The sequence below is a fragment of the Pogonomyrmex barbatus genome, unplaced genomic scaffold (assembly GCF_055798465.1).
Source record: "Pogonomyrmex barbatus isolate J1 unplaced genomic scaffold, ASM5579846v1 scaffold1, whole genome shotgun sequence".
In the NCBI taxonomy this organism is placed as follows: Eukaryota; Metazoa; Arthropoda; class Insecta; order Hymenoptera; family Formicidae; genus Pogonomyrmex; species Pogonomyrmex barbatus.
The window spans coordinates 9,188,507-9,332,685 of NW_028297098.1; the positions used below are offsets into that span (position 1 = coordinate 9,188,507).

The window sequence follows — 144,179 nt, forward strand, 5'->3', positions numbered from 1 at the left end:
CTTCATCCACTCCAAAATTCTCCATCCTCATTAATTGGAGCCTTCCTCTTCCTTTTAGACCTTGAGCTTGTACTAGTCGTCGGCATCGTCATCGTCGGGTTTAGTAGGCCAACTTATATCACCCTTGGACCATGAGGGACCCGCTTTTAGAAGAAGATCTACGCAGATCCTTGTAATTAGGGTCACGCGGACCCTCTACTTAGGAGGAGCAAGAGCCCTAATATCAGCTACATTCAACACCATATCATATGCGCTTTTTTCACTTATCGTAGGAGATATAACAATAATGTCATCTAAATTTACTTCCTGCTGTTGCAAAGATATGAGAGTAGTTGGGAGTCTCTCCACCCGAACCTTCATCTCCTCGCAGCTAATCACCCGAGATTTCCTTAAGTCCTGTTCTTGATCCATAATTGCATCCTTATTGGAAGTCATCGTCGTTGAAGATCCATCCTGCTCAAAAGTTGAAGCGCTTTCCATGCCGCAAATCGTAATAGTAGCGATTCGCCCATCATAGGAATCATATCGCAATGTGATTACTTCCCCGCTGAAAATAGATCCCTAGTGAAAAGTACAGAAGCCGAGAAGCGGCTTATTGAGCTGGTCACATCTATCCCTATCTGCACTAAGAAATGACTGTAGCAAAAAAGATTACGGGTGTTACGTCACAGGCGAGACGTGCTACGCGTGGAGCGAGTCTGCTCGCACTGGGCTGCGTGTTGGTTTTTTGCAAAATAACTTGACCGGATTACTGATATAAATTGCGGTTGTATACTCCGTATAGAAAAGACGATAGTCTCCTGGAAAAGACGATATCATGCGGTCCTATCTCTGCGTCTACGTCAATGACGGTAGGATTCGGTAAATCGTAAAAAGAAGTACTTTCTTCGCGTAAATATTCCAGAAATGCCACGAATGCCTCGGAGCAGGGATCGCAGTCGGTTACTTCGCGCCAAATAGCCAATCCAGTGCCGCAAGAATTGCAAAGCCTTTCTTCTCGAGTAGTCCCAACGTTAATATAATGTCTTAAGATAGCGGTGAATTGTTGATCGAAATTATACTGGGATTTACACTCTAGGCATATAAGACTGGCGGAATTTGTATCGGTACCGACAAGACCATAACCGAATTCGACTACACACCGAGAGATACTTATTTGGTCGTTAAAGACGGCGGCTGGATGTGTTCTTTCCTGACGCGAGCTTTCCGATCGTCCTCTGCACATAACGCGTTTCATGAACAAGAAATGAAAATTCACTTACCTTTCGTTGGCCCGGTTCCTGGATTCGGGCTTCCGATTCTCGTTGTCGGCCTGGCGGGTCTCGGGATGCACACTAGGATGCGGCGTTGCTGGATTCGGAGGACTTGGAGCCCACAGGCTGTTCTCGAAATACGCTTCGTATTCCGGCTGGTAGGTTTCTTCACACCCGAGCAGTTCACTCAAATCACCGGTGAGCGCGGATTTAATTTCGTATAAGGCGCGGCGAATTGCACGCTGACGTCCGGCACGGTTTTTACGATTCTTAGGCATCGGGAGTGACCATGAAGGGAAAATACTACTTCCCTTACAAGTTACGAGTATTAAATTGAACTTTCTAACGCGATGACAATCTGTAACCCTCTGTGGAGAGTAGTGCGGGTGGACGCACAACTTGCTAGCCAAGAGGCGGGACAGGTTATCAGATATTTCGTAATTTGACGGTTTAAAAGTGCGTGAGAAGCGATACCTCTCTTGGGGGTAGTGCGGGTGGACTCACAACCTGCTAACCAAGAGACCAAGCACGGCCTCCCTGGACGCTTGCGTTTGATTGAATTTCGCGTGGTCACTCTACCTCGCGAACTCTGTCGATTGTACGTTTCGCTAGGAGGGGTGGAAGGGTTTGGATTTATTAATTATTTAACACTGATCACTTTTCACTTATATATATATATATTGTAGAATATTCAGATACAAGATTAATACAGAGATTGATTAAATTGTAAACGCTTTTACAGTTAAGTTTAAATTCAATGATGTTAATAAAATTGGAATTGATTCGAATTTATTTCTTAACACTAGAATTGGAATTGATTTGAGTTAACACTTAGAATTGGAATTGATTCGAAATTATTCTCTTAGCACTAGAATTGGAATTAGTTTGAAGTTATTTCCTACTACTAGAATTGGATTTGATTTCTCTTAACACTAGAAATTGAATTGGAAGAGGGAGTTCACGGACTGGAGGTCCTCTCCAGTCGTATTCGCGGGATGAACTGAACGCAGTCGGCCGTGCACTGATGTGCTTCGATTCGGCGGCTCGAAACTGCGGCGACGCTATGGTGGGGTGCGCGCCCAATGTGGGAAGCGCTGGCGGTGGGAGTGCGGCGCTCGCGTGGGAGGCCAGAGAGTTGCCCTGGTGGGGCTCGCGGTGGCCTAGGGACGTATCACGTCTATTCCTTGTTCCGTGCTATACAAAAATTATCTCTATAAATTTGAAAGGAGTAACTTTTTTACCATAGGGCATAAAATTATTAATTTATTCGTTTATTCTGACGCGACAGACGTGACACGGGATAGGTTCGCACCATAAATGATGCAAAAGGTTTTACTTGTCACTCCTATCACCCGTACCCATTCGAAGGGCGGTCATCCGGATTTCGGGCTAAATGGTGCCGTGATTTACTCTACACGGCTCGGATATCGGGAATACTGGCCTCAGTAATCTCGCATACGCGCCTTCCAGCTGCCTTCAACCCCGACATAGGCTCCGTCCAGTGAGAGAGAGCGATTTTCCCACAGTTTACATGAGGGGCTTAAATCTGCTCTTCAAAGGCCCAGACTAAAGGTACAGACTTTATCTCCCACTATGGTCAGGAGACTACTACTCCTCCCTTGGTTAGTCTATCAGGAATATCCAGCAGCCTTCTGCCGCATCTCAAACATCCATTACACATACACTCATTTCCATTCACACCAGCTTGGGTACCTCGGGTTTGTGAAGTCCATACTGCCTTTTCCAAAGAAAAAGACAGCCTGAGAAACTATATTATAACCTAACCTAACCTAATCTAAATCATCTATCTATCTATCTATGGCTGAATTCCGTAAAGCGCATATGCGCACATTTTATTACAGTTTCGGATTGGAGATTAGAGATTAATTTTATCGCAAAAACAAGATAATAGTAATACAATTTTGATATGCATTTTGATATGATGAATTTATATATAAAAAATCGGGAGCATAAAAGCGAAAAACAATATGAAAACATTTGTATATACATTCGTATATACATTCGTATATAAGTATTCGTATATTAGTGAAAATAAATATAAATTAATAAAAGAATCTAATAAACAAAATTAATAAACGAATATACAATAAACAAACGTCGTTTTGATCTTATATTAGATCATCCTCAGTGTGATAAAAATTGAAATTGATCGAAAAACAAGACTTAAAATCATAATAATCCTAATACGCGTCAAAACAAAAGAAAAGCTTCGCACATTAATTATCTAACTAGGTATATTCCATTGGTGAAAATTGTATAAAATAAAGTTAAGAAACATAATTATATATTAAAACTGTACAGACAAAAGTTACGCAGCATTTGGCAAAGTCATCGATGATGAAAAGAGTCGGAAAAACAAATCTTTGCCTCGCGGTCCGATAAATTGTCGTTGAAATCGATATTGCGTCAAAGCATGTGGATGTATCGTGACGAATCTCCAAGTAAAGATATGCTTGAATCATGCTTGAACATCATGCGACGTCACAATTAGAAAATCGAAAGTTGGTCCTAAATAGTAAAGTCAAAAAAGAAAAAACTAATCAAAGTTGACCAACATCAAAAAGTAATTGAATATGGATGGCAATAACATATTAAAAAAAGAATGTGATAATAAGAATGACTAGAATTATGTCAAGCAAAATAAAATACCTTGGAGACAGCCAGTGATGCAAGTTGAATAATCAGAAATTAGAATATGATATAATATAACGACAATATATGTTGATTAACTACTGAAAATTTGTGTAGAAATAAGACCAAGATCGACCTTGTACAAAATAAAAACTGAGTAGCATGATTAGGAGGGGATGTAATGTTAGGAGGGAGGGGGTTTATGGGAGGAGGATGGTAAATTGAGGATGGGGAAATAACAATTAGATAAAAGATCCATATCATTTTGCTTATCTAGGCCATGAGATTGTTTTTTAATATGAATCATTTCCGAAATTATTCTTTTGTTTCAAGACGGTTCTTTGTCCAAAATTTTAATATTTTCCAATTAAAATCGTGATGCGATTCTATGAATTGAAATGACCGAAAGAGAATTGTTACCTTTGTTAATATCTCGAAAATGCTCATTAATTCTTGTTTTAAGTAATCTTTTTGTCTGACCACCATAAGTTGCATCGTAATCTTTACAACTAATTTCATATACTACTTCAGGACATGCCATCGGATCTAGTGTGTCTTTACCTGTTTTGAGCTGAGAGAATTAGTTATAGAATAAGCTACAGTTTAAGATTATATCTATTGGTATAACAGTTTAAGATTATATCTATTGGTTATTGTTGAAAATTTCTCAGATACGTTTTTGACGTAAGGAACTGAGAAGAATGATTTGCGAGAAGTGTAATTTTCGAAATTATCAATGGAATTCACTTCGGAATCAACATTTGAATTCTGCAATTTTCTATGATAAATGTTTAATTCTTATTTATCGTTGTGAAAATAAATTGCAGAGGGTAAACAAGGGGGACTCTAGGGACGCCCCCTCGGGGCGTCAAGAGGGGTCATAGAATCCCCAGGAGGTTCGTATCCGGAGGAATATCCATCTGAGTCGGTAAGGATGGTTTTCTTTCTTCAGGGGGTTCGTATCCGGGGAGAGAAGGTGGATCCCTCTGGCGGTCGTCGAGATAAGTTTATCCTCCTCGGTCGGTCGCGGGGCTTCCCCGGGTCGGATTCCCCCGTCTTCGACGCCGCTCTAGCGTTTTTCCACGCGGTCTAGCGTCTTCCGCGTGACCCCGGGCGGATCTAGCGCTTTCTGCGTAATCTCGAGCGCGTCTTCGACGCCGCCCTAGCATTTTCCACGGAGGATCTAGCGCGTCCTGTTTCGCGGGGATGCCGCGGTGTTACGTCGCCTTAGACGTATCTGTGTCTAGATGTTGTTTGCAGGATGCTGCGGTTTGTTACGTCGCCTTAGGCGTGTCCGTCTCTAAACGTTGTTTGCAGGATGTTGCGATTTGTTACGTCGCCTTAGGCGTGTTTCATGTCTAGGCGTCGTCTATGAGGATATAGCGCGTGCCGCTTGTCCTGTTTTGTAGAACGTTGCGGTTTGACGCTTCGTCGAGGTGATTCTTTTGAGCGATACTTATCGCCGTGTTTACGATGGCGAGAACCGTTAAAGTAGCGAGTCGGTGCCAGCTATGTGAGACACGAATGATTGATGACGATGAGATGTGTTGGTGCCATTCGCTGGATGATCTAACACCTTCTCCATTGCGAAACGTAACGGCGTATCGGTCAATGTGACGGAGTATGTTGTGAGAGGACAATACACTCCGATTTCTAATCAGTTAAAGAGGCGCGGTTGTCGATTTCCGCCTCAGTGTGAGATTTCACCTAAAAAGATAATAGAGGCGTGTGTATGTCATCACTATCGAGGAATGGCATATAATCTTTTACTAGAGGTACTCTACGAAAAGAAGAAGTCGATGGAGATTAGCAGACGACAAGAGTACATGGTGAACTTTCATGAAAGCGGCTATTACGATGTATTTAACGACAACGATGACGACGAAATGTTTTTTTGCGCTCATCGCAAGTATTGGAGGAAAAGCGGTACCGTTTCGTCAGCCGCGTACAAGGAGGAGAGAAAAAGAAGAGAGCGCGTTGACAACAATTAACGCAACTAAGTGTGCGTGCATATAATTATGTACTATAATCGTAATATAACTATGGATTGTATATATGAATATGTATGAGAATAAGATTAACCGCGAGAGAGTTTTTTTCCTCGTTCGTTTGCGTATCGCGGGGACGAGAGGCGGATCGGCGACGCGCCGGGAGTCTTCAATTAGCGATACCGAGGGTGACGTTATATTATCGGGAACGTATGAGAGACGAGAGGTGGGGGTCGCGCGAGGAGGAAATCGTCGTACGAGTGTTAATAATGAGAGATTCAATGTGCGATATCAAGGGCAACGGTATCGGGAATGAGAGATGGAGGTCGCGCGAGGAGGGAATCGTCGTAGGAGTGTTAATAATGACGAGAGAATATTTTATTACTTTATTGTTGTATTATTTTATCAGGAACGTAAAAAGAGGAAAGAGCTATTTGTAGGATGTTGCGGTTAGGCGCGTTCTGTGTCTAGGCGTTTTCCGCGGAGATCTAGCGCATCCTGTTTTCGCGGCAACGGGAAGGCGCGCGTTCTGATTAGTAGAATGCCGCGCGTTTTGTCATTTCGGAATGTCGCGGTTGTCGCGATTTGACACGTTTTCGACGTTGCCTCGGAGTATATATCTAGTCGTAAGAGGCAGTTGTTTCCATTATTAAGAACGTGGTATATGGAAGAAATCGCGCTTAACGGTGGTTCGTCTTTGAGCGAGAGCGACGATCCGCTTTTACGGGCGTTCGATCGTAACGTGACGCATCGCAATCTCGACGACGATCGTTGCGAGTTGATTATCGAGAGTGACGATAGTTTAGAGTGTTACGAGACTATCGCGCCTGGCAATGAGGAGTGGATCGTGGCGAGAGAAGATGTTTGCTGGAATATGGCCACGTATCACTTGCGATGGGAGATCGGTGCGGAGAGTCCGCGAGAGAAACTGTGGATCGAAACGTTGCTCGCTCTGAGCGACAGAGCGGTGATCTACGAGAAAACAGCGAGAGAGAGAAAAGTTCGAGACGTTAAATTCGTCGTTCCTACGGACGGTTGGGGTAACACTGTGTGAGAAGTTGCGATATGGAGAAGAGTCGCGATCTTCTCGAACGCGCGATGGGGGTTGAAGGGGTGTGCGCATTTGGGAACAAGAGTGTCTCGAGGTCTTGAGAGATAGATGAGATAGGTGAGAATAGAGTTGATCCTGCGATTACTAGAACGATAAATTCTCTGGTCTCTCGAGTAGCGCAGTTGGAGGGTGCGAGATTCGCTTTGAGTCGACGTTTTGGTTATTTGGGTGCAAGATACAACGGTTCGAAGGGATTCGAATGGGTGGTGTTACGTCGCAGGCGAGACATGCTACGCGTGGGGCGAGTCTGCTCGCACTGGGCTGCGTGTTGGTTTTTACAGAATGAATTGACTGGATTATTGATATAAATTGCGATTGTATAGACCGTGTAAAAAGGTCGATAGTCTTCTAGAGAAAATAATATCATGCAGTCCTATCTCTGCATTTACGTCAATGACGATAGGATTTGGCAGTGCGTAAAAAGAAGTATTTTCTTCGCGTAAATATTCTAAGAATGCCGCAAATGCTTCGGAGCAGGGATCGCAGTCGGTTACCTCACGCCAGAGAGCTAATTTAGTACCGCAAAAATTGCAAAGGCTTTCTTTCCGAGTAGTTCCAACATGTTAATGTAATGCCTTAAGACAGTTGAATTGTAGTTGATTGCAAATGAGATTATACCGGGATTTGCACTCTAGGCATATGAGGTTGGCAGAATTTGTATCGGTAGCTATGTCGACAAGACCATACCCGAATTCGATTACACACCGAGAGATACTTATTTGATGATTAAAGACGGCGGCCGAATGTGTTTTCTTTTGACGTGAGCCTTCCGATTGTCCTCTGCACATAACGCGATTCACAAATAGGAAATGGAAATTCACTTACGTTTCGTTGGCCCGGTTCCTGGATTCGGGCCTTTAATTCTCGCTGTCGGCCTGGCGGGTCTCGGGGTGCACACTAGGATGCGGGGCGTCTGGAGACAACGTTGCTGGATTCGGGGGACTTGGAGCCCAAAGACTATTCTTGAAATGTGCTTCGTATTCTGATTGGTAGATTTCTTCACACCCGAGTAATTCACTCAAATCATCGGTGAGCGCGGATTTAATTTCATATAGAGTTCGACGAATCGCACGCTGACGTCCGGCGCGGTTTTTGCGTTTATTCGACATCGAAAGTGAGCATGAAGGGAAAATGTTGCTTCCCTTACAAGTTACGAATAAAAGGTTGAACTTTCTATCGCGATGAGAACCTGTAGCCCTCTGTGGGGAGTAGTGCGGGTGGACGCACAACTTGCTAGCCAAGAAGCGAGACAGGTTGTCAGATATCTTATAATTTGGCGAATTAAAATGCGTGAGAAGCAGTGCCTCTCTTGGGGAGTAGTGCGGGTGGACGCACAACTTGCTAGCCAAGAGAGCAAGCACGGCTTCCCGAGTCGCTTATTATTTTGATTAAATTACGCGTGGTCACTCTACCTCGCGAACTCTGTCGATTGTACGTTTCGCTAGGATGGGTGGAAGGATTGGGATTTATTAATTGTTTTGACAAACACTAATCACTTTTTACTTATATATATATATATTGTAAGATATTCAAATACAAAATTAATTGATACAAAAATTGATTAAATTGTAAAACACGTTTAAAATTAGATTTATAAGAGCTTGAATTTGAATTGAGTTACGTTAGATTCACTAGCACTACAATAGAATTGGAATTGATTTGAGATTGAATTCGAGTTATTTCTTAATACTAGAATTGGAATAGAACTTTCTTAATACTAGAATTGGAATTGAAGAGGGAGTTCACGGACTGGAGGTCCTCTCCAGTCGGATTCGCGAGATGAACTGCTTACAGTCGGCCGTGCACTGAAGTGCTTCGATTCGGCGGCTCGAAACTGCGGCGACGCTATGGTGGGAGTGCGGCGCTCGCGTGGGAAGCTAGAGGATGGCCAGGGTGGGGCTCGCGGTAACCTAGGGACGTATCACGTCTGTTCTTTGCTTCGTGTTATAAAGATTTATCATTGTAAAATTGAAAAGGATAATATCCTTACAATAGGAAATGAAATTATTAATTATTCTGACGCGACAGACGTGACAGCATACACCTGGTAGATCTCGCCGAGGCGACGACTGCGTCTCGGTTCGTCGAGGAGCTGCGCGCTCTCGCGTGTCGCGTGAAGAAGGTTCTGTGCGCGAGCGTACCGATGTCGAAGCTCACGCCGAATGAGCGGAACGCTTTTCAAAAGGCGACAAATTGTCACGTATGCGGAAGGAGCTTTGGGTCGTACGATATTCGCGTGCGCGATCACTGTCATCTTACCGAACGATACAGAGGACCTGCGCACGCGAGCTGCAATTTAAATTATCAGAACGCGTTCGTTATTCCCGTTTTTTTTCACAATTTATCCGGTTACGATGCACATTTCATTATCAAGGATATAGCGAACGTTTTCAAGGATAGAATCGATTTGTTACCGTTGACTAAGGAGAATTACATCGCGTTTTCGAAAATCGTCAACGATTCGGCGTACGGAAAATGGAAAACTTGTGTTAAGCTGTTTCGTGGATTCGTTTAAGTTTCTCAATACTAGTTAGTTTAGAAAAAGTAGCTTCGTATCTAGATCAGGAAAAATTGAGAATCTCGCGATTCGAATTTTCCAATCTCATCGCGGAAGATTTCGAGTTGCTCACGCGCAAGGACGTATTTCCGTACGAGTACATCGATAGCGTTGATAAACTGTTAGTGACCGAGTTACCGCTGATCGAAGTCTTTCACAGTTCTTTAACTGGCGAAACTGTGAGCGTTAGCGATTACGAACACGCGCGAAGGATATGGGAGCGTTTTCATGTGAGAACTCTCGGCCAATACAGCGATCTATATTTGAAAACGGATGTGCTTCTCTTGGCGGATGTTTTTGAAAAATTTCGAGATACTTGTACGGAAAGTTATGATTTGGATCCAGCGCATTATTTCACCGGGATATACGTGTGACGCTACGTTGAAATACACGAATGATTCGATCTATTTACCGATATCGATATGATGATGTTCGTAGAGCGCGGTATAGGCGGCGGTTTGAGCCAATGCTCGAACAGATACGCGCGAACTAATAACCAATATGAATCGTCATATGACTCGTCTCAGCCGTCGTCGTATCTCATGCACTACGATGTGAACAATCTCTACGGCTGGGCCATGTGCGAACCTTTACCATATGCGGAATTTCGGTGGGTCGAGAATGTCGAGGGTTTTGACGTTATGTCCGTGTCACCTGATTCCGATATCAGTTATATTCTAGAAGTTGATCTCGAGTATTCGCGTTATCTTCACGACGACCACGCGGATCTTCTGTTCTGTCCGACGCGCGAGAGATCGCCGGAAAATCGAAACGAGAAGCTACTCGCCACGCTCTACGACAAAGTTACGTGAAGCATTATCGCATACTTATAATCTTATAATCTTCAGCAGTGCGACATGGTTTACGCGTGACGAAGATTTATCGCGCGTTGCGATTCGCGCAGTCTCCTTGGCTGCGCGCGTACATCGAGTTCAATACGGAACGGAGAACTCGCGCGAACAACGAGTTCGAGAGGGATCTGTATAAACTGATGAACAACGCGATTTTCGGCAAAACAATGGAGAACGTGCGTAATTACATAGACGTGAGACTCGTGACGCGTTGGGACGGAAGATGGCGCGAAGGCGTTGATCGTGAAACCGAATTTTCACAGTAGGAGCGTCTTCGACGAGAATCTCATGGCTATTGAGTTGCGCAAACTCGAGGTTCAGTTTAACAAACCAATCTACGTCGGTATGTGCATTCTAGAGATATCCAAGATACCAAGATACGATTGTACGATTTATCATTACGATTATATAATGCCGCTCTATCGCTCTAAGTGCAAAATCATGTATACGGATACCGATAGCTTGATATATTTTTTGGAATGTCGAAACGTTTACGAGAATATGAAGTGAGATATCGCGAGATTCGACACCAGCGACAACGTGTACGATATATCGCGTGCTAATAAGAAGGTTCTCGAAGGTGTGATGAAAAACGACAACAACGGAGCGATCATGATGGAGTTCATAGGACTCAGGGCGAAGATGTACGTTCTGAGAGTTTTAGGAAAGAGCGAGAATACGAAGAGAATAAAGGGTGTCAAGAGGAGTACCGTCGCGAAAACGATAACATTCGAGGATTTCGCGCGTTGTTTGAACGAATCGTCGCAACAATCGAGACGTCAGGCGTGCATACGCACAATGCTGCACGAGGTTTACATCTTGTCTTAAACTAAAGCTAGCTTTGAGTCCTCACGACGACAAGCGATACTTAATACCCGATTCCACCATACATTACCGTGGGGCCATTATAAGATACCGTTATTAAATACTAATGTAGTATAAAAATTTGTACCAATGTAAAACAAGTAATACACTCTTTATTCATTACAATACAGCTGTTTTATGAATCCAAGAGTTATGTGTATTGTCCATTCCTAACCATTTGACGAAAACTCTATCGTTCTTTCTACGTAGCACTTTCTCTACGAGATAGATATCGGGATTGGAAACTCGCAGTAACTCATGTTCGTAAAACCCTCCGGCTATTGGCTCTTTACGATAGTCTTTCAGCAGATACGTCACGGGATTTGTGCGTTGTACCTTAGCGATTCGAAAAATCTCAGTCGTCCAGTTAGGCGTATATCCCTTCTCGAAAATCGTTTTGAACTTGCTGATGCGTACCGGATCGTTCATCTTGAATCTTGCGGGGGCTGCGATCTTCAAATGACTGTATACCGTGGAGAGGAGTCTCTTGACAATGGCGGGAGTTACGTCCGCCGGTCGCATTCCGATCGTTCGATGCGCGCAGTTGTTATACTCCGGGATTAAACGCGGTAGAGCGTCGAGCCATCTGTACAATCCGTTAAGCGTGAAGAATTTCCACATGTTCTTGAGCGTGCGATTAAATCGCTCCACAACCGTCGCCTTCATCACCGAGTACGTCGAGTAGTGGCGTATATCGTACCTATCAGTAACCGCTTTTACGGAGGCGTTGTAGAACTCCTTGCCCTTGTCCGTTTGTAGATTTCGCGGATGTTGATAGGCATCGAGCAATCGAAGACGATTGACTAGTTCGTTGGGATCGTTCCAATAAACATACTCGATTCCTTTGTCTCTAACCCGCATAGCGGATGGAACAGAGTCGATCCCTTTTTTTCTCGTTTTACCAGTACCAGCGCCACTTTTATCTCTGTCGAGCAATAGCGGCGCGATGATATGCTTGTACTTGAAACCTTTGTTACCTAGAATGGGCATAAGCGCGTTGTGGCCACGCCGATGGGCGTTCGTAGTCAACAGTATACCCTTGTACGTTTGCTTGTCGTTCTCCATGTACACGGCGTCATCGGAAAGTCTCTTGAAGATCAATTCGTATAAGCCCGGGATAGCCGGATATCGCGTGTCGCCCACGATCACGCTGTCGTCGGCGGCCACGTCGAATCGCCTGTCGCTAAGCATCGAGTCGTCCAAGTCGAAGTACACCCTCGAAGTAAACGTGATCGATCTCGCTCTGTCTGTCCCCGTTTAGAAGCGCGCCCATACATTTGCGACCAACGGTCCTCATTGCGCGTTCGAGATCGATTCTTCCGATTCGTTTCTAGTCGCAGGACTCACCGTCGCGATCAAGGGCGATCTCGTCGAGAGGCGTCTCTTCGTCGGTTTCGACGGCGGCTCGTCGTCGTCGTCGGTCTCGCGTTTCCTCTTAGCGCCGACGAACGCGATCGGGTCGATTCCCTCGGTCGACTCGTCTCGCGCGGTGTTCTCCTCGCGGCGATTCGTTTCAACAGCTGAACGATCGGCTTGAGTCGCCTTTCCAGCGCGATCTCCTCTTCTATCTCATCGATTTTTAACTCTCTGTACTTTTTACGTATAGAGTTCTGAGTCTTCGCGATCTCTCGCGCCGTTTTTTTCTGCCGAGCGACGTCCATACCAGCCGCAGCATCAACGTTTATACTCGCAGCAGCGTCAACGTCCATCCTCGTAGCACAACAATCGCTCTACACCACGGCGAAATCGTTAAATTCTCGTCTATATCTACCATTCCTTAACGTGCTGTCCTTATCGATGACTACCAAACCATATTTGCGTTTCCAACACGCGTGACACAAGGCGTAAAAATTCTCATACGACATATCCGTGTTCACATCTGTGCTCGTTGTAAACGTGCTTTAGGTTAGTACCAGCCTGCTTAAACAGAATCAAGAGATTCGCGTTGTTGCGTATCAAGTGTTTTGGAATTTTAGCGTATGTCTGACAAAGATAGAAACAATCGATATTCGAATGTCGACCCATGGCGAAATATTCCCTGATCGCGTTTAGCTTGTCACAGGCCACGTCGTCGAACACGAATATCGAATCGGGAAGCGCCTCGCTCGGTGGCACGACGTCGCTATTGTTCGAGAACGGATGATAGCCGATCTCGTCCATCGACTCGAGCAGTTCCGCCAGATATCGATACTTCGGTTGTTGCAGGGATTTCGAGTAGACGTACACGTTCTCAAAGCGCGCGCCGTGCGGACTTTCGAGCATGCTTATCAACATGTTCGTTTTACCGCAATTGGAGGGGCCGCAAATGATGTAACGTATCGTGTTCGGTAGTAGAGGGCCGTGTCTGCGTGCCCTTCCGACCGCGTCGCCCGAGATTCGTCGAGCCTTACGGTCGAGATTGAGTACTCCTATAGCCGGCGACCGTCGAACGAATCGCATTTACGCACGCTCGCTTCGAGGAGACGCGACCGATAATCGCTTCACTTATACTCGACGGCGATTCGTTCGCGCACAGTGATCGGTATGTTTCCCCTATTGACGGACAAACGCGATATTCTTAATCTATCCGTCCAACAGTTGCGATTTATCCCGAAATTCGTTCTCATGTGCGATTTCGACAGATACAATAGTGGAGCTGCTGTGGAATAGACTACCCGATCATCTGAGAGCGGACCCCGAGGTGCAACGTTGTCGTGTGTCTGGAGCATTATAATCGTCCGTGGCAACGATCGCATATAGACGGTCCTGCGCCTCTTATCAAAAATTGTAACGAATGTTTAGCAGCGCAGGATTACTCGATCGCGAGCACGACATCTATTCGCGAAATAAGAAACTCGCCGATTGCCACGACGCCGACCGAGCTCTCGCCGAGAAGGCGCGCGAACGTATAACGGCCGGAGATTCCACCTTCGGCGAGAGAGTCGCCGCGACCGCCGTATGGGCTGCTATGAAAGCAAAAATAAAGCTAGGCATGGGTTTGAGAAAGAAGAAGAGGAAGACGACGACAACGAGGAGGAGGATACTTCCAACGGTGAAACGCGGAGGCTTGTTACCCATTTTTCCGATATTAGACGCGCTCAGTTCTTTCGGTGGCGCGGCGGGTGTCGCGAAGGCGGTGAACGCCAGTAAAACCGCACGGCGTGGCGTTGGTCAACTGGAGGAGTTGCAACGTCACAATCAAGCGATGGAGGGTTACAGATTGCATCTAGCGCTTTACAAACGTGGCAGCGGTGTGACGAGAAGAACGAAAAAAAAATCGTGGAAGGAAACGTTAGAATTGCTCGAGTTACCGCTCTCCGCATTACGATGAACGAATTGTTGAACCGCTCGGCGCGTCATCTACGAGTATCCTTCTTCAGAGGAGTGTTTATGCGTGATGCATTACTATCGAAGGCGCGACGCAACGAGAGCGGCATCGTGAATCTCGACGACTCACTGGGTCGCCTATGCGAGGAGGGGAAACGACGCGATTTACTTCGACGGTTTCGGCAATCTTCGACCGCCGAGGGAACTCGAGAGATATCTCGGCGGCATAAATATAACGTACAATCGCGGATCGTATCAGACGTACGATCAGAGCATTTGTAGTCAGTTGTGCCTGCGATTTCTCTCGAAGATCGCGATATCGCTAAGCCTTTCGTTCACCGATAAGAGTAGCGTCCTCACGGCATGCTATTTTCCCGCTTTAGATCTGAGCGACGACGATTACGAGTTAGGTCTCACGAATTTCGAGACGTACAACACTATACCGAACGTCGATTCCACGAATAATAAGTTTTTATTACGACAAAACGATCGTGATTCTCGAGGGGGTTTGTACGAATTGAGCGCGATAGACAGATATCTGAACGCCGCTACTTCTAATGTTACGTCGCAGGCGGTGGCGAGATTGCCAAAGCAAATCGCCACGTGGCACTGGACCAAGGCGGGAATACGCTCGCCTCTCGGCGACGCTGCCAGCGATCGAGCGGCAAATCGCCAACAGCGGTTCGGAAGAATTAAGGAATTAAGGAATTAAGGAGTACGAAACCCTGATTATACTGCTCAAATCCGCGGGAACCCCTCCGATAATGTCAGCCGCGAATTATTAAGTTCTCAGGAAATTTCAGTGAATTACACGGCTAACGTTGCGTTTAACCAGACGTTGGGCGATTATTAGACTGTAAGCGGATCAGTGCAACAGAGAAGTTGGTTAGCCGGCGCGATAGGATGCCGTCGGGAGCGGGATTGGTCTCGTCGAGGTAGTATCGCCCGCAGATGTTCTCTATAACGTTGCCTAATTCCCTGAGCACTTCTAGAGACACAGTAAAAACTTCGGTGCAGTCAGGGCAGAGCTCAATGTCGCGGACTATTACAAGACTAGCGCGGCAGCAATCGCAATGATCCCGGGCGGAAGTATACCCGAACTGGAACGCGTGGGCCAATTCAAGACGATACGTAAGAGTTCCCTCTGGTATTTCTTCCTTACATCGAAAGCAAAGATATTCGGCACTATTAGGGAGTAACTCGGCGATAGCGTCGTCCACGCGTCGATATCCGAACGTGGTAAGGCAACGCACCGTGCTCCTACGGTATCTGTATACGGCGGCCGGGTGAGTGCGCGAATCTCGTGGCTCGAGAAAGCAAGGCGGGCACATTACGTCAAATAACGGGAATTAATATTACGCGGCGAATATTCAATATTAAAATGATATTACGAAACTGGAATATTTCCGTGCGTAGCGATAAACCGGCTCAAAACCCTACATGCCTTAGGAGAAAGTGGCAAGGGCGGCAAAAAAGGGTCGGTCGTAAAACCCTTCCGGTCGGGCGATGCAACTATGCGACGGTCGGTCGACGCGAACAAAACGAGTGACGCAACCCGAAAGAATCTTGAACGCGAGTACTCTTATATTCATTCACGTCTAATTCCTTTATACTCTATATTTTATTGAAACGTATGCAAGATGGGAACGCGAAAGCAACCGGGAATAAAACTTGATGTATGATTTTCACCTACCTTTCGGTGTCCGCTCTGCGCAGATACTCCTCGAGGGAGATGCGTGGTCCGAAACTGCTTCCCTGGTAAGCTGCTACGGGGGTGGACGGGGCCGGTAAGGCGCTCCAGAGGCGGTCGTGCACGAGAAGTTCGTACTCGCCGTCGTAACTCACTTCCTCGCCGATGATCGCGTTATGATCGTAAATCGCGGCCACGTGGAGGTCGTATTCAAGCCGCCGAAGTGCGTTGTTACGACCCGCGCGATTCCTCCGTGCTTTAGGCATTCGGCAGAGGCTCCAGGCGTATATTGTATTTAATTAAAAGATTAGAATTACCGCGTGCTCGAAGTCCAATGTTTCCTTCGTGGTAAGTGCGGATAACGCACAACACCTTGCCCCCGGAAACGATTGGAATTCTCGCTTTAACTGCTAATTATTCGGTAAAATAAGGTTTGAGTTGTTAATGCCCGTTGCCTCTTTAGCCTCGCGAACACTTCCGATTTCTCGCGGCGATAGGAAGGATGATGCAATGAATGACACGTGGCGAATACACTGTACTTACTATATTCAAATATTCATGAATCGAATTACACTCGCGTAACACTTGGTTAAATTTAGAGCAATACAAAATTTAGAATTATACAAATGATCACTTAATTAACTTAACTAGATTGAGACGAAATAGAATTGACTTAAAATTAGAATTGGAATTGGGATTAGATTTGGATTGACACTCGCACGATGTGTACTACTCGACGGCGCGTACAAGAGTGAACGAGCATGGCCGCGCGTTGTAACGCGTGCCTGCGGCGGCGTTGTTGCGCAACGTGGCGGTAGCGTGGGTACGCCAACGCACGTGGCGCAAGATGGCGGATGGTGTGGGCACGCCAAAGCACGTGGCGCAAGATGGCGGATGGCGTGGGTACGCCAAAGCACGTGGCGCAAGATGGCGGATGGCGTGGGTACGCCAAAGCACGTGGCGCTCGCGACGGTCATAGCCTATAAAGCTAGACCAGACGCACATATCTATAATGGTCGTTGGTCGGCCAATCAGCGCGCGGCTGACTGGAGATGATGCGTAACAGCAACGCGAGCCTTATCGTAGTATTAATAATTTTACAATTATTTAGGTTCATTGTTAGCATGATTTATTTATTATTATTATTTAATTTTATTACTTATATTTATTACAGTGTATATTCACTGGCGGTAAGGCGCAACGCGTGATATGTCAACGGCAGGAGAGCCGGTTGTTGCCAACTTTGGCTTGAATAGTGGCGCTTCTGCGCAGGTGGGAAAAGGGGAAGGAAAAGAAATTTTTACGTTGGCTCTCCTGACGTTACACTAAAAAGCGAAAGATCGACGAAGAGGACGAGCGATGATGACGAGAGCGACGATATCGTCTACGACGAGAGCGACGAAGACGAGAGGGGCGCGCGGTCTCTGATCATTCGAGCCAATGAGAACACTATGAGAAGCGAAATCAGGTGCGAGCATCAAATCGATTTCGCGAAACCAAACAACATCGGTTCGCTCCTGGGATTCTCGTCGTCGTGCTACGACCGAACAAATAGCACACGTCCGACGGACCCGTGATTATCATGGGCGTGAATATACATTCGGGTGGAGTGCAATATCACCGCGAGTGCGTACAGCAATAACAAACCGGTTCACACGATACACGAGTTTTCGCCGAACGTTCCTCCGGGATATAAACTGTCGAACGCTCCGACATCGATCATTTACTTTCCGATCATCGCGCGAAACGTTATCGATATCACACTTCGAGTCGTGGATCAAGACGGGCGACCGATCGATTTTTGCGGAAAGGAGATAACGGCGCGACTTCACGTGCGACGACGAAGGCATTAGAGAGAAATGCGCGAGAGCGAAAGATGCTCGTTCTGAACGAGTGATACGCGAGAGGAGAAAAAGACGCAAACGCTACATCCGCGATCCTACCGCAAAACGACGCGACAAGGAAGGTGCGTGAGGGAAGAGCGAACGAGTTGAACGCCGTGAACGTCGCGTTCTTAAGATCTTTAGGCTGCGTCGTGAAGAATCGACACAGCGAGCGACATTTTAAGTATCGGAGGTGCCCCGATCTTTGACGATCATATCGTGAGAATAGAATCCCACACTTACAATCCGTACGCTAACATCACGTTCGGATACAGCGACGAGATACGAATACCTATACAACAACAAGATCTGTACACATTGCCGTGCGAAAGTTTTCTATACATCGAGGGAAAATTCGCGACGAGAGAGAGCGCGAAGGAAGACACGGCGAAGGAAGGCATGGCGAAGGAAGTTACGAGAGCGAAGCTAGTCAACAAGTGTCGCGTTTATGTTCGACGAGATTCGATATGAGCTCAATGGCGTGGAGATCGATAAGAACAGAAACGTCGGCATAACGACCTTGATGAAAAACTACGCATCGTTGAGCTACGAAAGAGATAGAGCTTTACAGAACACCGGATGGGAAATACCGCCTATAGCGTTGGACGATTTCAACTTTTGCGTGCCTCTCAACGTACTCCTCGGTTTCTGCGAGGATTACAAACGCATAGTGATAAACGCGCGACACTCATTCTGATACGCGCTCACAACGATAACAATTGTGTCGTGGCGCATTCAAATCAGAGACCGAAGATCACCTTGTTGAGAATACAGTGGCGAATGGCATACATGAAACTTAATGACAAACTGTCGCTTCTGCGAACGTTGGACAGCGGACGATATCTGAGCATGGGCTTTCGTTCGTGGGATCTGTACGAATTTCCGCTGTTGCAAAGTACGATCAAGCATTCCTGGACGGTAAAAGCGGCGAAGAAACCACGATACGTGATTTTCGCGCTACAGACCGGAAGGAAAAACGTACCGTCGGAAGACGTTTCTAAATTCAACGATTGCAAGCTGACTAATGTAAAACTCTATTTGAATTCCGAGTTCTATCCCTACGACGAATATGAATCTAGATTTTGAGCGTAACAAGTTCGCAGTGCTGTACGATATGTATCTGAAATTTCGAAAGACGTATTACGAGTGCGAGACCTGCGAACCGTTCATGACTGTCACTAGATTTCTGCAATATGGTCATCGATTGCTCCCGCCAGAACGAATCGATCAAGAGCGCCACCGTCGACGTTCGCATAGAATTCGAATGAGAACATTCCGGCTAACACAACGGCTTATTGTCTCATCATTCACAGATAGAGTTATAGAGTATAACCCACTGACGAATGTCGTACGTAAACTCACGTAATCGCGATTTTCCCCATACGAGAACGATGCCGAACGTACCGATCTTCGTCGATCTGCAGGTTTTACCTTTCGGGAGAAATTTATGGTTAAAGAGGTGGCGATATTAAAAAATGAAAAGAGCTGACTCATCGAATGTTTCGAGAAGCGATACTCTGGACTCTTCTTACAAAGACGGAAAAATCTAAAGCGTGCTGGATAACCTCCAATCATCACGGCCTGCAGTGGAGCGACGGCGACGTCGCGTACAGACTCTCGAAGCACGTGATTCGAAACGGCGTGTGCGATCAATCGCGAGACGCGCCTAAACGGGTGTACGTCAAAGGCTTGGAGAAAAAGAAGTGGTTAGAGGAGATTCTCGACTGCGATGTCATCGCGGACCACGACATGATCGTCGAGACTATCGACGCGGATTTCGAGGATATAAAGCGCCTAAGCACCCTAGACGACATTCAAGCATTCCACTGCGAGCGTCACGCGAAGCATTGCGCTATGGAGAAACGTATGCAAATTGTACGACTGGTGGTCAACGACGGGAATGTATTACCGAATTGTAATATCGCGTTAATGACTTATATGTCAAATTAGTTTTTAACTATTGTATTATATATTAGATTCAGTGCTTATATATTATAATTAGATTCATTGCTTATATTATAATCGAATTCTTTTATCGCTCGCTATACTTATATACATGCTTGAGGAAATACACAAAACATTATTTATGATATATCTCACTTTTATTTCATCTGAATCTTACATCCCAAAGTACAGAGCAACGAGTTCGCAATCGATGATGTCGTTACGATCGAAGGCATCGCTATCGCGTATGACTCTCGAGATATTTTCCGTATTCTTAGCGGTGAACGCGATATCCTTGAAATGCGCCAATTTCGTATCGATTTTTCCTAATATCTTGGTCAACGAGATAACGAGTCAGCTGACGCAATGCTCGAGCTCGAACATGTTATTCACTATTTTCTTCGACATGGTCAAGCGAGCCGCGAACGTTTCCAGGCGTATTATCGTCAAGTTGTTGAGTTTTCCGAATCGCACGGTCATATTTCCAATATGCGACGGAGCTGGAAAGGACGATTCTTTGTTGGTACACTGCAGATACTTCGAGAGAACGTGTCGTTGCTCGACAAGCAGCCTCCACGTATCGGGCATCGAGATCTCCTTGCCATGACTATCTCCCAGGATAATATTCACGCGCGAGGAACGTTCAAGAGTGACACATACATTAAGAAACTTGTATCCCTTCATCTGTACATGTATCTTAGTCAAGGGATATTTTCATTCTAGAATTCTAATTGGATTATTCGTACAACCGGCGTTGTTATGACTCGACACGATCGGCCTGTCATCGTCGAGCGTCCTCTTCCTCCTCCTCGCGTCGTCTCTCTCGTCGACTTGGCGCGTCTCGGAATCCTGCGAGTGCTCGATATCGTACATCTTTACGATCGAAGAGATCACGCGATATTGTTCGTAAACGTTTCGTATCCTTCGCTCTATACACTATACGAAAACTTCCGTGCCTCTTCCTCCTCCCTCTCCTCTTCTAAATCGTCCTCGCTCGAAAATACGTTCCTCATTTGAGCGAGTCTTTTCAAAAGAGCGCGCAATTGCTCTAACAGTCCGTCCGTTGGACACACGATACCAAAAATCTCCGGGTCGAATTTACCGGCCATAGTTACACTTCTGGTAAATTCGTTGTACTTGAAGAACTGTCGTTTAACGAGAAAGTACAGATTACCGATGTATCGAACGGCGGACATTACAGCGGGTGGAATCCCCGGAAATATCGTGCAATGAGTTATGTCTGACGGCTATCATCGAGCAGTCGTCGATCTCGGCCACGATCTCGTCGTTATAAATCGCGAACGTTCGTCCCGCGTTAATATTAACTACAGCGTTGATTTTCGCGTTAGGAGGAAGATTTATATCCCTCAGTTTCGTCTGCCAACCCGGTACTAGCTCGAAACTCGGATATTCTATCATGTAAACCGTATCGTCTACGAATAATACGAGTTGGTCTGAGGGTCGTCGATACGCGCCCGTCAAACGCGTAAAATTATCGAAAAGAAAACACAGATAGTCCGTCAGTAACAACGACTTGCCGTAAGATTTGCCGTTTAAGTCGATCGATCATAAGTGGCGTCGATACGCCACGTACATTCTATTTTCTAACACCGCATCGACGCGTCGCAACGTGGTGGTCGCTACGGTCGTCGTCGCTGGTCTCGCAATTTCGCTCTTATTTTTTAAACCGTATAAATTCTGAATGACGAGAAAATCCGCCTCACTCAATTGCACGGGAAAGATCTTAGAGGGGACAAAGGCGTACATTATCGCATTTTTCTGAGGACTGTGATGTAATCCTAACGCGTGATCTCGTGCTTCAACGTATGTAGCAGATGAATCGTATCGTTAGGATTAGCGGTCAGCTCGATGTGCCACTTCTCCGCGTTATCCACGTGCACCTCCGATACTTCGGAAGATGGTAAAAAAGCGTGAGCTAGCACATTTCCTGGTCCGTCCAGCAATGACGGACATATTTGGCTACCTCGATGCCGAGAATCTACGAACGTGTGAAAACCCTTCCGAAATGATATCACGATATCGGGATTCATCGAATCGTGCTCGAACGTCAGCGACGAATTCGCAGCCCACATCTCGAACGCGACCTCGGTGACTCGTAGAACGTTCTTCGCCCATTTCCTCGGAGACTTGTCCAAGTCACTCGATATATCTTTGACGCCGCATCGCGGTTTACGCATCTGTTCCAATGCTTTGTTAAGAATGCCATCACCAGGTATATGGTAATACTCCTGGAAAAGCGCAATCGCGTGTCTCAGAGCCAACGTCGCGTTATCTGATCGTTTGCACGTTATCGCCGCAGGTATCCGTAGGTTTGCAAAAACCGAATCGCCTCCTCGTCGCTATCGGCGACGGAGTCGCCACGATAACGGCTATCGCGCATGCGATCACGGCGATTCCGCGCGCGGGCGTCATCGCGCGAGACGGGAGTTGAATCGACACTGCGCGTCGCCGACCGAAATACGCGCGAACCATTCGATCGATGTTGCCATCGGTCGCGAAAGGGCGGAGACCGACGCGATGAATCGATCCGAGTCGCGAATCGGAAATTTCAACCGCTTAATTTCTAGTCTCTATTGTGCGAGATTATTCTCGTCGAACTAGCCCAAATATACGTAGCGCGATTACACGCCAACGAATGACGATCTCACTAAAGATCTTATACGCAATATCATTAAAAGTACATAATAGAGAACACAAAGTAAAAGTATGACAACGATAGAATAACGATAGAATAAAAACAAATAAAGAACGATGAAATAAACGATAGACTAATCTTCTATCGCCGTTGCGGTCAGACTTCCCGTAGTCACGCGTAGCGAACGCGAAAATGACGCATCGCACAATATTTACATTCCTAATGAAATATTCCCTCGTTATTAATACTCCTATGACAATTTCCTTCTCGCGCGACTCCCACTCTTGTCTCTCATACGTTCCCGATAATATTACATCACCCTCGGTATCGCTAATTGAAGACTCCCGACGCGTCGCCGATCCGCCTCTCATCCCCGCGATACGCAAACGAACGAGGAAAAAAACTCCGTCTCTCGCGGTCAGTTAATCGTTACAACAACGATACGTATTAATGACGATTCGCATTGCTCTTTTTTTTCTTTATTTCAGCATATCTCGTACATATATTTGTTTTTATTACTCGGCATCATATTTGTACACATACTCTTACACATATATTCGTATACATATTCGTGTACATATTCTTATACATATATTCATATCAGTAATTAGTATACATATTAGTATATACTCTTTTACATAGACACATTAGTACATACTATTTCACATAGATATATACTCGCGCAAATTCGCGCTCTTCGCCACAATCGATGCCTCTGACGATAATTCGCGCGAGCGTCATAAAGATACATCCCTACTCGCTGTCGCACTCGACGCTTCTCGCTTCCCCGTGCACTCCGGGCACTCTCCTCAGATCATCGGCGACTCGATCTATCAACTGTCGCATCAACTCTTCCGATCCGACACGGAGTTCAAAAATTGAACTCTCAATTTCGCGTATTTCCACCAGCTGCGTCTCTTCTTCTTAACTATATCCTTGACGTTGTATACGTACATTCGAACCAATTCGCAATCGGTCCCTTTCTCGCCCGGAGATCTCTCCTCGAACTGTCCACCTTTCAACTTCGTCATGTACTGAACGAATCGATCAGCCTCTTCCTTGTCTCCAGATAGGGACGCGAACAACGCGTCTAAACCACTGCCACAACTCTCGTCATTCCTTCTCGCAGTATTCAGATGCGCAAGATACTTCTCGTACTCATCGTCGAGATCCCTCTTCGTCGTTTTCAAACGCGCCAGATACTCCTAGTAATCTCGTATCCAACTCGAGGAAGCCTCCTTCGTTATCTCGATCTCCATAAGCGACGCATGCTCGTCCGGCGTCGCGGAACTCTCGACCAAGCGAACCATGCTCTCCCCAGAACAGTACGAGTTCCACGAACCCTTTCGACTCCACACGTCAGTGACAATACGTATAGCGTTCCTCATACGCTTGGTCTCGCGTATAGGTGCGATTGGCTCCGTTCCTCGACGAAGCGCCAGATGTTTAGACAGAAACGCCATCATCAGCCGCAAATTATACGCCGTCGAATGCATAGACGTCCACATCGCGCGCATCAACTCGAGCGAGTCGACCGCGTCGCTCTCGACCTCCGCCGATATCTCGTCCTCCTCTTCCCGCTCGATCGTAGGCCGTTTCTCACATTCATCATCATCGCGCGTTTCTTCCGTTCCACTATCTCGCGTTCCATTTCTCTCGAAAGCTTGAGCGAATCGTCTAAAAGCGATATTATCTCCGGATCCTTCAATTGACTCTCCAGAACATTAGACTGACTCTCCATCTCGCAAACTAACAATATATCGTCGATACTCCTAGTTAAATACTCTAAAGCGGCGTAAAAAAACACGTCAAACCGCAAACAGGACGCGCTAAACCTCGCGGAAAACGCCCCGACGCGGGAAGCGTCAGACCTCGCGGAAAACGCTGAAGCGACGTAACAAACCGCAGCATCCTGCAAAACAGGACGCTAGACCCTGCGGAAAACGCTCAAACGCGAATCACCTCGATGACGCGTCAAATCGCAACATTATAAAAACAGACTAGATACGGACACGCCTAAGGCGGCGTAACACCGCGGCATCTCCGCGAAACAGGACGCGCTAGATCCCCCGCGGAAAACGCTAGGGCGGCGTCGAAGACGCGCCCGAGGTTACGCGGAAAGCGCTAGACCCGCCCGGGGGTTACACGGAAAGCGCTAGACCGCGCGGAAAACACTAGGGCGGTGTCGAAGACGCGCCCGGGGTTACGCGGAAGGCGCTAGACCGCGCGGAAAAACGCTAGGGCGGCGTCGAAGACAGGGGAAACAGACCCGGGAAACAAACCCGGCGACCGCCTTACCGACCGAGGAGGATAAACCTATCTCGACGATCGCTAGAGGGATCCACCTTCTTTCCCCAGATACGAACCCTCTGAGGAAAAAAAACCATCCTTACCGACTCAGGTGGATATTCCGAATACGAACCCCCTGGGGATTCTACGACCCTCCCTCCGCCCCTCTCCCCCTGACGTCCCGAAGGGGTTAGGGTCCCCCTTGTCTACTGTAAGAATTGTTCAGAAGAATATTAATGGAATTTACTAGATTCTTGGTGTGGAATTCAGAATGGTAAAACGTCTTTATTCAGGTAAGATGTATTTCGCGGGATAGCGTCGGTCGGATATGGTCAGGATTATTGAAGAGAAATAAAATATCGAGATCCTTTTTGATTCTATGTACAAAGATCTATATTTATCGTTAACTTTGTAAATGTATTTACAGTTTTACTGACTGAGTTTTGGTATGTATAATATGTACAAGTATTTGTCCTAGAATTTCGCCTTCGGTTCCGTGAAAAGCGGCGCAAGTTCCGGGAATCGTATACTAGATTCGGCTCGCGGTCGGTTCCGTGAATTCTGCGCGTTCACGGTAGGCGCAGCGCAGGCGCGACGGTGCGAGGGGTCTTCGGCGCGCCTATTATGACGGATCAGCTGTTCGTGCGTTTCGTCGTGCGTACTGTCCGTCTGAGGTTTTTGTGCTGTGGTCTTTGGAATGCAAGAAGCTCCCTGCTTCTTGATCATCAGCGGCGGAAGGTGCGCACAAGGGCTTGCTTTTAGAGCCCAGATTGAGAAGCCTCTCAATCTGTGATAAAGCTTGTGCGCTGTGGATGAAAGGAGCGATCGGCCAGAAGCTCCTGGCGCGATAGGAAGCACCCTAGATCGCTTTGTGTTGGACAGGACTGGAAGTCGAGAGCAGTACTGGACGTCTTATTGTCTCGCCGGTAGCGATCATCCACCGGAATCGCTTAATATACCGAAGTCGGTCGTCTGTCGAGAGTAGTCGGGTACTGGTCGGCCGAACTCAGGTCGGGGTAGTTCCGGGGGATGCTCTCGCCGGAATATTCGCGATAATTCGCCGAACGCGCTCGATTATTCCGCGAAGATGTTCGGTGGCGTGGTCGGCAGCGGTGGCCTAACCGGTGCGTGTTTATTCACGCTCAGCGCACGTGAAGCCGTGTGATCTCTATTTTGCTTCGTCTGATATTCGACGTGATTTTACGACGGTGGGATCGCAGAAGGATCGCCGTGTCGATGCCCCGACGGTTGATCGGTCGGGGACACTTAATATTATTTTAAACAATGAGGGGGTGAGTCGGGTGTCGTTACATCGGGAAAGAAAAACTGTTCTATCGACCATTCCGACAAAACAACGCCTCTTTTGTGAGCTAGCGAGTGGTGAGAGTAAAAATTAAGATATCTACCTGAATTGGTGGGTTTTTTGTATAAGTCGAAAATAATCCTTCCCTCTTTAATTATTAGCAAGGTATCAAGAAAGTTGATACGACCATCATTCTCCATAGTGAATTGTAATCTGTCATGATACGAATTGAAATTGTGTAAAATATCATCAAGAAGGTTAGGAAGTGAAGCTAATAGAATGTCATCAACGTATCGAGAGATCAATAGAAATTTTGACAATCGTAGCTTCCTCAAGATCCTGCATTACAATATCCGTAATCACAGATGATAAAGGCGAGCTCATGAGACTACCAAAGATCTGTTTGTAAAACGAATTGTTGAATGTATTAGGTGTACAAAAAGTTCTGAGCTTTAGATTTCATACAACCAAAATAACAATTTAAATTTTATATATCTTTCCGCCCTTTTGCGGTTTTAAAGCGTTGACATTTGACGGTTTGGCGTTTGATGCACATAACCTCAAAAATCAGTAGTATTCACGATGGTAATAATAAAAGAGCATATTTGATTTTCCATCCACTTCGCGTTTCATCTGAAGAAAAATGCTGCTGAAGCCACTGCAATGATTTGTGCTGCATATGGAGAGAACGCTGTAAGTCATACTACATGTAAAAGATGGTATCAAAAATTTCGCCAAGGAGATTTTAGTCTTGAAGATGAACCGCGTTCTGAACGTCCTCAAAAGATTGAAACGGACGAATTGCGAGCACTGCTGGATATAAACTCTGCGCAAACTAAAAAGGAGCTTGCAGAACAGCTTGGCGTTACGCAGCAAACCATTTCCGTACGTTTACATACGATGGGAAAGGTTCAGAAGGAAGGCAGATGGGTTCCGCATGAATTGTCCGAAGACAACAAAAATCGTCGGCGTGACACTGCATTCACTTTGCTTTCAAAGTTCCGAAAAAAAGATTTTCTGCACAAAATCATTACAGGCGATGAAAAGTGAATTCTTTATGATAACCCTAAAATCATGGGTTGACCCTGATCAACCTTCGACAACGACGCCAAAGCCCAATATCCACGCCAAGAAGATTTTGCTCTGTATCTAGTGGGATTGGAAATGTGTGTTGTATTACGAGTTGTTACAACCGAACAATCACGACCGCTAACATCAATTGACCAATTTGAGCGATGCATTAGAAAAAAAGAGGCCATTTACTGGCCAAGGACGTCGTAAAGTGATCTTGCTTCATGACAATGCTTGACGCATGTTGCGAAAGCGACTTAGGACCATATCTTTGCGTTAGGCTGGGAACTTCTCCCTCACGTATAGCCCAGACATGGCGCCTTCCGATTACTACCTATTCCGGTCGCTGCAGCATCATTTGGCTGATACACATTTCGTGAGATTTGAAGAGATACGAAAATGCATTGATGACTTTATCGCTTCGAAGCCGATGAGCTTCTATCGTCAAGGAATTCGCAAGCTATCCGAAAGATGGCAAAAGGTCGTTGATGCAAACGGGGAATAATTCGCTGATTAATATTTTTTGTTTGTTTTTGAATAAAGATTGAATTTTGCAAAAAAAAGCTCAGAACTTTTTTATACACCTAATAAAGAAAATTGAATCTAAAATAAGAGAGACAGCACGAAGAAATTTATTTTGCGGGATATTGATTGGATATGTAGTTCCATCTCTTCTTAATGCTTTGTAACGCAAGGTCTGTTGGGACGTTGATAAAAAATGAAATCACATCCAGTAACACTAGCGTATAGTTAGGATATAATGATATCCCATTTTATCTACCAAATGGTGACTGTTACTGATATAATTGGGCGATTTAGGAATACTTTTGAAGATGATGGAATGTAAAAGAATGGATGTAAAAAGAAGACCAAAGTATGTAAAGGACTATTTATAGAAGAAATAATTATACGTAAAGGAAAAGCTGGTTTGTGGATCTTTGATAGTCCGTAAGCTCGCGGCAGAACACCATCAGAAATCATCAGTCTTTTATATAAATCATTGTCTATGAAATTGTTGCTTTTCCAACTTAATAGAAGGGAACATGTTCCAGCTGTCAATCTTTTAATGGGATCAAAAGTGATCTTCGTGTACGTGTTGTTATCAGACAACAAAGTTACAAGTTGGTGTGCTCAATTTTATCCATCAACATTGTGACGTTATTCTTGTCTGCTCTAGTGAAAAGCGCGTTCAGGTGTTTTTTATGAATTGTTTTGTGGCCAGCAACCAACTCCTAAGTGAAGCAACATTCAGATCTAATGGCTGTTTGTAATGATGTAACTTGTGTAGGATAGGAATGGAATCATTTCTTATTCGGTTACATAAATCATCGTGGAATTTGAAAATGTTTTTTTCAATGTTTTTGATAAATTCGATAGCCATTTTATCTTTGTTATTAAAAATGGGGAAATTGAATCTGTGCCCTAATTGTAAGAGAAATGTAACCTCTTTCGGGATTTGAAAATTGCTGAGATTCATAAACCATTTCATTACGAACCGAATTGAAGGAAGATGTAGAAGCGAACATATCTGGGGAAATGTGAATACTGTAGACTTCACTAGTAGAGGATGAATCTTTCAGTTCGGAGAGAGGGATCATCACCCGTTCAATCAAAGGAGATGATGGAGTAACTCTCAGGACAAGGCTCAGAAGTTTTAATAAAATGACAGTTAGGTACAATGTTCTCATTTTTGACTACACAAGTGCTAGAGGCTAACCATGAAACCTTCTTGTCAATTCTATTTCTTTCGTCGTTTCAGTATTTAAATGTGATTTTTTCTTGACAACTAAAACACGCAGCCCATACCGAGAATGGCAAATTATTGCATATTGATTTGTACACATTGAAAGTCTTTTGTCTCGCGAAATGTAGATGCTTATAAATATCACGTAATTCGATTTTTAGTATTCTAAGTTGTTGCAAAGTTGTTAAAAGTCCGTTTTAACTTATCATAAAAAAAACCTTTGAAATAAACTGATATTATTATATTTCACAATGTGGCGTAAATACTGAGGAATCAACCTTAAATTGATGCAAACTTTGAGAAACCGTATCCTAATGTGTAATCTAATATTTAATTTCATAAGGTTGATCCAAGTCTTGAGCGAATTACAAACTTTAAAACCAAATTGAGACCTAATATGTTCAAAAAAGCCTGTGAAACGCATGTCAATGCTCGCGTGTATCAAATTAGACATAGAAGGCACTTATTAAATTCATAAATAAAAGATCAGAAACATAAAAGCGAAAAACAGTATGTGTGAAAACATTCGTATATAATTAATGAAAATAAATACATAAATTAATAAAAGAATCTAATAAACAAAATTAATAATGAATATAATAAACAAATGTCGTTTTGACCTCATATTAGGTCATCCTAAGTGTGATAAAAATGAATTTATATTTCGATTATTTAAGGAAAAGAAAGAAATCTGGGAAAGTTGCAATTCGACGATTTAACTCGTTTTCTACAAGTTTTATTAACAAACTAAAGAATAACTAAATTAAGATAATGTGTCGCGTAATGTAATTTGTTCAATATGGAAGATACAGATTATCGTGTGTAATATTAATTAGATACAAATCGTAATGAATGTTATTAGCTGATCGATTGTATAATAAATCGAGGCGTGAGATCGCGATGTTTAATAAGAAAATAAGTATTAATTTAGTAAAAGTAAGTAAGGACCGATCAAAAGTGTAATATTGATTCCGCGATTTCTTAAGCTAACGTGAAGATGCGAGTTTGCGACTTTGCAATCGCGGAGATGCGATTTTTTAACTGTCGGCTTTACAGATGAAACGTGACTTTGCAGTCGCGGGGATGCAATTCTGCAACCGTCAGCCTACGCAGCCGAAATGTGACTTTGCAGTCGCGGGGATGCGATTTTGCAGAAAAGCGATTTGTTCAGTCGTAGTAAAAATAATAAATTAATTTTTTACCTGAAATTGGCCCACCGTAAATGGTGGGCGCTTAAAAATATTAGGATTAATTAAGCCCTTAATAACTACCTTTTATAGACCCTTTATTGACGCATTCCGATGCCGCGATGTCGTTTAAGATTTCGGTTAGAGCTAGTTTGCCCTTGTCACAGTAGATTGCTTGATAATCGGCAACGTGTGGCCACCCATGAGAAGAGACATCAAAGAAATGGCTAAAACCTGCATATAATACCAACGTGCCAAAGTAGGACGACACATTCATTTATGACCGGAAATCTTTCCACACACAGATTCGCATTTTGACCATGTGCATATCGATATTATCGGCCTCATGAACTCCAGCGACGGATATACATATTACTTCATCATGATAGATAGATTTTCTAAGTGGCCACAGGCAATATCCATTAAGAATCATCAAGCCAAAACAGTGGCAAAAGCATTTTTCACGCACTGGATTTCTCGATTCAGCTCACTCAAGCTAATCACTACAGATCAAGAATCCGAATTTGAAAGCAGACTGTTCATGGCCTTAACTCAATTGGTCAGAGGCAAGAGAATTCGCACTACTGCATACCATCCGGCTTCGAACGGATTAATTGAGCGCTGACACCGCATTTTAAAAACGGCAATCAAATGCCATGAAAACCAGAAATGGACTGATGTACTTCCAGTTGTATTCCTCGGTCTCAGGACATGTTATAAGGAAGAGCTCAAGGCTTCACCAGCAGAATACCTATACGGTACATTTAGAATACCAGAAGAGTTTTTCACACATGAAGATCTGCAAAACAATCCAAATTTCTTTCTTGAAGATTTTCATGTTCATATGCGAGCTTTCAAATCTAGACCAACAGCATATCATGGTCGCAAGAAAATCTTCTGCTTCAAAGATCTACATACTTGCACGCATGTATTTATCAGGCAAGAAAACACACGCAAGAATACGCTCGACAATCCTTATTCAGGCCCTCATCGCATCATCGAAAGAATTAATGATAGAGTTTTCACTATCGATGTAAACGGCCTGCCTACCAACATATCGATTGAAGGCCTCAAGCCCGCTTATCAGTCAGCAGAAGAAAGCTCTACAGTCGAATATATCAACCGCTCTAGTGAAGCTGGAGATCACAATGCAACTAAGCAGAACTTCGAATCGGCCAGTGGATCGGACAGAGATTCAACGAAGGCAAACATCTTTCAACATACATCTAGACAAGGAGAATGGATCGGTCTCTAAGAAAATCTGGCAGTACTCCGAACCAAAGAAGAAAGTATTTACAATTTAATACAAACGCAAATCAAAGAAACACATAATACACACATTTTTTTTCTTTTCCCAGGGAGGAGTATTGTAGGGATTTAAGTGTCATGCAATTACACTTTTCACATTTTTTCTGCCCTCTTAATCTAATTACACAAAACGATATCATTTTAGGAATACGCACCTACAATATTCAATTATATAACGATATCCTAAAGAGAGAGTCATGTAAAAGCTTTTATACAATAAAGTTCGTTGTTCAGTTAACTCATCGGAATCATTTATCCTCCTAATCAACAGCAAATCCCTACACCTATGATTCAATTTTTATATTCGAAGTATGTTCTGATGATACAAGTTAACAGTTTCACGATACTATCCAAAACATTACACAAATATTCTGAGTATATTACATATAATCAGAATACATACAGTATAAGTAGTAAATTTTATTTGTTATTTCCTGAGTATATCCTGAAAATATACGAGAAATGATATTATGTAGAGATATTATATGAATTTTCTCTATATTATCGATCGTACATTTCGTATTATCGATATGAGTACAGAATATCCGTATGATATTCCGTATCATGTTCCGTTAGGATATTGTGATGTCTCGTCGTTTTTTCATTCTATTATATTGCCAACTTGACAAATATTTATTTTTGATTATTAAAAGAGTCACATCTTTTCCTACTGATGAAATAATCGTCATAACAAGTAAAACTATTTTTGTTCATCTTAACTTTTATTTTGTTTATACACAGCCTATTGAGGGCCGCAATCAATAATAATAACAATAAAAGATAATATAATAACTTGATTTTGGACAATACTAAAGCTCTTACCATTAAAAATTCAGAAGTAGTTCATCTTATTATCGATAAATGTCTTAAGAAGTTAATTATCATATGGCCTATAGATATCATACGAACAAAGTTTCCTATTATTACCGATAGATAATTCCTTGCGAATTCAACAGATGGCCTGAATCAAATTTGATTTTACCTTAAATTTAACTTTTATACATTAATAAAACAAAATAAAAAAAAATATTGTTAACAAAATTATTATGTTTCATATAGAGAATAAGGGGATAACAATAAAATTTTTGAAGATACAAAGAAATAAGATTACGTCACTCTAAATCTTGTGAATAACAAGATAAATTTAAAATTGCAAAATGATCAGTTTAGTAACGATAACAAGGGCATAAAAGAGATTGTTCGAAAATTCAAAATGGCAAATTTTCAAGATGGCGATCCCCTGATAACCGATGATAAAAAATGATAACGTCATTAGTCCTATGTTAATTGTAAAATACCACGTTTAAATTTTCTTGATACGACCAATAGTTTCCAAAATAATTCCATTTGTTTATAATTTTGCAATTTTTTCTCAAAAACTCCCCTTATCCTCCGAGTGTACTAGTAAAGGTCCGACATCGATCTGACGCTCCGTTCTCGAGATATTCACAATTATTTATTGCAAAAAGTGGTCAACCAACAAAGTATATTATTATAAATTATAAATAATAAAAATTCATAAGATCAATTGTTATAAACGATTAACAGCAAATTTTTATTAATAAATAATTATAGTAAATAATGTGTAAATAATTTATCCCCTCTTTCGACTTAATATAAAAATCTTGTGAAAAAACGAGAAATAAGGAAAGGAATAAGGAAAACCATTATGGAAGAACAGCATTAAGCGATGATGACATCACTGACATAAACGAATACGCTCATACCTTGTTTTATGTGTATCTCACAAAAAGGTAAGGTCTGTAAAATACACGCGTACCACTTATTATATAATATATTTTATATTTTACAGACACCCTATATTCGTGTCCGCCCTATATTCGTGTCCGCCATAAATTATAAGATTTACGAAAACTTATGAAATTTTATGGATACAATAAGCATATAAGCATTCGGAAAACTAAATCCAATATGTGAAATTAAAATGCAAGTTATTTAATTTAAAGATTTCATTAGAATTCAGTAGGAACATTTTTTCCTGATTTTAGAAAACTAAAATGACAAAATCCGTAATTTCAGGAATAAGGAAAATGTAACATTAGTGCTTATACTCGTTGCGTTCGTCAGATAATTTTAAGTATAATAATTATACATTTCTTTGTATACTACAGAAAATTGCAGAAAGTTAAACATACAGATATAGGATGTTTCATTTTAAATGATATGATCGATTATCTCACGAATCGATGATTTTATTGAAAAATTTTTCGAATGAAAGTTGCATGGCTTAAAGGGGGACACATGATGGAAATGTGGATTTGAGTTGACTTTGTCAAAATCAAGTCAAGATCATTAATGTTTTTTTAAATGGAAATTCCTATTTTTTATTACATATTCTTGTAGCTTATCTCGAGAGCTTTTCAAAACACTATAATAAAGTTACGTTTTATTGAGTACTTCTCGAGTTATGGAGCTTAAAAGTGATAGTATTGCCGGCATTATCCATCGCATGCGCGTGTGAGCAGGATTCTTACACGCGCGCGTCTCCGCGATCTATCCACACTACTTGACATACGCTCACGCGCACGGAATTGAGTCCAATCCTTCCCAATTGAACGATTTAACTTTCCTCTTTTTTTCGTATACTTTTTTCTTTCAATTTTTTTACATTAGTGGGCTTTTTCAAAGCTTTTTTCAAAATGGCTGCTTATAGTTCAAATGAAATCGTTGATATTATTCTTGTGCATGGTGAAGCTGGACGAAATTATTGTAGAACAGAAAGATTGTATCGTAATAGGTATTTGTTTAGACGACATCCAATTCGATTGCAGATAAGAAGAATTTTATTACGAGAGCGTAGAAGAATCCACAAGAGAAACCGCAAGCAAATAAATGTTGAAGATGACGTTAATGATCCGCGTGTATAAGCAGTGCTAGCAATGATAAAAACTTGAATCCTCATATTTCGACTAGAGAACTACAACGTAATTTAGGAATTCCTTATGTCATTGTGTGGAGGATTTTACAAAGACATAAATTCCATCTCTACCATATCACTTTAACCCAATATAAGTGAAAATGATATGAGACTAAGAAGACAATTTTGTTGGGCATTACGAATGATAAGAGAAGATCCAACTTTTTTCCAGTATGTTCTCTTCAGTGACGAAGCTTCATTTCATAACAATGAACAACTCAATAGGCATAACTGTCATTATTGGTCCATATAATCCTCACTGGACTCAACGTGTTGATAATCAATATCATTGGAATTTAAATACTTGGTTCGGAATTGTAAATGGATATTTAATTGATCCATACTTTTTTGATAATCGCTTAAATGGGAAAAGTTACCTTTCTTTCTTGCAGAATAAATTGCTTGAGCTTTTAGAAAAGGTTAATCTTGCTATTCGATAAAACATGTGGTGGCAGCAAAATGGTACGCCACCCCATTCTCATCGTATTGTGACGGAATACCTCAATGGCTGCATTCAGCAGAGAAAGCAGATCAGAGAGCGTTCAGTGAGTCTTTATTATGATTGGTTTCTACACTTACATTCAACGAAGATCTAAAGGCAAGGACCAATCATATTGAAAAATCACTGAGCGCTCACTGATTTGCTTTCTCTGCTGAACGCAGTCAATAACATCTTTCATGAAAGATGGATAGGGAAGTATGAATATATTTGATGGCCTCCACGGTCTCCTGATTTAACTTCATGTGATTTTTTTTGTGAGGCTACATAAAAAATATTGTTTACAAAACTCCGCCGACATCTGCAGGAGACATAAAAAATCGAATAACTAATGTTTGTCGTAGCATTCCTCAAAATATTTTAATTTCAACAATAGAAAATTTTAAAAAATGATTGAGATCTGCAAGAAAATGAAGCTCCATTTGAACATTTTATCAACGGCTAAAAACATATTCAAATTGATCTTGCCTAGTTGGCCGGATCAGTGATCGATCTTGCCTTAGTTGGCCGGATCAGCGATCAGTCTTGGCTTAGTTGGCCGGATCAGTGATCGGTCTTGCCTTATAACTTAACAAGTACTTAATGAAAAGTAACTTTATAATATTTTGGAAAGCTCTTGAGATAAGCTACAAGAATATGTAATAAAAAATAAGGGTTTCCATTTAAAAAAACATTAATGACCTTGATTTGATTTTGACAAGGTTACTCAAGATCAAGTCCACATTTCCATGTATCCCCTTTCAAGCCATGCAACTTTCGTTCGTAAAATTTTTCAATAAAATCATCGATTCGCGAGACCATATCACTTAAAATGAAATCCTGTGTGTGTGTGTGTGTGTGTGTGTGTGTGTGTGTGTGTGTGTGTGTGTGTGTGTGTGTGTCATATAGGGTGTCCCAAAACTCCCATTTGGAATACACTACTGATTCTCTATGCTAAAAGAAACAACTTTTTCCTTTAGTAAAATTGCGTGCGACGAATAGTTTTTATAGATCAGATTAAAAGTGACGAATGAGCGCGTGTATGTATGTATGTATGTAGCGGTCAGGGCCGGCGCGCATTCCTCAGGCCGGCGCGGCACTTAATCTTTGACGACTTCACGTATTATATTGTTTAAAATATGATAAAATATAACAAAATAAATATTGTTTTCATCCTTTACGTAACAATAAAAAAAGCAATCAAAAAATTATCTGATTTCATAACATTATTTCGTACATTAAAAGAAAACATTCTATTGATTACATGGTTAAAACAATAAAGCAGAAAACATAATTCGTAAGCATTTGTGATGCAGAGAGATATTCGTAAGTTTTAATAATAATAGTTGTAGCCCTAAAAAGGGCTGATTAAATGTTTAAATTTATAAAAGGTGTTTCTTTTAACTAATAAATGTAACGCGAAATATGTAACGCTTAATAACGAGAAATTGAACTTTTGAATTTTTTAACAATTATAAATAATTTAATCAAATTGTTTTTTACGAAAGAAAATTTTTTGAAGAGCATATATAAAATGTATAATCAGGAGACACGGTAGTGTCTCGGGTGTCAAGTCAACCGAGAACACTGCCGTGTGACTTTACGCGAGTCGTCGAGGTTCGAGCATCTGAAATTATCGAATCTCAATAATGGCTGTACTGATCAAGTTCTAAGTAGGCTTGATCGATAGCTTGAGTCCGACTTGCATAATAAAAATATTTTTATTTTTCTGCTACGTGCCTACAAGCAGAGATATTGCTACACAAAATCCGATTTGGAAATTTTTATTTTAAGAAAAATTTTAAGAAACATCATTATCGTCGCCTTTGTACGGCTGCAACGTCTGTCACGAGATGTCATTATTAATCTTATCGACCCAGCGGATTATCAGACTGAAGTCAGGGTTATTGTAGAATCAATGTTCTTCACTGGGTCCTGCAGTGACTCTGATTTATCGACCTGATTTATCCGCTGAGTCGATAAAATTGATTGATGTAAACACGATAGTGTTTTTGGTTAGACTTCTCGGGTATCAATATAATAATAAATACGCGTATATTAAAATTAAAAAGGAAACATTAGCAGTATTAATAAATTGCATACTACTATTATTCTTTTTCTGCACGTCCGAGTGGTGGCCAACGATGTTGACGTTCGCGACGAGTTTGACAATTTGTAATAATTTCGGAGTGTAACTCATGTTTGTGTCTATACTTTACAGGTAAGTTCTATTTTTCATTTTATCAGAGAACAAAGATATTATTCTTTTATTCTTATCTACATACTCAATCTTATCTACATACTCTTATTATGTCACTCTAGAAAAATCAGTTCCAAAGCGAATAAAAATGAAAATTTGTCAATTAAAAAAATAACATATCTAGAGAACTATACATATATTATAATTTTGAATCATATTTCTAATCAACTATTTATTATTAGACAATTACATACACACACACACACACACACACACACACACACACACACACACACACACACACACACACACATATATATATATATATATAATTGCAAAATTTACAAAGAATTTAAAGATTGATATTTGATAATTTCCAACTTATATTGATCTTAAACTTAATTTAATAACTTAAACTTAAATTTAATAACAATATATATGTGTGTATATATACACATTGTTTGATCGGATTGCATGGATAATTATTTAAGTTTATTATTTCTTCCAATATATATATATATATATATAGAATATATGAAATAATAAGATTACATGTTTATTTATTAGGTATATATATATATATATATATATATATATATATATATACACTATGAAATTACCTTTTTTTTAAAAAAAGGTAAAAAAAGGGTGTCAAGTATAGTGGATATTGCCAATTCAAATGATTGTGTAAAATTTATGTAAAAGATTTGATATCAATAATTGACGCCAAATTATAGTCTTACAAACATGAAGCTACAAGTCCATTTTAGTCAAATTATATATTTCAATCGTATAAAAGATTTGATAAACCACTTTTAAAAAAATAAAACTCAAGTAGTAGTTTCTTTAATTTAAAAATAATAAAAACCAAATTATATGTATATCTTTCTATCCATTAAAAACTTCTTTTTCTAACTCAAGTGGTAATAATTATTTAGCTTTAAAATATTTTTATATCACAAAATTGCTTTACTCAATTTACGTTTTTATTACAAAGAATTATAAACTAACAGTATAAAATAAATGATAAAATTTTATTTAAAATAAAAAATAAAAAATAAAAAAATTTTTATGTAAAAGCACTTGGCGCTGCTCATACTTCTAAAAGAATATGAATAAGATGTATGTGTGTATGTGTGTGTGTGTGTGTGTGTGTGTGTGTGTGTGTGTGTGTGTGTGTGTGTGTGTGTGTGTGTATGTGCGTGTAATTATAATTTAATCATATTAAATAATAAATTTTGCCTTTATTTGTAACATTCAAATAATCTCATCATTAGTTTTGCATTTTCGTTTGATCTAAGCAGCGCCAAGTGTTTTTACATAAAAATTTTTTTTATTTATATAAAATTTTATCATTTATTTTATACTGTTACTTTATAATTCTTTGTAATAAAAACGTAAATTGAGTAAAGCAATTTTGTGATATAAAAATATTTTAAAGCTAAATAATTATTATCACTTGGGTTAGAAAAAGAAGTTTTTAATGGATAGAAGATATACATATAATTTGGTTTTTATTATTTTTAAATTAAAGAAACTACTACTTGAGTTTTATTTTTTTAAAACAGTAGTTTATCAAATCTTTTATATGATTGAAATATATAATTTGACTAAAATGGACTTGTAGCTTCATGTTTGTAAGACTATAATTTGGCGTCAATTATTGATATCAAATCTTTTACATAAATTTTACACAATCATTTGAGTTGGCAATATCCACTATACTTGACACCCTTTTTTTATCTTTTTTTAAAAAAAAAGTAATTTTATAGTGTATGTATAATACTTTAAATACGATTATGTCAAAATATTTAAAACATTTTTATAATATTTTTGATATATTTTAAAACAATTATTTACATAATGTCTAGATCATAATTATCAATATTATTTATTTTAATAAATATAACTTTTCATACTTCTTTATTTAAATAATTTTTTTATATTTTATATTTTATATAATTTTTTCATTTAATTTTTTATAATTATTTTAACTTCTCTGGTACAAGATAATAGAAATAATTTTACACATTTACTAAATATGTGAAAATGTTTCAAGATATCGCTACAACCATTATTGAAATTTTATGAGATTATGTAGTTATTGTAAAAACAAATATTTTTGTATAAATCTTTTGTAAATTTTTTCTGATAAAATAAGGAGAGAGCCAAACCTCTCTCAAAATATTTTAAATTATAAGGTTAAATATTTTATCTTTAACACTATTATGAAAAAATTTTTACTCTTCGTGATTATTCACGTAATTAATAAGTATTTATTAAATTCAGTATTTTTTTATTGTCACATGCAATTGCACACTAATTATAATAATAGAATGCTCAGTTTATACCCCATTATTTATATTTATTTTTATTTCCAGATAATGTTCCGCCAGTTATATTATTTTAATTAATAATAATTAAAGATATACCATGAATGGTACGAGTTATACACGCCTGTTGTGTTTTGCATAACATGACCAATGTGCAGGATTTACAATTATTTGAAATACTTATAGACGGCCGAGCAACCAGATTTTGACGCACAAAATCACTTCACAAATCACTTCATAAATAATAAAGCACCAAGAGAATATGAAACTGGTGTACATAGACGAGATGAAATATGTTACCAAATAACGCGTGTATAAAATTTACTTCAAGATATGTAAACAGCTTATACTGCCAATAATTCAATAACTCAATTAATCTAATTTCTAATTATATAACTAATTATGTAATTTCAAAATTTATAAAATTTATAAAAGAACAAATTTAGTAATATCCGGCTTTTTTAAAATATTCTTTTCGTTGTATATACATACATCTTCGCAATGATTATTATTAATTCTTTTTTGCTTGTTCTTTATAAAATTGATTATATACTAATGTATAAATATATATAAATATTGATATTAATATAAATATAGATGTTAATATAAAATATAGATGTTAATGTATATATATATATATATATATATATATATATATATATATACGCGCCGGCCCTGACCGCTACGCACATACGCGCACTCATTCGTCAATTTTAATTTGATTTACTGTAAAAACTACTCGTCACACGCAATTTTGCTAAAGGAAAAAGTTGTTTCTTTTAGCATAAAAAATCACGTAGCGTATTCCAAATGCGGGAGTTTTGGGACATATATATGTCTCAAAACTCCCGCATTTGTATATATCATATATATTTGATATATATTTTATACTATATATATATATATATAAAATTATATTTTATATTATATATTATATATTATATATTATATATTATATATATATATATATATATATATATATATATATATACAGTATAATTACCATAGTATAGTTATAATCAGCGTTCTGCTTGCCTTATTGAATTGATCGCGTAGGGATGTTGTAATTGTGCACAGTTTAGCATTTGGACAAATTTGGAAATTTATCAATTCTGTTTTTTCGTAATGACACCAGATGTTCGTATCACCAGCTTTTTGTGATTTATACTTTATGATCTTTCGAAAAGTCGATCGCGGTTTTGGCAATCTTGCATTTTTGCAATCTTTCGAAAGACTTTTAAAATTATTGCAATTAGATTAATTATTACAACATATTTTATTTCTTTAGTAGATATAACAAATTATGAAGTGATGGAATACAATTATGTATGATTATATATAAATAAATGTATATATAAATATTATATATAAATGTATATATAAATATGTATAAGTTATATACGATTTATGACGTTGCCATTCACCGTATTTTTTTGTATAATGAATCGAAGGCCGATCGGTCGCGCCAAGAAAAAGACCGCGAGAACCAAATCGAGATTTCTCAGAGAAGCGATAATTTATTGCATACCTGCGAATATTAATTTCTTTTTTTTTTTCTTTTTTGATGCTATTGTAACTTGTACGAAAAATATAACTGCGGAGGTTGTCATAACTTACAAAGGCGACGAGGAATATCATTAGACGAAGACAATAATTTGACAAGGACCGTTGGAGTCTTTGAATATACCAACGGATTTGACCGATAATGTTTTTCGATTTATAATACAATCAGCGGATGCCCGATGAAGGAATTTAGCCGTTACAAGATATCGATAAAAGCGATACCACGAACAAATAAATTTTTGCAGGGTTTCAGGATTGTTGGGCGAAATCGTCGTTCGAGAAAAAAACCAAAAATTCCCGAAGACCTAATTATTCGATCTAACAGCAGTTAGGGCATTGAACGAGATCGTCCCAGTTACAATATAATATTTGTACACATATCTAAGCTAGGAATTTCCAATGCCTTGAAAGCAATATTGTTTTTTTTATTTTGTTTTAATGAATTCTTAATGTATTATTATCATTTTGTTTTAAATGGATTCTTAATATATTATTATTCATTTTCGTTTCTAATGAATTCCTAATGGAATATTAATTTAAAGTTCAGCTATCAAAATGTAATATTCGAACACGTAAAGCATTCCTGATGATTCTCCTATTATTCTAACCTTTGAACCTATGTTAAAAAATTTCGATATCAAGCTCCGATACAAGGCGACACCAAAAAACTCAAGCAGCAGTAACGCAGTAGTGCGGTCTCAATCTCAGTTATCGACAATTAGTCATCGACAATTAGTCATTTAACGTTGATTTCAATTCGTGTGCTCTAAATCATAAGACCTATTATAAAAAATTATTGTAAGACATAAGTGAAATAAAGTTGTTTTTTTTTTAACATAAAATTCGTGTGTCTTACAATAGTCGAAACTCTTTGATGTCGTAAAGGGCTGCCGATGATTGTTTTTGGCGAATTTTCCGGACGTCAGACGGGAGTGCTGGCGTCCTAAGCGGGTCCGACACTGTCAATCGTAAATCGTGTGATCGCGGGATTAGCTCCATGTTTACTCAACAAATCAGGCATCGATTAGCGATTATGATAATCCATGGATCAGTCTAGCGCGGATGTTTGGTAATATATGAATAGGTGAACAAGGGAGATCCTAAGCCCCCCAGGCATGTGGGGGGATGAGGGGGAGAGGAGGGTCGTAGAATCCCCAGGGGACTTAGGACTCCCCCTTGAGTCGGTAAGATGATTTTCTTTCTTCAGAGGGTTCGTATCCGGAGAGAGAAGGTGGATCCCTCTGGCGGTCGTCGAGACAGGTTTATCTCTCTCGGTCGGTAAGGCGGTCGCGGGGTTTCCCCGGGTCGGTTCCCCCGTTCTCGACGCCGCCCTAGCGTTTCCCGCTAGGTAATCCCGGGCGCGTCATCGACGCCGCCCTAGCGTTTTCCGCGCGGTCTAGCGCTTTTCGCGTAGCCTTGGGCGCGTCCTCGACGCCGCTCTAGCGTTTATCGCGGGAATCTAGCGCGTCCTTTTTCGCGGGGTGTGGCGCTTCCCGCGTCTGGGCGTTTTCCGCGGGGTCTAGCGCGTCCTGTTTTCGCGGTTTGTCGCGTCTCCTTAGGCGTGTCTGTTTTCCATAACGTCGCGATTAGTCGCGTCGATGCGATTCGCGTTGTTGACAAGATGTTGCGGTTTGTCGCGTCGCCTTAGGCGTGTCTGTTTTCCATAATGTCGCGATTAGGCGCGTCTCGCGTCTGAGCATTTTCCGCGGGGCTTAGCACGTCCTGTTTGTGGTTTGACGTGTTTTTTACGTCACTTTAGAGAGTATTTAACTAGGAGTGTCGACGATATATTGTTAGTTTGCGAGATGGAGAGTCAGTTTAATGTTTCGGAGACTCAATTTAATGTTTTGGAGAGTTAATTGAAGGATCCGGAGATAATATCGCTTTTAGATTCGCTCGAGCTCTCGAGAGAAATGGAACGCGACATAGTGGAACGGGAGAAACACGCGATGACGATGGGGCGTGAGAAACGGCCTACGATCGAGCGGGAAGAGGAGAACGAGATATTGTCGAGAGCGATGCGGTCGACTCGCTCGAGGATCTACGAGAATGGTACGACGGAGACGTTATGAATGTTGTTCTGACGTCGCTGGAGGAATTTCAGGAACGCGATAGCGGTTGGGCGTTACTTCGGATATTAAATTTAATGATTAATGTAAATAAGTGTAATCCTATGCACGTTGGATGTTGGATGTTACTTCTTCCGAAGATAAGATATAAGAGAGCCGTGATTAATGTACGTTCACACGACAATGCGTGTTTCGCGTGGGCGGTGATGGCCGCTCTATATCCCGTTGATATACACTCGGAAAGATCATCGTCGTATCCTCACTATTCGTTGGTGCTGAATTTCGATGGTATTGATTTTCCTATGACACTACGAAACATCGCTAGATTCGAACGTCTCAATGATTTGTCTATTAACGTATTTGCTATTCGAGAGAAAACGGGGAGAAACGATATCATGATCATTCCTTTGTCGCTTACGGGAAACAAAAAGTCTACGCACGCAATTTGCTCTATTTGTCGAACGAACGGCGCGGCGATAATGTCGGTCATTTCGTATGGATAAAGAATTTGTCTCGACTGTTAACGCCGCAAATAAATAAGCATAAGAAAAAAAAATACATATGCGATCGATAAGCGTAAGAGAGATTATTCTCGTTGCGAAATAAATTTTGTATTAATTATAAATTGTATTAATTATAAATTGTATTAATTATAAATTGTATTTTTCAGATGTCTACATTATTTTTATTCAGATGAGAAATTGGTCGCGCATAGCGTCGAGTGCGGAAGAGCGAATGATTGCGCTGTTATTCTTCCGAGCGAGGACGACAAGTTGCTCTCTTTTCACAATCACGACAGAAAGGAGAGACTATGATTCGTCGTGTATGCAGATCTGGAGTATGTCTTAGAAAAGGGAGATCAACGATTCAGTGGGAGTCTCGACAATAGATTCGCCTATCAACACCACAAGGCGTTTAGCGTAGGATATTATTTGCATAGCACGTACGACGGAATCGTATCCGCGTATAGATTTCGCCGAGACGACGACTGCTTCTCGTGGTTCGTCAAGGAGCTGCGCCCTCTCGCGTGTCGCGTGAAGAAAATTCTGTGCGCGAGCGTACCGATGTCGGAGCTTACGCCGAACGAGTGGAGCGCTTTTCAAAAGGCGACAAATTGTCACGTGTATGGAAAGAGCTTTGAGTCGTACGATATTCGTGTGCGTGATCACTGTCATCTTACCGGACGATATAGAGGACTCGCGCACGCGAGTTGCAATTTGAACTATCAGAACGCGTTCGTTATTCCTGTTTTTTTTCACAATCTATCCGGTTATGATGCACATTTCATTATTAAGGATATAGCGAACGCTTTCGAGGGTAAAGTCGATTTGTTACCGTTGAGGAAAATTACACCGCGTTTTCGAAAATCGTCAACGATTCGGCGTACGGAAAATGGAAAACTTGTGTTAAGCTACGTTTCGTGGATTCGTTTAAGTTTCTTAATACTAGTTTAGAAAAAGTAGTTTCATATCTAGATCGAGAAAAATTGAGGATCTCGCGATTCGAATTTTCTGATCTCATTGCAGAAGATTTCGAGTTGCTCATGCGCAAGGGCGTATTTCTTTATGAGTATATTGATAGCATTGATAAACTGTTAGTGACCGAATTACCGCCGATCGAAGCTTTTTACAGTTCTTTAACTGATGAAACTGTGAGTGTTAGTGATTACGAACACGCGCGAAGGATATGGGAACGTTTTCACGTGAAAACTCTCGGCGAATACAGCGATCTATATTTGAAAACGGATGTGCTTCTCTTGGCGGATGTTTTTGGAAATTTTCGAGATACTTGTATGGAAAGTTACAATTTGGATCCAGCGCATTATTTCACATTACCAGGATATACGTGGCACGCTATATTGAAATATACGAACGTTCGATTCGATCTGCTCACCGATATCGATATGGTGATGTTCGTAGAGCGCGGTATACGCGACGGTTTAAGCCAATGCGCGAGTTAATAATCAATATGAATCGTCATATAACTCGTCTCAGCCATCGTCGTATCTTATGTATTACGATGTGAACAATCTCTACGGCTGGGCCATGTGCGAATCTTTACCGTATGCGGAATTTCGGTGAGTCAAGAATGTCGAGGGTCTCGATATTATGTCCGTGCCATCTGACTCCGATATTGGTTATATTCTAGAAGTCGATCTCGAATATCCGCGACATCTTCACGATGACCACGCAGATCTTCCGTTTTGCCCGACGCGCGAGAGACCGCCGGGAAATCAAAACGAAAAGCTACTCGCCACGCTCTACGACAAGTTGCGTTACGTGACGTATTATCGCAATCTTCAGCAGTGCGTGCGACACGCGTGACAAAGATCTATTGCGCGTTGCGATTCGCGCAGTCTCCTTGGTTGCGCGCATACATCGAGCTCAATACAGAACGGAGAACTCGCGCGAGCAAGTTCGAGAGAAATCTGTATAAGCTAATGAACAACGCGGTTTTCGGCAAAACAATGGAGAACGTGCGCAATTACGTAGACGTGAGACTCGTGACGCGTTGGGACGAAAGATATGGCGCAGAGATGCTGATCGCGAAACCGAATTTTCACAGTAGGAGCGTTTTCGATGAGAATCTTATGGCTATCGAGTTACGCAAACTCGAGGTTCAATTTAACAAACCAATCTACGTCGGTATGTGTATTCTAGAAATATCTAAGATGCGACTGTACGATTTTCATTACGATTATATGATACCGCTTTATCACTCTAAATGCAAAATTATGTACATGGATACCGATAGTTTGATATATTTTTTGGAATGTCGAAATGTTTACGAGAATATGAAGCGAGATATCGCGAGATTTGACACTAGCGATTATTCCGACGACAACGCGTACGATATACCGCATGCGAATAAGAAGGTTCTTGGTTTGATGAAAGATGAAAACAACGGAGCGATCATGACGGAGTTCATAGGACTTAGGGCGAAGATGTATGCTCTGAGAGTTTTGGGAAAGAGTGATACGAAGAGAATAAAGGGCGTTAGGAGGAGTACCTACGTCGCGAAAACGAAAACGTTCGAGGATTTCACGCGTTGCTTGAACGAATCGTTGCAGCAATCGAGACGTCAGGCGTGCATACGCTCGATGCTGCACGAGATTTACATCGTGTCCGAATTAAAGCTAGTTTTGAGTCCTTAAGACGACAAGCGATATTTAATACCTGACTCCACTAATACATTACCGTGGGGCCATTATAAGATACTGTTATTACATACTAATGTAGTATAAAAAAATTTGTACCAATATAGAATAAGTAAAATTTGTACTAATATAGAATAAGTGATACTGTACATTCTTTATTCATTACAATAACTGTTTTATGAATCCAAGAGTTATGTGTATTGTCCATTCCTAGCCATTTGACAAAAACTCTATCGTTCTTTCTACGTAATACTTTCTCAACAAGATAGATATTAGGATTGGAAACTCGCAGTAATTCGTATTCGTAAAACCCTCTAGCTATTCTTTACGATAGTCTTTTAGCAGATACGTCACGGGATTCGTGTGTTGCACCTTAGCGATTCGAAAAATCTCAGTCGTCCAATTAGACGTATATCCCTTTTCGAAAATAGTTTTGAATTTGCTGACGCGTACCGGATCGTTCACCTTGAATCGTGCGGGGGCTGCGATCTTTAAGTGATTGTATACCGTGGAGAGGAGTCTCTTGGCAATGGCTGGAGTTACGTCCGCCGGTCACATTCCGACCGTTCGATGCGTGCGATTGTTGTACTCCGAGATTAAATGCGGTAGAGCGTCGAGCCATCTGTACGATCCGTTTAGCGTGAAGAGTTTCCACATGTTGTTCTTGAGCGTGCGATTAAATCGCTCCACAACCGCCGCCTTCATCACGAAGTACGTCGAGTAGTGGCGTATATCGTACCTATCAGTAATCGCTTTTACGGAGGCGTTGTAGAACTCCTTGCCCTTGTCCGTTTGTAGATTTCGTGGATGTCGAGCGTCGTCGTGAAATATCTTGGATAACGCCGCGGCTACCTCGCTTCCGCTCTTGCTCTTCAGCGGCACAGCCCACGCGTATTTGCTCAACACATCGATAACCGTCATCACGTAGTTGTAGCCTTTATTTTATCGCGCGTACGGACGCATTTCAACGACATCGGCCTGCCACAGGTCGTCGTAATCGCGCACTACGACTCGACGACGCGGAAAATTTCTTCGCGCGGGCTTGTGAAGTTCCTCAACGAGTCTCCTCTTCTCGACGCTCATCGTTGATTTTACGAGGAGGCGTGATTCGCATTGGTTTTATTCGTGCGTGTTCGCTCCTGTTCCTCGTTCCAAACGTTAATCGTGTGTTTCATGATATTTGGAATATCCATTTTTAGTGCGATTAGCAATTCGTTTATCTTTTCTCTAGTCACTATTTTATCCACGTTCAACGAGGCCAACGTCTTGTCCAGCGTCTCTCTTGTTACTGCTTTATTCGTTAGCTCTCTCGTGATTCTCGTCAGATCTGTCACACTACGCACGAAATTCTCCACGTTCGTCGATATTTTCTCGCGGCTCGTCGACGATGCGTCGAGCTCATTTCGCACGGATTTCTCTAGATTATGCAGTGATTCCTCTAGGATCTGTGTTCGTTTCTCCAAAGCGTCGCTGAGCGTCTCGACGGTCTTTCGAATCTCGCTCGAGTCTTTAGTTCGCACTTTGTCTTGTTTTTCCTCCATTCGCCCTAACTCACGTTGAAACATGAGCAGATCTTTAATTCGTTGATTGTTCCGTTTATCGAGTGCTTGTTTCGTGAGCGTTGTTGCCAGCTAGAGGCATCGAGCAATCGAAGACGATCGACTAGTTCGTTGGGATCGTCCCAATGGACGTATTCGATTCCTTTGTTTCTCACCCGCATAGCGGATGGAATAGAGTCGATCCCTTTTTTTCTCGCTTTACTAATACCAGCGCCACTTTTGTCCTTATCGAGCAATAGCGGCGCGATGATATGTTTGTACTTGAAACCTTTGTCTCTCTTATTCGTTTATCGAGATCGACGAACAAGGCCTCCCTCCTTTCCTCGATCTGTCGCAGTGATTCCTCTAGATTTCGCGTTCGTTTCTCCTGAGTGTCACCGAGCGTCTCGATGACACTTCGGATCTCGCTTAGATCTTTCTCTCGCGATTCCCGTTTTTCGAGCTCTTGTTCCACCGTGTCTCTCGTCTCCTCTATTCGTGATCGACGAGCGAGGCTTCGCTCTTCTTCTCGAGATGCCGCAGAACGTCCACCTCGGTTTTTGTTGTAATACTGCAGGAGAATATTCCGAATTCGCTTGTTTATATCTTCTAGCTGTTTTTGTAGCTCGTTCGTTAGAACTTTCGATTCCTCGCTCCTTACGCGAAGCGCGTCGTCGATATAACCTTTGGTTGTCGCGTCGGTATCATCGATCGGTGTATCCAAATGGCGTATCTTGCGTCTGTTGACGTCATAGTCGTCCGAATTAAGGCAGAGCGCGCTGCGACGCACGTACGCCCGCAGGGATGCGATCGAACGATCGTCAATGCCGCGTTGCTTCTTCAGAGATTTCCCGAATTTATTCACGGACATCATGCCCTCGCGAGTGACGAATCTATCTCGCGCGATAATCTGCTCGTAATCTCGGCGATCTGCATATCGTATTTGAGAAACAATCTGGCTACGCGCGTCATAGATTCCTCCAATTCGCCGATCGATCTAACCGTGCTCTCGTTCATCTTCGACAATAAAGTTCGAGTGCTTGTTGAGAATTCGCTCGTCTCGGAGATTTTCGCTTCCGCGTCTCGAAACGCGCTGTCGATGTAACTTTTACTCGCGGCGTCGGTATCGGTTCTAGGTGTGGCTAAACGCCATAATTTTGTCTCTAGCGTCGTAGTAATCGTCACTTAGACAGAGAGCGTTATTACGCATATAGTGACGTAAGGAATCGATCGACGGTCGCGAGCGTGCCCTGTCGCCTCCGCCGAACGACTCCAACGGTCTTCCGAACTTGTTCACCAACATAACGGGAATACCGGTCGCCACGAGTGCGCGCCACGTTTTACTCGATCGCGTCGATGTCGCGAAGTTCCTCGAGTATCGATAGAATCTCTTTGTCGTGAGCGTTGTTGCCAGCTCGTCTAGAGGCATCGAGCAATCGAAGACGATCGACTAGTTCGTTGGGATCGTCCCAATGGACGTATTCGATTCCTTTGTTTCTCACCCGCATAGCGGATGGAATAGAATCGATCCCTTTTTTTCTCGCTTTACTAATACCAGCGCCACTTTTGTCCTTATCGAGCAATAGCGGCGCGATGATATGTTTGTACTTGAAACCTTTGTTTCCTAGAATAGGCATAAGCGCATTGTGACCACGTCGATGGGCGTTTGTAGTTAACAGTATACTCTTGTACGTTTGCTTGTCGTTCTCCATGTACACAGCGTCGTCGGGAAGTCTCTTGAAGATCAACTCGTATAAGCCCGGGGTACCTGGATATCGCGTGTCGCCCACGATCACGCTGTCGTCGGCGGTCACGTCGAATCGCCTATCGCCAAGCATCGAGCCGTCTAAATCGAAGTACACTCCGTAAACGTGATCGATCTCGCTCTGTCTGTCCCCGCTTAGAAGCGCGCCCATATATTTGCGGTCCCCATTGCGCGTTCGAGATTGATTCTTCCGATTCGTTTTTAGTCGCAGGACTCATCGTCGCGATCAAGGGCGATCTCATCGAGAGGCGTCTTCTCGTCGATCTAGACGGTGGCTCATCGTCGTCATCGGTTTCGCGTTTTCTCTTAGCGCCGACGAACGCGATCGGGTCGATTCCCTTGTCTCGCGTAGTATTCTCGGCAATTCGTTTCAACGGTTGAACGATCGGCTTGAGTCGTCTCTCCAGCGCGATCTCCTCTTCTATCTCACCGGTCTTTAACTCTCTGTACTTTTTACGTATAGAGTTCTGCGTCTTCGCGATCTCTCGCGCCGTTTTTTCCAGCCGAGCGACATTCGTACCAGCCGCACTGTCAACGTTCATACTTGCAGTAGCGTCAACGTCCATTCTCGTAGCACAACTCATCGCTTTACACCACGGCGAAATCATTAAATCCTCGTCTGTATCTACCATTTCTTAACGCGCTGTCTTTATCGATAACTACGAAACCATATTTGCGTTTCCAACACGTGCGACATAAGGCGTAAAAATTCTCATACGACATATCCGTGTTCACGTGCTCGTTGTAAACGTGCTTTAAGTTAGTGTCATCTTGTTTAAACAGAATCAAGAGATTTGCGTTGTCGCGTATCAGGTGTTTTGGAATTTTAGCGTATGTCTGACAAAGATAGAAACAATCGATGTTCGAGTGTCGACCCATGGCAAAATATTCCCTGATCGCGTTCTGCTTGTCACAGGCCACGTCGTCGAACACGAATATCAAATCGGGAAGCGCCTCGCTCGGTGGCACGACGTCGCTATTGTTTGAGAACGCGCGATAGCCGATTTCGTCCATCGACTCGAGTAATTCCGCCAGATATCGATATTTTGATTGTTGCAGAGATTTCGAGTAGATGTACACATTCTCAAAGCATGCGCCATGCGGACTTTCGAGCATGCTTATCAACACGTTCGTTTTACCGCAATTGGAGGGGCTGCAAATGATGCAACGTATCGTGTTCGGTAGTAGAGGGCCAGGTCTATGCGCTCTCCCGACCGCGTCGCACGAGATTCGTCGAGCCTTACGATCGAGATTGAGCACTCCTATAACTGGCGACCGTCGAACGAATCGCATTTACGCGCGCTCAATTCGAGAAGACGCGATCGATAATTGCTCCATTTATACTCGACGGCGATTCGATCGCGCACTGTGGTCGGTATATTTCCCCTATTAACGGACAAACGCGATATTCTCAATCTATCCACTCAACAGTTGCAACTTATCTCGAAGTTCGTTCTCGTGCGTGATTTCGATAGATACGTGGAGCTACTGTGGAACAGATTACCCGATCATCTGAGAGCGGATCCCGAGGTACAACATTGTCGCGTGTGTCTGGAACATTATAATCGTCCGTGGCAACAATCGCATATAGACGGTCCTGCGCCTTTTATCAAAAATTACGAATGTTTAGCGGCATGGGACTACTCAATATGGCGATAAATGCGCTTCCCTTCGAATTATATATTCCCGGATATCAATTTTGTGGGCCCGGCACCCATCTCGCGAAACGATTGGCGCGCGGCGATCGAGGCGTAAATCCGTTGGATGCGGCGTGCCGCGAGCACGACATCGCCTATTCACGAAATAAGAAACTCGCCGATCGCCACGACGCCGACCGAGCTCTCGCCGAGAAAGCGCGCGAACGTATAACAGTCGGAGATTCCACCTTCGGCAAGAGAGCTGCCGCGACCGCCGTATGGGCTGCTATGAAAGCAAAGACAAAGCTAGGCATGGGTTTGAGAAAGAAGAGGAGGAAGACGACAACGAGGAAGAGGATACTTCCAACAATGAAACGTGGAGGCTTGTTACTTATTTTTCCGATATTAGGCGCGCTCGGTTCTTTAATCGGTGGCGCGGCGGGTGTCGCGAAGGCGGTAAATGCCAGTAAAACTGCACGGCGTCAACTGAAGGAGTTGCAACGTCACAATCGAGCGATGGAGGGTTACGGATTGCATCTAGCGCCTTACAAACGTGGCAGCGGTGTGACGAGAAGAACGAAAAAAAAAATTCATGGAAAGAAACGTTAGGATCGCTCAAGTTACCGCTCTCCGGCATCACGACGAACGAACAATTGAATCGCTCGGCGCGTCGTCTACGAGTACCCTTCTTCAGAGGAGTGTTTATGCGTGACGCATTACCATTAAAGGCGCGACGTAACGAGAGTGGCATCGTGAATCTCGATGACTCGATGGGTTCGGGTACTCACTGGGTCGCCTATGCGAAGAGGGGAAACGACGCGATTTACTTCGACGATTTCGGCAATCTTCGACCGAGATATCTCGGCGGCGTAAATATAACGTACAACCACGGATCATATCAGACGTACGATCAGAGCATTTGCAGTCAGTTGTGCCTGCGATTTCTCTCGAAAATCGGTCGCGATGTCGCTGAGTCTTTCGTTCACCGGTAAGAGTAGCGTTCTCACGGCGTGCTATTTTCCCGCTTTAGATCTGAGCGACGACGATTACGAGGTCTCACGAATTTCGAGACGTACAACACTATACCGAATGTTGATTCCACGAATAATAAGTTCTATTACGACGACAAGACGATCGTGATTCCCGAAGGTTCGTACGAATTAAGTGCGATAGACAGATATCTAAACGCCGCTATCTCTAAAAAGCGAAAGATCGACGAAAGCAAGAAGACGAGCGACGATGACGAGAGCGACGAGGGCGAGAGAGACGCGCGGTCTCTGATCATTCGAGCCAATGAGAACACTATGAGAAGTGAAATTAGATGCGAGCATCAAATCGATTTCGCGAAACCGAACAATATCGGTTCGCTCCTGGGATTCTCATCGTCGCGCGTGCTACGACCGAACAAATGGCATACGTCCGACGGACCCGTGAATATCATGGGCGTAAATATCATTCGGGTGGAGTGCAATATCACCGCAGGTGCGTACAGCAATAACGAACCGGTTCACACGATACATGAGTTTTCGCCGAATGTTCCTCCGGGATATAAACTCGAACGCTCCAACATCGATCATTTACTTTCCGATCATCGGGCGAAACGTTACCGATATCACGCTTCGAATCGTGGATCAAGACGGGCGACCGATCGATTTTCGCGGAGAAGAGATAACGGCACGACTTCACGTGCGACGACGAAGGCATTAGAAAGAAATGCGCGAGAGCAAAAGATGCTCGTTCTGATCGAGTGATACTCGAGAGGAGGAGGAGACGCAAACGCTACATCCGCGATCCTACCGCAAAACGACGCGACGAGGAAGGCACACGAGGGAAGAGCGAACGAGCTGAACGCCGCGAACGTTGCATTCTTAAGATCTTTATGTTTCGTCGTGAAGAATCGACATGGCGAGCGACATTTTAAGTATCGGAGGTGCCTCGATCTTTGACGATCGTATCGTGAAAATAGAAACTCACACTTACAATCCATATGCTAACACCACGTTCGGATACAGCGACAAAATACGAATACCTATTCAGCAACAGGATCTGTATACGTTGCCGTGTGAAAGTTTTCTATACATCGAGGGAAAATTCGCGACGAGAGAGAGCGCGAAGGAAGATACAGCGAAAGAAGGCACAGCGAAAGAAGTTATGAGAACAAAGCTAGTCAATAACTGCGTCGCGTTTATGTTCGACGAGATTCGATACGAGCTTAATGGCGTGGAGATTGATAAGAGCAGAAACGTATAACGACCTTGATGAAAAACTATGCATCGTTGAGCTACGAGAGAGATAGAGTTTTACAGAACACCGGATGGGAAATACCGCCTATAGCGTTGGACGATTTTAACTTTTGTGTGCCTCTCAACGTACTCCTTGGTTTCTGCGAGGATTACAAACGCATAGTGATAAACGCGCGACACGAACTCATTCTGATACGCGCTCGCAACGATAACAATTGCGTCGTAGCGTATTCAGATCAGAGACCGAAGATTGACCTTGTTAAGAATACAGTGGCGAATGCCACACGTGACGTACTTAATGACGTTAACAAACTATCGCTTCTGCGAACGTTGGACAGTGGACGATATCTGAGTATGGGCTTTCGTTCATGGGATCTATACGAATTTCCGCTGTTGCAAAGTACGACCAAGCATTCCTGGGCGGTAAAAGCGGCAACGCAATTGGAGAAACCGCGATACGTGATCTTTGCGCTACAGACCGGAAGAAAAAACGTACTGTCAGAAGACATTTCTAAATTCGACAATTGTAAGCTGACTAATGTAAAACTCTATTTGAATTCCGTGTTCTATCCCTACGACGATATGAATCTAGATTTCGAACGAAACAAGTTCGCAGTACTGTACGATATGTATCTAAAATTTCGAAAGACGTATTACGGGTGTGAGACTTGCGAACTGTTCATGTCTGTCACTAGATTTCTGCAATAGGGTCCGCTAGCTAATCATCGATTGCTCCCACCAGAACGAATCGATCAAGAGCGCCACCGTCGACGTTCGCGTAGAATTCGAATGCAAAGAGAACGTTCCGGCTAACACAACGGCTTATTGTCTCATCATTCACGATAGAGTTGTAGAGTATAACCCACTGACGAACGTCGTACGTAAACTCACGTAATCGCTGTTTTCCTACAAGAATGATGCCGAACATACCGATCTTCGTCGGTCTGCAAGGTTTTACCGTTCGGGAAAAATTTATGGTTAAAGAGGTGACAATATTAAAAAATGGAAAAGAGCTAACCTATCGAATATTTCGAGAAGCGATACCCTGGAATCTTCTTACAAAAACGGAAAAATCTAAAGCGTGTTGGATAATCTCCAATCATCACGGCCTGCAGTGGGGCGATGGCGACGTCGCGTACAGACTCTCGAAGCACGTGATTCGAAACGGCGTATGCGATCAATCGCGAGACGCACCTAAACAAATGTACGTCAAAGATTTGGAGAAAAAGAAGTGGTTAGAGGAAATTCTCGGCTGCGATGTCATCGCGGATCATGACGTGACTATTGACTGTCGAGACTATTGACGCGGATTTCGAGGATATAGGGCGCCTAAGCACTCTGGACGACATTCGAGCATTTCACTGCGAGCGTCACGCGAAGCATTGCGCTATGGAGAACGTGTGCAAATTGTACGACTGATGGTCAAAATGAAGGGAATGTATCACCGAATTGTAATATCGCATTAACGACTTATATCATATGTCAAATTAGTTTTTAATCATTGTATTATATATTAGATTCAGTGCTTATATATTATAATTAGATTCATTGCTTATACTATAATCGAATTTTTTTATCGCTCGCTATACTTATATACATGCTTGAGGAAATACACAAAACATTGTTTATGATATATCTCACTTTTATTTCATCTCAATCTTACATCCCAAAGTACAGAGCAACGAGTTCGCAATTGATAATGTCGTTACGATCGTAGGCATCACTATCGCATATAACTTTCGAGATATTTTCCGTATCCTTAGCGGTGAACGCAATATCCTTGAAACGTGCCAATGTCGCATCGATTTTTCCTAATATCTTGGTCAACGAGATAACGAGTCGACTGATGCAATGTTCGAGCTCGAACATATTATTCACTGTTTCCTTCGACATGGCCAAGCGAGCCGCCGATGTTTCCAAGCGTAATATCGTCAAGTTGTTGATTTTTCCGAAACGCACAGTCATATTTCCAATATGCGACGGGGTTGGAAAGGACGGTTCTCCGTTGGTACTCTGCAGATACTTCAAGAGAACGTCTCATTGCTCGATAAGCTGACTCCACGTATCGGACGACATCGAGACCTCCTTGCTATGACTATCTCCCAGAATAATATTCACGCGCGAAGAGCGTTCAAGAGTGACGCATACATTAAGAAACTTGTATCCCGTCTTAGTCAAGGAATATTTTCGTTCTAGAATTCTAATTGAATTGTTCGTATAACCGACGTTACTATGACTCGATGCGATATAACCGACGTTACTATGACTCGACGCGATCGATCTGTCATCGTCGAGCGCCCTCTTTCTCCTTTTCGCGTCATCGCTCTCGTCGACTCGGCGTGTCTTGTGTCTTGCGAGCGGTCGATATCGTACATCTTTACGAAAGAGATCGCGCAATACTGTTCGTAAACGTTTCGTATCCTTAGCTCTATACACTATGCGAAAACTCCCGTGCCTCTTCCTCCTCCCTCTCCTCTTCTAAATCGTCCTCGCTCGAAAATACGTTCCTCATCTGAGCGAGTCTTTTCAAAAGAGCGCGCAATTGCTCTAACAATCCGTCCTTTGGATACACGATACCAAAAATCTCTGAATCAAATTTACCGGCCATAGTTACACTTCTAGTAAATTCGTTATATTTGAAAAACTGTCGTTTAACAAAAAAGTACAGATTACCGTCGATATATCGAACGGCGGACGTTACAGCGGGTGGAATCCCCGGAAATATTGCGTGCAACGAATTATGTCTGACGGCTATCATCGAGCAATCGTCGATCTCGGCCACGATCTCGTCGTTATAAATCGCGAACGTTCGTCCTGCGTTAGTATTAATCACAGCGTTAATTTTCGCATTAGGAGGAAGATTCATATCTTTCAATTTCCTCGGCCAACCCGGTACTTGCTCAAAACTCGGATATTCTATCATATAAATCGTATCGTCAACAAACAATACGAGTTGGCCCGAGGGTCGTCGATACGCACCCGCCAAACGCGTAAAATTATCGGGAAGAAAACGCAGATAGTCCGTCAGTAACAACGACCTGCCGTAAGATTTTCCGTTTAGATGATCGACCATAAGTAATGTCAATACGCCACATACATTCTATTTTCTAATACCAACACCGCATCGACGCGTCGCAACGCGCACAGATCCGCGGAATTCCCCGTGTCTCGCGTCGCGATCGTGGTCGTCGCTACGGTCGTCGTAACTGGTCCCGCAATTTCGCTCTTATTTCTTAAACCGTATAAATTCTGAATGGCGAGAAAATCCGCCTCGCTCAATCGCACGGGAAAGGTCTTAGAGGGAACAAAAGCGTACATTATCGCATTTTTCAGAGGACTGTGATGTAATCCTAATGTATGACCGATCTCGTGCGTCAACGTATGCAGCAGATGAATCGTATCGTCAGGATTAACAGTTAACTCGATGTGCCACTTCTCCGCGCTATCCACGTGCACCTCTGATACTTCTGATGATGGTAAAAAAGCGTGAGCTAACACATTTCCTGGTCTGTCCAGCAACGACGGACATATTCGGCTACTTTGATGCCGAGGATCTACAAACGTGTGAAAATCTTTCCGAAACGATATCACGATATCGGGATTCATCGAATTGCGCTCGAACGTCAGCGACGAATTCGCAGCCTTCATCTCGAACGCGACTTCGGTGACTCGTAGAACGCTCTCGCTCGCCAGATGAAAGTTCCAAGTGAGATGCGTCTTCGCCCATTTCCTCGGAGAATTGTCCAAGTCATTCGATATATCTTTGACACTGCATCGCGGTTTACGCATCTGTCCCAATGTAGCTTCGTTAAGAACACCATCACCAGGTATACGGTAATACTCCTGAAAAAGCGCAATCGTGTGTCTCAGAGCCAACGTCGCGTTATCTGATATTGTTTGCACGTTATCGCCGTCCAGATATCTGTAGGTTTGCAAAAACCGAATCGCCTCCTAGTCGCTATCGGCGACGGAGTCGCGAATCGCCGCGATAACGGCTATCGCGCATCACGGCGATTCCATGAGCGGGCGTCATCGCGCGAGACAGAAGTCAAATCGACACTGCGCGTCGCCGAAATACGCGCGAACCGTTCGATCGATGTTGCCATCGGTCGCGAGAGGGCGAAGACCGACGCGATGAATCGATCCGAGTCGCGAATCAGAAATTAAAATCGCTTTAATTTCTATTCTCTATCGCGTGAGATTATTCTCGTCGAACGAATCCAAATATAAGTAGCGCGATTATACACCAACGAATGACGATCTCGTTAAAGATCCCATACGCAATATCATTAACGATACAAAATAGAGAACAAAAGTACACAATAGAGAATAAAAATAAAAGCATGACAACGATAAAATAGCAATAGAATAAAGAACAAAATAAAGAACGACGAAATAAACAATAGACTGACTAATCTTCTATCGCCGTTGCGGTCAGACTTCCCGTAGTCACGCGTAGCGAGCGCGAAAATGTCGCATCGCACAACATTCACATTCCTATGAAATATTATCTTCTTATTAATACTCCTACGATAATTTTCTTCTCGCGCGACTCCCACTCTCATCTCTCTCATACGTTCTCGGAACGAGAAAAAACTTCGGCATCATATTTGCGCACACTTTTACACATATATTCATGTATATATTCTTATACATATATTCGTGTATATTCTTATACATATATTCAATTAATAATTAGTATACATATTAATATATTCTTTTACATAGAAATATTAGTACATTCTCTTTTACATATACTCACGCTCTTCGCCACAATCAATACCCCTGACAATAATTCGCGCGAGCGTCATAGCGATACATTCCTACTCGCTGTCACACTCGACGCTTCTCGCTTCCCCGCGCACTCCGGGTACCCTCCTCAGATCATCGGTGACTCGATCTATCAACTGTCGCATCAACTGCTTCTTCCGATCCGACACGGAGTTCAAAAATTGAACTCTCAATTTCGCATACTTCCACCAGTTGCGTCTCTTCTTCTTAACTATATCCTTGATATTGTACACGTACATTCGAACCAATTCGCAATCGATCCCTTTCTCACCCGGAGATCTCGTCTCGAGCTGTCGTCCCTTCAACTTTGTCACATACTGAACGAATCGATCAGCCTCCTCCTTATCTCCAGATAGAGACCCAAACAACGCGTCTAAACCATTGCCACAACTCCCATCATTCCCTCTCGTAGTATTCAAAATAGATACTTCTCGTACTCGTCGTCGAGATCCCCTTTCGTCGTTTTCAAACGCGCCAGATATTCCTAGTAAGTTCTCGTATCCAATTCGAAGAAGCCTCCTTTGTTATCTCGATCTCCATAAGCGACGCACGCTCGTCCGGCTTCGCGGAACTCTCGACCAAGCGAACCATACTATCCCCAGAACAGTACGAGTTCCACGGACTCTTTCGACTCCAGACATCAGTAACGATACGTATAGCGTTCCTCATACGCTCAGCCTCGCGTATACGCGCGATCGGCTCCGTTCCTCGATGAAGCGCCAGATGTTTAGACAAAAACGCTATCATTAGCCGCAAATTACACGACGTCGAATGCATAGACATCCACATCGCGCACATCAACTCGAGCGAGTAGACCGCGTCGCTCTCGACTTCCGATATCTCGTTCTCCTCTTCCCGCTCGATCCGTAGGCCGTTTCTCACGCCCCATCGTCATCGCGTGTTTCTCCCGTTCCACTAGCTCGCGTTCCATCTCTCTTGAGAGCTCGAGCGAATCGTCTAAAAGCGATATTATCTCCGGATCTTTCAATTGACTCTCCAAAACATTAAACTGACTCTCCGAAACATTAGACTCTCCATCTCGCAAACTAACAATATATCGTCGACACTCCTAGTTAAATACTCTCTAAAGTGACGTAAAAAACACGTCAAACCACAAACAGGACACGCTAAGCCCCGCGGAAAACGCTCAGACGCGAGACGCGCCTAATCGTGACGTGTGAGACGCGCCTAATCGCGACATTATGGAAAACAGACACGCCTAAAGCGACGCGACAAACCGCAACATCTTGTCAACAACGCGAATCGCATCGATGACGCGACTAATCGCGACGTTATGGAAAACAGACACGCTTAAGGCGACGCGACAAACCGCAACCTCCTGTCAACAACGCGAGTCGCTTCGACGACGCGCCTAATCGCAACGTTATGGAAAACAGACACGCCTAAGGCGACGCGACAAACCGCGAAAACAGGACGCGCTAGACCCCGCGGAAAACGCCCAGACGCGGGAAGCGCCACACCCCGCGAAAAAGGATGCGCTAGATTCCCGCGAAAAACGCTAGAGCGGCGTCGAGACGCGCCCAAGGCTACGCGAAAAGCGCTAGACCGCGCGGAAAACGCTAGGGCGGCGTCGAGAACGCGCCCGAAAAAAAAAACGCTAGGGCGGCGTCGAGAACGCGTCCGAAACAAGAAGCGCGGGCGGCGTCGATAACGCGCCCGAAAAAAAACACTAGGGCGACATCGAGAAAGCGCCCGAAACAAGAAGCGCGGGCGGCATCGAGAACGGGGGAACCGACCCGGGAAAACCCCGCGACCGCCTTACCGATCGAGAGAGATAAACCTGTCTCGACGACCGCCAGAGGGATCCACCTTTTCTCCCCGGATACGAACCCTCTGAAGAAAGAAAATCATCTTACCGGTGGGTCAAGGGGGGGTCCTAAGCTCCCTGGGGTTCTACGATCCCCTCTCCCCCTCATCCCCCCACATGCCTGGGGGGCTTAGGACCCCCTTTGTTCACCTACTTGTATGTGTCTGAATAAGAATTATCGCGAGCAATTAACGCGCAAATGATTTTCTCGGACCAATTGAAATCAGAGTGAGGCTACTCTTGTATTACTGAAATGTATCTTTGTAAAAATCATATGCGATAATGTCCAAGAGTCACTAATGTGCATAAAGTTAGCCTTGTATTTTTCTGTTATATCTATTTCTATTAATTGTGCTATTGTTTGTGCCATATTATGCTGAAAACCGCAACTCAGTAATACAAAATGTATTCGACATAATTAAAAAAACAAAATTTTTATTAGCTCGCACTTTCCAAATTTTGATGTTTTTTTTTTCATTGCCGAGTTCTGTATTATTTGTAAACGCAAGATCGATAATCTATCAATAATACATTCAATAATACATAAAAAAAATAAACAAAAACAAAATTATACTAATAATTAATAACTTAGCACTTTCGTTCAAATGAAACTAAATTTTTTTAACAGATTCTAATTTGTGTTACATTCATTTGTGACATCATTGTGTGATGTTATGTGTTGTTGGAAGAAATCTAATATCTCTTCTTGTTTAGCAGAAAAAAGTATTAAAGTTTAAATGAGAAATAATATATAAATAATTTCACGTATATCTGAATTTCATGACTATATATATCATTCAATTGTTTTTGGATCCATAAATAAACACAATTGCGAACGAGGTTCTAAAAAATTCTAGAAATGATTTATTGAATTTATTAATTTAAATTCATAATTACATATATTCAGTTTCTCTATATTTAAAAAATTAACAAACAAGGGACAATGAGAAAACGCGCGGTAAACAGTGCGCAATAAATTTTATAATTCTTCTTGATTAAGAAATCTTCTTTATTAAAAATCAAACGTTTCGGCTCTCGTATTGAGCCATCTTCAGTGATAAATAGTATTGGTCAGTAGACGCCGAACTCTAATGTGATTTAATCAAAAGTCTGTCGCTCACGACGGTTGCCAAATCGTGTGAGGGAACAAATCTTTTTGTCTTGACAAAGCGGCACACGAATATAGTTGGAATCAGATTCTGATAATATAAGTAGTATAAAATTTTTTTACTCACCATATTAAAGTCAAGCTATACATGATGGATCGTATAAGCAGGATCGTATAAGCAAAAAAGTTAGAAAAGTTACAAAGATGTTAAAACCAACGATACAATTATTAAGAAACGTATCAATCAAAAGACAATCATGTACTGAATGAAATCGAAAAAACCGTGAAAGGAATTGAGTTGAAAATAAAAAACAAGCCAGAGGTCAAGAATTATATATAAAATTAAAATTTGTCAAGAACAGAGACATAAGCATGATGAAGGCATTCCGTATCTGTTTGTAGATTCAGCGTATTATTGTTTTGTAGTTTGATAAATAACATCTCTGAGATTAAACGTTTACCACAATCATTTAGCATGTAGTGATGGGTTATTACCTAGAGCTTATGGCCTGCCTAAAATACACAAGCAAGGCTGTCCATTCAGTTTAATCGTATCATGCATTGATAGTCCGCTTTATGCATTGGCATCAACACTTAACAGAATCATGATAAAGAGCATTCCTAAACCGAAAAGTCATTTAGATAATAGTTTTCAATTAATTGGACAATTAATGGGATGTTACATTGATGATAATTACTCATTAATTTCGTTGGATGTTAAATCGTTGTTCACCAATGTCTCACTAGATTTAGCTATGGACAGCATCTCCAAACGATGGGATAATATAGCGCCATATTGTGATATCCCAAAAGAAGAATTTCTTAAAGCTGTCTCTTTGGTCCTACACTCCACCTATTTTATTTTTGATGGTCAAATCTACAAGCAGACTTTCAATCTATATGAGTTCTTCGCTGTCCCCAATTATAGCTGATTTGGTGATGAGGGATCTGGAGGAGAGGGCTATCGAGATGATTGACACAGATTTACCATTTCCGATACGTTGACGATATCGCGTTGTTCCAACAGGATTGAAGATACTCTCAGGATTTTCAACTTTTTCCACCCAAGACTACAATTCACATGCGAAGAGGGTGGACGGGAGTTGAATTTCCTGGAAGTTACCATGAAAATTACTAACAACATTAGTCATTTTGACTGGTATCATAAACCAACCTTCTCTGATAGGTTCTTAAATTATCACTCTTAACATCCTCTGTCCCAGAAGAAAGGCATGGTTTTCGGCTTAATAGATAGACTCTTCTTATTACATCCTCAATATTACCAAAAAACCTAGAATTAATGGTGTCCGTTTTGCTAAATAACGAGTATCCCCTTACATTTATCTTTAACTATATATCTCAAAGGCTTAAAAAGTTGTTTTATAAAAATAATGATACAGAATATTGACTTGAAAATTATTGACAACGATAAAAGACTAGATAGTTCACATTACCATTCAACTCTTTCAAAGTGGACAATTTTTCTAGAAAATTATTAATGATTTAGACGCTAAGCTTTTTTCAGTATGAGTAAGTTGTGAGTGGGATGATCCGTGCACATAAGGACAGGAACCCGGTTGGAAAAAATATAGTGTACAAAATCGAATGTGAGAAGTGTTATCTGAGACAAAGACAGCTAAAAACGATATTGAATGAGCATCGCAGTCATATTCGGAGAAATATGAAACTCTAAATCGGTTATTACAGATCACAAAATGGAAAGTGGACATGAGTTTGCTTGGGATAATGTTAATATTTTAGATTCTGAACGTGATTGTGGTAAATGTTTAATCTCAGAGATGTTGTTTATCAAACTACAAAACAATAATACGCTGAATCTACAAACAGATACAGAATGCCTTCATCATGCTTATGTCTCTGTTCTTGACAAATTTTAATTTTATATATAATTCTTGACCTCTGGCTTGTTTTTTATTTTCAACTCAATTAGTAGTAAGTGGGTAACCATGGCGTGTCAAAACAAATCTCCACCACCTTCCCACTGGCGTCAGGGACGTGGCCTCCGACTGGCAACTACGTGGAAATGGAGCATTCTGATTGGTCGATGATCGTGGGAGGTGATAATTAGATAATTAGTGGGAGTTCTGATTGGCTGACTCCGTAGCTGCCCGGCGCGTGATTGGCTCTAGCCATAGTGCCCCAAGTGTGCGATTGGTTGTCGAAATGCTAGATGAAAAGTAGGGGAAGGGGGAGAAAGTGTCTGGGATTGATCAGGGTCCAAAAATGGCGTCTACGAAAAGAAATATGACGAGTCTGTAAAAGGAATATACTTGTCGAGAATGGAATGCGATTTTTTGTGACGCGGGATGGTGCGAAGAGAAGAAAATCAATTTTTGTGAGATTTTATTGGCTGTATATGGGATATGAAGAATCATTTTTCTTAGGGCGAAAGGTTTCTCGGCGCTTCATAGTCGATGAATTTAAATAAATTTCTCGACTCGTATGTCATTTTTTTGTATGGAGGAAATGTAGGTTACAAGTGAATATAGGTTTTGAAGACGCAAAATTTGTCGGAGTATAATAACCGTTAGAATTATTCAGCGTGTCGTAAGATATTTGGGGGAGGAAAACAGGAACGGACAGATTCACATTAGAGGTTTCTGATAACGACGACGACGACGACGACGACGACGACGAACTTGGAGTTATACGAGGCTTTTATCCTATGACAAACACGATGGTTGAAAAGATTTTCTAGATATAAAATTCCAGATTTTTCTAACATTAGGATTTATACACTAGCGAGATTATTTTCCCTAATTTTATGGTAAACAAACGAAAAATATTTAAAACCGAATAGATATTTCTAGCCTGGAATTATGTGGCTAAAACCGATTTTAGATCAGTGGGAAAGGAAGTAAAAGAGACAAAGAATTTATGTTACAAAAAAATTATGTTTATTGTTATATCATTATACATATTACCATAATAGTGTTTTTTTAATGTTTAATTATTCTTAAAAGTACAAGTTTGTGATATGACAGCACGTTACATGAGATTTTTCACATTTCTTTTTTTCATGAAGAAAAATTTTACGAAATAATTGTACGATTAGCTTATCATTATCTTCGTAATCTTCGCTGAATATTTTGAGAAATTGTTTAAGCTTATAACCGTGAGACAAATAATAAAGAAATATGCAGCAATATTGTCCACAGGTCTGAGAAAATGTGTCTTGTAATCGCACGATGTTTCATTTATGAGTAGTAGAGTTTCGTCGAAGTCGTAGATTGAATTTGGAATCCAGGGGTGATAGTCCGTAGCTATCGAAATACGTGCCTTCTCCGCGCTTGTCTAAGTAGAAAGCAACCCAGTGTTGCCCAGGACGATCGTGATTATCCGTGTTCGCAACGATGGCCGTCGACTTCGTCCACACCCTCGGGATTCTGTCGGCAGGATACACACCCGCATATCCGACACTAAGATGATACAACGCTTGTAAGATTTCGAGCGAATTCATCTTTCGCAGAAAGGAATGATGTTTGACTTGTTTCTTGGCTCGCCGGTATCGTTATATTTTTATCCTCTTGCGAGGATTGTACGGTAGAAGCTTCCTTTTTTTCACGCTTGAGTTTCGATAGATCTTCTTTCTCCGCTTTTATTTGTTCGCACCTCGCTTGTTCTTTTTCTAATCTCTTATTTCTCCACATAACGAGATTCGGAAAATTTCGTTTTATTGTAAAAACCTCGCTTTCTGGATCACTGTCATCGGAACTTTCATTGATAAAAGAATTAGCGCTGCTTATGTCGCAGTTCCCTTCTTGAGATTACATCCAGTATCTCAATTTGCATGCATTGCGTAACGCGCAATGAAATTTGTTGGAATTTCGATGAAACCTGTGATGATTGCAACGCAATTTATGCTCTTCGCCTTCCGACAGGTTTTTGAAAGCAGGAGAGATTCCTTCTAGATTATATACGTTTCTTGCGAGTGTATTTTCCAAATAATGTATCTTCTCTCGACTTCGGACTGTATATGTAACGCGCTTGCCGTGCAATTTCACATAGTTCCGTCATGAAATGTTTGGAATTGACTGTTCCGTCAAACCACTCGATCCCATGGAAGTTTCGAGAGTTGTTTTCTCGTCTGTATTTTTCGGGTAATTCGACAAATGAATATGGAGGCATCATAATGCAGTGACTTATGAATGCTTCGTTAATGGCGACAACCGCTACTTCCTTCGGCATAAACTTCCCCTCAGCGTCGCGGAAACCTTGTATATCGATAACTATATCTATGATGCGTAGAATATACTTTCAATTTGTTTTGCGAAGTGACGACGTACACGTCTAAAGCAAAACTACGGCTATTTTTTGTTAAGCTTTCGAAGAAATAGAAATGAAAAATAGATAATGGTGGGAGGGGAGAAATTGGAGTATGTCTCATCCGTTAAAATCAATGATAATTTGACGCGAGGAATCGATCTCTAACATGTTATCGAATTCTGCGTAAACGATACAATTAATCGTTGAGGTAATAACTTTTTCAAATCGCATCTCTAATCGTAAACTTCCATGTCTGACAAGATTCCAATGTCCAGCGCAATTTGCCGATAGATCGGGAGTGAGATCGAAAGCGAAAAGCGTGAAACCTTTGGCATAATCTTCTCTGCTTATAGAATTCCCCTTGTTTAGAAAATGGATGCCTGTTCCTGAGAAGAGGGTGTTATAAGCCTCAACATAGAGCGGATGGTCTTTTGAGAAATTCGGTTGCAGCGATCTACTCGGAATTTGCACGCCATCGGCATATAGCGAGAAGAAATTTATGCCGTAATTTTTGAAATTAAATGGATTTAACTTTCTGTCGCCGTTAAACGCTTTGTTATCGACGAATCCGACTATTACTCGTTTCGGAAGTTGCCCGAGTATCGCGTTATCAATCGATTCTCCTACCATTCCGGCGTGAATCGTGAATGTTTTAATTTCGACTCGCGTCAGAGGATACTTGGCGGTTGTTTTACTCAGCATTCTCGCATGTTCGAGTAACACTGCGGGGCTTATTTTTGCTCTTCTTATGAGTAAACTAGCATGTAGAATGCGTATTTTCGACATTGAGTTGCTTTCCATGAGGCAAAACGCATTTCTCGAGCGAACGAGTTTCATTCTAATCTCCACTCCGTTAATTAAAAATTTATTCTGATTAAAGACGTCGCAATGAAGATGACCTATTAGATCTACCGAATGTTCTCCTTGGATGTATCGGGCGCGTCTCACGAGAGCTTGATTGGGGTTGTCCGATTCTAATAGCGCGTCCATATAACCGGGTTCGTCCGTGTCCCATAGACAGGAAATCAGATGGGAAGTTTTTGCCAGTGAAGAATAATTTAATAATGCTTCGATGTACGCGCGGTACGCGTAGGCGTTGTTTGGGGATGATACGAGTTTTTGATTGAAGTACACGTCGATCTGGTTAAACATCGAATGTAGTAGATGATTCACAGGGCCTACTTTGTTTCCTCCTGCTCTTCTTCTTCCCACTCCTCCTCCTCCTCCTGCTGTCGATATTCCAGGACCGGGTAAACTTTCCACTCGTACGCGAAGGCTTAGCATGGTATGCGTGAGATCTAGATAATCTTCTCCGTGTCCGGGTATGACGAATTCTATAGGCGCGTCGCCCGCGAGCGAGGTTACCGGTTTGTAATAAACCCATTGCGAATTCTCGATACTGGTTTGAGTAGGAGATAAACTAAAAAGATCGAGCTCGCTCTTTAAGCACTCACTCGAGTGGGTATGAAGAAAGGACATATCTCTCAAATTTACAAAGTGCGTCGGTTAAACGAATATATCGGAATATACGGTGCGCTTTTTCCCGCTATTTCGTCGATGTTTCGCTGCTTTTTTAATTTTGCTCGCTTTCCTCTTCGATGATTTTCTTTTAATCGTTTTTTTCACGCCAATTTTCGATGATTTCTTTTTTTTACCGCTTGTCTGCGTTTACGAACCGCGCTTCTCCCGGATTTAGCGGTGCGTGCGTCGTGCCCTCCGAAGGGAAACTGACCCGGTCGTATTTTCGCGGATGTTTTATATCCCGAACCCTTCATCAAGTTATTTATATTTTCTTTGGCTTTTCTCTTAAGATTTCCGTCCGATTCCTTGAGCCGCGTTTTGACTGCTTCCTTGAACGGAGTGTTGTATTCAACATCCTCTATCATGCCAATTCCGGCGCGTAAAGCTTCTTTCCCGACTGCACGCATTCCCCTGCTTAGATGAGGAAGTACTCTTCTAAATAATCCTCCGAGGAAACTATCGATCCCTTGACTACGCTGATAGGCTGAACCGACGAAAATTCCGCCTCCCCTGCCTCCACCGTTTTGCATTTCGTAATACTCGTCGTATTCCATGGAGGTTTAGTTTTTTCTCAAAGCTTCGTAGACTTTCTAGCACGAATGGTAATTACGGACGCGTCTAAAGTGTAATGTTACTATCAACGTTCCGGATACGAATGGTATTTTTCTCCACGGTGATCTTTTATATCTATTTCAATTTATTTTACGGAATTTTGTTTGACGCAAAGGAGTATATTTTATTGCAAAGTGGAGAAATATTTTATTAAATTCGTCCCGTACGTGTAATTATATCCGAGTATTTCGGTTGGAACGATTCGAAGAAGCGGACTCCGCGTATCGCCGGTTATGTAAGGCTCGCAAATATCGCAATAAACGTACATTTTATCAGGGATACCGTGCCATAGACTACAAGATTCTGCAGTCCAGAAAGATACAGCGCATTCAATACCGATGGCATAACCGAGTTTCAAAAACGGCGTTAATTCGTCGGAATTAGGTAACTTGTAACGGTAAATTGTGGCGCTATCATCAATGTTGATTCTTAATATTTGAAAAATATTAGCTGGCAGATTTATATAATGAACGAGAGTACAGTTGTCACAATCGATGCTTATACGGACATTACTACCTGAGCCTTTTCGTAGTTCGAAAGTAAAATGCTGCGTCTACACTCTTTATTAATCGCGTAGATAAGATCCTCTGTATTTTCATGTAAATGCAATTCTTTCACCATAAACTTATCATCATTTTTCTCATCTTTTACGCTCAAATCAACAAATCTAATCTTACTATCGTTTTGACGTACGTGAAAAAGACTGGAGGGAAATTGAATCTCGCTAAGCGCGACTTCCCATTCCCCGAATAAATGTACGCCGTGAGGTAATTGAATGGTGAAAGAAGAACATATATTTCCCGGGAAATATTTCTTACTGCTATCGCTCGGAAGAACCATAAAAAATTGCTCCTCCTCTATCTTGGAGAAAAGTTAAACTCAAAACGAGAATCAACTGTCGAATTTACTGGGATATCCTTGCCAGCTAACTAGTAGCTGTTTGTTAGCACCGCGTCCTCTGCTTTTTATCACGTGCTCGACGATAAACTCTTCCTCTCCCAAATTTTTACTGACCCGTGCTAATTCTTGTTCATAAAAAATCCCATCGATGTGTTCACCCAATAAGTCGCACAATTCGTACACGCGAGGTCTTCATCAATGAAAAACGCGACAAACTTGAAATATTTACTTGCTCCACCGCGCTTCGTATCCTTTCTCGAAAGTGGCTTTTGCTCTACTGACACGAGATCGTTAACATCGAATTTAGCCTTTTGTTCTACTACTTTCTACGCCCCCTTCTCTCTCTCGCCTCTACGCCGCTCCATATTTTCGCGTGCGATGCAATCATTTTCTCTCGTAACGGTCGCCGGTTGCATTCTGATAAACAAATGACGAGTGTAATTGTAAGCGCGCACGATATCTTGCAGCACTTAGATGTAACGCCGCGTATTTTTATATGTAAAATAGCGCCACATTCACTCTTTTAACATTCTATTGAAGCATTCAACGACGGCGGCTTTGACGTCCGGATTGCGAGTTACTCGATAACGTATGCCTCTTTCTTTTAAAAGATCTTGCGCGATAAATTCTTTACCCTTGTCGGTTTGCAAGTGCACGGGTACTCGACCATCGCTTCTCGAGAGAATATTTTGGAACGCGCTTGTCACGCAATTGCTCGTTTTATCCCGCAACGGTTCTACCCAGACAAATTTATTAAGTACATCGATAATCACGAGAAGATAAGAAAATCCGTCGTTGTAACTTTTGAAATTACGGAGTTCGATCAAATCGGCCTCTCACAGATCATCGATATTCGTCACGTTGTAACACAATTGCGGAAATTTTCATCTCGACGGATGGTGCAGCGTGTACGCGTCTTGCGATTCGAGTCAGCGAGCTATTTCTTTACAAGAGAAATTCGATTTAGCGGCACGCGACAAGTTATCCATTGCCGAATACCTCGCATAGTGCGCTGGATCGTAATACAAATTTTCAAGCCTGGTCAATTCACTCTAATGGAGTAAGCGTCTCTTTCTTGCCTGAGAATCTTTCGCGAAGGTTATAAGGATATCGTCTTTACGAAAACGCGGCGAAAGAAACAATGCGCATCTCGCTCGCTCTTCTTCTTCGGTCTTTCAGCGTTTTTGTCCTTTTCTCGTGCGTCATACTCTTTTCCGCGTCGTCGCCGTCGACGTCGCCGGCATTGATGTTGAAAGTTTTCTCGGTATTTTCGTGGAACTTGCTTGTGGTGATGATAATATCTTGACAAATGTGGTTGCTAACAATTCCTTATTTCCTACGAGTACAGCCGGGGTATTTGTCATACGTAGTAATCGCGCAAACTGACCTCTTCCTATTGCTTTCACGGTTTTTCTCTCGCGCATCGCGTCGTTTATCAGTTCCGTGATATTCGAATCTTTTATAACGTCATCGATAGTCATGATTCTTTCCTCGTCCCAAGTAATTCTCACGGATACTGCTTTATCGATCAAATGTTTCAAAAATAAACGCGCCTTGGCACGAAAACTTTTCGGCACTTTTTCTAATATTTTTTTGATGCTTTGCCGTTCGCGCTTACGCAGAGATTCGCCACGTAATATATTACTTACTTGCCTATCAAGATGAGAAAGTTTGCTCAATGGTTGTGATTCGCGCGTTGGTTCCACCATGTCCCCCTCCTGCGCATCTGAATTGTTCTCATCGACGGCGTTACGCATCGAATCTTCCTTTTGCGCTTTACCAAAATGGAGATATCTCCAAAGTACTTCTTTATACAATTTCCATTTCTTACTTACATCGCGCGGAGTGGGAGAATTAAGAATTTTGCTCATATCGGAATCGAGCCGTGACAAAATTGTTCCGGGTGTTTGTACGGAATTTAAATTTTCTCCATGTATCGTCTCCGAATTCTGCCGCATGGAATTTTCCCTGATGTCTATTTCCGTTTGCTGCTGTTGTTGGAGACGATGCTGCATTCTTTCAAGATTTGGAAATCAAGACCATCTTCTTTGCCCTTTCCATAATTAGGTTTACTCGATCTCTCTCTCTCTCTCTCTCTCTCTCTCTCTCTCTCTGACTATTCTCCGATAATTTTCGAAAATAGGAACGAAAGTATAGGTCCTATGAGATAGGGTAAAAATCTGCCTCGCTGTAGTAATAGCTTTTTCTTACTTTTCCAATTATCGTCTTTTTTCGCTATGCGACGCAAAGATGCTTTATATTTGCTGAGACGATTTTTTTCAGAACGTTCGAGTGGGACGTTACCCTTGAGGGTATTGAAAACGCACTCGCAGATACAACGAATGAATTTTTCATCCGCCTGACGTAAGAAAAAGGCACGTTGATTTTTGTTCAAATAACACAGCGCTTTGAGAAGACAGATATTTTTCTTACCAATCGAACGTTCTGCGATTTTTCTCACATTAACCGAAGATTCTCTTCTCTTCTTCATCGCGAGGAAGTTGCGCGACTGTCGCGAGAGAATGCGAGTACGATACTTTTATACGAAACTTCCGGAAAAGGATCTGCGCGATACGTAAACGTAATTCAACGTATCATCGGGAAATATGCACGTGCAAAAACGATACTCATCGGGAGTCGATTGTTTCAGATCGAGCAATAAATATCCGTGAGGTTGAGACGTGGCGTCGTGATACGTTTCCTCGAGGAACTTTGGATCGTTGGGATAGACTTGTCGAACGAGATGGTGGATTTGCGCGCGATTTCGTGGATTTTTGAAAACCACAAAGTAATTCGCGTTGAGAGATATATCACGTTGTCCACGGCCCTGATGAAAGAGATTTTGATGAAAATTACGCTGAGAATGAATTACGCTTCTTATGATGACTTCCCTTGGTAAACAGATCCATGATCGCTTCGCTCGAGGATGATTCCCTCATAAGATCGTCAATTATTATCAATTTCGCGCGCGATGGATCGTTAGAATAATCTTCCGGACGCGGTAATCCCTCGTGAAATTCGATTGCGGAATCTCGAGTTTCGTATTGAAGTTGCTGATAAGCATCCTGCCATTCAGCATAATAAAACAAAATTCTCTCAAAATAGACATCTGCCATAACGGATAAATGACGAAGAAATCTCTTTACGAAGATTGTTTTTCCACATCCCGTCGGTCCGCACACGATCGACGTCCACGGATGTTTCCAGCGTACATCCATTTCGCGAAATGAACGTCTTGCGCGTCGTATTTAGATTAATAAACAAAGGGATGGAACACTTGAGGTTCTTGATTTTTTCTCAGAGAAATTTTTGAGATTTTTGAGATTAGCTTACTCGCGGAAGGGGGAATGCTCCCCCCACCGCGGCGGAGGTGTGCTCGCGCGCATCTTTGCGTAATGAGCTCGTACTCGTCCGCGACAAGTTTTGCTCGCACGCTCGTGCGAGCGTCCGCGAGAGCACCGTCGCTTACGAGCTTGTACGCAGTGCTCCTCGAAAGCTAATTCAAGCCGGAGAAACTTATTCGCGGAAAAAATAATTGTTTACTTAATAATTGAATACTTATTATTGCGGACGTAAAAATGTATAATTTTTCTTTTTACAAAGTAATTTAAAAAATTGTAACTTATGATTATAATTTAGGATTATAATTTAAAAGATATTTTACAAAGTATTTTAAAGATTCTCTATTGTAAATTCAAAATATTTTCTATATAAAAAAATTAGTGATAAAAGAAAGTTATAGGAAAATTATAGGAAAGTGGAAAAAAATTGGATTTAAAAATTTAATTTTACAAAATTTTTATTATACTTTTTCTTACAATTAGAGAAATAAATATTTTTATTACATTTTTTCTTAATAACTAAACGCAAATTTACATTTGTAATTTTACATTTTCTAATCGAAACTTCGTATAATATACATTTTTCAAATTTCACATTTTCTTCTTAAATTTACTAAAATAAAATAAAATAAACTATGACTAAAATAAAAATAATCTTAATTTTTACAAGCATATTTATCCTATATACATATTTACACTTGCGGGAGGACGGGGAAAATCCGAGCCTTAACCTAACTTAATTTTAAGTAAAATATTATATAATCGTAAAACCGTAGGGATAACAAAGAAGATTGTCGATGAATCTGCGCTTTAATAAAACAGGAGCACACATTTTTACCTCGTTTCGCGTTATTACTTCGTGAAACGCGATGCGGCGAATTGTCTTAAATCGCAGATTTATCTCTTCCTCCTCCTCTTTTTCCCTATTTAATAATAAATTATAAATATTCTTAAAATTAAGCAGCCTCGAGTTTTCAAAATTTAATTTAATTTAATTTAATCCCCTTTATCTTACATATTTCATATTTTCGTGCGTCCGGTGTACATACCACGTACGCGTAAATCTTCGGCCCGCCAGATACAAACGCCTCGATGAAGCTACCACGCCCGTAACTCTCGAGTTCGTCGATCATGTCACCCAAAAAATTATCTGTACGCGGTTCGTATTCCTCGGGATCATCGCTGCTCGTATATATACAAGAATCTGTATCGTAATATAATACGCGACTAATTTTTCTAAATATTCATATAATTTTAATCGCGCCTGTGCCGTCATGTATGCCGCTATCACCACGTTAGTTATCGGTGAAGGTACCACCACTTCGCTCTTCAACCGTCATGAAACGTATATCGCATCCATTGACGGGCAATACACCGACTATCTCGTGTTCAGGACTCGACAGCAATTCGGCGAAACGCTGAGGGGATCTTATTATTTCTGTATTCGGCAGGTTACTCCGTTGGCCGAATTTCCTCCAAAACGAATTAAGACAGAGTTTGGCGACGAAGCGTAAGCCGAAAATACGTACGATGTTGTTTTTATCGAGAATGATACCTTCGGTTGCTTCATACTCCCTCAGGTAGCGTTCTTTAGCAACGTCATCGTTGCATTCGCTCGGCCACCCACTCGCCTCTTGTTTCAGTTGCAAAAAAGTGTTGTATATTCGGTAAACAACCTTCCCTGTCGCGTTTCGGGGTTATATCGCGTGAATGTGTACTGCCAAATTTCGTCTACCCGCGTCACGAGATACCTTTTTCGACTGCTTTGCGTAATTCGCAGGACACCCATGTGCCCTCAAACTCATGCTCAGCAGGATCGTCGTGAGTGCACGCCTCGCGAGAAAATGATTCGCAACATGTACGGCAAAGAGCAAATAATAATTTACCGCGTACGCGGTACGGTAGTACCGGGTGGAAGAGATCACGCGAGGGGAGTACTCGGCAACGTACGAGACCCTCGACCGGAGTAAAATTAAAATTTGGCGCAATTCCAATTAAACCGGCGCATTCCTCGCTCACATAAATATCCGGGTGACCAATTGGGAAAATTCCGGTTTTGAGTATGTACAGAGAATATACGTCTACTTCTAACTTCGCATCGAGTCGCGATATTGCCGGTGCGTCCGCCGAAAAATGCATCGCGAGGATCGAGAGGGATTTTTCGGCGGACGCACCGGCAATATCGCGACTCGATACGAGGTTACAGGCACCGAGAAGATACGGTACGTAGACGTATGTTCTCTGTACATACTCAAGAGGGATTTGCACCATGGGGTGATTTTCAAGAAATTCTCGCATCTCTCGATTCTCGCGCATTTCTTCGTCGAAAATGCACTCCCGTTTTTCTGTTAGGATATATCCTTGACGACGTAATCGCCAAGACGCAACCGTTCGTTCGTAACGCACGTCAAATGTATCGTTAAAATTTTCGAGCGTTTTATCACGATTTAATGGATAGCAAGACGGGCATCCATGAAAAAAGTAACCGTGAAATTGCAAGACGTGACGCCGCATCTCACCTCCATTCTCGCATTCGTAATATCCGTCGACAAGCATGCCTTCCGCTAAACGATACTCGCATCCACGTTCCGCGTAAATTATTCAATGACCGATCTCACATTCCTTCAAAATTAACCATTGCACGACTTTGCGCGACTGGTCTTTAAATCTGTATCCATCCGAAGGAATGATTTCTATTTCTCCTTCGCGCAAAAAGTTTTTCCGAAAAACTCTCATGCATGTTGAAGCGATAGTTGTACATTCCTCGAATGGACACACGTTTCCCCGCTGTAAGAATATTTTTCTGAAGGCCATACATGCTCGTCGAAGGATATTAACATCAGTGCGACAATACTCCAGTATTTCACGTTGAAAATCAAATACCGTATTTCTTTCAGACATTTCTGCATGCCACGCGAGAAAATGTTCGCGTTCCTCTGTTCACATTGTTTCGGGCGCGTAATAACGAACATCGGGTAGTGGATCGACATATGTTTGATTATCGACAGTATAAATAAGTGCGGAAAGACATCTTTGTCACAAGGTTATCCGGTACCCCGAAGGCCTTCGGTAATTCTGACAAACGCATTGGCATATAATTAACACTGTCGATAAATTTCGTGCGATTTATTGTTAGGACCATAATTTTTGTACCGTTTAAAATTATACGAAGTTGTAATGCAGAATAATTTTCTACGTATCGGAGGATAAACTGCGTGTCGAACGATTTCGCGTTATGCGCTATACAAATAATCCGCGTAAAATGTTTCGTTAGTCATGTTGCGAATTCGACAAATTGTTTTACCGGATCCTGCCGAAAAACAAACTTGCATACTCCACACCAGTCGCAGCGCACCGACAAATTATCCATCTTCGCACACGAATCGCAAATCTGTTGTGCGACGCAGAGTGTCGGGACATGAATTTTCATATTGGTTCTCTCGAGCGATTACTCTTGACGCGTTTCAAAATCATAAAATACGAATGCCGTTCGTCCCTTATTGCGTTCCCGCTCACCCATGTTATTCTGCTCGCTCTCTCTCGTAACTACAGAAGAATCTTCGTCGGGCTCGACAGTGGAGGATCTGTCTTCACGTGAGAGAGGTTGCAACAAAGATGATTTATCGGTTTTTGCGAACTGCAAATTTTGCAAAAAGAACCGGCACATTCGTATCTTTTTGTCGCTTTTATAATCCGTCCGCAACCTTCGCAAAGCCGAATGGTATTCCAGACTCTCGCCGATGTTTTTCCGTCGTACGACTTTGTCACCCGATGATGTTCGAAGCATGCATTTGCTAAGAACGAACGTTTGCAAATCTCGCACCTAACAAGTTCTACGATTTTACGTTGCTCGCACGACGGCACTTTGTTACAACGAGAACATTTGTTTGAACAGCGATGACCCCTTTCCTCACGATAACCGATATTACACGGTATACAATAACCCCCTCTACTTCCCGCGGCTGCTTTTAAATTTAAAATAGGACTATAATGTTGTTGTTGTTCATAATATATAATATTTATTCAATACAATGGCTCACGTTCTAGAGAGGCGAATATCGCGGTTCCAATAAAGGTCCCAATATCCAATAAAGGTCTCTCGCCGCGCCCGAAAGTAACAAAATTATAAACAATAATAACGATATCGGATGCGGTGAGAAAGCGTTGGAAACATTCTATTTCTCGAATTCCGCAACCCTCCGGTGGAATGGTGACCCTCCTCGTCAAATCCAACGCGAGTTCGCGTTGTAACGAAGAATTCTGATGTCTTACCACATTCCACCGCTCATAAAGTTCCCCCGCACGCAACGTACCGTGTTCGTAATAAATTTGCGCGGTCACGAGAGAGCGGGGAAAACATAAATTATCCGAATTGGAGATTGTTAAAATCGAACGTTTCGCAACGTCTTCCCGTGTAAGTTTATTCGAAACACGTCCGCGACCTCTGGGTGCCGCGACATTGAAAACGCGTACGTTAAAATCCCGTGCGATATCGAGACCTCCGGCGCTTTGCGCTGCTGAACTCATAAGGCGCCAAATCCTCGCGAGTTAAGTCGCGTGCCGGTCGAAACGATAATCCCGCCGGACCGTGCGTTAAATCTTCCGAATCGAATACAAATCCCATATAATCATGCGGTTCGGAGGTATGCAACGCGTAGGCATGAATTTCGGCGAATGCGTTTTCAAGCCAGTTATAAACATCGACTCCTTCGGGTAGCGGACGCAAACGGAATATCGCCTCTTTTCCTAATATCGCGAAATTTCTAAAGCGGCGCGAATTTTCCCCGATTAAAAATTAATGATTAAAATTTTTGACCTTGTGACCAACACGTGCTTGTTCCCTTTCCTCCTCCTCCTCCTCCTCCTCCCTTTCTTCGTCTGCTATTTCCTGCTGCTCCTCCTCCTCAACCTCTCCCTCCTCCAAATTTTCTTGAGGCGGAAGCCCTCCTCCAGCTGCGGCTCTTTATTGTTCGCTTCTGTGCAAAAGTTACAAAAAATTAGAAACATATTTTACAGAAAATACTTCGAGATTGCTTAGAATATTATGTTCGTATTTAATTTAGTAAACAAGCATATTTTTCTGAGGTCTCGCCTTTTATCGATAGCGTCTCCTTCTCGCATAGAGAACAGGGCTGGGAGGAATTCCTATTAAAAAAATTCGATAATTTAAAATTGAACACGAACATAAATCGAAAAAGTAAGAAAAAAGATTATATACCAGGCGGTGTTTCTCTAATTTCCTCTTCGCCTTCTTCGGGTTCTTCCTCGCGTTTCTCCTCCTCCTCCTCCTCCTCCTCCTCCTCCTCCTCCTCCTCCTCCTCCTCCTCCTCCTCCTCCTCCTCCTCCTCCTCCTCCTCCTCCTCCTCCTCCTCCTCCTCCTCCTCCTCCTCCTCCTCCTCCTCCTCCTCCTCCTCCTCCTCCTCCTCCTCCTCCTCCTCCTCCTCCTCCTCCTCCTCCTCCTCCTCCTCCTCCTCCTCCTCCTCCTCCTCCTCCTCCTCCTCCTCCTCCTCCTCCTCCTCCTCCTCCTCCTCCTCCTCCTCCTCTTCTTCTTCTTCTTCCCCTTCTTCATCGCTCCAAATTCTCTCTTCCGGGATTACGGGGGAGTACATATGGTCGTATTCTAAAAAAATATATCGTAAATTTTTATTTTCGATATTAATATTATGTCCTTAATCAATAAAGATATTGTGTACTTTAATTAATATTTTCTCTCTATCGACTTACCGGGCGAAAACACTCGCTGATTGAGTACTTACTGCCGTATCTAAAAACAAAGTTGTATTAAGATTTTCTAACTTTTATTATTTGTTTTAAAAATTATTTATTTAAAAATGTAAACCTACCAGATGAGAGCTGAATAATTTCTGACGCCTCCTCCTCTAATTCCTGCGTAGGTTCAATACGTGATCTTCCTAAAAGCATTTAATATTTTAATCTTGGAAAATTGTATTTTTTAACATTACTCCTGTCTAATTTTTAATAATATTGCTTACGCGCTGGACCTGCTTCTGCCTCATCTTCCGCGTGTCGCTTTCGAATTTGCGTGAGCGGATTCACCACCGCAGTGACTCTTTGACGTGCATTTCTTACTATAATTTATTATTAAAAATTAGCTAAATCGCGAGTTTGATATATGAGTTGCTTTTATAAAAATAATAGAGAGTCACTTACCATTGTGGAGATGAGAGAGGAGATTTTGGATGTGTCCACCCACATCCTCCGTCCAACCGCACGTCGCGTTTCAATTATTTCTCCGGCAATCCGGAGTAAACGCGCGTCGGTACCAAAGTATCCTAACTGATACAATACTCCCAATATTGTATCAGAACATTCGCACGAAAAATGTGTGAAAAGCAGATAGTTGGCATCGAGCGAAACGTTAGATATTTTAGTTAAAAATTTCTCCGCGTTTGTGTGAGTATCCAACATCGATGCTAACTTTATGCTTCTTCTAATCACTTCACTGCCCATTTTTCGCACCTTTATTCGCGCAAAATAATCCAAAACTTTTAAAACTCGCGTGACAAAACCGAGGTGAAGCACGAAAGAGTTCAACTCAGAAATAGTTTTAGATAGCGCAAAACGCACTACATATAGGGAAAATCTTTTCCAAAAGAGATTTATAAAAAATTATAGAATTATCCTGTAATTTCGAGAGTGCGAGGGGTAGGAATGCTATCTCAGCCCAAGTAATAAATCATTTTTTCTTGAAAAATTTATATTACTTGTAGCTTGATCCTTTTTCGATTTCACTTTTTTTTGTTATAAACGGCGCCAGATATATAGCACGTCCAAATAAATAGTTATTTAAATTTGAGGAAAGTTCTCGCTTCTTCAAATTTTTAAACATTTAACAAATTAAACATTAACAAATTTTAAACATTTATAAAATATTTCTTACTCGTATTTCTATTGTATATTTCGATACTTTCTTCTTCTTCTTGAAATAGTTTTTGTATGATTTTTTTTAAATTTTTTTTAAATTTTTTCATCTAATGCTCTGACACGTTCGAACGTGATCGAACGTGTAATATTTGCTTTATTCGAGAAAATTTTTTCCTTGTTGAAAAAGAGCAACGTAAAATTATAGTTTACTCGAATGTTCAATAATTCATTTATTTAAAATTTTTCTCATCTAACATCCAAGATTCACGCGTGTTCGAACATGATCGAATCTGTAATAATTTTGTTATTCGAGGAAAGTTTTTCCTTGAAAAAAGTAGAGACAAAGCAAAAATACACGTTTCTTCTAGAATCTTCGGTTTAACTGTATATTATTTATAAAACGTACTTTTTTGTTTATTTCAAAAGGAGGGGAAGATGCGATATAAGTAAGTAATGTTGTACTGCTACACTGCTTCACTCGAGTATCGACATTCGAAGCGTCTACTTCGAAAATATCCCTCCGAGTTTTCGTTTGTTGTGGACAAAAGTGGACATTTTGTTCAAAATTCTCTCATCGAGTAATATGGCCGGACAACAAGAAATTGCGAATCCCGCTAAATTAGAAAATATTCGCAAGATATTCGAGAACTCTGTGCAAAATGTGGAATAAAATTTGCTGCTTTCTACGACGTACCCTCTCAGTACCCCTTATACGAAGAAATTACATGTGGGATTACAATTATCTAGGAAGGAAAGGATCTTCGAGCCTGTCGTTAAATTGAGTGGTAATTCTGTAGAAGGAATCAGCTTTGATCCGGACACGTGGCAGCAATTTCAAGACAGTATTCGGTACATGAGCGCATATTTTAACGGAAGCAGCAAAAGCAAAGTAAATCCCATCACATTTGCAAACATATTCATCAACTTCACCTCTGCCTACGGGGCGAAAGCTGTATTGGTGACGTATAAGGAAAATGAAAATTTTCCTAAAGAAAACAGTACTGGAAATACGCAAGCAGACTCAAAAACGGGAGGAACAACCTCCATCGAAAAAAAGGAAAACTTATTCCGTCGTAGTTGTAATGCAACAAGCTACTTTTCAAGGAATGGAGAATATCGTCAAATGTGTCGATGCTCGTATAAACCAGCTAGCATCCGTCGTCGATATTATTAATGAGTGCGCACGTTATTTGATCAAAGAGATAGAACTATGTCTACCTAACAATTACATCGACGCCGATATCGTCAAACTCACTGTCTGAGGCAACCAAAAGGATATCGAATTTACTGTGAGAACGCAAATAAATAATTTACCATTTTTGGATACATATTTTGATATTGTATTTTTAGAATTAATTACATTAAAATTTAAAGAAATTACTACTATAATTTTATTGAATCGTGAGTTATAATTTTTATATAATAACCAAATCGTGTATTTAATTTTATAACAAAAAGAATAACTCTATAACAAAACATATTCATATATATGCGAAAATAAATTCAACTTATAGTTGATAACATAAATTCAAATTTACATCGTTTCTTTATCTCTCCCTTTATCCTAAATTTTTCACAACTCCTCTTTTTTGAAAGTCATTTACGCGAGCCTGCGCGAGCGTGTTTTCTTATTGTCTTCTAGTACTTCTATGCTTTCCCGACCCGCACATTTCTCTCTCTCTCTCTCTCTCTCTCTCTCTCTCGCTCTCTCTCTCTCTCTCTCTCCCTTCAATATGCGTAGTTATCGTCGTGTCGAAAGAAAATTTTTTCAGCCCACGTGTTTGTGGATAGGATAAAACCTTCGTATAACTCTAAGTTCGTCGTCGTCGTCGTCGTCATCGTCAGAAACTTCTAGTGTGAACCTGTCTGTTCCTGTTTTCCTTCCCCAAATACCGTATGACACGCAGAATAATTCTAACGGTTATTACACTCCGACAAACTTCACGTCTTCAAAACCTATATACTCTATAAATCTATATTTCCTCCATACAAAAAATGTCAAACGAGTCGAGAAATTTATCTAAATTCACAGACTATGAGACGCCGAGAAACTTTTCGCCCTAAGAAAATGTCATATCCCATATACACCTAATAAAAATTCGCAGAAAATCAGTTTTCTTCTCCACGCTCCATTCCCGTGTCACAAAAATCGCATTCCATTCTCGACAAGTATATTCCTTTTACAAAACCGTCATATATTTTTTTGCAGACGCCATTTTGTTGTCGGACCCCAATCGGTCCCAGACACTTTCTCCCCCTTCCCTTACTTTTCGTCTAACATTTCGACAACCAATCGCATATTTGGGGCACTATGGCTAGAGCCAATCACGCGCCGGGCAGCTACGGAGTCAGCCAATCAGAACGCTCCCACTAATTACCTAATTATCACCTCCCACGACCACCGACCAATCAGAACGCTCCATTTCCACGTAGCTGCCAGTCGGAGGCCACACCTCTGGCGCCAGTGGGAAGGTGGTGGGGGTTTGTTTTGACGCGCCATGGTTACTCACTTACTACTTCAATTCCTTTCATCACGGTTTTTTCGATTTCACTCAGTATGTGAACTGTCATGACTGTCTTTTGACTAATTTTTAATACTTAATAATTTATTTAATACCTAATAATTTTTAGACGTTTTTTAATAATTGTTGATTTTAACATCTTTGTAACGTTTCTAACTTTTTTGTGCTTATACGATCCATCATGTATAGCTTGGCTTTAATGTGGTGAGTAAAGAAACTTTATATTATACTATTTATATTATCAGAATCTGATTCCAACTATATTCGTGTGCCGCTTTGTCAGGGACAAGACGGAAAGATTTGCTCCCTCACACGACTTGGCCGTCGTGAGCGACATACTTTTGATTAAATCACATTAGAGTTCGGCGTTTACTGACCAATACTATTTATCACTGAAGATGGCTCAATACGAGAGCCGAAACATTTGATTTTTAATTAAAGAAGATTTTTTAATCAAGAAGAATTATAAAGTTTATTGCGCACTGTTTACTGCGCGTTTTCTCATTGCTTTTTGTTTGTTAATTTTATAAATTTATAAAATAAGCGTTTAAACGCTTGTTCGATCGTATGTATTGCAAGTTTACTATCGATTTCTTTTATGAAGTTTTTTTATAATTATATATGTTTAAAATATTGGCTTACGTAAACACTGTTGTTTCAGTAAAACATTAACATTAATTGGATATTAACATTTAAATAAATAAAAATAGGTCTTATTTTCTACCTAATTTCTTATACACTTATTTATCTAGATCAGTTTTCTTCTGTTCATTACGTCGTTTTGAACATTATACATAATCTTCTATAAAAGCTAATTACAAAAGGGACGATTTAAAAAAAAAAAGCATATGTTAAGCTCAATACAAAGATCTTCTCATCGACCCAGTGATATAATATTACTTTTTTGGCGTTATTGGATAAAACATATTTTTTAAAAAGTTATATATATTTATGTTATAATAATATTTATTATATTAATAAAATAATTTTATTTTTCTGCATTTCAAAATTCTGCATTTCAAATTATTCTCTAAGTTATTATCATGATCATCATAAATGTTTATTGATTTTCAGTGGCAAAGGAATAAATGTAATTGCTGCGTATTATGTTGCTACAACAATTTGCATTTACTTTGTACATCTGCATAAACTTTATCACATTATTTTGTGTTTCTGAAATATTCACGAATTTCATGATGCTCGTATTCAAACCCTACCCGCTTATGCCATTGTTTCGGTAGCTGACTTTATTAATTCGATGATATATAGAAAGAAATTTTCGCAGAAGTTTCGAAATGCTGTCGATCAATAAATATTATGGGGCTTGAAAGGTAAATAAAGTTTATAGTCATTTTTAATCTTATTGATAAAGTATTATTCAGTAAAAAATGCGGAAGTTTAAGATATTTAATACAGATGTCTGTAATCATAATATCTTAATAATATTTTCTGGAAATAAAATAAAAAGTTCTAATATGAAGATATTAAGGTAATAGTTTCTCAATTATAATCAGTCAACAATAATCAGGAGAATAAATAATATTGCATAGAAATTGCACGGCTTATAATTACATAAACGCATACATTGATCATCTGTCTATCATCTGTCATTGATTTGATTTTCACAGTTAATTAATATCGCATAGCAATACGCCATTTGTATATATATTACTGGCTTGTGATTTTATTTAAAATAGCACAGTAAATCATTATGAACTCAAGAAGAATTTCTTTCCGGTAATCTAACAAAAATTCTATAAAAGTACACGTTTTGACTTCTATGAAATTAAATCGAAGTTGCTGAAAGAAATTTTTTTTCTGTTCGTAATGAGTTCGAAAAGAATCGCGAATACATGAAATCGTCGATAAATGGACGCAGTTGACTCCATTTCTCATAACTAAAATCCATATAAATAAAATAAATGACATTATCCAGCAAACAGAAAATGGATTGAAATAGATAAAAATGAATTTGTCATTGATCATTGACAAATCCAAAATCGTGATTTTTTTTTAATCCATTTCAATCCAATTAAAATTTAAGAATTCTTTGAATCCATTTTAATTTAGTGAGATTGAAACTATAAGATTTTTATGCTGTCAATCCAGAAAAGATTACGTCGGCCGATTCATTTTAATCCGTGAAACGAGATTGAAACGAAGTGCTTCTTATTCTTTCAATCCAAAATGTATTAAAATGAATTAAAATGAATTAGAAATTTTCAATTTATTTTAATTTATTTCCGGATGCTGGGTATATTATGAGAGTTATGTCCTAATTCTAATAAAATAATAATGAAGTCAGTTCCGAGACTTTATTTTGGCATCTCTGGTGATGCTTTGAAGGTAAATAAAATAACATAAAATCTCCGAGATAAAACAAAATGTTTTGACAGTACTGTTTCGTTCTATGTAATAATTAATTTCTATGTAATAATTAATTTAGGATATTTCTGAAATATATATTTGTTAGGATACTTATTAGGAATACTATTTAAAAATGATTATGATTTCATTACGAATTGTTACAAACTATAAAACAAATTTCCTTATCTGAAAAAGAATATCAGAATTGATGACATAAAAGTAAAATTCTGTAGAACTTTTATAAACATTTTTAGATCAGAAATGGTACGCAAGAGGAATACATTTCATAATTTGGGGATTCAAAATAAATTATTTTTTGGATTTTTTGTACTATTTAGGGACGTTTCTATAAGCTTGACCCACTCCATCTACACGTAGCCGTACTATTTCGGATCAGACATCCTAATTCCAGTTCCATAAATAAAAAAAATCTTATCTTGTTAGAGAAAAATTAACGAATCGTAGTTATGTGTTAATGTGTTTTCAAAACTAATTAATTAAAGTTAAAAAACTCAATTAAAATTAATTAAGCTGAGTTAAAAATTATTAACCTTTAACTTCATTATTTAACTTTTAACTAATTAACTAGTTACTATACCTTGTGTACATATCGCGTGTACATATCGATATCTCAAAGCTGAGATTATTGATAAGAAATATTATTATTTATGTAAATATATTTTAAATTACAATTCTATGCATAATTCCGTAGCGAAATTCCGACAGATGTCGTTCGCAGTTGTTTTTCCGCTCGCATATGTGTCAAACATATAAAGTGTCATACATTAAGTGAAAGCTGAAATTTGTGCCGACATTTTAAAAAAGTATTCATCGAGATCCGTGACGTATACGAAATTTAATTATATTTTGAACATGGAAGGAAAAAACGTGTATTTTCGATGTATTTCGCTTTTTTATTTCCGAAAAGGCAAAAACGCGTCGCAAACTCACAAAAAGATATGCATCGTGTACGGAGAGAATGCCGTAAGCGAAAGTATGTGTCGGAAATGGTTTGCGAAATTTCGTTGCGGAGATTTTGATCTCCAAGATGCTCCTCGCTCTGGTCGGCCAGTCACTACTGATCAAATCAAGGTTTTAATCGACTTCAACCGGCATTTGACGACTACAGAGATTGGACATAATCTCAACATTGATCAATCAACTGTTTCGAGACATTTACGGAAGCTTGGGATGGTAAATAAGCTTGATGTTTGGGTGCCGCACGAACTGAGCGAAAAGAATTTAATGGACCGAATTTCAGCTTGCGATTCGCTGCTTAAACGCCATCAAAACGAGTCATTTTTAAAGCGGATGATCACTGGCGATGAAAAGTGGATTGTCTACAACAATGTCAATCGAAAAAGATCATGGTCGAAACGCTCAGAGGCTGCTCAGACGGTCGCAAAAGCTGGATTACACCCGAAGAAGATCATGCTCAGTATCTGGTGGGATTGGAAAGGAATCGTCTATTATGAACTGCTGCCACCCAACAAAATGATTGATTCGGCCAAGTACTGCTCACAACTGACCAAATTAAAATGAGCAATCGATCAAAAACCCGAATTGGCGAACAGAAAGGGCGTTGTGTTCCACCAGGACAACGCTAGACCACACGTTTCTCTGATGACCCGGCAAAAATTATTGCGGCTTGGATGTTTTGGTACACCCACCGTATAGTCCGGTCTTTGCACCTTCAGACTACCACTTGTTCTGGGCGCTACATAACAATTTGAATAACAAAACCTTTAGTTCCTTGGATGTCCTTAAAAACTATTTGGATGACTTCTTTGCCCAAAAATCTCAGGACTTCTATAAAAGAGGGATAATGAAGCTCATGGAGAGATGGCAGAAAGACATTGAACAGAATGGAACATATTTAGTTGATTAAAATCGTATTGTAGCCAGATCTACAACTAATAATAAAAGTAGTCCGCATGACAACAAAATTAGTCCGCATGAAATTCGGAAAAAGTCTTTCGAAAGACGACATAAATGCGTGATCGCCAAAATTGCGATCAGTCTTTCAAAAGATCGCAGAAATGCATCGCGCGAGAATATTGCGAAAAGTCTGTCAGCAAATTCCTCAATTTGCTTATCGAACCAGGCGTGATATTGATCACTCAATATCACGCGAGCAATCGACGCAACCGATCAGAATGACGCAACTGATCGGACATCGATCAGTCTACATAATCGACCATACAAGGCAGAGTCGAGAGAGTCGAAAATTACGTGTCGTCTGGAATCGGACTTATAACCATCGAGATATTATCGAATCTCGTAGCGAAGTTCCCGCGAGCCGTACTATCAGCATCTCAGGTGACATATTCAGTCGTCAACCGCCAGAGTAAAGCGATACGCACCGAGTCACCCGACGATGTTTAACCGTGTGTACAATATAATCGTTAATATATCAAGCATCTATATACTTGTGAGAATAAATCAGTTAAAGAAAGTGTGTGTTAGTGAATTCAAGAAGATCCTTACATTCTTTTGATCCTGCTCGGAGTTCTAACTCCTTAAGCTTAACGAACCCGACTATCCCTAATATTAACATCGTAGCCCAACAACTGGGATACAACAATCGCTTTTTTTGCTAAATATTTTGCGTTTGAAATTTATTCGATTTTCGCTATGAAATTATGCATAGACCCAATACATATTTAATTGTAATATTAAAAATTTTTATTACTAAGTGCCATAAAAGATTCATCTCTAAAACAAACTATATCAAACAAACTATATCAAAGAAAAATATTGATTCAATTCTAAATTTTAATTTTTGTTTTTAGTATGTAACGATGCACCCCGCCGCATCGTTCCGTCCGAACCATCACCCTATCGGACAAAAGCCGACCGACCACCCGTCGACTTAAAAGGCGCAAAGCGCCGGTAAACGCTTTAAATTACCGAAATAATTAGTACGGCTTACGGGCTGTATGGGAAATCTGTGTTACTTAGCGCCACACGGCGGAAATACCCGAACGCGCCGTTTCAAAGATCAAAAGCAACGAACAAAGTTATTTTGTTATTACAAATTAGTTCGGCAAAATAATACTCGCGGATCGACCCGAATAGACGCCGAATTTCATCGAATTATCGATCGGGATATAAAAAGCCTGATCCGATCAGAAATGAGAGAGATCCTCAGAATCATCCGCCGGGCTCACTTAGCGAAACCGACTCCGATCCCGAACCGAGAATCCGCCAAGCCGAGGTTGCGAGTACGCCGCCCCAGCCAGGAGTTACTGGCCAGAGCCGATTCTCCGCTCCTATCCGATCCACCGAATCCGCTTGCCAGGAACACTCGAGGTAGCGTGTTCGCTGCCCCAGCCAGGAGTTACTGGCACTGGCTAAGCATCTCCTCCGTTTCCGCATAAACGCAACGTATCGGCAAGCTCGCCACGCCAGGTGTTTCTGGCCGTTGCGCCCTGTGGCCGAACACGCCGGCCCCGCCGCTGTGGACCGTCGCCGCCATCCTTGCCTCCAAGCATCTATCCGCGATCCGCATCCGCTGTAAATATCCGTGATCCGCGCCGCCGTAACACGATCCGCGTCCGCTGTAAATACCCGCGACCCGCGCCGTCGTAACAGACCCGTGCCGCCGTAACAGACCAGCGATCTGCGTCCGCTGTCAATATCCGCGACCCACGATCGCTGGAAATATCCGTGACCCGCGCCGCCGTAACAAGATCCGCGTCCGCTGTACATATCCGCGTCCACTGCTTTGGACGAGAACTGCGCCGCTGATTAATTAATTGTAAAACGCTATCGTCACCATCACGATTCATTGTAGCAATCTTGTCATCCAATTATGTCATCATATATTAAATATAGATATTAATATCAGAGAACTTATTCGTCTTGCCGCTTTTTCATACCGAATCTAGATCGACCGACGAGCGTATCCGCGTATGTAGCATATCTTTGCGGAACACGAACCGACGAAAAAGCGAATCGTTTTAAATATTAGATTCCAGTGGTGTATTTAATTCTGGTTTTCTTTACCGAAATAATTATTGGCTAGGCAGCCGTAGTCAATGTTTTGATATGATGAATACAGTTCCTCTAAAAATTTCAAAGAGAAAAATATTAAATAATATATCGTATCATGATTCGCAAGAGGAATTTCCATCATTCAAGTGAATTATTTTGTTGCTTATTTTAGTCATAACAGTATTTTTCAGTACCATGTGAATATGTTTGAAGAGGTAAATTTAAGAAAATTAAAGAAAAATTTAAGAAAATTATATAAAATATCAGAGAATAGAGATAAAATATATTCAATTATAAAATTATATTCAATTGTAAATTAAGTTCTTAAAATCATTATACTTATTACATTTTTTAAATTAAACTAAATTTAATCAAGAGAAGATTAAAATATTGTACATAATTAACATTGCACAAAGTCGTTAATATTTATACTCATACTTGGATTTTTATTTATCTGAGTCTTGAAACATGTCTTGTAATGTGAGACTTTACAGGGAAATGTTAAATATATTTATTTAAAAAAAGAGATTATTTATTAAGTGATGATTTAAAAATTTATTTTACATTAACTTCGCAAAATCAACAAAAATTTTCAAATAAAATTCAAAATCATATAACTCTATTTCAAGGAAATTGTTGTATCATTTCTTTGTCCTTTTTTGGGAAGATTGTTCACAATATCATTAAAAAGCTTTAAAAAAATTATAAAAACTACAAAAGAAATTCTTTTGTCTTTAATTTCTTACTTTTAGTAGTTTTGGAGGGAAAATATCTCATAATCACATAAATAGCAAGCTGAATGTTTATAATAGATTGAAATCTTACAAATTTTAGAAAACAATTTTTTTTATGTCATCCAGTAAGAAGTACTTACTGGATGATAGAAGATTGGACTAGATCTTTCTCTAGTTAATAACAGGGACTGATGGAGTTAAATTTTGTGAGATAAATTTTTAAAATTATCTAATGTTATTTATACTAAATTTTTATACTAAACGTTATTTTTCTCCTTTAATATTTATACATATACAGAAATTTTTCTCCCTTCAGAATATAATTACACTCGGACTATGTTTACTAGCATCGTGCACTACAAATGATTTAAGTGTTATCATGAAAAAATTATTTTATGATAGAATTTTCCTAATCAGTGACCTCTATTCCATGGATTTTGAATTGATCCAAGTTAAAGACCTTAAAGATGATTATAAATGGCTATCGACAAATACATCAATTTTTATCTGGTTCGGAAAAACACAAATATAGCAATTATTTGTGCAAGATTTTATAGCATGATGTAAATGCATTAATATATATTATAAAAATACCTTACATATAATTTTTATCTTAATCTTTTAAAAATTTAAAATATGCCAAAATAATAATTTGTTTTACAGTGCTGTTGTAATGTTCTCTTTTTTTATGGCAATAACCGGATCGATGTATAAACAAAAATGCGACAAATATTGTTAATGGCAAGTATTATGTATATGCAAACATAATGCTTTAAAACAGTCTATTGAAATATTTTTTGTTCTAACGGATAACTTATCATTTTCTTGCTCTACATTTCTTATGTTAAAAAAAATTTTATTTTTATATCGAAATTATTTAATAAATTTTAATTAATTTTAATTAATTATTTTTTCAAATTGATTACTTTTTTAATAAAAAATAATTGGTAATAAAAATTTTGATATATCTATTTATCATCAATCACACATTTAATATATCTTTTTATCATCAATCACGTATTAATTAGAAAAAAATATCTTTTGTATTACATCTTTTTAAAAACTGTTAATTAAAATTCAAATGTTAAAAACATGTCTAAAAGGATAGACATAAAAAAAAATTGGTTTCTTATCGAGAAAGATTGGAAAAATATTAATGTGTTTCTCTGTTTACACAAATATGAAAGAAATATTTAATATAAAATTAGACGTAATACCCGCCGACGTAATACCCGCCATTCACGACTTAAAATTTGTAACTACGTGTTGCATATTTCTTGTTCATACTTTCTATTATTCAATAGATTTTTGAGTGAGTAATTAAAAATATCCATAGAATATATATTATTGGTTTTTTATTTTTTATATATAATGACGTTTATTTTGTGTTCATAAAAAATATGATATGGTTCTAGAGATACAGTGAAAGTTTTTGGTCTAATGTATTTGATATTGAATTCTTATCAGTCGACATTTTTTTTCTTTCAAGCGGATGTTTAGTAATTTATTCATATCTGAGAAATAAATCGAATAAAGAACTGAATCAGTCGATCGACTACAGAGAAAGATTAATTGATTTTTCTATTCATGTAATAAAAAGATTTATTCGGTGTGTACATATTAATTATATACATAATACATAATAATTTATTACCCAGATAATGAGAAAGTGTGAATATAAGGTTCGTTATAAATCAATTCAAGTCAATTAATCATTCAAAGTGTAGTAGAAATGACAATGAAATTGATGTCATAATGATAGTCATAACTTATGTCATAAATAGTTGACAATAAAATTACGATATATTTATGTACATATGTATTATGTACATATGTTTATATATAACAAAGATACTCGAGAAAAAATATGTAGCGTATACAAATACAGTATTAATATAGTATAATCCATCCCAGCAAATCTTAACCAGCAATTTAGCAATCAATTTATGAACGTTTTGTAAACGGGAATTGATATTTTGATGAGTATTTGTTATTGACAATATATTATTGCTTATATTCTTGTTTATATACATTAAATTTTGATGGAAAAAATACATTAATTAATTTGTACAATGGGTATCATCAAGAGAATGAAGTGTCTATGGTTGAAATATAAATTCTTTTATAAATGTAGTCCAACTTTTAATTTAAACTTAATTTCTTGCAGTGTATCATAACTTTTTATTATTTCTTTGATCAATAAAATCACAATTGGAAAAATGAGTTAATATTTTGATTTAATTATTATTTAGTTAAAAAAATAATAATATTATGTTTGACACAAAAATGTTAGTAATATTAATTAATATTTTAATAAGTATATATAATTTGGAATATTATTTGTCATAAATATTTAATTGATTAACAGATAATAAAAATTAAATTGGTTTTCAATCGACCTAAACTTTAATTTTTTGTAGAAATTCATAATTGAAAGTTACGTAAAAAAATGTAGTAATGGAATAAAGAGCTCTTTAATTAATTTAAGTAATATAAATTTTATCTTAAGGCTAACACCGGCTTGTATGATGGCATTAGGAATATCGTTATTGAAATAACCTCTTCGGTCTCGAGGAAATGATACAATCCACTTAAGTTAAGATAAGTTTAAAATTATACTTAAGAATGTAATAAAACTTCTATATTCTATTTTTTATTACAGTGCATGAGTTGGAGTTGGTATCTATCTAATGATATGCAATTTTTTGTAATTGCTATAATGCTGTTGATTTTGTCAACTGTGTAAGTTAACTAGTTATTGATGATATTACAGCTAATATATCTCTCACATATATTAGAATGAACGTAATTTCATAATTTTAGATACTTTTATGCCGCTACTACAATATTCGATATACTTTTAATAGGATCTATTATTCTTAATAGTTATATATCATATATTTATGAATACATTCCAATGTGAGTTATTAAAATGTATTCTGCTTATGAGAAATTAAATATTATATTATACGATGATGGTTTTTTTTTTATTCTTCTAGTTGCGATGAGCATTTTAGATGTTTTATACTTCCCATCATGGGTTAGAATAATTCCATATATTACAGGAATAATTACAGGTTACATTTTAATAAAAGTGAACAATAAGTTGATGTTAAAAAAGATTAAGTGTAATTTACGTTTTATAAATTTAATATATTATTAAAATAGGATTACATTTTATAAAAGCTACAGAATAACTCCTGTTATTGCAAGTTTATTGATTAATTGTTCATAAATAAGTTAACAATACATTAAAGTATACATAAATAATAATATGCTTATATGTTTCTCGCTGTGTTATAATAATAATTTGAATTTTCAGAAAATTAAAGTATTCTGTTGGTTACTTCCAATTATTGGCATTATTTTAATATTATTTGGCCGTTTGATGTGACATACGTCCGTTGAAATTACTGCTATTTTTACTGCCTTGCATAGAATATCTTGGGCCATAAGTTTTGCATGGGTTATAATAGCATGTTCTACTAAACAAGAACGTATGTTTAATTCCTAATACATATGTACATATAAATTAATGTTATTTAATTAGTATATATCAATTTGAAATTATTATTTACTACGTGTCTTATTTGCTAATTTTATTTTTTAGTTTCATTTGCATATTTTTTGTCATAATAATGATAAATTATAGTTTCATATTTTAAATACTAAATATTTTAATTTAATATCATTTGAATGATTATATATGTTTGATTTTATTATAGGCATTGTTAATCAGTTTTTGTCATTCAAAGGATTGATCCCTCTCAGCAAGCTCACATATTGCGCTTATCTTTTAAATTCTATCATTATACAATCGTTTAATTTATATAATGACTCGACAATTTATTTTCAACTTCTGCCTAAAGTAAATATATAAACATTCAATATTTAAAATTAACAATTGAATGATTTAGAAAGAATTTTCATTTATTATTATTTTTATTTTCAGATTTTTATGTATTTGGGATACATCTTGACGAGTTACTTTTGCGCATTAGCATTATCTTCTATTCTTAAGTAGAAATACCTTATATCTTATTAATACAAATGTTCATTCAATATATTAATGTAAAAAGATTTATTTTAGAAAAGGATGCCAAAATATATTTCTTGAATTATTTTAACAATACATATTTATATGTGTAATTACAATTTTTTCTTATAATTTATAATGTACGTTACTGTACAGATAATACAGACGCTATGGTAGGCGTCATCATATTCTTGTTCTATATTGTAAGAATTTTAAATGACTCGTTACTTTTCGATGATACTAGTGCTATGTGTAAATTGTGTATGCAGATTAAGAATCGGAGCATAAGAAAATGAACCAATCATAATCCTTCCTTTCTACCTCCACAATGAAAATAAAAGATTCTAATTGGTTCATTTTCTTATGCATTATGCGTTATGCAGAAGTGTATGCTCCAGTCCTAAAGCTTGCGTGTGTTGAAACAACTTTGTTTATTTAGCGAACGTGAGAAGGCTTGTGTTTGCATTTGAATGTTGACTTATACAAATTATGAAGTAAATTGTATGCCTGTTGCCAGCTTTATTTAAAAGATCAATATTTATATGTGTTTGGCAATGACGTTTTTCAAGTATAATTAATTGAATTTTTTGTTTTATAACAAATATATTTAACATATTTATAACATATTTATACTTAATAAAATTGTAATATTTAAAATATAATAGTAATCAGTAGATATATACATGTCAAGTTAAAATAGTAAACAGTGTTAAACATACATTATTATTTACAATCTCATTCAATTTAAACATTCGGGCGTGGCAATAAAACATTTCTGTTTTAACTTCGTCTTTTATAATTGAAGCTCATTGAAGAACATTTATCGAATCAGCAAGATTTATTCGAGAAATTTCTTTACAATATATGTATCTTTTTCAATTAAATATAAAATTCAAATCAACTCTATCACTTTATGTCATAATTATGTGGATACCTATTATTAATATAATTACATTATATTATAACTGTCGTATGACATAAAAAATATAATCAATACATCTTCAACATTTAATTAAACAAAATATTCTGAAGAAAATATTTTGTTCTAACCTTTTTACTTATGATGACAGTTATGTACTATGTATGTATGTATGTATGTATGTATGTATGTATGTATGTATGTATGTATGTATATATATATATATATATATATATATATATATATATACATATATACATATATATTATATATATATATATACACACATATATATATATATATATATATATATATATATACACATATACATATGTATATATAGTTATCTAGCAATTATAAAACAAATCATAAATACATATGTAGATATAATCAAATGTATAAACGATACAACTGTTGTAATATTATAGTAAATATTATGATAATTTTTTAGATATAATACGATGTATAAACGATAAGACTGTTGTAATATATTGTGATATAACGGAGCGTATGTAAAATTTCCGTTACTATTATCCGTTACTATTATTCCGTTACTAGCGCGCGCTATACGGCTATCTCATCCGGATCCGACCTATTAGAAGTTAGCCTCTCACTTTTAGAAATAACTTATTTTGAGAGTTGTGCTGAATTGTGCTAGGTTTGTGCTACATTGTGCTCGAATTTTAAAATCGTAATGTGAAAAATGTCATAAAAAATGAAAAAAAACGACATTTTAGGCTAGCCCCCCACTTTGCGATTTTTTTAATTTTCTCGATTGTGCTAGGTTGTGCTAACATTGTGCCAAAATATTATCTTTAAAAAATAATAACAATAGAAGTTATGATAAAAAATAGATTTGGGAAAAAAATATAAATGACATTTATTCATATATCAGTCATCTAAAGAGTATGCAAATGCATATCTAATATATACTCGCTTAGCACAAATCGGCACAATCGTCGGTTTCGTCAGCAGAACGATATAAAAGGCACTTTACTCTTGAGCGCGGTCCTTCGCGCACGCATTTTTTGTTAAAAATTCGGATTTGTAGTTATTGGATGTTCATAATACTGCATATCCGAATTGTGCTAGCCTAGCACAAGTTGGCACAACCATAACTTTCGTCAGCACAACGATATAAAGGGCACTTTACTCTTGAGCGCGGCCCTTCGTGCACGCATTTTTTGTTAAAAACTCGGGTTTGTAGTTATTGGATGTTCATAATACTGCATATCTGAGTTGTGCTAGCCTAGCACAAGTTGGCACAATCGTCGGTTTCGTCAGCACAACGATATGAAGGGCACTTTACTTCTTGAATGCATCCCTTCGTATCTGGATTCTGTGTTCGTAATTCGAATTTATAAGCTAATTCAGATTTATTATCTGATGGAATGGAAATTGTTTTAATTATTTTATTCGGAGACTTCTCTTTGTTGTGCACTTGTGTGCGCATAAGCCGTTCCACCGCGACAAGGTGGAGATCATTGGAACGGGTTTTTGCGTTTTTATTTTTTTGTTTTTTCTGAGTTTTTAATTTTTTTTTATTAATTTTTATTTTAAATTTATTTTGTTTTTTTTTATTTATATATATATATATATATATATATATATATATATATATATTTAGCGAATGCGAGTGGAAGTACAAATGCAAAAATGTAAGTGTGCGTACAAGTGCGAATGCAAATACGAGTGTGAATGTAAGTGTGAATCGTAAGTGTGAAATGAGAAATATGAAATGCGCAAAGGTATCGTCGCTTGAGGTTTTTATACGTTGCCAAAACATGGAAGTAGAGGTGACCTAAATTCCAATGTTATGATTCTACAGGTCTGAATAAAGCCTATTGTTAGTCTACTTTCATTATGAGTCAGCTATGATTCACGCGTTTAAGACCTAGCTGTTCTTGACATAGTTTTTCTATTGGTCGACTTAGCCTACATTTGCTATGAGTCAGCGATGACTCGTGGTATTAAAATATTATGGAGGCCTTGACATTTAACGTTGGCTTATTTTCGCTTACAAACTGATCATAAATCACACTTGTGACTAAATATTATGGCGGCCTTGACATTTAATGTTGGCTTATTTTTGCTTACAATCTGACCATGAGTCATACTTATGACTATTCAATCTATTTTTGTTTTCAAAGAGTTATACTTCGTTATAATAATTCCTTTCTTATAATTAACAAACATATAGTTTGCTTGAATTTAAGCTTTTATAATAAATATTAATCATCGCAATATCGTTTTAGATATACTTTACAATTTTATAATAATAATGATTACATCGTATAATTAGTATATCTAAAATATATCAGTATAACTCTTTTTACATTTGTAATACATTATTTATTAAATGTTTTCAGGTACAAAATGGCTCTGATTGTGATTGGTTGAATCGTTAGGGTAGTTTTCCATGCATATTAATATTCAAGATTCTTGTCATAGCCATAGGATTAGTGTTAATGAAAAAAGGGAAGTAACAATTATAAATATAAGTATAAATATAAGTCTAGGATGAAGGTTTCTAGAAGTTGAACTGGTTTATATACGGAGATTTGCCTGCTGAACTGATTTGAGTTTTTGAGGTAAGTGTATGTAAGGAAGTTTATAATTGTTTAAATATCTCCTAAATGGTGCGAGTTAGGTAGGTATGTGTAATGAGGTAAGTTGCAGGATTTCCTGTGTGTTGTCCAAATCTTTCATAATAATTATTTGTTAATATAATAATTTATTTATTTATAAATTTTATTAAACGAAATTTAAATCGTAGAATTTCTTTTCTGAGATAAAATATGTTTCTATCGGGGTTGTTTATATAATTTCATAAAGAAAACTATATCTTATAAGGAAATGTATAATATACGTATATATGTATATATGTGTGTGTGTGCTTTCATATACCCTTAATTTTGTTTATATCTTAAGAATTAAGAATTGTAACCACAAACTATATTTATGTTTTCGAAAGGATTTTCGATGGAGAATGTATTTATACAGGGAAAATATATCCATATAAGGACATCAACAAAATTTATCCTTGAAATAAGGATATGTATCAGATGAACTGTTGAATAAATATTTTGTCATGGATTTTGTTATATTGTCATTATGACTTTTATTCCTTATTCATATCCTTTCTATTGTTATTAATTTTGTTATTAACTTTTATATTTATTATTAAAATGGAACAAAAGTGAAAGGTTTGATATACAAAGGTTTCTTAGTTTCTGAAGTTATATTTGACGATATAAAGAAATTGGTTGGTATTTTGTTATTTATATAATTATATGATTTTGTTTATTAATTGTTAATAAAGATATTACAATGTACCGATAATTGTTTTGTTATAGTTTTCGTGCATTACGTGAGCGAGGTTATATTTTCTACATGTGTTTTTTATTCATTATTTACTATTTGTTGAGATTTTGTTGTTAATGTTGAAATGCTTAGATAAGGATGTGATATTAAGCTCTATTTTCTTTGTTACTTTACTGAACAGCTGGAGAAGTGATTTCAGTATGTTCTGCTTTTTGTTAGTGAAGTTCTAGGGAAAATTTACTAGGAGAATTAAGGCTGTAGTAGCGCCATAAGGTTGTGGTAAGGAGCGGTCATTTTGTATAAACTTTTAAATAATTTTAAGCGATATATTCTTTTATTAAATGTATAGGAAGGGTTTGTTTGTGCTGTCTCCTGATACAGTCAGTCATAAATAATTAAAATTTTTGAAAAATTTACATTAGACATGACCAGAGGTACTCTCGGCGCTGGGACGTGACAATTATATATTAGATTCAGTGCTTATATATTATAATTAGATTCATTGCTCATACTATAATCGAATTCTCTTATCGCTCGCTATACTTATATACATGCTTGAGGAAATACACAAAACATTATTTATGATATATCTCACTTTTATTTCATCTCAATCTTACATCCCAAAGTACAGAGCAACGAGTTCGCAATCGATAATGTCGTTACGATCGTAGGCATCGCTATCGCGTATAACTTTCGATATATTTTCCGTATCAGCGGTAAATATCCTTGAAACGTGCCAATTTCGCATCAATTTTTCCTAATATCTTGGTCAACGAGATAACGAGTCGACTGATGTAATGCTCGAGCTTGAACATTATTCACTGTTTCCTTCGACATGGCCAAGCGAGTCGCGGATGTTTCCAAGCGTAATATCGTCAAGTTGTTGATTTTTCCGAAACGCACGGTCATATTTCCAATATGCGACGGGGCTGGAAAGGATGGTTCTCCGTTGGTACTCTGCAGATACTTCAAGAGAACGTCTCGTTGCTCGACAAGCTGCCTCCATGTATCGGGCAACATCGAGACCTCCTTGCCATCTCTATCTCCCAGAATAATATTCACGCGCGAGGAGCGTTCAAGAGTGACACATACATTAAGAAACTTGTATCCCGTCTTAGTCAAAGAATATTTTCGTTCTAGAATTCTAATTGAATTGTTCGTATAACGGCGTTACTACTCGACTCGATCGATCTGTCATCGTCAAGCGTCCTCTTTCTCCTTTTCGCGTCATCGCTCTCATCGACTCGGCGCGTCTCGGAATCCTGCGAGCGCTCGATATCGTACATCTTTACATCGAAGTACATCGAAGAGATCGCGCAATACTGTTTGTAAATGTTTCGTATCCTTAGCTCTATACACTATGCGAAAACTTCCGTGCCTCTTCCTCCTCCCTCTCCTCTTCTAAATCGTCCTCGCTCGAAAATACGTTCCTCATCTGAGCGAGTTTTTTCAAAAGAACGCGCAATTGTTCTAACAATTCGTCCTTTGGACACACGATACCAAAAATCTCTGAATCAAATTTACCGGCTATAGTTACATTTCTAGTAAATTCATTATATTTGAAGAACTGTCGTTTAACGAAAAAATACAGATTACCGTCGATGTATCGAACGGCGGACGTTACAGCGAGTGGAATCCCTAGAAATATTGCGTGCAACGAATTATGTCTGACGGCTATCATCGAGCAATCGTCGATCTCAGCCACGATCTCGTCGTTGTAAATCGCGAACGTTCGTCCCGCGTTGGTATTAATCACAGCGTTGATTTTCGCATTAGGAGGAAGATTCATATCTCTCAATTTCCTCGGCCAACCCGGTACTAGCTCAAAACTCGGATATTCTATCATGTAAATCATATCGTCAACAAACAATACGAGTTGACCCGAGGATCGTCGATACGCACCCGCCAAACGCGTAAAATTATCGGGAAGAAAACGCAAATAGTCCGTCAGTAACAACGACCTGCCGTAAGATTTTCCGTTTAGGTCGACCGACCATAAGTAGTATCGATACGCCACATACATTCTATTTTCTAACACCAACACCGCATCGACGCGTCGTAACGCGCACAGATCCGCGGAATTCCCTGTGTCGCGCGTCGCAATCGTGGTCGTCGCTACGGTCGTCATAACTGGTCCTGCAATTTCGCTCTTATTTCTTAAACCGTATAAATTCTGAATGGCGAGAAAATCCGCCTCGCTCAATTGCACGGGAAAGATCTTAGAGGGAACAAAAGCGTACATTATCGCATTTTTCAGAGGACTGTGATGTAATCCTAATGCATGACCGATCTCGTGCGTCAACGTATGCAGCAGATGAATCGTATCGTCAGGATTAGTAGTTAGCTCGATGTGCCACTTCTCCGCGTTATCCACCTCTGACACTTCGGACGATGGTAAAAAAGCGTGAGCTAGCACGTTTCCTGGTCCGTCTAGCAACGACGGACATATTCGGCTACCTTGATGCCGAGGATCTACGAACGTGTGAAAACCTTTCCGAAATGATATCACGATATCGGGATTCATCGAATCGCGAACGTCAGCGACGAATTCGCAGCCCACATCTCGAACGCGACTTCGGTGACTCATAGAACGCTCTCGCTTGCCAGATGAAAGTTCCAAGTGAGATGCGTCTTCGCCCATTTTCTCGGAGAATTGTCCAAGTCATTCGATATATCTTTGACACTGCATCGCGGTTTACGCATCTGTTCCAATGTAGTTCGTTAGTAGTTCTTAACTTCGTTAAGAACACCATCACCAGGTGTACGGTAATACTCCTGAAAAAGCGCAATCGCGTGTCTCAGAGCGTCGCGTTATCTGATATCGTTTGCACGTTACCGCCGTCCAGATATCCGTAGATTTGCAAAAACCGAATCGCTTCCTCGTCGCTGTCGGCGACGGAGTCGCGAATCGCCGCGATAACGGCTATCGCGCACGCGATCACAGCGATTCCACGAGCGGGTGTCATCGCGCGAGACAGAAGTCAAATCGACACTGCGCGTCGCCGACCGAAATACGCGCGAACCGTTCGATCGATGTTGCCATCGGTCGCGAGAGAGCGAAGACCGACGATTTGAATCAATCCGAATCGCGAATCAGAAATTAAAATCGCTTTAATTTCTATTCTCTATCGCGCGAGATTATTCTCATCGAACGAATCCAAATATACGTAGCGTGATAACACACCAACGAATGATTTCGCTAAAGATCCCATACGCAATATCATTAACCATACAAAATAGAGAACAAAAGTAAAAGCATGACAACGATAAAATAGCAATAGAATAAAGAATAAAATAAAGAATGACGAAATAAACAATAGACTAATCTTTTATCGCCGTTGCGGTCAGACTTCCCGTAGTCACGCGTAGCGAGCGCGAAAATGACGCATCGCACAACATTCACATTCTTAATGAAATATTATCTTCTTATTAATACTCCTACGATAATTTTCTTCTCGCGCGACTCCCACTCTCGTCTCTCTCATACATTCTCGGAACAAGAAAAAACTCTATCTCTCTCACAGTCGGTTAATCATCGCAACAACGATACGTATTAATGACGATTCGCATTACTCTTTCTTTATTTCAGTATACCTCGTACATATATTCGTTATTTTTGTCACTCGATATCATATTTGCACACACTTTTACATATATATTCGTGTACATATTCTTATACATATATTCGTGTATATTCTTATACATATATTTGTATTAGTATACATATTAATATATTCTTTTACATAGAAATATTAGTACATTCTCTTTTACATATACTCGCGCTCTTCGCCACAATCGATACCCCTGACGATAATTCGCGCGAGCGTCATAGCGATACATCCCTACTCGCTGTCGCACTCGACGCTTTTCGCTTCCCCGCGCATTCCGGGTACTTTCCTCAGATCATCGGCGACTCGATCTATCAACTGTCATCAACTGCTTCTTCCGATCCGACACGGAGTTCAAAAATTGAACTTTCAATTTCGCATATTTCCACCAGTTGCGTCTCTTCTTCTTAACTATATCCTTGACATTGTACACGTACATTCGAACCAATTCGCAATCGATCCCTTTCACGCCCGGAGATCTCGCCTCGAGCTGTCGTTCATCCTTCAACTTCGTCACATACTGAACGAATCGATCAGCCTCCTCCTTATCTCTAGATAAAGACGCGAACAATGCGTCTAAACTACTGTCACAACTCTCATCATTCCCTAATATTCAAACGCGCAAGATACTTCTCGTACTCGTCGTCGAGATCCCCTTTCGTCGTTTTTAAACGCGCCAGATATTTCCAGTAATCTCGTATCCATTTCGAAGAAGCCTCCTTCATTATCTCGATCTCCATAAGCGACGCACGCTCGTCCGGCGTCGCGGAACTCTCGACCAAGCGAACCATACTGTCCCCAGAACAGTACGAGTTCCACGGACCCTTTCGACTCCAGACATCAGTAACGATACGTATAGTGTTCCTCATACGCTCAGCCTCGCGTATACGCGCGATCGGCTCCATTCCTCGATGAAGCGCCAGATGTTTAGACAAAAACGCTATCATTAGCCACAAATTACACGACATCGAATGCATAGACGTCGCGCGCATCAACTCGAGCAAGTCGATCGCATCGCTCTCGACCTCCGCCGATATCTCGTTCTCCTCTTCCCGCTCGATCGTAGGCCGTTTCTCACGCCTCATCGTCATCGCGTGTTTCTTCCGTTTCACTATCTCGCGTTCCATCTCTCTCGAGAGCTCGAGCGAATCGTCTAAGAGCGATATTATCTCTGTATCCTTCAATTGACTCTCCAAAATATTAAACTGACTCTCCGAAACATTAGACTGACTCTCCATCTCGCAAACTAACAATATATCGTCGACACTCCTAGTTAAATACTCTCTATAGTGACACGTAAAAAACACGTCAAACCACAAACAGGACGCGCTAGGCCCCACGGAAAACGCTCAGATGCGAGACGCGCCTAATCGCGACGTGCGAGACGCACCTAATCGCGACATTATGGTAAATAGACACGCCTAAGGCGACGCGACAAACCGCAACATCCTGTAAACAACGCGAATCGCCTCGACGACGCGCCAAATCGCGACGCTATGGAAAACAGACACGCCTAAGGCGACGCGACAAACCGCAACATCCTGTAAACAACGCGAATCGCCTCGACGACGCGCCAAATCGCGACGCTATGGAAAACAGACACGCCTAAGGCGACGCGACAAACCGCGAAAACAGGACGCGCTAGACCCCGCGGAAAACGCCCAGACGCGGAAAGCGCCACACTCCGCGAAAAAGAACGCGTTAGATCCCGAAAAACGCTAGAGCGGCGTCGAGGACGTGCCCAAGGCTACGCGAAAAGCGCTAGACCGCACGGAAAACGCTAGGGCGGCGTCGATGACGCGCCCGAGGTTACCTAGCGGGAAACGCTAGGGCGGCATCGAGAACGCGCCCGAAAAAAAACGCTAGGGCGACGTCGAGAACGGGAGAACCGACCCGGGGAAACCTCGCGATCGTCTTACCGACCGAGAAAGATAAACCTGTCTTGATGATCGCCAGAGGGATCCTTTTCTCCCCGGATACGAATCCTCTGAGGAAAGAAAACTATTCTTACCGACTCAAGGGGGGTCCTAAGCCCCCTGGGGATTCTACAACCCCCCCTCTCCCCCTCACCCCCCATTATGCCTGGGGGGCTTAGGACCTCTCTTGTTCACCTACTTATTTATTTTATCACGAGTTTTTTACATATTATTTTATATATTATTAATATTCTTAATTATTTAATGAGATTTCTTTTACTTAAGATTTGAATATTACATTGAACAATACTAAAAAAGAAAATAATGATATGAATATAATCAGGGTGGTTCTTATCGGGAAAAACCGGGAAAACCTGGAATTCTCAGAGGATTTAGTTTTTCTGTTTGAAAATCATGGATATTTGTGAAATTTTATTAGTATTCAGGGAAATTTTAAAATTTTACTTTCAAATTTAAATTTTATTTTTTTTTTGATAAAATTATTTCTTATATTTTATTATAGATGTTCATCTTTTCTTAAAAATAATTTTATATTTTTGTACATTTTTGTTGTATACTTTTGTGTCGAGTGTTTATAGTAATTCTAAACAGTGTTTCATAGTAATTCTTTGATAAATTTTATATATATATATATATATATATATATACAGGATGTCCCAAAACTCTCGCATTTGGAGTACACTACTAATTTATGCTAAAAGAAACAATTTTTTCCTTTAGCAAAATTGCGTGCGACGAGTAGTTTTCACAGTGGATCAGATTAAAAGTAACGAATAAGCGCGCGTATGTGCGTAGCAGTCAAGGCTGGCGCGGCTTGATACTTAATCTTTGATGACTTTACGTACTGTATTGTTTAAAATATAATATAAGTTAACAAAATAAGTATCGTTTTCATCCTTTACGTAACAATTCAATAAAAAATTATCTAATTTCGTAGCATTATCTGGAAATAAAAATAAATGTAAATTATATGGTGTATAAACTGAGTATTCTATTATTTTAATTATTTTTTTATTGTCGTATGCGCAATTGCATATGACAATAAAAAAATATTGAATTTAATGAATACTTATTAATTACGTGAGTACGTAACCACAAAAAATAAAAAAATTGATTTTTTTATAACAGTTTAAAAATAAAATATTTAAATTTATATTTTAAGATATTTTGAGAGAGCCGATTCTCTCTTTATTTTCTCAGAAAAAATTAACAAAAGATTTATACAAAAATATTTATCTTTATAATATTACAATAATTACATCTTAATCTCATAAAATTGTAATAAACGGTTGTACCGATATCTTGAAACTTTTTCACATATTTCGTAAATGTGTAAAATTATTTCTAATATCTTGTATCAGAGAAGTTAAAAAAATTATAAAGGTTAAAATTATTTAAATAAGAAAAGTATGAAAAATTATATTTGATAAAATAAATAATTTTGATAATTATGATCTAGACGTTACGTAAATTATTGTTTTAAAAATATGTCAAAAATATAAAAATATTTTAAATATTTTAAATATTTTGAAATAACTGTATTTGAAGTATTATACATATTGCGTATATGCTCTGCAAAAAATTTTTCTTCATAAAAAACAATTTGATTAAATTATTTATAATTGTTGAAAAGTTCAAAAGTTCAATTTCTTATTATTAAGCGTTACATTCCGTTAAGAGAAAACATTCTATTGATTACACGATTAAAACAATAAAGTAAAAAACACAATTCGTAAGCATTTATGATGTAAAGAGATATTCGTAAGTTTTAATAATAATAGTTGTAGCCCTGAAAAAGGCTGATTAAAAGTTTAAATTTATAAAAGATGTTCGAAGTACAATTCTCCCATTTGTGTGCAGGCATTGATTCTGCGAATAACTATCTTGCGTAACTGGAACATAATGGAGTACCGGTCGTGGAGATTCGAGAAAATATACATATATATATATATATATTTTCGTATATCGGCCGACTAAACTCATTTTTTAAAAATCAATTTCTTCGAAACTATGGGCCATTGGCAAAAACGGCCGGATACGTATCGTTTTTTTTTTTCGCTAAAGATACAGCCTGTATAAAGAGCATCAAAATACCCCGATCAGTCACCTGATGTTCCCCTTGTTAGTATGCCATGCATTCCTTTTAGAAGCTTTAGAAGGAATCCATTCCCACTTTTCCATGAAAATGCAGAATAGCACCATAATAGTCCAAACATTAATACTGCCTAAATGTAATAACAAATACATTACATTAAACGTCATATTTTGAGGACAATAGAATTTTGGAAATCTGTTACATATTGAATCAGATACCAAATGATGTTATCAAGATCAGAAATAGAAATCTTGTGTTGAAGAAAAGTAAATAGCAGAAACAAGTAAATAATGATGTTTGTAATATCTCAAAGGTAAAATATCTTTTAAACATGGCAGATTGTAATAAAGAAGCCATGCGCGCTATTCATTAGCTTTCCAAAAAGAATGCTCTTTAAGTGATCTGGGAAGCTTTGGAAAACTTGAAGGTGGGCGTTTGCGAGAAATCTGTTAACAATATCATCACGTTTTAATCCAATATAATATTTTTCATTATGAGATACGCTATCTAACCATAAACAAGTGACAAATTTGACTGTCACGTCCCAGCGCCGAAAGTACCTCTAATCATGTTCAGTGTAAATTTTTCAAAATTTTTAATTATTTATGACTAACTGTGTTAGGAGACATGTTACGTGCGAGTCGCGACGTAATGCGTAGAGGAATTAAGAATTCAGAGAATTCATAGGATTGTTGTAAGGTTGAATTTTTATTTCTCGCACACGATACACTTGATGAGATTGCGATGTTTTTCCTTCGAGTTTTTGACGAGAACTGAACTTCGCGTTCAGGAAGGATCTTTGTCCAAGACGAGGTAGGCGGTATTTTGCTGACGTAATAACCAATAACGCGACGCGTTTTGATGCAAGAATATAACGGTTGGGACGATTTTCTAAAAGGGGAAAACTACGTGAGAATTTTGGAAAACGTGATGATGTGTTATGAGTTGTTTGGACAGGACTAAAATGAAAGTGTGTCGGAAGAGGAAAAAAGGAAGGGATGTCCTGAATTACTTAAATAACGCGATACTTAAAATTTGTTCGACAAAGGGGAACAAAAAAAAATAATAGTTTTCAAATCTCGAGTTTCGGCACGTAACAGACAGCACCGTCAAACCTTTCCTATACATTTAATAATAAGAATATACCGCTTAAAATAATTATTTAAAGATTTATACAAAATGGCCGCTCCTTACCACAACCTTATGGCGCTACTACAGCCTTAATATTCCTAGTAAATTTTCCCTAGAAACCTCACTAACAAAAAACAGAACATACCGAAATCACTTCTCCAGACTGTTCAGTAAAGTAACAAAGAAAATAGAGCTTAATATCGCATCCTTATCTAAGCATTTCAACATTAACAATAAAATCTCAACAAATAGTAAATAATGAATAAAAAACGAATGTAAGAAATATAACCTCGCCCACGTAATGCACGAAAACTATAACAAAATAATTATCGGTACATTGTAATATCTTTATTAACAATTAATAAACAAAATCATATAATTATATAAATAACAAAATACCAACCAATTTCTTCATATCGTCAAATATAACTTCAGAAACTAAGAAACCCTTGTATATCAAACCTTTCACTTGTGTTCCATTTTAATAATAAATATAAAAGTTAATAACAAAATTAATAACAATAGAAAGGATATGGAATAAGGAATAAAAGTCATAATGACAATATAACAAAATCCACGACAAAATATTTATTCAACAGTTCATCTGATACATATCCTTATTTCAAGGATAAATTTTGTTGATGTCTTTATATGGATATTTTCCCTGTATAAATACATTCTTCATCGAAAATCCTTTCGAAAACATAAATATAGTTTGTGGTTACGATTCTTAATTCTCAAGATATAAACAAAATTAAGGGTATATGAAAGCACACACACGTATATATATATATACGTACATTATACATTTCCTTATAAGATACAGTTTTCTTTATGAAATTATATAAACAACCCCGATAGAAACATATTTTATCTCAGAAAAGAAATTCTACGATTTAAATTTCGTTTAATAAAATTTATAAATAAATAAATTATTATATTAACAACTAATTATTATGAAAGATTTGGACAACACACAGGAAATCCTGCAACTTACCTCATTACCTACCTAACTCGCACCGTTTATGAGATATTTAAACAATTATAAATTTCCTTACATATACTTATCTCAAAAACTCAAATCAGTTCAGCAGGCAAATCTCCGTATATAAACCAGTTCAACTTCTAGAAACCTTCATCCTAGACTTATATTTATACTTATATTTATAATTGTTACTTCCCTTTTTTCATTAACACCAATCCTATGGCTATGACAAAAATCTTGAATATTAATATGCATGGAAAACTACCCTAACGATTCAACCAATCACAATTAGAACCATTTTGTACCTAAAAACATTTAATAAATAATGTATTACAAATGTAAAAAGAGTTATACTGATATATTTTAGATATACTAATTATACGATGTAATCATTATTATTATAAAATTGTAAAGTATATCTAAAACGATATTGCGATGATTAATATTTATTATAAAAGCTTAAATTCAAGCAAACTATATGTTTGTTAATTATAAGAAAGGAATTATTATAACGAAGTATAACTCTTTGAAAACAAAAATAGGTCGACCGAGTTAAATGTCAAGGCCGCCATAATATTTAGTCACAAGTGTGACTCATGATCAGTTTGTAAGCGAAAATAAGCCAACGTTAAATGTCAAGGCCTCCATAATATTTTAGTATCACGAGTCATCGCTGACTCATGGTCAGTTTATAAACGAAAGTAGGCCAACGTTAAATGTCAAGAGCGCCATAATATTTTAATACCACGAGTCATCGCTGACTCATAGCAAATGTAGGCTAAGTCGACCAATAGAAAACTATGTCAAGAACAACTAGAAGATCTTAAATGCGTGAATCATAGCTGACTCATAATGAAAGTAGACTAACAATAGGCTTTATTCAGATCTGTAGAATCATAACATTGGAATTTAGGTCACCCCTACTTCCATGTTTTGGCAACATATAAAAACCTCAAGCGACGATACTATTTCGCATTTTCCATTTCGCACTTACGTTTCCACATCCACGGACACTTACATATTTGCATTTTATTCGCATTCGCATTCGCACTTGTACGCGCATATACATTTTTGCACTTGTACTTCCACTTGTACTCGCACTCACTAAATATATATATATATATATATACCTATCATTTATAACAATGAATAAATTCCGATTCAAATATCACAAGTGTGATATTATATTATTCCTCATTCCCAAAATCGAAAACTCTTTTCTGAAAATAAAAGTCATTTCGACATTCCTGTTACCCACTTCCTTTGCAGTATCTAATCCTGAGGTTTTACCCTCTTAACGCATGGAAAAGAATCTCACAAATAACGTGTGAGTGTAGCTGTCGAGGATCTGTCGATTTCGACTCCGTCCGATCTACCAGGACCTCCCAGGACGTCACAACAAGCGAATTCGGAATATTCTCCTACAATATTACAAGGTAAGAACCGAAGTGGACATTCTGCAACACTTTGAGAAGAAGAGAGAAGTCTCGCTCGTCGATTACGATAAACGAAGAGAGGAGACGAGAGACGCGATGGAACGAGAGCTCGAGAAACGGGACGAATCGCGAGAGAAAGATCTGAGCGAGATCCGAAGGGTCATCGAGACGTTCGGTGACGCTCAGGAGAAACGAACGCGAAATCTAGAGGAATCACTGCGACAGATCGAGGAGAGGAGGGAGACTTCGCTCGTCGCTCTCGATAAACGAATAAGGGAAACGGAACAAGCATTTGATAAACGGAACAACTAACGAATTAAAGACCTGTCCATGTTTCAATGTGCGCTAGGACGAACGGGGACAAACACGGGACAAAGGGCAAAAACAGGACAAACTGTGAGCTAGAGACTCGAACGAGATCCAAAAGACCGTCGAGATGCTCGGCGACGCTCAGGAGAAACGAACGCAGACTCTAGAGGAATCACTGCGAAATCTAGAGAAATCCCTGCGAAACGAGCTCGACGCGTCGTCAACGAGCCGCGAGAGAATATCGAACGTGGAAAATCTCGCGCGTAGCGTGACAGATCTGACGAGGATCGCGAAAGAACTGACGGACAAAACGAGAAAGACGCTGACCTCGTTGAACGTGGATAAAATAGTGACTAGAGAAACGATAAACGAATTAACTAGTTACGAATTACTAGTCGAACTAAAATTGGATATTCCAAATACCATGAAACACGCGATTAACATTTGGAACGAGGAACACGAGTGAATGCGCGAAGTGACGAATAAAACCAACACGAATCGCGCTTCCTCGTAAATCAGCGATAAGCGTCGAGAAGAGGAGACTCATCGAGGAACTTCACGCGCCCGCGCGAAGAAACTTTCCGCGTGGTCGTGATGCGTGGTTACGCCTGTGGCAGGCCGATGTTGTCGAGATGCGTTCGTATGCGCGACAAAACAAAGGCTACAACTACGTGATGACGATCATCGACGTGTTGAGCAAGTATGCGTGGGCGGTGCTGCTGAAGAGCAAGAGCGGAAGCGAGGTAGCCGCGGCGCGTTGTCTAAGATATTTCGCGACGACGCTCGACATCCACGAAATCTACAAACGGACAAGGGCAAGGAGTTCTATAACGCCTCCGTAAAAGCGGTTACTGATAGGTACGATATACTACTGTGATCAAATATAAACGAGATTTTTAAATTTAAACTGCACGGGTTGATCGATTCTGACAAATATTTTTTTGATTAAGTTGGTAGTACTGTCTTTGACATCTATGTGAAATTTCATGTCATTCTCTTCATTTGTTTAATAGTGAACGCTCGTTTTTGTGAATATCCAAAAGTATTTTTTTCGTTTTTTACGATGTGTGATTCTGTTGGGCAAAGAAATTGTATTTTATTTTGTTTGCGGAATGAAATTTCTGCTACTGAAACGTTCAGAATGTTGCAGAAGGCTTTTGGTGACCAGGCTGTATCAAGACCAAGAGTATTTGACTGGTATAAAATGTTGAAAGATAATCGAGAAAGCGTAAAAAACGAACCACATCAAAGACGACCAAAAACATCAACTGATGATTAACACGTGAAGCAAATTAAGGATTTGGTGCTCCAAAATCGTTGATTCACAATTAGAGAATTTGCCGATACTGTAAACATTTCATTTGGATCAGTCCAGACATTTTGAAAAACCATTTGTGCTTGAGAAGAGTCAAATCTCGTTTGGTTCTGAAAACACTCAATTTTTTGGAAAAACAGCATCGCGTTGAAGTGTGTGAAACAATGATTTCTGACTACCAGGACAAGATGAAACGCATGATAACTGAAGATGAGACTTGGATCTATGCGTACGACCCGGAAACAACCGACCAATCGAGCGAATATCGTGCAAAAGGTGAGACAAGATCAAAAAGATCGCGCCAAAGTCACTCAAAAATCAAGGTTTTGTTAACAGTTCTTCAATTATCGTGTCGTGCATTATGAATTCCTTTCGCCGGGCCAAACTGTCAACAAATATTATTATAATATTATTTGAGTGTTATGCGTCGTTTGCGTGAAGCTATTCGTCTCAAGAGGCCAGATTTATGGGCAGACAACTCATGGTTTTTGCACCACGATAATGCGCCATCTCATATTGCATTGGTTTTTCGTGACCATTTCGCCAAAAATTCGATAAAATTCCCATATCGTTCCACAACCATCGTATTCGCCTGATTTAGCACCGTGTGACTTCTGGCTATTCAATAAACTCAAAAGACCGCTCCGGGGACCGTTTTGAATCGTTTTGATTGAGGAGATACAAGCCGAAACGAAGAAGATATTGAAGGCCACTCCGGAAGAAGAGTTTTCAGAGTGTTTCGAGGATTGGAAAAAGCGTTGGCATAAGTGTATTGCATCGGGAGGGGATTATTTTGAAAGCGACGAATTTGATTTTGATGAATAAATAAAGATTTTTCACTCTATAACAAAAATCTCGTTTATATTTGAGCACAGTAGTACGTCACTACTCGACGTACTCGATGATGAAGGCGGCGGTTGTGGAGCGATTTAATCGCATGCTCAAGAACAACATGTGGAAGCTCTTCACGCTCAACGGATCCTACATGTGGAAGCTCTTCACGCTCAACGGATCGTACAGACTCGACGCTCTACCTTTAATCTCGGAGTATAACAACCGCGCGCATCGAACGATCGGAATGCGACCGGCGGACGTAACTCTCGCCATTGCCAAGAGACTCCTCTCCACGGTATACAATCACTTGAAGATTGCAGCCCCCGCAAGATTCAAGATGAACGATCCGGTACGCAAATTCAAAACAATTTTCGAGAAGGGATATATGCCTAACTGGACGACCGAGATTTTTCGAATCGCTAAGGTGCAACGCACGAATCCCGTATCTGCTGAAAGACTATCGTAAAGAGCCAATAGCCGGAGGATTTTACGAACACAAGTTACTGCGAGTTTCCAATCTCGATATCTATCTCGTAGAGAAAGTGCTACGTAGAAAGAACGATAGAATTTTCGTCAAATGGTTAGGAATGGACAATACACAACTCTTGGATTCATAAAACGGCTCTATTATAATGAATAAAGAGTATAAAGTATTACTTATTCTACATTGATGAAAGTTTTATACTACATTAGTATCTAATAACGGTATCTTATAATGACCCCACGGTGGAGTCGGATATTAAGTATCGCTTGTCGTCGTGAGGACTCAAAGCTAGCTTTAGTTCGGACACAATATAAACCTCGTGCAGTATCGAGCGTACACTCGCCTGACGTCTCGATTACTGTGACGATTCGTTCAAGCAATACACGAAATCCTCGAATGTTATTGTTTTCGCGACGGTACTCCTCTTGACGCCCTTTATTCTCTTCGTATTGCTCTTTTCCGAGAGAACTCTCAGAGCGTACATCTTCGTCCTGAGTCCTATGAACTCCGTCATGATTGCTCCATTCTTCATTAAACTGAGAACTTTCTTGTTCGCGTGCGGTATCGTCGGGGTAATCGCTGGTGTCGAATCTCGCGATATCTCGCTTCATATTCTCATAAACGTTCCGGCATTCCAGAAAATATATCGATATCCGTGTACACGATTTTGAGTGATAAAGCGGCATTATATAATCATAATGAAAATCGTACAATTGCATCTTGGATATTTTTAGAATGCACATACCGACGTAGATTGGTTTGTTAAACTGAACTTCGAGTTTGCGCAACAGCCATGAGATTCTTGTCGAAGACATTCCTATTGAAAATTTCGCGATCAGTGCCTCCGCGCCATATCTTCCAACGCGCAATATCTTCCCAACGCGTTACGAGCCTCATGTCTATGTAATCGCGCACGTTCTCCATTGTCTTGCCGAAAACCGCGTTGTTCATCAGCTTATACAGATTTCTCTCGAACTCGTTGCTCGCGCGAGTTCTCCGTTTCGTATTGAGCTCGATGTATGCGCGCAGCCAAGGAGACTGCGCGAATCGCAACGCGCGGTAGATCTTCGTCACGCGTAAACCGTGTCGCACGCACTGCTGAAGATTGCGATAGTGCATCACGTAAACGCGACTTGTCATAGAGCGTGGCGAGTAGCTTTTCGTTTCGATTTCCCGGCGGTCTCTCGCGCATCGGGCAGAACGGAAGATCCGCGTGGTCGTCATGAAGATATCCCGGATACTCAAGATCGACTTCTAGAATGTAACCGATATCGGAATCAGATGGCACAGACATAACGTTGAGACCCTCGACATCCTCGACTCACCGAAATTCCGCATATGGTAAGGGTTCGCACATGGCCCAGCCATAGAGATTGTTCACATCATAGTACATGAGATACGATGACGGCTGAGACGAGTCGTATGACGACGATTCATATTGGTTGTTAGCTCGCGCGTATCTGTTCGAGCATTGGCTCAAACCGCCGCGTATACCGCGTTCTAACATCATCATATCGATATCGGTAAGCAGATCAAATCGAACGTTCGTGTATTTCAACATAGCGTCTCATGTATATCCTGGTAATGTGAAATAATGCGCTGGATCCAAATCGTAACTTTCCATACAAGTATCTCGAAAATTTTCAAAGACATCCGCCAAGAGAAGCACATCCGTTTTCAAATATAGATCGCTGTATTCGCCGAGAGTTTTCACGTGAAAACGTTCCCATATTCTTCGCGCATGTTCATAATCACTAACACTCACAGTTTCACCAATTAAAGAACTGTAAAAAGCTTCAATCGGCGGTAATTCGGTTACTAACAGTTTATCAACGCTATCAATATACTCATAAGGAAATACGCCCTTGCGCGTGAGCAACTCGAAATCCTCCGCAATTAAATCAGAAAATTCGAATCGCAAGATCCTCAATTTTTCTCGATCTAGATACGAAACTACATTTTCTAAACTAGTATTAAGAAACTTAAACGAATCCACGAAAAGTAGCTTAACACAAGTCTTCCATTTTCCGTGCGTCGAATCGTTGACAATTTTCGAAAACGCGATGTAATTTTCCTTAGTCAACGGTAACAAATCGACTCTACCCTCAAAAGCGTTCGCTATATCCTTAATAATGAAGTGTGCATCATAACCGGATAGATTATGGAAAAAAACAGGAATAACAAACGCATTCTGATAATTCAAATTACAACTCGCGTGCGCGGGTCCTCTATATCGTCCGGTAAGATGACAGTGATCACGCACACGAATATCGTACAACTCAAAGCTCTTTCCGCACACGTGACAATTTGTCGCCTTTTGAAAAGTGTTCCATTCGTTCGACGTGAACTCCGACATCGGTACGCTAGCGCACAGAATCTTCTTCACGCGACACGCGAGAGCGCGCAGCTCCTCGACGAACCACGAGACGCAATCGTCGCCTCGGCGAAATCTATACGCGGAAACGATTCCGTCGTACGTGCTATGCAAATAATATCCTACGCTAAACGCCTTGTGGTGTTAATAGGCGAATCTATTGTCGAGACTTCCACTGAATCGTTGATTTCCCTTTTCTAGGACACTCCAGATCTGCATACACGACGAATCGTAGTCTCTCCTTTCTGTCGTGATTGTGAAACGAGAGCAACTTATCGTCCTCGCTCGGAAGAATAACAGCACAGTCATTCGCTTTTCCGCACTCGATACTATGCGCGACCAATTTCTCATTTGAATAAAAATAATGTAGACATCTGAAAAAAATACAATATATAATTAATACAAAATTTATCTCACAACGAGAATAATCTCTCTTACGCTTACCGATCGCATATGTATTTTTTTTCCTTATGCTTATTTATTTGCGACGTTAACAGTCGAGACAAGTGCTTTATCCATACGAAATGACCGACATTATCGCCGCACCGTTCGTTCGACAAATAGAGCAAATTCACGTGCGTAGATTTTTTGTTTTCCGTAAGTGACAAAGGAACGATCGTGATATCGTTTCTCCCCGTTTTCTCTCGAATAGCAAATACGTTAATAGACAAATCATTGAGACGTTCGAATCTAGCGATATTTCGTAGTGTCATAGGAAAATCAATACCATCGAAATTTAGCACTAACGAATAGTGAGGATACGACGACGATCTATCCGGGTGCATATCAACGGGATATAGAGCGGCCATCACCGCCCACGCGAAACACGCATTATCGTGTGAACGTACATTAATCACGGCTCTTTTATATTTTATCTTCGGATGAAGTAACGTCCAACATCCAGCGTGCATAAGATTACACTTATTTATATTAATCATCAAATTTAATATTCGAAATAACGCCCAACCGCTATCACGTTCCTGAAATTCTTCTAGCGACGTCAGAACAACATTCATAACGTTCTCGTCATACCATTCTCGTAGATCGGACATACCGAATAGCTGACAATTCTTCGTACGAATGCTCTTAACGGCACTTTTATCATTCGCGACAAACTCCCCGTGAAACACGGTGTTGATTTTTAAACACGCGTGCATATCAAGATCGACTTGCACTCGCTCGAGCACCGTAGCCCTCGCGTCCTCAAGAAACCGTCGAGGTTCAATGTACTCGATATTTACCACAGCACCCGTTCGTACACGATTCGCGAAAGCCGTCTCGATATCCACCCATTCGAATCCCTTCGAACCGTCGTATCCTGCACCCAAGTGACTAAAACGTCTACTCAAAGCGAATCTCGCACCCTCCAATTGCGCTATTCGAGAGATTAAAGAATTTATCGTTCCGGTAACCGTAGGATCGACTCTATTCTCACATCTTTCTCTCAAGATCTGGAGACACTCGATACACTCCTGTTCCCAAATACGATAGGCGCACACCCCTTCAACTCCCGCCGCGCGTTCGAGAAGATCGCGACTCTTTTTCATGTCGCAACTTCCCACACTGTGTTACCCCAATTGTCCGTAGGAACGACGAATTTAACGTCTCGAATTTTTTCTCTCTCGCTGTTCTCTCGTAGATTACCGCTCTATCGCTTAGAGCGAGCAACGTTCCGATCCACAGTTTCTCTCGCGAACTCTCCGTACCGATCTCCCGTCGCAAGTGATACGTAGCCACATTCCAGCGAACATTTTCTCTCGTCACGATCCACTCCTTGTCATTACCGGGCGCAATAGTCTCGTGACACTCTAAACTGTCGTCACTCTCAATAAGCAACTCGCAACGATCGTCATCGGAATCGCGATACGTCAAATTACGATCGAACGCGCGTAAAAACGATTCGTCGCTCTCGCTCGAAGACGAACCATCATTAGATGCGACTGTTTCCATATACGTTTCTAACAATGAGAGAAAAAAAGTGCCTCTCACGACTAAATATATACCCCCGAGACAGCGTCGAAGTGATATCTTACATAATCAAAACGCACGTCTTTCCGCTACAAATAGCTCTTTCCTGTTTTTATATGCCTAATACAATAATACAACAATAGAGTAATAAAATAATAACAATAGAATAATAAAATAATAACAATAGAATAATAAAATAATAACAATAGAATAATAAAATAATAACAATAGAATAATAAAATAATAACAATAGAATAATAAAATAATAACAATAGAATAATAAAATATTCTCTCATCATTAATACTCTTACGACAATTCCCCCTCCTCGAACATCTCTCTCATACATTCCCAATACCGTTGTCCTTGATATTACACATTAAATCAGTTATATTACGATTATAATACATACTTACATGCGCACACACTTAGTTGTCGCCAATTGTTGTCAACGCGCTCTCTTCTTTTTCTCTCCTCCTCGTACGCGGCTGACGAGACGACACCGCTTTTCCTCCCATACTTACGATGAGCGCAAAAAAAAACATCTCGTCGTCATCGTTATCATTAAACACATCGTAATAACCGCTTTCGTAAAAAATTCACCATGTACTCCTGTCGCCTGCTAATCTCGATCGGCTTCTTCTTTTCGTAGAGTACCTCCAATAACAGATTATATGCCATCCCTCGATAATGATGACATACGCACGCCTCTATTATCTTTTTAGGCGAAATCTCACATTGAGGCGGAACTCGACCGGCGCGACGTTATGGAAAGCAGACAAACCGCAACATCCTGTCAACAACGCGAGTCGTCTCGACGGCGCGACTAATCGCGACGTTAGCGCCCAAGGCTGCGCGAAAAGCGCTAGACCGCGCGGAAAACGCTAGGGGGGGCCCCCTCGACGGCGCGCCTAATCGGGACGTTATGGAAAGCAGACAAACCGCAACATCCTGTCAACAACGCGAGTCGTCTCGACGGCGCGACTAATCGCGACGTTCGTGCCCAAGGCTGCGCGAAAAGCGCTAAACCGCGCGGAAAAAACGTTAGGGCGGCGTCGAGAACGCGCCCAAGGCTGCGCGAAAAGCGCTAGACCGCGCGAAAAAAAATGCTAGGACGACGTAACGCACCCACAGCTACGCGAGCCCGAAAAAAACGCTAGGGCGGCGTCGATGACGCGCCCGGGGTTACCTAGCGGGAAAAAAACATTAGGACGCGCCCCAAAAAAAAAACAAACGCTAGGGCGGCGTCGAGAACGCGCCCCGAAACAAACGCTAGAAACAAACGCTAGAATAAAAACGCTAGGGCGGCGTCGAGAACGGGAAACCGACCCGGGGAAACCCCCGCGACCGCCTTACCGACAAACCTGTCACGACGACCGCCAGAGGGATCCACCTTCTCCCTCCTCGGATACGAACCCTCTGAAGAAAGAGAATCGTCTTACCGACTGAAGGAGCATCTTACCAACTGAAAGGGGGTCCGAGGCCCCCTTAGGATCCTACGATTTCCCCTCTCACCCCAAACCCCCCCCCACGCCCCTGGGGGGCCTCGGCCCCCCTTTGTTATCCTACTTATATATATATATATATATATATATATATATAGAAAATGACAACTGTTATAACAATTGTAAAATTAAATACATAACAATAAAAAATAGCATATGGATAGCCTTAAGTAATTCATATTCTTGGTTATATTCCACACCAGCAAAACAAACTATTACATCTTATGTAAAAATAATAAAGAAATGCGTAGAACTATTACAAATACAAGAAAAATAACGTCAAGTAATTGTAAAATAGTTACAGCAGACGCGACAATAAGATCAACAAGTACCAACAAGGGAAAAGAAATAAAAACTTATTTACCAGAATATAACATTACATTACTAAGCGAAACTCTGAAGGTAAATAAAACAGAAAAAATTAAATTAAAAGTTATACAAGAGCAACAGAATTAACAAAGAAATTAAATAACGAAGAACGAAATAAACAATAATGAGATATCCCTTTTTTCACAAAAACACTTTGTATATCCCGTATCAATTAGCAGCTTATTAATAATAATCATCGCTATCGTAACAATAATAATTGTAATAAGAAAGAAAAAACAAATTGAAATAATGATCCACGCAATATAGATCGCGCCGTTAGACTAAGCGAAAGTACTCGATTCTAAGCAAACGATTATAACAAAAAATGTATCGGAAGAAAAATTATGTAAAAAAGCGAAAACTTCGTACCTCCGTTTTCTTTTACTAACGGGGAGGGGGGGGATGTTGTAGCCAGATCTACAATTAATAATAAAAGTAGTCTGTATGGCAATAAAAGTAGTCCGCATGAATCTCGGAAAAAATCTTTCGAAAGACGACACAAATATGTGACCGCCGAAATTGAGACCAGTCTTTCGAAAGACCGCAGAAATGCATCACGCGAGAACATTGCGAAAAGCCTATCAGCAAATTCCTAAATTTGATGATCAAACCGAGCGTAATATTGATCAATCAATATCACGCAACCGATCGGAATGCTGATCGAGCATCGAGCCTATATAACGGTTACACAAGGCGGAGTAGAGAGAGTCAAATATTACGTGTCGTCCGGAATCGAATAATAATAATAACCGGAACCTATAATAATAATAATACCTATAATAATCGCAAAATATTACCGAATCTCGTAGCGAAGTTCCCGCGAGCCGTACTATCAGCATCTCATGACATATTCGGTCGTCGGCCGCCAGAGTAACGCGATACGTACCGAGTCACCCGACGATGTTTAACCGTGTGTAAAATATAATCGTTAATATATCAAGCATCTGTGCACTTGTGAGAATAAATCAATTAAAATAAAGAAAGTATGTGTTAGTGAATTCAAGAAGATCCCTACATTCTTCTGATCCTGCTCGGAGTCCCAACTCCTTAGGTTTAACGAACCCGACTATCCCTAATATTAACGTCGTAGCCCATTCGGGGTACAACACTTTCATAAAATGAAAGTATGAGACAGATCTCGTTTTTGGCTTCGTAAATACTTAATATCATTATCAAATTAATTACGATACTCTGTATTTCAGAAGCAAGTGCTTGCCTCTAGTCTGCCATAAAACGATATCTTATTCACATCGGTATTATACTAATCCTCCCATGTGATTTCGTATGTATTTAATCTTATAAAAGTTTTTATTTTAATCTAGAATGAATCAATGATAGTTAACACTTTCCTGTTATTGACTGTTTACTATTGATTCCGTAAATCAGATTTCGAATCCTAATAAAACCGCTGCCGCTATTTTCGTGACAAAAATTAAAGTTCAGTTTCCATATATAATGTTTTACTGTGTTCTACATTTTAATATAATATATAATGGCTTCCATGGATTATAAAAAATGATATGTCAAAGTTAAATATTACAATGGCGATGTTGAAGATGTTTCAGTGCGTAAAATTAAAACTCAAGAAGGTAATCAATTCTGTCCGAAAAACTATAAAGACTTCAATCCGAACGTTCTATATTCTGTAAAACAACACTAAATGAATGAACAGCACTAAATGATATAGAAAATAAAGAGCAAAGATATGCCTGGATTGGCAAGTTAGCAAGTATAAGGCTTATAAGATAATTTAAAATAAAATATTTTTTTAAACAATGCGATAATAAATATTTCATAACATAAGTTCATACATTAATTAAGTCAATATTATACCTTTAATTTCTAGGAAGTATTGAAGAATTGAATAATAGTAACAAAAGAATTAGTTGGTCTGCTTAGCCTTCAGATGTACTTGACGAACTACCGAATACTTCTCAAGATGAAACAGAGCAAGTGATAGCACCTTCCCCAATTTTAGTCCAGCGAGACAAAGCGGTAAGTAAAACTGTAACTATTTGAGCACTTTGAGATATAAGCATGCTCAAAATTTTCATAAAAGAAATAATATTTTCATTAAAGAAATAATAACGATACATTAATATCTTTAAAAGTTAAGAAAGATTTCTTTAAACCATCTAACAGATCGCTTTTAGATTTCAAAATGTAAGTATTAGGTGTACAAAAAAGTTCTAAGCTTTTTTTGTAAAATTCAATTTTTACTCAAAAACAAACAAAAAAATATTAATCAACAAAATATTCCCCAATTGCATCAACGACCTTTTGCTACCTTTCGAGTAGCTTGCGAATTCCTTGACGATAGAAGCTCACCGGCTTTGAAGCGATAAAATCATCAATGCATTTTTCTCTTTAAATCTCACGAAATGTGCGAATCAGCCAAATGATGCTGCAGCGACCGGAATAGGCAGTAATCGGAAGGCGCCATGTCTGAGCTATACGCCGCGTGCGGGAGAAGTTCCCAGCCTAACGCAAAGATATGGTCCTGAGTCGCTTTCGCAACATGTGGTCGAGCATTGTCATGAAGCAAGATCACTTTATGACGTCCTTGGCCAGTAAATGGTTTCTTTTCTTCTAATGCATCGCTCAAATTAGTCAATTGTTGTTGATAGCGATCTGCCGTGATTGTTTCACCCGGTTGTAACAACTCGTAAGACAACACACCTTTCCAATCCCACCAGATACAGAGCAAAACCTTAGCATGAATATTGGGTTTTGGCGTCGATGTCGAAGGTTGATCAGGATCAACCCATGATTTTCTACGTTTAGGGTTATCATAAAGAATCCACTTTTCATCACCTGTAATGATTTTGTGCAGAAAATCTTTTTTCCGGAACTTTAAAAGCAAAGTGAGTGCAGTGTCACGCCAACGATTTTTGTTGTCTTCGGACAATTCATGCGGAACCCATCTGCCTTTCTTCTGAACCTTTTCCATCGTATGTAAACGTACGGAAATGGTTTGCTGCGTAACGCCAAGCTGTTCTGCAAGCTCCTTTTCAGTTTGCGCAGAATTTATATCCAGCAATGCTTGCAATTCGTTTGTTTCAATCTTTTGAGGGTGTCCAGCACGCGGTTCATCTTCAAGATTGAAATTTCCTTGGCGAAATTTTTGATAGCATCTTTTACATGTAGTAAGACTTACAGCGTTTTCTTCATATGCAGCACAAATCATTGCAGTGGCTTTAGCAGCATTTTTCTTCAGATGAAACGCGAAGTGGATGGAAAATCGAATATGCTCTTTTGTTATTGCCATCGTGAACACTACTAATTTTTGAGGTGATGTGTATCAAACGCCAAACCGTATAGCATTTTAGAAGGCCAAATGTCAACGCTTTAAAACCGCAAAAGGGCGGGAAGATATATAAAATTTAAATTGTTATTTCGGTTGTATGAAATCTAAAGTTCAGAACTTTTTTGTACACCTAATATATATATATATATATATGTATATATTTATATATATATATATATTTTATATATGTATATATTTTACACACACACACACACACACACACACACACACACACATTTTATATATATATATATATATGCATATGCAAAAAATATATAAACAATTAAAATGCTTGATCTTCATGTTTACAACTATCCTCAAAATGAACAAAACGAGAAATTCAATATGGAAAAGCGATAACAATTAGTAACAAGCCTTAGCATTTTTAAATGTAATAAAAGTGAGTATTATATTTTTAAGCTAGCATATGTAATGGATAATGCGTTGCCGATCTATGAAGACTTGATGAGGCTGATCTCTGAAAAGTCGGAGAAGCAGGAAAGTTGCAAGACAACTAAGCAATACCACCACGATTTGAGGTTCGACCGTCGCCAGCAAAGTCTCGCGAAGTTCTGACTCGGTCTCGTTTATTTCAACAGACAACGGATAATAATTTCTAGAACAGTCGGTTATTTGACAAACAAAAACGTGAACGCGATATTTACACGGCTTACAGCTAATATCACAAAGACAAAGAGAATCGCGACGATACAAAGCCAAAAGGGCACCGCGAACACGAAGGAATGTTCAAGACTAGAAAACAGCTGAAACAAGAGAAACAAAAAGAAACGCTGAAAAAGATCGCTCACGAAAGAGGAGGCGGATCGCCGGAAGACGCACGTTGCATAGCCACGCGGAACGCTCGCGAATCGCAGGAGATCGCGGGCGGCTGCCGCATGCCTAAGTGTCGTTCCGCAATAGGTGATTTAAGCTTTAAGAAGTAAGAAATTGACCAATTATAATCGAATATGAAAAGAATAATCGACTATGATTGGTCAATTTCTTACGACTTAAAGATTAAATACTTATTGTGGTCCGACACTAACGCTGATTAAAAAACTAAAAGACGCAACGAAGACGAGTATGAGACGCAACGCGGACGCGGGTAAAACAGAACGCACGCGAAAGAGAATCGCAGAGAGGGAGACGCGGAACTTTGACGATTGCGGATAAAGAACGCGGATAAAACGCAGAATAAGACGAGACAGAACAGACAGAGACGCGATGACAGAGACGAATGAAACGCACGCAGATCGCGGACAGGACACACGCTCGCGAGCGAGAGAGAATCACAAGGCCGACCGTGCGCGAGCGAGAGAGAAAAGCGACGGATCACACGCGCGAGCGAGGAGAGGCAGCACACACGCGAGTGAGAAAGAAAGAACGAGCGCACTAGCGTCTCGCGCGCAGGCGAGAGAGGTGGTGGCGCACGGAGAGCGAAAGGGCAGCGAACACCCGGCGCAACAGGCGGCACGCCGCACGTGGTCGCACGACACAGGCACGATCGCGACACAGCACAGAACCCGGCACATGCGCGACACTTGATGTTAAACAGGGCGCAGACACACACTCGCACGACACGGACGACCGCGATGATGCCTGAAACTCTCTCTCCCTTTCTCCCTGCGCCAAACGTGTGGTTGTTCGTGTATCCGATGGCAAGCACAAGAAACGCGTAAAATGGCCGCTCAACACAATGTGTCTGACGGGGGAAAAGGCGGAAGTTACCACACTGATCGTGGTATAATCGTCTGCTTTTTTGGTGGATGGTGGCGCTCGGCGGCAGGCGCGCCAAGCGGCGCAGCGAAAGTAGGTGACAAGGGCGCCACACATATCTTTTTTATTAATTTTCCATTCGTTCCTGAATTTCCAGTAAGTAAAATAGCAGCAATCTGCTATTATTTGTATCTATTTGTGTTTCTTGCTCAGGTCTTGTTCGATTTCTGTGCGGTTAATCCGACATCAAACTGCGTTACGCAGGTCCTGCTTGGTTTTCTGTTTACCGGCATCACAACAGACTCTGTCTCTTTTCTATTAATAATTTAACCGATTATATTAGTAAGATCTGCTCGGTTTCTGTCAGCAATTTATCATCAGAAATAATACAGATCTGCTCTGTTTCTTGTACCAGTCTGTCATGTTTAGGTTTGCTTGTAGATTCTGTTATATTTCTTTCAGCAGTTTGTCAAGAGCAGAGTATATGTCTAATTCTATATCAATTCTGTTATTATAATAACATATGATTCTATTATAATATTTATATAAATTTTCCTGATAGGACCGCTAATAAAGCATCCAAAGAATGATAGCTTCTAGAAAAAAATCACACGTTCAAATTGAAAATTTTCTCCTTCATCTTTCTCTTTGTCAAAGAATCATCTCATTCACGTAAATAATCCTCAAATCTATTTCTCATGACGGGACTGATAATCTCTTGCTCTTTTAAAAAAACCTGCTCGCAAACATCATTCGAAACGGTTTGTCAATTAAGTTTTCGCTTATTATGATTCCATTGTCACGTAAAAAAATTCCTTCACCGTCCGTGCTTTAGATACTCGACATTAAATCATTGTTGTGACAATATTCCACTAACCTGCTCTTATCACCGTGCAAGAATTGTGCTTTGCAATTTATGACTTCAACTGTCATTCATGGAACGAAATGAATTCTTTTTCCGATTACATCTTGAATTGTAAACTAATGACAGATAATCTAAAAAGTTTGTTTTATTTTTACTTCATTCAAATTTATCTTTCTATTTCTTCGTATAAATATTTATGCTGTTTATTTATATGATTAGATTATTTTAAAGATTAAGACTAATCAGATTTTCTTTTAATATTAATAAGTATGAAAATTTAAAAAATATGAATGTACTTTCGTACGAGAAGATAATTCATGAGTTCCACATGTTCTAATGTTTTCGCCGTCATTAATCCTGAAATTCCTGCATCAATTACTACAATTTTTGTCCTTCCTGTTTTTCTGGTATATGCATCAGTTTTTATTTGCAGTTTTTTATTTGTTTTATCAAAGTTGTTATTAATCAATCTAAACGTCTGGGAGACTATGTTCTATATAACATTCGAAATAATTGATCTATTAAATTGTAAATGAAGATACATATCTTTTGTTATATTTTATTATTCTAGTTCATGGAATATTCTACTATAAAAATTCTATTAATGCAAAGAAATTACGCTATTTATTTAAAAATATTTTCAGAGCAATAGTATAAAATAAATAGTAAATAAATAATAAATATAAATAATACACTTAGTAATAAATAAATACACTTAGTCAATAAATAATAATAAATATTTTTTTCTTGCAAATATAACGCTAAAGAACATATTTCATATCAGTTATATTTTTTCTATTTTATATCAATTTACAAAATTAAAATTTATATCATCACAATGTATAATGTTTATACAAATGTTTACACGTAATAAGTGTGGTGATTGCCCCTGTCTTAAATATATTCGTCGATTGCAAATATTGTAAAATGGAGACTTATTTCAAGTTTTCCATGATTTGTTCATTATAAAAATAATTGTAGAAGATTTAGTTAGAGATACAAGTTTTTTACGTTATTTATCTTTCAAAGTCGTCTAGTCTATCCGTTTTGGTACGACATCATACACAATGGAATAATTGAGCAATCAAATGAGCTCGCTGACAACGAGCGAAGTTTAATCGTAATTTTACGAAACGTTTCGTTCGAAGATGATAACAAGTAGTATTATCTTACAAGTAATAATACTTAGTTTCATAACGAGTAAAAATTTAAAAAGGAAGAAAGTTCCTGTATTTTTATCTTCCCTTGATGTAGCCCTTCCGATTTCATATCGTTTCAGAACCTGTCATTCGAGAGTCTTATATCTATGGATATTATCTTATAACTATGAATCGGAGCAGAAAAAGAAGAAAAAAAAAGAAATAATTACTTGGGTATATCATCTTCGAGTGAGACGCTTCGTGTAATTACAATCAAACTTCGCACGCTCTCAGCGAATTCGTTTTATCGCTCAAATATATTACTCGTCTCGTTCTCGATGATTACAGATAAATGTTCAAAGCTTTCCAAACTCTTGAGCTTTTAATTTTTTGCAGAAATTAAATAGATATTTTTATTATTATATTTGTATAATTATATATATTTTCTTTAATATACAAAAGAAAAAAAAAGGTGAACTTACTTATCTAATTAATTTAGCCAATATTACTGTAAAAGTATCCTTACATGGCTGTATTATTCTATTATAGATTTTTGTAAACATCGGTGTATTGTTCGACTAATCCGCTGTTTTCTTTATTAATATTGATGTCTTTTCTAAAGTTTTTTTCTGCTGCTGACACTGTAATCTCTACATCTGTGAAGCTGGCACTCTCATCATTAAAAAAACAATTCGGATTCATGGCCATAATTTAGTATTAATTTATTGCTGTAGTCCCGAATTTATTGCTCCTACCAATTTGCAGGAAATTAAATTTAAAAATGGGGGTGCTAGTTTCCCGGGACTACTTCAGAAAATAAAAAATTGAACATTAAAAACAACAAATAAATACATCAAATTTTTTTGCTAATTAGTGGCTCGAAAGATATATCACTTTCGAATTTATTGCTCGTTGTTTAATAAAAAGATATGATGCTGTTGATTTTAAGTATTTTAAGAGTAAAGTATATTAAATGAATTAGTTGCTGCTCTTATTTGTGCCCAAAAATATTTCTAGAATTAATTGCTCGTAAAATATACCACTTTCGAATTTATTGCTCATTGTTTAACAAAAAGATGTGGGCATGCTGGCTTGACGTACAAGTACATTGAATGAATATGTTATTTCGCCTTTTATATGAAGTTCATGGAATATTTATTGAATCAACAAAATTTATTTAAGAAATTCCTTTATAATATATGTATATTTTTCAAATAAGTATACCTAAATTACATATATATACAATATACAATAAATTTACATCAATTCTATCAATTTATGTCGCAATTATGTGCATACATTCATCTAATTACATTATATCATGACTAATCATAAACCTAAACTGTCATGATGATATAAAAAATATAATCATACATCTTCAACATTTAATCCTCCATCACAAAATATTTTGAAGAAAATATGAAATAAAATATTTTGTAATTTTTTTTACTTATGATGACAGCTATGTATTATATACATATAAAAGATACATAAGCAATTAAAATATACGCTCTTCGAGCTTATAACTATCTGCACAAAATGAACAAAACGAGAAATACAATAGAAGAAAGCGGTAACAATTAATAACAAGTTTTCTACTTAGCCTTTTTAAATGCAATAATGAGTACCATATTTTTAAGCTGTATCTTTTTTTATTAATTTTTTATTTGTTCCTGAATTTCTAGTAAATAAAATATTAGCAATCTGCTATTATCTATATCTGTAGGTTTATTCTGCTAACAGCTTGTCGACATGAACTGATTGACATGAGCAGATTATTGATAGAAACTAAGCAGATTCTATTGACATAACTGACGCTAGATTGTCAGCAGAAATAAAGTAGAATCTGCTTTGACGATGGACTGTCGATACAAACTAAACAAAACTTATTGATATGATCTACCGACAGATGGAAAGCAAAAATCAAATGAATTTTGCTGCTTCATAAATATTTAGATTAAAACATTACTATTATCAAAAAAACTTGAAATAAGGTTTCTACTACTTCTTTTATTTTTTATTTAAAAAAAATAATTTTTAATTTTATTAATAGAAAAATTTTATTAATAGAATATAGAATTAATAGAATATTTTATTAATAGAAAAATTAATATATTCTATACGGCATAAATAAATTATAAAATTATTTTAAAGATATATACCGTGACTCTTGATTTATATGTGCACCAATAATTATTTTACAGATACTATATTTATCAATTTCTTTTCTACGAAGATATACGTTTTACATCAAAGTTATATAAAAGATATATAACAATAATGGTATATTTAAATTTTAATTATAGCAATATATTCGTACACACACACACACACACACACACACACGCGCGCGCGCGCATTATATATACAGCGTGTCCAAAAATTCCCACATTTGGAGTACACTACGTGATTCTTTATGCTAAATGAACCAACTTTTTCCTTTAGCAAAATTGTGTTTGACGAGCAGTTTTTACAATGGATCAGATTAACGAATGAGCGCGCGTATGTAATACGTAGCGATCAATAGGATTTTGTTCAGAGCCGGCGGGCGTTCCTCAGGGCGGCGCGGTCTGATGCCTAATCTTTGACGACTTCACGTACTGTATTGTTTAAAATATGATAAAAGTTAACAAATTAAATATTATTTTCATCCTTTACGTAACGATTCAATAAAAAAATTGTCTGATTTCGTAGCATTATCTGAAAATAAAAAACATCGCTGGCATTAAAATATATACATACATACTTACTGTTATATTAACTTAAAATTATATTATATTTTAATTTAATATAATTTTAATTTAATAAATTGTTATTCTATTCGCCTATCACATTGTTTATTTATTGTTAGTTTTAATGCAACCCGGGCGCGCCCGGGCGCGCCAAGTTTTTATACGTTAGTTTGATCTTAAGAGATTATGCAAATTATTTTTTTATTTAATAATATTAAACATTGGTTTATTTCATTATAGTGATGTTTTTTATATTATAAGAAATTGGCGTCAGTTTTGATTTTACATCTTTTGTATCAATAAAAGTAAAATAGACTTTTTATATAATTTCAATTCAATATCGTAAAATTTTTTTTATTTAATACGATTAAAATTTTAATACAATATTTTTACATAAATCAAAAGTAACAAAAGACGCTTGAACTTGGCGTCATTATTTTTTTAAAGGTACTTTTGTTTTGATTTCTAAATACGCATAAATATTAAATATATAATATCAAAATAATATAAACATTAAATGTTTTAGCGATAAATCTCAAAAAAAATAAATTCTACATCTTTTTTTAATACTTTGGTAAAAAATAATTTTTTACATTAAAAATTTAGTTTTTTTAATTGTTTTTTTACTTTGAATTCAAAATTATTTGTTATTTTCATCTCTATACGGATTGATTACTTCTACATTATGATTACTTCTATATTATCAACTATTTTAAAGTTTTTTATAAAATTTTTTGAAACATTGAGAAATGCTTTAAATATTGATTTATATAAACATTATTTTTTATTATGTAAACAATTTATCTAAATAAAGTGGTTAGACAAAGATGGTGATTAGATAAAAATGATTAGACAAAGATCGAAAATAAAAACTCCTTCTCTGTTATAAATTTTCATTAATATGTTTTTGTACAGTTCACTTTTTTCTACCTACTAAATCTTCTTGATCATTATGCGCCATTTCCTTATAAAAATTAATTTAAAGAAAACAAAAGAATCGAAAAAGTTTTATTAAGTTCATTACAAAAATTTTTTGATTTCCATTCCGTTTTGGCGTTATTGGAAAAAACATATTTTTTAGAAAGAGATACATATTTAAGCTGAAAAAGAATTTATTACATTAATAAAACAACTTTATTGCATTTTAAAATCATAAATATTTATTAAGTTACAATAAAAAAATAAATTATTGCTGCATGCTAAAATCATATTAAACACGTCCGAAAAATAATATTGCTACAATGATATATGCTGAATTATTTAGATCAGGCATTTATTTTATACAAAACAGATTTTTATCCAACTTCTGCTTATCCAACGATATGTATACAGGATGATTCGAAACAACCTTTTATTTTTAAAATGTCGTATTCCTGACTTCATTCTCAGACGATTTTTTCTTTTCCAAAATTTTGTTCGAAGTTTAGTTTTTAAACTATTAAAATAAATAATTGTCGTATCACGGATCAGATACGAAAAGTAGGCAGGGGCGGGTTTCGACTTCCATGTGTCCCTTACTTGGCGCTCGCGACATCCCTCCTCTCCTTCGATGGAAGGTGATCTTACTTGCTAGTTTACATATGTTGTCGCGTAACTATAATATAATCGTAAGCTTATGACTAATACAACATAGCATCGTCGCGTCTCTGTGCGGTCATCTCGCTTTTCTTTTGTTTTTTATTTTTGTTTTTGTTTGTGCGCCATGTTATTAATCCTATTATAGTTATTATCACTACGCAGGTGCCTGTTCCCATAGAGTATACAGTGTATTTATTTTTGAGTAAGTCATAATCGCTATCTTCTAGAGTTTCTCTTATTTTTTCTTACGCTTAACTTGGTTAGGTCTACAGGGTTCTTAATTATTTGTCGTAACGTGTCGGTTTTCGCTAGCTTATTCTTATCGGTGTCTCTATTTTTTCTAATGTTATATTGTACTCGAGGAGGTAGTTTTGAATATATTTTATTCCGTCAATTTTTCGCGCTTTTAATATTACGTTTGGTGTGATTAGTTTGCAATTATCTTTTAGTTTTATTTTTCCGGTTTCTTCTAATATAATTTTTTCTTCTATTTGCTTTTCGCACTTAATACTAATTTCCTGTCTATATGTCGTGGAGTAAATATGCCACGCTTGCTCCTCCGTCAATGCTATCCACAACGGTGTGTTAGATATCATATGATTCTTTTCGCAGTAATTGAGCTGTCCTGGTGTATGTGTATATATTTGCACCTCGCATGGTGCTGTTGTTTCCGCATAATATGTCGCGAAGTTCTGTTCGCATGTGTATATGTTTGTTTCTCGTATGCAGCGTTCTAACTCTAGTAATTTGTAGTGGTGATTCTCTTTATCTATAGCTAACAAAGGATGGTTTATTTGTATGTAGGCGAATACATTCGCATGATCATGTACCGGTAACGGTATTGCCTTAACTAGTTTAAATGTAGGGTATGCTACTACCTGAAATCGCAAAATTGTATATATGTATGGACCATCTGAATACGCGCTAAAAGTAATGTATTGTCAGTGCTCAGTCTGAATTTTAAAAGGAAGGTGTAATCCCATGGTAATTGTGTAGCCGCTTCTTTGAGGGCTATTATTATGTGTTTGATGGGTAATAGTCGTGTCGGTATCATTCTGTTTTTCCCGTATGTCAGATAATCTATTATATTTTCCGTTTCCTTCGTTAAATCATTCATTATTGTTGTCAGGATTAATAAGTGTTCGTCTATGTCTGCCTGTAGTATGGACTTTGTCAACCGTTGCTCTAGTCGTTTTGTCGCACTCATTATCAGATTTTCGTTATAGTTTAGAGTATTTTCTAATTCGTCCAAGTGCGCTATTGTGGCGTTGATTACTCTTATTTGATTTGTTACTGCGTGCTGCCTTGCCGTTTGTTCGTAACGTTTGCAGTTGCTCGTCTATTAGTTTCTGGTCGGCGTCCATCGTTCCGAACAATATTTTGCTGACCGACCCGACCGCAACAGTCCTCGTCGTTTGTCAGTCGTTTTGTATAGCGTTTCTACTTGTGTCAACAGCGTGATCAGTTTGGTATTTTCTTTTTCTATTATCCTCATAATGTTCCGGCAACCTAACTGAGCATTGCCTATTACTTTTCGGCACTGTATTGTGGTTTCCTCAATATAGTCTTGTAATTGATGTCTGATCTCTAATTCTTTTGCGCTCAGTTTTATCACTAATTTCCATGCCGATTCAGCCTGTCTCAGCTGACCGATTTCTTCGTAGTAGATTTCTGGCTGGTGCGAGAACAATTCCCAGTCAAGCGCATGCCGAGAATCAGGTGTCGCTTGTATTGCTCTTCTCCACACAAGGAGCATCCTGCAAGTTTAGGACTCACAGTAACCGGACTGTGAATCCTAGTCTTGCATTTTTTTTTTGTATGATACGTTTAATATTATAAATTATTTTGTTCAGTCTGCCGTCGACCGTGGTCTGTTGCGCGTCGTGGAAGGCTTTTAGTTTGTTTTTGAGTTTTCAATTATGCAGTGCACTAGGTGTGGTCGGGAGTCTGTTCCCATCATGTGTAGCGAGTGCGTGCGGTCATATCGCCTGGCGGCCCAACGTGTGGAGATGAGGGTGTCATTCAGGTAGCCGTCCATAGTCGTCTGGACGGAGGAATATCGTCCCCGTGCTCCACGAGCGATCAGCTGTGTCGAAAGGTCTCCTGCGCCCCCTCCGCCCGTCTGCGAGGAGCTCTACCCTCGCGACTCTTTGCGGGTGCAAATTTGTGTTGCCACCGACCAACGTTTCGTCTCCGTCCTGCGTGACTGGTAAGTTCCCCCTTCTCTTTCTCTCTCTCTTTTTTTTCGCGGGTAATTGTTCATATATGATTGTTTCCTAATCCTCAATAAATAGTTTAAGTCGGTTCGCATGTACCGTCATAATTTTTCGTTTCTGTTTGATTTTGTAATTCACATTGGAAATTTTCTTGATTATTTGGTATGGTCCTATTCAAGGTGCTTCCAATTTCTTCGATCGTCCTCTGCGCACTGTTTCATCATGCAGGAGGACATTAGCTCCTATTTTGAAGGTTTTAATATTTCTATCTGCATAGTTTTTTGCCTTTTGTTTTGCTTCGCGAATATGTTCTTTTGCTACTTTCTGTGTGGCTCTGAGTCGTTCTCTTAGTTCTTGCGCGTAGTTATCATATGTATAGTATGGTTTCGGCGGCGCCGTAGGTAGTGTTGCTCGATGCTCGTACATCAATTCAAACGGTGTATAGCCCGTTGCTGTATGGTGTCGTATTGTACGTGAATATCGCGTATGGGATCCATTCATCCCAGTTGGTTTGATCCTCGTTTATATAGTGTCTTAAGTATTCGATCAGAGTCCTGTGCGATCTCTCCAGGGCTCCGTTACTTTCAGGTACGCGGTTGTTTGAATTTTTGTTATTTTTAGGAGGGTGCATACATCCCTGAACATTTCACTGACGAAGTTCGTTCCTTGATCTGTCAGTACTATCTCCGGTATTCCGAATTTGCATATTATTTTTGTGGTGAACTCTTTGGCAATCGTGCTTGCTTCCTGGTCTGATATCGGTATTGCTTTACTAAATTTTGTTAAGTCGTCTTGGAATGTTAGTAGGTATTTATTTCTTTTCATGGTAACCGTGAGTGGTCCTATGATGTCCAGGGTGCATTTTTGAAACGGTCTTTCTGCCATGTCGGTCAATACTAGAGGCATTTTGTTTTTCTGGCAATATTCACATTTGGCGATGTATTCTTCCACATCTCGTATTAGTCCGTGCCAGTTGTGCATTAGTCGTATTCGATTTACGGTACGTGTTACGCCTTGATGTCCTCCGAGGAGAGCATTATGATATTTGTATGATTATTTGCTCCTTGTCTTCTTTGTTATATTCGCGCTTTTCCTTGTTGCGCTCGATGCTGTTTATCTGTGTGTCGGGCGCGATCGGGTTTCTGCTGAGCGCGTCAGCATTTGTATTGCCTTTACCGGCCTTGTGTACCACCTCATAGTCATACTCTTCTAATTTGAGCCTCCATCTGATTAATCGTGAACCAGGATCTGTTATACTAAATAGATCAATGGCTTGTGGTCTGTAATTATTTGAAATTTTGTTCCATACAATCGAAAGTGTTTGACGGCTCATACTATGGCTAGCAATTCTTTCTCTGTTGTATTATAATTTTGTTCCGCTTTATTCAGAATTCTGCTTGCGTATGCAATTGGTCGGTCTTGGCCTACTGGCCCTTGCGACAATACTGCTCCGATGACGTATCCGGATGCGTCTGTCGTTACTATAAATTGTTTAGTGAAATCCAGGTAAGCTAGAACTGGTGTGGTCGTTAACTTTTCTTTTAATGTTTTGAATGCGTTCTGTTGTTCCGCTGTCCAAGCGAATTTTTTATCCTTTTTTGTTAGTTTCGTCAGTGGTTTCGCTATCCTCGAAAAATTCTCGATGAATCTTCTATAATAACCGACTGATCCTATGAAGGATTGTACATCTTTTATCCGTTTTGGTATTGGAAAGTTTGCTACGGCCGTTATTTTCGCAGGATCCAGTATTATACCGTTTTCGGAGATAATGTGTTCTAAATATCCACCTCCTTTCTTAAAAACTCACATTTATTCGGTTGTAATTTCAGATTGTAGTCTCTTAGTTTTTTTGAATACTTCAATTAGTCTTTTGTTATGCTCTTTCAAATTTGGTCTATATATTACGATGTCATCTAGATAGATTAGGCATTTGAGACCTTGTAATCCGGTTAGTACGTAATTCATAAGTCTCTGGAATGTTACAGACGCATTTTTTAATCCAAAAGGCATTCTATTAAATTTGTAGTGTCCGTAAGGTGTGGAAAATGCTGTTTTTTGTTTGTGTTCCTTATGCATGGGGATTTGATGGTATCCCGATGCTAAATCCAATGTTGTAAAATATTTCGCGTTTCCTAGTTGGTCTAGTATGTCAGTGATATTCGGGAGCGGGAAAGAATCGCCAATTGTTAAGTCATTCAATTTCCGAAAATCCACAACTATTCGTAGTTTTCGCTCTCCAGATGTATCTAATTTCTTCGGTACTACTAGTAAGAGTGTGTTCCACTGACTCGTGTTGGGACGGATTATCTCGTCGTCCAGCATTTTCGCTATCTGTTTATTTACTTCTGCCTTGTGCTTCTCCGATAATCTATACGGTCGGACATCCACCGGCGCGCTATCTGCTCGCGTATTTATTTCATGTGCTGCGTTAGTATACGATAGGCGGTCGTTTTCAGATGGAAGATATCACGGAAATCTTCGCAAATCTAGTGCAAGGTTTTCTTTTCCTCTTTATTTAAATGCTCGGTTCGCATTTGTCTGTGCAATTTTTCTTTACGAGCTTGAATAGGCTCGTCACTCGTTTCGTTACTTGACACCTCCATGGTATACATGTGTGCGACGTCTTTTGTCTTTATCTCGTCCACTGTGATTAGCGGCGTTGTTATCTCCACGGATTCTCCCGTGGTATTTATCACACTTATTGGACATACGTTTTCTTCTGGTATGACCAAACAATTTCCTATGAAAACTCCGGGTTTGGTTTCGACTGCATTTACTATTCCAATGCTATTTCGATCGGTTACCACCTGAATTATGGTTTCACTGCGAGGCGTTAGTATGGTTTTCTTGTACGGATAGAGTTTGAAAGTTGTGTTGCCAATACAGACTTGTTTTTTCCCGTGATCGCATTTTGCTTGCTGTTTATTCAAAAAATCTAGTCCCAGTATCCCTTCATAATTTATTGAGAAGTCATCTCTTACCACATGCATAGTGTGCCATATCTCTCGGTCTCCTAGCGTTATCGTTGCTCTTATCTTTCCGAGTGTGTGTATCTTGTGGTCCGTAACTCCGGTTAGGGTTAAACGCTCTTCGCGCATTAGTGTATTTCCCTTTAGGTTCCCTACTTTTATTAATGTCAGAGTGGCGCCTATATAGAGGAGGAAGCTTGTGTTTCCCTTTTTTGTCTGTCGCATCGGCAGGATAATCAAGTCTAACGTGGCGTTCGTGTATCGGCTTGAACGACAGTTGCGCGCCAAGTGTCCTAGCCTACCGTATTTGTGGCACTCCAATTTTTGATTGCGGTTTCTATACTGTTCTTGGTTGCTTCTTGCTTTCTATTGTAAATTTTTGTAGGTTGGCTACCTTTTAATTTTTCCTCGGCTGTCGCGCCTAGCATCGCGGCTGTTAAATTCGTATAGTTCCTGGATCGTACTATTGTTTGTATCTCGTCACGTAATCCTAGTTGAAAATTTTCTAGGGCTAATTCTTGTATCGTATCTAGGATTGCCTTTCGTTGCTCCGCGGTGTGCTCGCGGCCTTCTACCATAGATTGATAGAGTTCCATTGCTAGTTTGTCAACGCGAAGTTCGTATTCTCGCGCGCTTTCCCCGGGTTTTTGGCGGGTTATGTTAAACTCTCGCTGAATGTGCGTGGTGCTACGCTTTGCCAAATAACACGATCTCGCGCTTCAGTTGCATGAACGTGCGTATATCCCTTGTTTGGAAATCGTGCATGACTTTCCCTGTTAGTTTCGTGCAAGATCGCTTTTAATAATGATTTTTCGTCGGCAGGATTTATTTCGCTCATCGCGTACGTGCTTGCGTTTAAAAATTTTTGAACTTGATTCCGCGATGATCTCCGGAATCATATCGCGGGCTTCTTTTAGTTTCATAAACGTATGTGCGGGGTCTCGCGAATTTCGGACATCGTCCCGTGTACGCCCGTATGTCATTTCTATCGGTTCGTCATTTTCTGCATTCCGATCGTAATTAACGACTTCTAGTTAGCTTATGCGGCCTTGTAGTGCTCGCATGCTTTCTACCAACACGACCAACATTGCATCTCGCGCGTCGTGCGAAGCTTCTATCGGGTCAGATTTTCATTGTACCTGGCTTAAAGTGGCTCTCATCCTTTTTACTTCGTCGTCCAATTCTCTGTTTACTGCTTGTTGTTCTTTCGCGATCGGTTTTAACGGTGTGCCCGAGGATTGATTTGCCATTTTCGCTGGATTTATGTTTCGTGAGGCGGTGTAAAATTCGGTTGGATCGAACACGCTACTATCGTAAGATGTCAATGAAAATTCTCCGCGGCTAGGGTTACTTGCGTTCGTGCCGTCACTATGGTCAGATCTCGCGTCTGTTAGTTGTAATAGAGCATCATCGCGTCTCTCACTACTCGATAGTAGGTTATTATCTATGTCGCTAAGCGAAAAACACGCGTTCAATTACAATGTTCGGATATAATTCCGGTTGACTCGTCAGACTATCGTCGGAATAATAATTACTTAAATCGCGGCGTACGTTATCGCGCGGATCGCGTGAATTTTCCGCTCGAGGCTCGGAGGGCTCGGGCTGAGCGCTCGGCTGGCTGACGCGCTATGTAACCACGTGTTTCTTTGAGCGGGAGTTTGGTTAACTTCCTCGTTCGACATCTATCTACACGCTTCTCTCGCTACCTAATGCGCTCGCCTTAATTTTTTATGACTTACATTACGTTCGCAATTCGCATGTTTGTGGCGTAGCGCTGGCTATTGCGGTAGGTCGCTGCTTCTCCTGTGTCACTGATATGTTCGGCGTTGTGGCTCTACCGGCTCTTTCTCGCCGCAGGGATGTCGACTACTTTTCCGGCCTTTTCCTTGAATTTCGATCGTTTGTTCCTTCCAAATGACTGGGTGTTGCTGCGATCCCACTGCTGCCACCAGATATGTTGTGCGAGTCGTTTCGGGGATCGACCAAAGAATCGGCGGGAAAGAGGCGCTCACCACTTTGTTCAACACTCAATAAATTTTATTAAAATTGATACAAGTTGTCCTTCTTAATTCGAACCGCGACAGACGTGACGGCAAGGCGGATCTTTACGAGTTCTCTCCTAGTACCGATCTCCCGTTTTTATCCTGTTCTAGGCGGTCGGTCTTTGCCGTGTCATCAAAATGTTCGTCAGCGTTCGCGGTATATTTCTGGGTCGCGCGGCGGCTTTCCGTGTAAGGGCCGCGCAATCCGGTTAGCAGTTGCTTCATGTGGAACGGTTACACATTAAATGCGCGATTAGCACGGTAGCGTTGGTAATCGCTATCGCTTGATGAAATAATAATTCGTCGGGTAAAGTATCGCTTGCCGCAATCCGCTTTGTCAGCGATGGGCGTGATTGCGTTCTCGGCGCGACAAACAATTTACATTTACAAACGTTTTGACTTTTAATATGGTTATCTTTAGTGTGTAAAAAATTCGTTATGACATTCGTAATTCGTTATGACATAATTAAAATTGGTTTTGTTGGACAAGAAAGAGCGCCGTACGATTATCAATAGATGAAATTGTTGTCGCATAATTGAACTCGGAGTCTAATGCAAATCAAGAACAACTTTTTGTTGGTCATGGGTGTACGTATTTTTCTCAATCTGATATTTGAATTAATTTCGATTTAGTTTAATTATACATTCGTTGAAATTATAAACAAAGACCCAATCAGAGTCCGAGAAGAAGTCTGCTTAGGATCATGCGCGACCAATATTAATATTTATAATAGCTAAAAAAAGCTTATAAATATTAATTATTGATTGCGCACGATCCTAAGCTGACTTTTTTCTCGGAACTTTGATTGTGTCTTTGCTTATAACTTCAACGAACGTGTAATTAAGCTAAATGAAAACTAATTCAAATACCAGATTGAGAAAAATAAAATTCGAAATGAAGTGAGTTATTAGATGATGATAGAAATTAGATGATATAAACTGTCAAACGAAATAAATAGTAACAATATTAACAAATATAAATAATATAAGCTAATTACGGAAATAGTATGAGTTAAAAATATTGAATAATGATCACAAGACAGATTAATTATCAGAACTGAAGGATGCGAACAAAAATTAAAAATTGATCATACTTGATCGGAAACAGTAAAATCAAGATGTATTAATTGAAAGACCCACTCTCAGTAGTGGCCAAGGAAATTGTGGGAGTGAGAGCAAAGAAGAAAAGGTTAAAAACAAGGGAAAAGTGAAAAACGAAAGGAAAGGGAAGAGAAAGGGGAAGGAATGAGATAAAAATTCGAAGGAGATAAAGATTCAAGGGAGAGAAGTTAGGAATCGGAGAAGGAGTTCAGGATAGGGAAATACGGAAATAAGTCCATATTGCTTTGTTTGTCTTTTCAGGTCTTGTGGTTTTTTAATATGCACCATTTCTGAAACAAGTTTTCTTATGAAGTAAGGCTCCTTGTCCAAAATTCTGACATTCTCTCAATCAAACGAATAATTTTCCGAAGAGCAATGAATGGAAAAGAGAGCCACGGAAAGAGAGCCACTTTTTTTATTAATATCGGTAACATGTTCGTGGAATCTCGTCTTTGTTTTTTTGTCTGTCCTACGTACGTGGCTTCATTGCAACTGATTTTATAAACTACATCACAACGTGACAAGTGGTATAATTTATTCTTGCCCATGGTAATAAATTTTTTTTTAAGTATTTGACAAGGAAAAGGCAACATTAAGATCATGTTCCTTGGCCGGCGATCGGAAGCTCTCTCTGGAGATTGCAAACATAAGTAAACAAATTTTTCTTTAGTGTTCCCGTATTTTCTTCCTTATCTTTAAAATTTAGTTTGTCATAAAAAAAATATTTTAATCGTTTTCATAGTCAGTTCTAAAGAATAATTATTGTTTAAAAGAATATCAATCGAATTCTCGTAAATTCTTGGAATAAAATCATGGATGTGACAACTGGATTATTTTATTCACTATAAATATCATAAATAATATCCTTTTTATGTTCCAAAGGATGTGAATGTAATTGAGAAGGTGGATTTATGGAAGCAATTGAATATAATTTTATCATTCTCAATGATGATCAAAACATTAAGGAAGATAAGACGACGATTACTTTCTATTTCGATCGTAAATTTTAATCGTTCGTGTAATGAGTTGAAGATTTCTAAAATGTCCGACGGAGCACACAATACAATATCGTTCACATAACAGTAATAGAATGGTAACTGACAAGATAGGCGCTCGATCGCATCTCTAAATCCTGCATGACTAATTGTAGTCAGTAATCATAGGAAACAGTGGTGAATCCATCGGTGTGCCGAAGACTTGTAACAACTTGTAAAAATTGTAAAAATGGGAGACACATAGGACACATAGGAGACAAAAATATGTATATTTTGCATTGTTCTCTTTGCATTATTTATTATTTAAAAATAGGTTCAATTAATAATGTAAACCTTATAAAAAAGAAATTTATTTGGTTTTTTTGTTTCACTGTATTATGAATACAAGCAGCACTACATGCTGACAAAATGCTTGCACGCCGACAAAAATGACACATCAAATTAACATTAATACTACATTAATACTATTCATAAAATACATATTATTTTTTTATCAAAAAAATATTTCTTAGTAGTTCAATATTACAATAACATAAAAATTTTAAAAGAATTGGTCTTATAGTTTCCTCAAAAAAAAAATTCGAAAGAATCACTCAATTTTCAGCGCATAAGACTCTTCCCTTAAAAAATATTTCTGCTACTATCGAAACCGATTCGTGGTAATACTTATTGTATCATTATATCTGAATGGGAAAAGTATCACTTTTATTATTTATAATCTTTAATCGTTAATAATTAAAAACTATATAGCCTCTATATATTTATTTACGCATATATTAGAATTTTTGAATATTCCAAAGAATCTATTCTTAAAAAAGGAAATACTGAGGTTTTAGGATATCTCATAAAGGCGTCTCGCAAACAAAATAATTTAATAGTATAATACTAGTATAATAATGTTACTATTTCTAATATTTTATACTACTATTTTATTTCCTGTTTTTAAATATTAGATTCCAGTGATATTTAATTCTGGTTTCCTTTACGGAAATAATTATTGGCTGGGAAGTCGTAGCCAATGTCTCGATGCATACAGCTCATCTACTGAATTCAAAGCAAAAAATATTAAATGAGACACTGTATTATGATTCACAACAGCAATTTTCTTCTTTTGAAGTGAATTATTTTGTCGCTCATTTTAGACACAACAATATTCTTCAGTATCATGTGAATGAATATATTTGAAGAGGTAAATTTATAAAAAAGCTGTATATGTATAATAAAATTCAAAAAATACATAAAATTCAAAAATACATTTATTTATAATGTTAATTTATATGTTAATTTATTGTATTTGTTAAACTTACTAAATTTTTAAATTAAATACAAAATTGAATCAATAGAAAATTAAAATGTAATTAATACTGTATATCATTAAGGGCTTTATATTCTTATTTAAACTTGCATTTATTTGTGTTTAAAAACAGCACAATTTGGAAAAACGAAGAAATATTAAAATATACAAGGAAAAAAAATGATTTATTAAGAGATTATTTAAATAATTTATATTAATTCTGCAAATATTTGCAAATAGAAGCTTTTAAATAAAACTCAAAAAAAATCATATGATTTTATTTAAAGAAAAAAGTTATTAATTGTTTTGTCTTTTTAAATATATCAGCAATGATATTGTTTATTATTTAAAAACCTGAATGATTCATAAAAATTACAAGAAAGATTTTTTCGCTCTTTAATAGTTTTGAATAAAACACCTTGTAACACTTTACGCGATACAGTTTTGATATAAAAATATGTTGGCATATCAAAATTGGTTGGTTTATCAAAATTCGTAAGATGTTACGCCTTAGCGATGCGGCGATCTCTGATTCTTCCAAGTAATGTCACTACAACAATTTGAAATTTCGCGGTTAGCACTCAAGTTTTTATTTTTGATGTCTCCTCGTTTTATTAATAGAACAGATTTATAAAATACACATTTCTCTTCTAATTAATCCAGTAATTTAGTCATCTAATGAAAACCGGCTATAATTCAATTTTAGATGTATGGTCATTTATTGATTATTAGAAAGAGGGTCTTTGATACAAGACTGTTCTATTTCGATACAAGACTGATCAATTACAAATATTTTCTTAAAATGTATTTTTATTTTGTAAGAATTTTTATAACATGTTTTCCCAGTTCTGACACCAGATGTTTGAGATATCCGTGAAGTAATTATTAGGTGTACAAAAAAGTTCTGAGTTTTTTTTTGTAAAATTCAATCTTTATTCAAAAACAAACAAAAAAATATTAATCAGCCAAATATTCCCCGTTTGCATCAACGACCTTTTGCCATTTTTCGGGTAGCTTGCGAATTCCTTGACGAATAGAAGCTCACCGGCTTTGAAGCGATAAAGTTATCAATGCATTTTCGTATCTCTTTAAATCTCACGAAATGTGTATCAGCCAAATGATGCTGCAGCGACCGGAATAGGTAGTAATCGGAAGGCGCCATGTTTGGGCTATACGCCGCGTGCGGGAAAAGTTCCCAGCCTAACGCAAAGATATGATCCTGAGTCGTTTTCGCAACATGTGGTCAAGCATTATCATGAAGCAAGATCACTTTACAACGTTCTTGGCCAATAAATGGCCTCTTTTCTTCTAATGCATCGCTCAAATTGGTCAATTGTTGTTGGTAGCGGTCTGCCGTGATTGTTTCACTCGGTTGAAACAACTCGTAATACAACACGTCTTTCCAATCCCACCAGATACAGAACAAATTATTCTTCTTGGCGTGGATATTGGGCGTCGATGTCGAAGATTGACCAGGGTCAACCCATGATTTTACGTTTAGAGTTATCATAAAGAATCCACTTTTCATCGCCTGTAATGATTTTGTGCAGAAAATCTTTTTTCCGGAACTTTGAAAGCAAAGTTCGTGTAGTGTCACGCCGACGATTTTTGTTGTCTTCGGACAATTCATGCGGAACCCATCTGCCTTCCTTCTGAACCTTTCCCATCGTATGTAAACGTACGGAAATGGTTTGCTGCGTAATGCCAAGCTGTTTTGCAAGCTCCTTTTCAGTTTGTGCAGAGTTTATATCCAGCAGTGCTTGCAATTTGTCCGTTTCAATCTTTTGAGGGCGTCCAGCACGCGGTTCATCTTCAAGATTGAAATCTCCTTAGCGAAATTTTTAATATCATCTTTTACATGTAGTATGACTTACAGCGTTCTCTCCATATGCAGCACAAATCATTGGCTTCAGCAGCATTTTTCTTCAGATGAAACGCGAAGTGGATGAAAAATCGAATATGCTCTTTTGTTATTGACATGGTGAACACTACTGATTTTTGAGGTTATGTGCATCAAACACCAAACCGTATGGCATTTTAGAAGGCCAAATGTCAACGCTTTAAAAGGGCGGGAAGATATATAAAATTTAAATTGTTATTTCAGTTGTATGAAATCTAAAGCTCAGAACTTTTTGGTACACCTAATACTTTAACACGTATTCCAAATATATCTTCCGGTTCTTGTAAACATACAAATACTTTATCTAATAATTTTCCTGATTTGGTTAAAGAAGATTGTGCAGTGTACGAATGTATTATTTTATTCAAATCGCCTATAGAAAGTTCGACTATCTTTTCACCTGTATGTGTGTACGTTTCTTGAAAAATTAACTCGATATTCGCAATCGGTTTTATCAGTATTAACAATAAAATCAGAATTGTAGTCTGTTGAAATTGACTGTATTAAAGTTTGAAACTGTATCGCAGAATTCATAATTTTCGATGATTTAATTTCTTTTTTAGATAAATATCGTATAACGCAACGGTTTGAAATTTTATAATTGTTAATAAAGTCATACAATCATCTTGATGATGCTACAAAACAAAAGGCACATTTATTTTTCTTTTCTACATTTTGGAATTGAATTGCAGCAGCATCCCATTGCTGTAATTGTCGCCTTACTAATTTCTGATTTCGTGCTTCGGTAAATCGATTATAAACATTTCTTTTTACAATGTCCATTTTATTTATAAATGTGCCATCTGTTAAAATTTCTTTCTTGAACCGTGTCGCTGTTATGATGTAAATGTTGTTTAAATCTTCTTTGTAAATATTTGAAGCTCCAGTTTGGATGATTTGATTTGCAATCATAACGATTTTTAATTTAATATCGAAAGTCACTCTATCATACTTTACTTTACAAGATTTTTCGGGTAGCATATACATATTCTTTGTCAGTCATTGACGATGTGGCTTGCTCCATTTCTAATTCCTCTACGTCTGCTTCAGTTTCGTCACGCAAAAAATATTCGGTTTCCTCGACGATCATACATTTCCCCAACATTTTTATAAAATTTTCGAACAATTTTCCAACAGTCTCTTTAGCAGATTTTGTAATTTGTCCAGGTGGATCGGCAGAAATAAGATCAAATTGTAACAACATGTCTGTGAAAAAATTCAATATTTTTACATTATTTTGTGATGTTTATAAAAAAATAAATAAAATATTAATCTTTAAAGTATGCAATGACATCGGTTAAATCTTCTTTTACAATATCACATTTGCCAATATTTGTATCTGTTTCATCAAGAATGGATTTACACTTGCTTCTTCCATTTTTATTATTAGTATAGAATAAAGAGAATAAACGAACGACTTCTGCATTAATCTATATTCGTGAAAATGCGTGAGAATACTGATCAGGAATACTAACGTATCTTTCAATTCGTGATCTGTGTATGTACTAGAGGTGATAGATATCTGTTGAAGAATGTTTGTAATATACACTGCCTGACAAAAATATGATACAATTTGCTTGATCAAAGTTGGCAAATAAGCGAAATTTTTTACATTAATTAATTATGTTTTATTATAATTTTCGTCAATATCTTCTACAATATTGTGCTGTAATGTCCGAATTTTGTAATAAATAAAAAGAAATAAATAAACAATATATGTATAAAAATTGTTATTTTTTAATACACTATAATGTATAATTATTAATATTTTATTATAAATAATAAAAATTAATTTTGTCGACAAAATATAGTCATTATGAAAAAAAAAAAATTGTCATTGCGAGATCTCGAATTCTCCTCGCTACAGATAAAAAAAGATTACACGCGTGAACCTTAGACTGTGCAGCCACGGCGCTTCACGCTTTCTGGGAACTATTCATAATACTTATCGTATAGTTAGTCGAATGCCTAACTTTGTATCCAAATTTCTCCGAAACTAAGGCTCATGCATTCAAACCCTTTTACACTTTTTATACTCTCGACCTCCCCTTTCGAATGAACCATAGCTCATTCAATTTGATATTTCGCAATTCTTGCCATCTCTTTGTCAATTTAATTTAATCTGATTAATTCAATTGAATTCTATTCATATTTTTTATATTTTTACACTATTTACCTATAAATGTTACTCCAATCATTAATTATTATTCTACTTATTCATCTTGTTTAATTTTAATTATCTTTGATTAGTATTAAATTAACAGTTCCAAATTTTCTCTTATATCAATTTTAATTTAACTTTTTTTGATTGAATTCATTTTAATCAGGTTTAGCTTATTTGATGTAATTTTCATTCATATAATCACATCATTTTATCTATTAATTTCATTTTACTTATCTATATATTTATTTATCAATTAATTTCTCTTGAGAAACTATTTTCATGGGCACCAGATAGTTATTGTATTATAATGCTATTCCCTGGCTGCCCCTATATGTACACTTACATACTTTTACTTGCTGCCTATATATTTACTATTTAATTTAATTTTAATCACTTAGTCATTATTTTGCCTATTTTGTATAATTTTTGCTGTATTTCAGTAATTTATTTAAATTTTTATCTCGTTGAGCAAGTGCTTAATTTGTGTCATAGTTTTGGTTTTGGTCTGTACATTTCAGTAGAGGGCATGTAGTGGGAATATGTGTGGTACTTAGTGTCCCTAACATTTTTGAGTGTGCATATTTATAGTCAACCAGTCCATGATTTTGTCATATGCTTTACTGTTTCTTGATATTTATTAGTGCAGTTTGTCTCCTGTATTTTGTTTTTTTTCACATTTGTTTTTACATACGGTTGATTAGGAAATTTTCTTATAATTTTTGATCATTTACTTACTTATTTATTAGAAATATTGATATTTTTAATTATGTAATTATTTGATATTTACCTTCTATTACTTTATATATATATGTCTACTCTGTATTTATCTCTCATTTTTTTTCATATACTAATATCACCCTCAATTTTCAATGAGTATATTAGTCATAAGTTTTCAATCTTCTATTCCAAATTTCTTGACCTGAACTATTCTGTTTGTATTTCCCCTTTACTTCACAACTACTTCATTATTATATTGACAGAATTGAGTTTAGATTTTTTTATTTGAATATTACGCCGCTATTTGCTGGAAATTAAAACCTTCTTTGTCCACTCGAAATATATCC

The 144,179-nt window shown here is 38.9% G+C and overlaps 4 protein-coding genes and 3 pseudogenes across 4 annotated transcripts; 4 read left to right on the forward strand and 3 right to left on the reverse strand.

Moving 5' to 3' along the window:
* Nucleotides 1-11,396: 11,396 nt before the first annotated feature.
* On the reverse strand, nucleotides 11,397-12,467 carry LOC148938042 (uncharacterized). The gene has a single exon (XM_089083491.1). It carries the CDS (start codon nucleotides 12,465-12,467, stop codon nucleotides 11,397-11,399), a length of 1,071 nt encoding a protein of 356 aa, XP_088939617.1.
* Nucleotides 12,468-30,695: 18,228 nt separating this feature from the next.
* On the forward strand, nucleotides 30,696-31,604 carry LOC148938043 (uncharacterized). Its single transcript, XM_089083590.1, has 2 exons — nucleotides 30,696-30,908; nucleotides 31,017-31,604. Exons 1-2 carry the CDS (start codon nucleotides 30,696-30,698, stop codon nucleotides 31,602-31,604), a joined length of 801 nt encoding a protein of 266 aa, XP_088939716.1.
* Nucleotides 31,605-53,593: 21,989 nt separating this feature from the next.
* LOC148938044 (uncharacterized) lies at nucleotides 53,594-54,286 on the forward strand. The gene has a single exon (XM_089083779.1). The coding sequence runs from the start codon at nucleotides 53,594-53,596 to the stop codon at nucleotides 54,284-54,286; it is 693 nt and encodes a 230-aa protein (XP_088939905.1).
* A 16,878-nt stretch (nucleotides 54,287-71,164) lies between these two features.
* On the reverse strand, nucleotides 71,165-71,843 carry LOC148938045 (uncharacterized; annotated as a pseudogene).
* Nucleotides 71,844-82,565: 10,722 nt separating this feature from the next.
* Nucleotides 82,566-89,002, forward strand: LOC148938046 (uncharacterized; annotated as a pseudogene).
* A 554-nt stretch (nucleotides 89,003-89,556) lies between these two features.
* LOC148938047 (nose resistant to fluoxetine protein 6-like) lies at nucleotides 89,557-93,402 on the forward strand (annotated as a pseudogene).
* Nucleotides 93,403-98,100: 4,698 nt separating this feature from the next.
* LOC148938048 (matrix metalloproteinase-14-like) lies at nucleotides 98,101-99,390 on the reverse strand. The gene has a single exon (XM_089083902.1). The coding sequence runs from the start codon at nucleotides 99,388-99,390 to the stop codon at nucleotides 98,101-98,103; it is 1,290 nt and encodes a 429-aa protein (XP_088940028.1).
* Nucleotides 99,391-144,179: the final 44,789 nt, after the last annotated feature.

Coding starts and splice junctions, on each gene's coding strand:
- LOC148938042 (XM_089083491.1), bottom strand. CDS start 12,467: ATGCTTAGCGACAGGCGATTCGACGTGGCCGCCGACGACAGCGTGATC.
- LOC148938048 (XM_089083902.1), bottom strand. CDS start 99,390: ATGGGCGAAGACGCATCTCACTTGGAACTTTCATCTGGCAAGCGAGAG.
- LOC148938043 (XM_089083590.1), top strand. CDS start 30,696: ATGAACTCCAGCGACGGATATACATATTACTTCATCATGATAGATAGA. Junction 30,909..31,016: donor TCATGGCCTTAACTCAATTG/GTCAGAGGCAAG, acceptor CATGAAAACCAG/AAATGGACTGATGTACTTCC.
- LOC148938044 (XM_089083779.1), top strand. CDS start 53,594: ATGAAAAACTATGCATCGTTGAGCTACGAGAGAGATAGAGTTTTACAG.